The following is a 144,179-nucleotide window of genomic DNA, read 5'->3' as shown; positions in this document are numbered from 1 at the left end:
TGGGAATATAGAACTTTGAATTTTATTCTCGACAAAAGAAACGGATTTCCGTTAATATGTGAAGAAAATAAATGAACATTAATAATAAATGCTCAAAGTGATGCATGCAATATATGCATTCATTGATGGAGGCTAAGATTCTAAGATCAAATCATCAAAACACAAGTGAAAGGTAAAGCATATAGTTGGAGTAATAATTAATAAGGAGCATGCATCATTTCATGGTATCGATAGCCATGCACACTATTCTTACCTAACTAGCTATATATGTATATATATACACCATATATAATTCACTCAAATTCTTTGACCAGTAGTTGGACAAGTGAATCATGAAAACTTTGAAAGCAACAATGCAAGGAACCCTACTTGGGATCCCTTTTTTTTTTTTTTTTTTTTTGCTGTGTGGACAGTGGATTTTATGCAATTCAGCACTGCCAAGTCAACATCTTTGGATTCAGAAATTAATTAAAAGAAAAAAAAAGGTTTGCCATAGAAAAATTGTAGTAAAAATGTGAAATATATAGAAAGTCTTGAAACTATAACATTGCACAATTAATATTATAGTCAACATTTAACATAAGTAAAAAAGAATCTAGGGATTTTTTCTGAAATAAAATAAAAAATTATTATTTTATAAAATTCTATTTTTTAATTTTAATTTTTTAAATACGATTTTTTTTATTCAAAGCAAGTTTGCTACACTCCCGGCGAACTTTATAATTTTTATAGAGTTCGCCTAAATCCTGACGAGTTATAATTTAAATGGTATAGTCTTTCTATTCTCATCTAAAAATCTCAAGTTTAAATCTCACCTCTAACTTTAAATAAAAAAGTCCAAAATTCTTAAAAACAAAAACATTTAAAACTTAATTTAAAGAAGCATTCAAAATACAAACTCAACAAAAACACATCATTAGTAGATTTTATATTGGTCATATTTGATAATTTATTATAATAATACTAATTAAATTTGACTATTATAATATTAGTTTCCTAATATTACTCAATTAATATATATGCAGTCTCAATTGGACAAATTTCATGGGCCTTTCTAACCATACAATTATATATTATTGAAATATAAAAAATTCATATGTATTCTTCAAAGAATTATATATATTGGTAATTTTTATTTGTGTGTGGTTGGATTATGTTATATTATTTTTCAATATTGACCGGAGCACTTTGAATTACGAAGGATGTCCGGAAATTTTATCTATTTAATTAGGGATTTTTTAAAATAAATATATTAATTAGCTAGCAATGCATGTCTATATTTCTGAAAAAGATATGTTTCAATAATAAATAATATATTTATTGTATTTATTCAAAAATCCATTTAATTAGCCACACCTTGCTTACACATATAGATTTTCTTGAACTTTTTTGAAAATTTAGCTCCCTCTTTATACAATGTACGGATCCGTCCCTACACATATTTTTTTTTTTTTTAATTTTGGATCTATATTGTTAAATAGACACTTACTTATTATTATACTGTTTAAAAAACCAAAATTTGCAAAACTAAATTAAAGACCACCATTTTCCATTTACTATAGCTCGTTGCAAATGGAAGGTTTCTATAATCACCAAATTTGATTAGTTCTCATTGTGTGAGCTATTTTCAATGATAAAATTGCAAAACATATGCTTGGCTAGCAAATTGTGCATATATATGATACAAGTATTAGAAAAAATGTTAATACTTTCACCGCTAATTGATCAATTGAATCATTTTTTACTGTAATAAACACGTCAAATAGCGACGGTTCATTTTGGCAATAACAACAGTTTTAAACTGCTACAAAATCACATTTCAGCTACTTTGAACCGGCGTGATTTGTCGCGCAGGATTAATTTTTACGACAATTTTCAGCAATTATTATACCGTCGCTGGTTTGTCGAATTCTTATCGTAGATAGATAATTAAACTACCAATCATCTACGTTGTAAAAAAAGTCATATCAATTGATGAATCATACAGATGATAGATGACCTAGCTATATATATTTGGATAAGTTCAGAGGATATTTCTCAAATATGTAGTTCGCAGTTCATATATATTTATGAACTTGTTACTGGCCAAAAACAGTACCGATTTTGGAATATTATAGTGAATTTTCTAACTTGGACTGTGACTCTCTTGAATCATGAAACGAATGTCCCATCTCCTAACTGAATAATCCTAATTCACATATTTCCAATAATAACAATAATAGATATGAGGATCTTAACAGTCACCAATCACCATATCAATAATGTGTTGGTAAAAAACCTCTTTTGGCCACTTCTTGTGTACCTGCTCATCAAGATTTTTTTTAATGTGCACTTTTTTTGTTTATATATTAAGTCTATTATTATTAGTTTTTTATTATTAAAATAGTGTTAAGATTAATCCAAATTAGTAATGCATAATATATAATAATCTTGCAATAATTTTTAGGGTTTAACGTTTACTCGATCATTTTCAGTGTATATTTTATAATATTTTAATATGTATTTTATATACAAATAATTAATTTAATAACTATTTTTTTGTATACATGTAAGATGATTATATATGTAATATGATCATGAAGATAAATTATTCTCTTATATAAATTCCATGCATGCCTTATGCGGAAATTAAAAGAAAAAGATGTATATACATTATTAAAAAAATTATTTTTAGCGACGGTCCATTTTATTTTTAGTGGTAATTAGACATTAGTTGTTTTATCGTTTGATACTAAAATATTTTAGCGACAATTATACAATTGTCGTAAAGATCTTTCTAATAATTACAAAAAATATATAATTATTATTATAACATAGTTATAACGACAAATATATAACTGTCACAAAAATATAAACTAATTTAAAACATATATATCTCGCCAAAGTGAGATAATAAAGAATATATATTTCTTTATATTAGCAAAAGGTTATGAAAACATGTATCATTTAGTACTTTTGAAAAGTTAAGGAATTTATTATATATTACTAGGTTAAATAACTATACGTTAGTTATTCCCACTCAAAATTTATCCCAAAAATAATTTTTTGTTATAGTGATATATATACACGATAACAGAAAGTAAAATAAATGTAAACAACATATCTCTATTTTTCCCCCCCTTCGACATGTCAATTGTTTTCCATAGACAAATGTGCATGTTTACTACCACTCAATGAATTTAAATGAATGAATGGCATGATGTTCATGCACGTTACTAAGACAATAATTCACCATGATCTTAGAACTCCAAAAGTCGTAGTTACATGCGCATATTTGGGACCTCCCTTTTATGTGGAGCCCCTTTCCAACAAAACCCTAGATATAAGCTTTTTGGACTTTAAAGCTATCCGATTTTATTCCTCCCGCTATGTGAATCGAAGATAGATGTGAAAAGGAACTTTGATGTGTATATATATATTGCTTGATATGTCAAATCCAAGTGATCTAAACTATAGTGTGTGTTTGTGTGTGTATATATAGTATGGTAAAATGAACATAATTTTGATGTATGACCAATGTAAAAAACTAAAAAGGTATACGATCACTATATCATTATATATTGATAGAGAGATACTCAGATAAAGACGTCTAAAACGTCTTTTTTTAAAGTTATTTTTTAGTAACTAAAATTTAACATATATAATCGATTAAATTGTGTTATTTTTGTCAAAATTAGGCCAAACAAATTAATTTGATCGAAAAAATAATGAATCAAATCTTGAAGTGGTCTAAATTAATATTATTTTTTATAAAAAAAAACTACAATACTCTTATTATAAAAAATGACTAAAATATTCCTATTATATATATATATATATATATATATATATATAATTTTTGAGAATCTTAAATTCTAGTCTTTTATTTTTCTGCCGTCATAAGATTAGGATTTAGAATTTTTTAATATATATATATATATATATATATATATATATATATATATATTAGAGTATTTTTGTCATTTTTTATAATAAGGATATTGTAATTATTTTCTATAAAAAATAATATTAATTTAGACCGGTTTAAGATTTGATTCATCGTTTTTTGATCAAATTAATTTATCTAGCCCAATTTTGACAAAATAATATAATTTAATTAATTATATGTGTTAAATTTTAATTATTAAAAAATATTAAAAAAAACGTTTTAAATATCTTTATATGAGTGGCTCCCATATCGATATTATTAGAATAATAACAAATATTTCAATCATTTCTTCTTTTTTCTATGATACAATTAATATCGTACACATATAAAAGAAAACTAGTTAAACGTGGATATATATATATATATGCGCTAAAGTTTAAAAATTAAAGTGACAAGTCTTATTTATTTTTTGTTTCGGATCTACAAAGCTAAAAATGAAACTAAACTAAGAAAAATAGAAAGGAGGGGGGGGGGGTTAAAAATGGATATAGAGGTTGAGTCTTTAACAATATTATTATTGTCATATATAGTATAAATTGAAGGATGTCTTAATAACAATTTTTTAGAGATATAATTATTAATGTCTTTTTTTTATTGTCTTAAATATTTGAGAGAGGTAATTTTATAACATGATATTAAATTTTTTATAATCAAAAGATTTAGAATTTCATCTTTATTAAATCTCAAAAAAGATTAGTATAAAACAAATTAAAAAAAAATTATACATACAAAAAATTAAAGCAAATCCAAAAAAATATTAATTAAAAGTATATATTAAAAATATAATTATTCGTGTATTCTTTTTTATCCGCTTAAATTTTTAAAAAATTTAATTTGATGACAAATTCATTGGCTATATATATGTCGTACAAGCCTTTTATTTTCTACCGACCCTTTTTCATTTATTGGGAGCAAGGTCCGGTCCCCATTTTTGAATTTCTCAAACCCACGTCATATATATAATTATATATACGTGTAAAAATTTTCACCAAGCTAAGAACAAGGAAAATGTTTCTTTATATCATTCTTTATATCAATACGTAGTTTAAACTCCTTCCATCTCGTAATTTTTATCTTTTTTAAAGTTAATAACCACGCACATAAAGAAATCATCAAAATTGTATTAAATAAAACACTAAAAATTTATTTTCATCAGACTACCATTGCTAAAGCTTTAATTAATTTTTGGACATAACTACGTCTAAAAATTAACTAAAGGTAATATTGGTAATGAATATTTAATGTAAATAGCCTCTCATCAATTGATCCATTTGATGAGTTGGATATTTAATGTAAATAACCCAAGTTTTGTTAATTATCTTCAAGGCGTTTGAGTTTAGAATTAATAGTTTGTTGTACTATTTTAATTAGAAGTTAGTTAATAAGTGTCTTCGTCTTAATACTATTTTTTTAAAAGTTAAAACTAATAAAAAAATATAAATCATTATATTTTTAACACATATTTTGAATTTGTTTGATTTTTTTATTTGTCTTATATATTTTTATTTTTTTGAACTCATCAAATATCAAACTCTAGATTTTTCAGATATAAAACTTTAATATCATATTATGATATCACTTCTCCTAAAAATTTAAGATGATATAAAAGTAAGCAACATATAAGTGAATATATTTTTAACAATATTAAAAATAATAATTTTATATTTTTTTAATACGAAAATATAATGAAAATATAAAAATTTTAAAAGAAGCAAAAAAGAAAAAAAATGATTGAATATATATATATATATATTATTGGACAAAAATTAAACCCTAAAAGGCAGGTATTATTGAACTAAGAGATTTTTTTTATGACCTATACCTTAGAACTGAAATTGTGACAGATTTTCCGTCAAAAAGAACAAACACAAAAATATGAAGATGAAGATTAATATATATTAGTTCAACAATTTCTGTCACTACATCTGAAGGGCATGTCCATTTTTGTGCATGAACACATAAATATGAAGATGAAGATACACGTGAGGATGATAATGGTATGTATATACGAAACCCTCATAAAAATCACAATACTTGTGTATGTAGGTGTGGACGAAATGCAATAAAGTCAAGAAAATGAAAGGCTATCCGAAAATAGGGAATGGCAGTAGTAGTGTTAGTAGTAGCACTGGGACATTATCTTATGGGCCTGTTCCTTTCTATAATATAGTAGTATATGTATAAGCTACCCTCTTTCAATTCCTTTCATTTTCATGCCCCTTCATAGTGTATATCCCAAAAGTCCTCTTCTTTTATTTGTATTGTGTGATGCATTCACATCAACCTCCCTTCTATGACACATGCTGGTGGGGTTCTATTGTTCCCCCCACATCCTTGAAACATTATATTTAGACAATGATAGCAACTTTTGGATTCATTACATGGGATAAAAGAAAGCTTTCAAGTATATCGATATACTAGTATTTTAGTAATTTTTAATTTTTAATTTTAATTATATATATTATATATTTTTTATAATTAAATTCAACGGTTAAAAATTATTGAAATATCAATATATCGATACACTTAAAAATATTTCAAAAAACTATATACACTTTTCTAACACATTAACATTATTGGAAGAATTTTAAATATATACCACGTATACTGGTATTCTAATAATTTTAACCGTTAATCTTAATTATAAAAAATATTAAAATATATATTAATTAAATTTAAAAAATTAAAATTATTAAAATATCAGTATTTTTTTGTACATTTAAAATTTTTTAATATTATTATTTATTAGCATGTACCATCATCTCTCTCTCATGAAGTTATGGATATTCAGATCTTATTTTTTAAAATATAATTAATTTAAATTTAACTATATATTTCTATCTAAAAATAATATATTTTTTTTGGATATACTCAAACACATCATGACTAGGTAGAAATAAAAAAAAATAACACTAATTTTAGACTAAAAGACTAAAAAGGGTTTTTTTTATTTTATTTTCCTATTTGCAATACTTTGAAAAGAAATAATTCAATTAAAAATTTAAAAAAATCTAGCATATATATAAAAGAGGGGTTTGAGAAGATGTGAATGGGAGGTGTGAAGTGACTTTGATGGGATTGTCCTTAAACTACAAGTTGAAAGCTTTTTCCATTAATTGTATGATGACCTTTTGCAATTTAGGTGGTCCATTATTAATTCGTTGAATATTTTAAGTAATCCAAAAAGAATAAAAGCTTTGCTCATACTTTATCAACATGAGCCTAACTTGATATCTAACAAGTTAGCTTAGCTACGTTTAATTATTATTATTTATGTGCATTTAGGAATAAAAGAGGACTATGTTACATCACCATGTGGCTTAGCTATTATATTAGGTGTCTCTTTGTGTTCTTTTCCGGCAATATCTGGTCCTTTTCTGTAATTTCAATAAGCAATATAGCATATATTCTAAGATATGTCTATGTGACTTTTTACTAAATAAATAAATATATATAATATTTTTTCATATTAAAACACATTAATATTCATGATGTTTATTACTATGCAGCTAACTTAAAATTTTATCATCTCCAATTTTTGTCCTTTTGGATAAGAAAGAATGGTTACCAAATAAGGTAAATATTATGGTATTTTTAATATTATGCTTAACTTATTAAAAAATATAAATAAATAATATTTAACTAATTTTAAATATTTTATTTTTACTTTAAATATTTTTTTTATTTTTAAAAATAAGTTTGATAATTTAGACATCACAATAAAAATACATAGAATTTACAATAATATTCACTTTACTCTAGACACACACTAACACTATATATATAAGATATTATTTATACACAGTACTAATATAAACTTTCAATATTATTAGGGATATTAACCCCCTAATACTTACAGCATGTCGCTAGTTTCAGTACTTAAAATCTATATCAACAGTAACGATTGTGATTTTTTTGTTTTGGTAATGGATGGGGCCTTGGCCCAAAAGAGAAGAAAATAAAAAATCTACGGGGACACCAATTTTTTTTTATTTCTAGATCTTGGAGCAGAACGTAGGCCCAATCTTGCATTTGGTTTTGGACGGCTCCTAATTCCTATAGTATAAACTTTTTATCTCATATTTGGAAGCCGAATATGTTTTTTAATGAGAGGGAGAAAAATTCGTGTTGTATCCAACTTTCATGTATAAAAAAAATAGAGTTCACCCTAAAAGAAAATTAAAAAGAAAGATTCGAATTCCATCTTGTGTATGCAATAATTTATTAGCCAATAATAAACTCTTAAATGAAATTTTGATCCCCAATAGATTAGTTTTTAAACTGTCAAATTAAGATATACCGTAAAAAATAAAAAAAATAAGAAAAAAAGTTTTCACCAATTTTCTATTGTGGTGAAGAGTCATTAAGAATATGAGCCCAAAAATATGAGGACATTAGGACCAAACAATGAAAAGGAAAAACAGGGAACTAATAAAATAACAATCCATTTCCCCACATGAAAGCCTAACAATTTTGGGCCATTTTTTGTCCCTTCCCTTCACGTTGCTAGAGTTTCACCAAGTATAACAAAAACAAAACCAAATTCAAAAAAGAGAATTTCATGAATAAGCTCTTTTTCTTAAAGAAAAATAACATATTGACCCGAGTGTGGAGTTAGTTGCTATGGTAGGCATCTTTGTTGTTTTATAAAAAGTTTTATGGTTTGTTAATAAAAAAAAAAAAGTGTTTTGTATCATACCTTTTTTTTTAAGTTATTGCTGCGAATCCTACCTTGGGAGAATCAAGTTAGATTATATATCATATTATTTGATTTTTTAAAAATTAAAATTTGATACTAGTTTTAAAGTGATTACTATATGATGATATTTTTATATGAAAATAATAATTTAAATATTAAAATATATTATATTAAGTAAATTAGTTAAATATATCAAATTATCTAATATCTACTCATTTTTAATTATCATTTTCATATTAAAGTAATCTTCATGTGAATTTCAATAGTGATGAGTTGATAAAAGGATAAATGAAAATAAATAAAACAAATTCAAGAACTGTTCTAAGAAAAAAATGGACAGAAAATGGTGTAGAATGAATCATCCCAATTATTTTTGGACAATTATGAATATCTCACCATGTTATGCACGAGTTTGACTTTGTTAATGACAAATTCAGTTGAGAATCGATTTCGTTCCAGAGCACGCATTGCTTGCAAAGACAAAAGGGACCAATCAATTATTTAAAATAATATTACTACCATTTTATTTCTGATAATAGGAGAGATATGGATGGTTATATATTTAATTAGTCTTCTTAACTAAAAATCTTTTTTAAATTTATTTAAATTTTTGTATAAATTTTTTTTATTTATTTTATGCTATTTTTTTTAATTGAGTTAAGAAGGATCGAATTCTAAATCTTCTAAGTTATAAAAATTCTGAAAATATGTCATGAAACTATTTCTCTTAAAAATTTAAACTAACAGGAGGAGGAATATAAATAATTATATCTTTAATAATTAAATTAGAATATAATTATATTGTAAATTTTATGATTTGTGTACAATGCATAATCTAATCGAATTTAGTAGAGATTGGATTAATTTATTCTATAAGAATGTTATACTTAGTAAACGAATATAAATGAAATCTTGTATCTTTGTAAATAATTTTTTTTTTTGTTATTGGGCACACAGCTAAAACAAAAAATATTGATTAATAAAAAGATGTTGCGTTCAAGTAACACAGCAGAAAAATTAGTAGTAATGTCTCAATGAGAATGAATTTTATTATGATTTTGGGAAGAGCAATGAAGCAGTAAAAAAGGAAAATAGAGAGATACAAGTCAAATAGAACTATAAAGAAAATAGTAGCAAAAATTAACAAAGCATTGGAAGAGTGAATCAGCTATACTCTATGTTTATGATAATCTGCTAAAGAAGAAGAATAAGGACATTATAAGATGAATAGAATAATCAGAGGAGAGTAGAGAAATGAACTAGAGAAGGTACAAAAAGGGGTCAGAAAAAAAGAAGGAGAGATAAAGAGACAATACCACAACGAAACTTACTAACATGGTCCTACAACCTTCTACTAATAGTACGTTCTCTCAAGCTCCTTCTCAGCCTCAAAATTCTTGGATTGGTTGTCACGTGTCTCAGTTTTTCAACCAATTCTTCTTCATTAGGCACTAGCTCTTCCATTTGGTCATTCAGCTCAGCATCATTTCCTTTCATATTACTAACTTTATTTATATTCCTTACATTACCCCTCTTTTTAACCTCAATCTTGTCCTCAAGGTTGAAATTTGGTTAAGCCTTGATAAAGTCCTTTGCCACTTTTCAAGTATGCTCAGCCCCCTGACCTTGTCCGCATTGAACCTTAGGCTATTGTTTTTTTTTTTATCATTTTTGATCATTGTTCTCCTTGATAGAACAGCATGAGGAGAAATAATCAGGCCTCCCTCCATGGACTGAAGAGGCAAAGGTAGATAGTGTTGCTGATGCTCTCCCGAAATTTCTTGAGGGCTGAAATGTGAAAAACATTGTGGATCCGAGCTTTTTGAGGGAGCTCAAGCTTGTAGGCCACAAAACTCAATTTCTTGATGATTTTAAAGGGATCATAGAAGCGCATACCCAACTTCTGCTCTTACGCAGCGCAACGTAATGTTACCTGTATGGTTGCAACTTCACCAGCACCATATCCCTTTCTACCAACTCAATATGGCATTGATACTTGTCGGCATATGACATCATAAATTGCTGAGATTCCAGCAGGTTACTCTTGAGTTACTTCCCTTGCCACCAATAATTCTTGCAAAGATTGGTCATCAATAGAAGAAAGTTCATATCGCACTAAAGAGGGAGAGTCAAGACCATACAAGGCTTTATAAGGGGACATTTTTATACTCTTATGGACAGAAGAATTGTACCAAAATTGGGCCTACGAAAGCATCTCCAACCATTTATTCGAATTTTCAACGCAGAAGCATCGAAGGTACATCTCTAAGGTTTTATTTAATACCTTGCTCTGACCGTCGGTTTGGGAATGGTATGCAGAACTCGTCGCTAGCTTAATCCTTAAGCACTAAACAGCTGCTGCCAGAAACGACTGATAAAAACACGATTCTAGTCTGATACAATGGATTTGGAAAATCCATGAAGTATAACAATGTTTTTCATGAAGGCATCGGCCACGGACTTGCTATCAAAATCATGTCTCAGTGCTATGAAGTGAGCAAATTTTGTGAGCAGATCAACAACAACCATAATCACTGAATAGCCATGAGATGATGGTAAGGACGTTATAAAATCCATACATATATCCTCCCATATTCGATGAGGGATCGGTAGCAGTTGCAACAAGCCTGTAGGCTTCAACGTATCGGCCTTTGCTTGCTAACAGATGGTGCAACTCAAGACATAATCCTGAATATCCTAGTGCATGTTCTACCAATAAAAGTTAGAACATATTCTCTCAACGGTTTTTGCTATGCCTGAGTGGCCACCACTTGGGCTATCATGGTACTCCTTGTGAATGAGTTGAATCAAACGACTATTGGAGGGAATAACTACCTTGTTTTTCCACAACAAAATTCTATTTCTCACGGAGTAGTGCCCATCACCTTGAACTTGATTAGTGCTGTGCTACCAGAGTTTCTTGAGGCAGTTATCAGCATCTATCTCAACCATTAAAGATTGCAACCACTCCAATTTGAGGCTGGACCATGTCACGAAAAAATAGCAAGAAAGAGCATCAGCTGTTGCGTTCTCATGGCCAGGCTTATATTGGAGTTTGAAGTCATACCCAAGGAGCTTATGCAACATTTTCTGCTGCTCAGGTGTATGCAAAGTCTGATCTACTAGGGATTTCAGGCTTTCTTGATCAGTACGGATGACAAACTTCTTTTTCAGTAAGTAATAATGGAATTTTTCTACGACTTTAGTAGTGGCATAGAACTCCTGGGTGTAAGCGGACTGTTTCTGCATAGAGGGGGATAATTTCTTCAAAAAATAAGCTATTGGATGCTTTCCTTGCATCATAACTGCACCAATGCCAATTCCTGACATATCGATCTCAACTTCGAACGGCAATTTGAATTTAGAGAGAGCAAGAATTGGTTGAGAAGCAATGAAAGTCTTAAGATGTTGGAATGCCTGAGTAGCTTTCTCATCCCGATTGAATGCATCTTTCTTAAGTAAATTGGTGAGGGGTGCCGCTATAGAAGCATAATGACTGATAAACAGGCAATAGTACCCCGTAAGCCCTAAAAATCCCCCGAGCTATTTCACATTCATGGGTTGTGGCCAATCTAAAATTGGCTGCACTTTAGCTTTTTCCATGTGAACTCCACTTCTTGAGACTGTGTGGCCCAGATAATCAATGTCAGCAAACACAAATGAGCACTTGGAGAGCTTGGCATACAAAGTCTCTTGTTGCAACAATTTCAACACTATCTCCAAATGGTGTAAGTGCATACTCCACGAAGAGCTATAAACCAAAATGTTATCCAAAAAACAAGAATAAATTTACTTAAATGTGGCCGAAAAACATCATTCATCAAAGTTTAGAATGTTGGTGGTGCATTGGGGTACCCAAATGGCATGACAAGCCATTCATAACGGCCCTGAAGAGTTCGAAAAGCTGTCTTATATCTATCCTTAGGCCTGACCAAGATTTGGTGATAGCCGGAGCGTAAATCCAGCTTAAAGAAGACACAAGCTCTGAATAATATGTCTAACAATTCATCACAAATGGCTATTAAAAAAACTATCTTTGACAGTAATGTTGTTTAATGCCTGATAATCAGTACAACACTGCCACGTAACATCTTTCTTTTTGACAAGTAAAATCAGAGAGAAAAAAAGGGCTCTTGCTCAGGTAAATTATTACCTCATCCAACATTTGTTGTACCATAAACTTTATTTGAGCCTTTTGACTGTGTGGATACCGATAAGGTTGCACTTTGACAGGTGCTGCATCCTTGACTAGAGGAATGTGATGGTCATCTAATCACTACGGCGGAAGGCCAATAAGGTGTGCAAAGACACTTGCATAAGTATGAAGCAATAAAACCAGATCAGGTTGCATATTGTCAGGGAGTTACAAGGTTAGGGTAGCTTCCTCCTCTGGCTGCTGAAGTTTAATGCAAAAGCCTCGACGATTGAATCAGTGTTAACTAGCTGCCAAATGTGATGGAACTAAGCAAGTGTCGGGGTGGTTGCTCTTTCACCAAACATAGTTATCAAAATCTCTTCATGAAGAAATCGAATATAAGTGGCCTCATAATCCACAATGTGAGTTCTCAATCGCTTCAACTAAGTCCTTCCGATAACAAGGTCCCCCCAGCCACATGTAAGACGTAGGCATTTGGAATTTGAACCTTGTACCCTTGCAAGGTGACCTCAAGCGATGGAACTCTGTCCTCTACTTGCATGACATCAAAAGTTCCCACAATCACAAGAAAACCCGGTGCTGCCTCAATCGGAAGTTTCAAAAACTTATCAATTTGGGGTTGAATAAAACAGTTTGAGCTTCCCCCATCTATCAAAACTTGCACCTCCAATTTTCCAAGATATGCCTTGATGAGAATGGTGGTCGGTCCCGACGTGTAATGCATGGCATTGTAGGAGAGGTGATGTTCAATTACCTCTTGATTTAGCTGCTGTAGAAGACCGTCCTCTGTTGAGACCATTGCATTATTCTCATCTAGGTCTTGCTCATCATTCCCTGCCAATCAGAGAAGTATGAAATGCTTGTTCGGACATTTATGACAGCAGAAAACTTCTCATCACACCAATAGCACAAACCTTTTTCCCTCCGGTTCTCAATTTCAGCAGGGGAGAGTTTTCGGACCTGGTTTCAGGAAGAAGGAAAGGTCAATTTTTGGTTGGGAGTAGGTAAAAGTGGCGGCAAGGTATTTCGTGGAGGTGTTCTGATTTGTGATTGTGGAGCTGGAGTCTGAAACTGAGATCGATAAGATGTAGGATCAGAAGTATGGCGAGGAGCGGAAGAAAACTTATCTTCATATAATCTAGCCAAACTCACCACCTTCATTAGCAAAGGGGGGCATTGTGCCTTGACCTCGCGCTTAATATCAGGTCGGAGGACACTAATGAAACAATCTCTCAAAGCATTGAGTGGATGAATGTGAGTGCGGTTAGCAAGAGCGATAAATTCAACATAATAATTACTCACTGAGCCTTGCTGTTGCAGCTTGAAGATCAATTCCCGTGGAGATTTGAAAAGTGAAGGTCCGAACTCAATCCCACTGGCATGTTTAAGTTGATTCCATGAGCGAAATGGTGCTGAACACTGAGACATTTGGAACCAAGGTATGGCCATGCCCGTCATATGTATTGCAACAAGACTGATTTGGTCTTCTTTCAGAATGCTAAAGAAATCAAAGTATTGGTCTGCAGAGAAGATCCAACCCAGCCCATCGGAGATATCAAATTTAGGTAAATCAAAACTCACCTTTTGTTGCTGCCACATCGATAGAAGTTGTCGGCTCCTGAGTGCGATCCTGTTGATGACTCATGCATGAAAGAATGGTCACGTTTATGATCGGAAAGGAGCTGTGTGATGGAAGTCTGGATCGCTTCTAGCTTCAAATCAGTCGCCTCCATGACGCGGTCACGCTTAGCGTTATTGTCCTCCGATACCGATTGAACTATCTGGAATAAACGCTTGATATTCTCCTCCATGGTCTTTATGCAAGTGTTATCTACCACAACCATGGTTAATGAAAGCACCAAATAGAAGGGTGTTGCGTTCAAGTAACACAGAGAAGGAAAATAATGGTAATACCTCAATGGGAATGGATTTTATTACGACTTTGGGATGAGCAATGGAATAGTAAAAAGGGAAATAGAGAGATACAAGTCAAATAGAACTATGAAGGAAATAGCAACAAAAATTAACAAAGTATTTGAGGAGTGAATCAGCCAAGCTCCACGTTCATGATAACCTGACAAAGAAGAAGAATAAAGGCATTATAAGATGAATAGAATAATCAACAAAAGAGAGCAAAGGAATGAATCAGAGAAGGTATAGAAAGGGGTCAGATAAGAAGGAGAAAGAGGGGGGAAAAGAGGCAATACCACCACATAACTAACTAACACGGTCCTGCAACCTTCTGCTAGTAGTACGTTCCCTCACGCTCTTTCTCGGCCTTTAAATTCTTGGATTGGTTGCCACGTGTCCCAACTCTTCAACTAATTCTTGTTCATTAGGCACTAGCTCTTCCATTTGGTCATTCAGCTCAGCATCATTTCTTTCCATATTACTAACTCTATTTATATTCCTTACAATTAGATATGACAAATGTCTAATATCCTATTATGTTCATGCTAAATCATTGCAGGGTACAATAAATTAGTATTTTTGCAGTCATAAAAAAAATTAGTATTTTTGCTGCTTTCACCCTATCAAAACATGAAAGAGTGTAAAAATTAACTTATTCAAATCTTACATCATACTAAATTGTTATAGAATATAAAGATTTAATGCTTTGTTGTATTCATTCTACTAAATTGTAGTAGAGTAATACGATTTATGTGTAAATGATAAATCTTTTACCATGATTTACATAAAAGAAAAGAGAAAAGATATGTAACAAAAATAATGTAGAACAATCACATAAGATTGGTGGGCATTCATTTTATTTATGTGATTTACTCAACGAGTACTATATTTGTTCGAAATTAAAAAATACGACATTATTTTTTAATTAAAATTTTACTTTAACAGAAGAGTGACGAAAAAACATATTCATGAATAATATCGTCAAATAAATAATAGCGTATACATAAACCATTTGTATACACAAAGTTTAATAATATTATGTACGCATAAGAATTATTATAGAAATAATTATCAATATTTAATGTGTAAAAACTCAAAATCGGATAAAACTACAAGTCAAAATTTAAAAAAATCATTATATTCAAATAACTATTTTTCTATGAGTATCTATTTATGTACAAAGAAGAATAAAGATATTGTTCAAAAAAAATATTCCAACTCTATAAACTCTACACCTTAAAATTTTGGACACGACCTATATCTCTTTCAAAAAGAAAATTTTCTCTCATTATACAATTTAACCACTATATCTCTCACTTAATTTCTCTTTTTCTCCTTTGTCAGCACACAAATTGAAGCAAATTCCATCAAAGATTAACTTCACTTCAATATTTGACTTTAACATGGTACGCAAAGTAACTCACATTGAAATTTTCTTTCTCCTTTTTTAACTTTTTAACATATATACATTAACTCGGTTATTGTGCACAAGCACATTCACCTTTTATGAATCAAATTTGCCAAGTCACTACTATTTCGGGGTGTTACCTAAAATCGAGATGAATTTTGGATTTGGATGTGAGGTCCAACCATTTGAAGAGGATTATTCTAAGTTGCACTCAGATGGTGGTTTCTTTAACGTCGTCACCTGGACGGTGGTAGAGGTATTTGCAAGAAACTCTGATGTGTAAATTAGTAAGAGTTTAGCAGGCCTAGATGAAAATTGAATTCGACAAATACTTGAGTTTGATGAAATATTTATAAAAGTAGATGATGACTTAGTTATCACTTTACTTGTAAATAGTGGGTGGTTTCTTCTTTTGTTGCATGAAAAGTTATTCCACGTTAAAGTAGTTACTGATCTATAGATAATAACTAAAATAGTGGAGGAAAGCAGTGATTTACTCTCCAAATAGTACCCGTGCTCTGTATAGATCGAAAAAATTAACCTGTGTGGCTCTTAAACTAATCTCCTTAGATTTGGAGAAGTTTTACTGACTCTTTTTGGACACCAATTATATCTATGTAATGGTTGAATATCTCATAATTATATAATGGTATGATTTTTTAGAATATTTAAACATCATATTGTATGCTGATTTTTTTTTTCAATAATTATTTCATGTTAGCATTTTTAATTGCATTGCCTTTAAATTTTTCTATTGTCCCTATTTTAATAAAAAATATTTTAATAATTTTTAAAGTAAATGGATAAAAATACACATATAAAATTTTAGGGTAGATAAATTACACTTCAATCAATCAAAATACTTAATGTACTCCCAAAATATTGGTAACGATGAATAAAAGCGATACGCCATTAGTGGAGCTCTATTTTCATTAAGTTTAGTGCCTACATGGCTGTATAGCGTAATAAGGTGGACTTTTTAGTAAGGCTTGGATGAAAATAACCTAATTTAACAAATTAAAAAAAATCTCAAGTAAAATTAGGTGCTCTAGTTTCTAAAAGAACTCTATCTCTTACTTTAATTACAGTGGCTTGAAAAATTGAGGGATGAAAGGTAAAGTTCAGTCTAGGTCTGAGGATAAATCGAGACTACCACAATATCATGCTTGGAAAATAACTTTAGTGATAGCAGTGAGTCTTCCGTTAAAGGTGTGAAGAAGAAAAACAAGAAGAAACACCTTTCAATGGTGGCAAATGCTACTATGGCATGGATGTTGTGCTGCTAAAGTCACCAACGATAGAGAATCCAAATAGATGATTTTTATGGTGCCCACATTATAAGATATGTGTACACTAACTATTGTGCCTCCACTGTTAATAAAAATCTTGGTTGATGTTGATTCATTCTTCTTTTCTCCAAACTTGTGTGGAGCGCAAATTAGAGATGAGATGTGATTATTTTACTTGGGTTGATAAACTTGAAGATGAATGCACAAAGAAGGCCATTTTTTATAGTAATTTATTGCACCAATCACAACCATAGAAATATAATGCAAATATCACTGAAGAGAGGAACATGGATGACTCCAATATAAAAGTGATATTGAAGTTGATTGTTAGGATGAATTCAAAAATTAGCAACCAAGCAACATTGATAATTAGTTTGCACATTGGTTTGGGGATGTTGGGTTTGATGAGCTTGTATAACTCATTAAAGTAATGTATAATTAGGGCACTCAATTTTATTTGAGATTTTTTTAAAATTTGTTAAATTAGGTTATTTCCACTTAAGCCTCATTAAAGAGTCCACATTATCATGCTACACAGGCACATAGACACTAAACTTAACGAAAATGAAGTCCCACTGACAACATGCCATTTTTACCAATCTTTTTGGAGGTACATTGAGCATTTTGATTGACTGAAATATACATTTATGCACTCTAAAATCTTTTGTATATACTTTTGTCCATTTTCTCTAATTTTTAGAGCTAAATATTGTTTAGTTATTGTTTTATACAAGGAAACAACTTTTCATAAGGATTAACACACAAAGAGATCATGACTATCTAGACCCAGCTCACTTAGAGGAAGAATAATCTTAATCAGCTTATGATTGTTTGCTTGTTTGCGGTTTCTTTTTATTCTGGCCAAGAATAATACACCAGTAATCCTACTAAATGAGAATATCACGTTATTGGTTCGTTATTAACAGTCAACAGATATATTATTAAAGCAAATAAAATTATTATCTCATAAAACTATCAAATCATGACATTAAAATACATTAAAAATAGTAAATGTCTAACAGTTATATCGGAGAGGTGTAATATAAGGGAAAAAGAAGTTCATGAGATAGAACACGATTCATTACAATCACTCTAAAAAAAACTATTGACTTTGGCATCAGAGTATTATTACAGGTTATTCTCTGATCTAGTGTTAATATTGTCCAAATTAAGATCTCAAAATTTTATAAACTTGTAACCTCAGTAAAAGTATGAACCTTTTATTTGGGGGGATAAACAACATTATGAGAGTTCTTAAAATTTTGGATTGGAATATTTAAGGTTACACCTTCCTCTACCCCCAAGTGTGCTTCTAGAGATTTGAACTTATGTCATCATTTTTACAGAAGATCAAATTATTTGTCAATTATTTAATATTTTGTTGGTTACTCATAGTTATTAACATAATATCGATTAAGGTTTAGTTAAACACATGTATATCATATATACAAACTTTTAAATGTTCAAACAACATTATTGGAGGTGGGTATATCAGTCAATTTGGCCAATTTAACCTGCTCTACAATGGATTAATCAAATACTAATGAACTGAATTGCAAGATAAATATGCTATTCTAATGAGGTCAACATTCATATTGCTTTAACATGTAGGTTCTCAAGTGAGTTCAATTCACACTTTGACTTATTATTACTTATTATGGGAAATGACTAAATAAAGGGAATAATAATAGCTGAATTCTCACATGATTAATTGCCTAAAAACAAACAACAAAAAATTAATATCTAGAGAGGTTGTTAGACTACGGATTAATAAGCTGTAGCACATTAAAGTAATTTTTCAAAAATATATACACTTAAAGTAGACTAATAAATTAGCTTGTTAAATTGCAAACTCAACCAATTTAGCTCGCAAATTAACCAATGTGGATTTAAAATCCACTAAAGATGTAGATAAAAAATTGACAAATTTAAATAGTGCAACGACTTACCTTTAAACAAATTAATTAACCCACAATCGTAGTATATGCAATCGATGATTATGGCAAACAATATATATTTTATCTGTGAATATTCAATCTAGTTCAACATGTTTCAATTTGTTCGGGTAGGGTTGGTTACCCAACTCGCTGCAGGTAGGATAGAGAGCAGTCTAAGTTTGCTTGTGGGTAGGATAGGGTGCAAGTTTAGAGTGTACCCAACCCTATCTTATCCGTACCCCCTAATATATAATATATATTTTAGAAAGTATACATATAATAAAAGAGGTGAGAGTTAAACCAAAAATCTTTTTCATATAATAGCTTAGAATAAGTAACTATCCATTAAAATAGTTAGTCAAATTATTAGTAATTTAGAGCATTTGTATATTTATAAAGTTAACATAAAATAAAAATAAAAAAGTTTATATTTGCAATAAAAATTTTAATTTTTCTACGAGTATGGTAGAGTTTAGAACTTTAGAGTGCGGGTAGGGTTAGAGTTGAGAGATTCTCAACCGGCGGGTAGGATACAGTAGAGTCCAAACCCTATCTTACCCATTGTCAGCTCTACCTATATGTGCAAGTATTTTTGTAACCAAGTCTAATCAAGTTAGCGTAAATTTAGTGAAAAAAAACATACACATATATCACCACTTATCTTTTCCGCACTTTTTGCAGCATAGAAATTTCACTTAGAGAGCATATAAACTTATTGATATAGCACAAAAATTTGTCAGCACAAAAATTTTTGCACATAACACAAACTTATCGATATAATATAGACTTTTTTGCACATAAATATTTGCACATCAAAATATTTGCACATAACATAAAAAAATTTTTACTGCAAGGGTATTTTATTAGTTGGGCGAGTCAATGTTCTAGGTATGTGGTCCTCTATATGTTGTGCATATTTCGTTAGTTGCATAACAATGTTTTGGATATGTAATTTTTCAAAAAATTTTGTATTGTATACTAAAATTTCTATGTTGTGCACCAAAATTTATGTGTTCTAATTTTTTTAATATTTATAGTAGAAGAAGAAGAGGATGACGATGAGGACGATGATGATAATAATAAAAAAGAACGAAGAAAAAAGAAAACAAGAAGAAATTAAACAAGAAGGAGGAGGAGGAGAAGTAGGAGGAGACAGCAGTGGCGACAGTGACCGATAACGACATTAAAGAAAGAAGCACGTAAAACAAGATGACAACGATGATGATGAATGAGGAGGAAGAAGAGGAAGAGGAAGAAGAACCAGCAACAAGAAAAAAATGAGAAAAAGCAGCACCCACATGTACGTACGTATGAAGGAGAAGTAATGCGCAATGATTTGGTCGAAATCTTGGTTTAAAAAAATTGGATGTTTTTATTGGTATCCAGCTAAAGTTATTATCTTACTTATACTCTATAGAGGTAAATACCAAATTGGTATCCGAAATATTCTGGCGCTGACAAAATGATATCTGACTTTTGTTATTGACAAAATAGCTCCTGAAAGATTTTAAAATTTGACAAATCACCTAGCCATAAAAGGATGATGTCAGATTGAACGGAATGTGGCGAGGTACTGTCACGGCGAAAGGGGACGCAACGGCGTGTTGAAGAAAAAGAAGAGACGAACATAATGCGGCAAGGTGCAGTAGCATGCCATGATGGTCTTCTTCTTAGGTTGCCATGGTAGAAAGGGACGCAGCGGTGTGTTGAAGAAGAAGAAGAAGAAGAAGAAGAAAAAGAAGAAGAAGGTCGCCAAAAACGTCGCCAGAAACATTGCCAGAGCTCTCTGCTATCATCGGAGCTCTCTTCCAAAGACTACATCAGTATTTTTCGTTTACTGTGACGTCATCCTTTCGCGGTTGAGTGATTTTGTCAAATTTTAAAATCTTTCAGGGGCTATTTTGTCAATAACAAAAGTTAGGTACAATTTTCTCAACGACAGAATCTTTTGGGTACCGATTAGTATTTACCTCTACTCTATAAATTAAATAAACCCTTACAGATATATTCATGGTATAGTAAAATATTCTAATACTGTATAAATAACATAAATTATTTTCTATATTCGTGTGATTTTTGTGATGTGCAGATGAGTGGGCCGCATAGGAGTTAAATTTGTATATGGTGTCAAAAGCTTCTCGCAACAAACGAGTTTCTAACGCTGCCATCATGCTAAGTGCAAGAAGTTGGGGAGAAGACACGTGTCCTGTATCAAGCTGGGAGCTTTGCTCCGCTTACAAAGCTGCTTCCCGTACCTATGAGAAGCGTGATGCGTGTAGCTAGGGGTTGCAAACGGGATGGAACCTGTAACACCCTCACTACCAGAAGTCACGCTTTCGGCTGTGCTACTCTGATAGCAAGAAGTATTACGACTAACTTCCTATACTTAATATTAAAATAGAAGCGTGTGACTCAACACCATATCGCCGATTGCTTTGATATCCGGAAATAAATACTTTATCTTAAAAAAAAAACAAGCAGACATGGATTCATATACAAGACTTCTTACATACTATTTTATAATATAATATATATAACATACAACTCCTATCCCTCTTACAAAATTGTAATAATAAAGACGAGGGAAGAAAAATAATCTAATTAATACATTAATACATCAACATATAAACCAAACGCAATATAACTCTTTTTAATGCTTCTTCATCTGGTTCCTGAAAAGGTAAAGCTGTAGGGGGTAAGAACCTAACCACACGGTCTCACCACGGAGTTTCAAAGTTGTCATAAGAAGATATTCAATAAGAAAACTGTTTTCAAGCTCAGTGATTATCAACGCCTTATAAATCTTTTAAAAACTAATAGGAAATCGTTCAAAAACTTTTTAAAGAAACAATGTTTAATCTTTCAGAAATCCGAAACCTTTCCTTTCTTATAAGAAAATCTCAATCAGAAATCAACTACGCAATCAAACAACACAATCATTAATTCAGCATCAAATTTCATTCTCAAATATAGCATGCCAGGACAAACACAGGCAAGACAAACAAAGAAAGCACAAGTTTAGGTAGCAGTTACAGCAAATAGTTCAAGTAGCAGTTAAGAACACTTTAGCAATTAGGCAAACCAAAACAAGTTTAAACCCAAGCAAAGCATACAAATGCATATGATGCATGCCTGTCCTATGGCTGATCTGGCTGATCAGGCTCATCTGTTGGTTATCCAGCCAACCCGACAAGTCTGAATTGAACTTAGACTGTCCACCGACATGCATCCCTAAGAGTCTATGCATAGCTTTTTCTCAAATAATCAATATTGCTCAATGGGGGTTACATTCCCGGGAATTTATATAGTGCCCAGTCACACTTACGTCGTAGGGTCAACATAGTTTCGAGTTTTCAACCTGGTACACATGGTGGCAAGCCATGGTACTTTATCCAGGAAACCTCGTATCTCAGATAATTCAAACACACAAGCCATATGAATAATTCAAAGATCATATCTCAACATTCTCAACATTCTTAACATCATAATCATTCATCAATCCAAATCTCATTTCCAAATTCATTCAAAAACCATATTTCAAAGAAAATCCTCATCATCCTTCTTTCCATTCCGTCCATTAACAATCCCAATTCAAAACATAATTCTTTATTTGATAAGTAAATTAATCTTAAAACATATAATGTTTAAAAACAAATCTTTTTAATCAGTTACTTCAAATAAAACTTCCAGTTTTATAAAATTTCAGCAGCATCTCCTCTAAAACTCGGACACTGTCACCCTTTTCGGGTCCAATCCAAATATTCCTCAAACCTTTTCTCAACCATTTCCAAATCTCAAATATTTTTCAGAGTTGAACCAGTTCCAATATCTAATTATTTTCAAATCAAACCAATTCCAACAATAGAACTCTTTCTAAAATCAAATCAGCTCAAATATTAAATTATTTATAAAATTAGACCAACTCAAAATCAAACCGCTTTAACTCCAAACCAAGAAAAATCACCTTTCATGATAATCAAGTAAATAACTTTTCAAATCCATTTATTATCAATGATGAGTTTGGAAAACTCTAAAGATAATACTTGTGATGACTAAAACATTATTAAAATAAATAATTGCAAAATTATTAATCTGACTTTCATTTAACATTTTTTGATTAATAATTTTGTTGCAGATTTTGTGTTGGGCCGAGAAAGGAGTTTCTGACTTAAGCCCAACAATTAGCCTTGATGCATGCATTATATCATGAGGCTGAAATTTTATATTAATGGGCCAGAATAAATAATAATGTTGCAAGCCCAATGCTCTATTGTTTGCTTTCCATGCTTGATCCGTTACACAATTTTATCAGGAAAGCAAATGCTTATTAAATGGGCCAGCCTTGATCATTCTGTCACAAGCCCAAAATCATACTAAAGAGAATAGCTTCCATGCCTGGTCCGAAATAAAAGAAAAATGAAAGCATAATGCTTCCAACGGAACCAAGCTTTAACAAAGTGATGGATTTCAAAATCTATTACATTGTTAATTAATGCATGGGGAACATGAGAGAGAAAATACAGCTGAATTGATTGATGGGTGTTATGTCAAACACGCCACTCTATGCTAAGGGAAGTAAAAGCAAGCTATGCCTAATTAATTGTTTAACTTCTTTGCATTACTTTTCTTCTCTTCAGATTTCTTTTCATTCTCTCTCATCTCTTTCTTCTTCTCTATTCGGTCCTTGTCCAGGAAACAATGGAGGCCGTGCTCTTCAACGAAGAAAAGGAAAGAGAAGCATGCATCAAGACCATCAAGCTAATGATGGCAAGAAAACATACCAAAAGAAAAATGAGCTGTGGCTAGGATGCTTACCAAATGTGGTTAGATTTGGTGAAGCTATCTTGAGCCTTTCATGCTCAAAATGGAAGAAGAAGATTCGGCCAGCTAAGGGAGATTCTTGGAGCATGGCTTGTCTTCGAATCTGACCAACCACCACAAGGAGTAGCTAGAGTGGCGAAGTGATGGTTGGAGGCAGAGTTTGAAGCAGATGAAGTCATCATCATCATGAGGCATCAAGGGCCAGAAATCCATCTTGGAGAGCAAGCCAAGGATGGAGAGCCCGGATTGATGAAGGTTGATGATCAAGAAAGGACTAGAGGTAATTGCATGTTGGTTAATGCATGGTTATCTCTTCTCTCTCTGTGTGGCCGAACCGGTTTGTTGAAGGAGGAAGAAAGTTGGTTCGGTTTTTTGCTTCAAGTGTGGAGGCTTTCCTGTTTCTTTAAAAAGGGGGAACAACCACTGTTTGAAGCAAGGAGAGAAAAAGGAGAAAATTTGAGAGTGCAAGGCACAGAGTTCTCAGAGCTACCTGAGCTAACAGATTTCTCTTCTCCTTCAATGTATTCTGTTTAGTATTTTTCTGTTTAATTTTGTCATGTCTTGAGTCTCATGGAAAAAGGCAAATAGTGAGGTTTGTAATGAAAAAGCCATAGAGCGGAAAAAGGCAGAGAGTGCAAAATTAAGAGAAAAAGCCATAGATGTCTTAGAGGTCCTTTGTTCATCTATGTTGTGTATCATGATTCTGTTGGAATCCCCTTGTAAGTTGGGTTAGCACTTTACAAGTTGTAATCTGGTTGATTATAGTGAAATTCCATCATGTTTGTGATGGAGACTGGATGTAGGCTGCACTGCACTTAGCAGCCGAACCAGGATATATCTGGGTGCAAGTTCTTTCTCTTTCTACTCCATTTCTGTTTTCTGCCACACACGAGCAAAAGATAGAATTATCTCGTGCCAAGTGACGAGACGAAACAAAAAGGTCTCGTGGCAAAGGACGAGACAAAACTGAGTTGCTCGTATCCAGTGACGAGCAAGAAACAGAAAAGTCTCTTCAGAAGGACAGCAAGTGTTAGCCTCAAAAAGGGGGCTAAGATTCAACCCCCCCTTCTCTTAGCCACTGAAACCATCAATTGGTATCAGAGCTTGGTCTCAAAGAGATCAAGCTTTGCAGCTTGGAGTAAAAATCCTCATGGGAGAAAACAGTGGCACAAATGTGTTATCATACAATCTGGCTGAAGGTCAATCAAGCAACAGACCTCCCCTCTTCAATGGGAAAAATTATACCTATTGGAAGGAGAGGATGAAGATATTTGTACAAGCTGTGGATTACAGACTTTGGAAGATCATCCTGGAGGGTCCTAAATTTCCAACTACCACAAATGCTCAAGGAGTGGTCTCTCTTAAACCAGAAGCAAGCTGGACCGAGGAAGATAGGAAGAAGGTGGAGTTAAATGCCAAGGCAACCAATCTGCTCAACTGTGCGATCAGCTTTGAGGAGTACCGACGAGTATCACGGTGCACAACGGCAAAGGAAATCTGGGACAAGTTGCAAATCACTCATGAAGGAACTACCATTGTAAAGAAGTCTCGGACAGACATGTTAAACAGGGAATATGAAATGTTTGCAATGAAGGAAGGAGAGTCCATTGATGAACTGTTCGAACGGTTCAACATCATCACTGTTGGCTTAGATGCTCTTGGAATCACACATTCAGAATCTGTGCTAGTGAGAAGAGTGTTGAGATGTCTCACAAAAGAGTGGGAAACAAAAGCCTTAATAATTTCTGAGAGTAGTAATTTAGATTCTATGACACTTGATGATTTGAGAGGAAACTTACTTGCTTTTGAAAATTCCTATTTGAAAAGAGATTCAAAAAAGAAAGGAATTGCTTTTACTTCTGTGACTAACCCTCTGGATAATGAATCCAGTGATAACTCTTCTGAAAATGAGTTTGTGTTATTTGCAAAAAAATTCAGGAAAATGGCAAAGCTCAAAAGCAAAGGCAGCAGCTCCAGGAAGACAAAGAAAGATCTTAGCAAGGTAACCTGTTTCAATTGCAAGGAAATGGGTCATTACAAATCTGATTGTCCCAAGTTGAAAAAGGAAGAGAAGCCGAAAAGGGTGAAGAAGAAGGGACTGATGGCCACATGGGAAGATTTGGAAAATGACTCAAATGATGATGATGAAGAGTCTGAGACCAAATCACAGCACTGTCTTATGGCAAATGAGATAGATCAGGTATCATTTCAAAACTCTAACACTGAAGATCTTCATCTCATGATAGATCACCTTTCTGAAAAAATTAGATGTTTTTTAGCTGAGAATCAAGATCTTGAACAGCAAAATTTCATTCTTAAAGCTGAAAATGATTTCCTCAAAGAAAAACTAAGAGAGGCCGAAACCGCTTGTGATCTTGTGGAAGAAAACAAGCAGTTAAAAGCCCAAGTTAGAAGCTGTGAAAGTGATCATTCTGTTCTTGCATATGTGAATTGTTTTAAACAAAATGAAGAGTTGCTCAAAGAGGTTAATAGACTTAAAGATGACTTAGCCAAGTTCACCCAAAGTTCTGAAAATTTGAACCAAATCTTGGCTAGTCAAAAACCTCTTTATGATAAAGCTGGGTTGGGATTTTATAAATCTGAAAAATCACATCTTGAAAATATTGCCTCATCTTCAAATGATGTAACATATCAAGACCCAACTCACTTTAATAAAACTACAACTCCAAGATTTTGTAGAATGTGCAACCGAAGTGGTCATTTTCCAGTTCAATGCTTCTTTGGTGAAAGAATGATTGGCAACAAAGTTTACAAAGTTGTTTTTGATTACAATGATTTGGGACACAAGAGGTGGTTTAACGTGAAAGGATCCAAGAAAATTTGGATACCTAAGGTCACTTGAGTTTATTTTGCAGGTCTGCCTAGCATCTAAGAAAAAGGAAAATATGTGGTACATGGATAGCGGATGCTCTAGGCATATGACCGGAAAGACAACCTTCTTCATAAAGCTTGATGAATATGATGGAGGACTTGTTACATTTGGTGACGATGCCAAAGGGAAAATAGTGGCTGTTGGGAAAGTTGGTAAAAACTTTTCTTCTTGTATAAATGATGTGCTTCTTGTAAATGGTTTGAAACATAACTTACTTAGTGTTAGTCAACTGTGTGATTTAGGTTTTGATGTTATCTTTAAGAAGTTTGTTTGTTTGGTTGTTTGTGAGAAAACTGGGGATGTTTTATTTGAAGCTAAAAGATGCAATAATGTGTATGGATTAACTCTTGAGGATTTAAAGGAACAAAATGTAACATGTTTCACCTCTCTTGAATCTGAAAAATGGCTTTGGCATAGAAAGTTGGGACATGCTAGCATGTACCAAATTTCTAAACTAGTCAAAAAGAATTTGGTTAGAGGAATTCCGAACATCAAGTTTGATAAGGATCTTACTTGTGATGCTTGCCAATTGGGCAAACAAGTAAAATCCTCTTTTAAATCAAAAGATGGAATCTCAACCAAAAGGCCATTGGAAATGTTACATATTGATCTTTTTGGTCCTACTAGAACTCAAAGTTTGGGAGGTAAACATTATGGTCTTGTTGTGGTTGATGATTACTCTAGATTTGGTTGGGTACTTTTCCTTGCTCATAAGAATGATGCATTTTATGCCTTTTCCACCCTTTGTAAGAAATTTCAAATTGAAAAGGATTTGAAAATTGCCCATTTGAGAAGTGATCATGGAAGAGAATTTGAAAATCAAGATTTTGAAAAATTCTGTGATGACTTAGGGATTTCTCATAATTTCTCATGCCCTAGAACACCCCAACAAAATGGGGTGGTTGAAAGAAGGAATCGAAGCCTTCAAGAAATGACTAGGGCCATGCTATGTGAGAATGAAATTCCTAAATTTTTGTGGGCTGAAGCTGTGAACACAGCATGTTATATTCTGAATAGAACAATCATTAGAAAAGGGCTAAAGAAAACACCTTATGAGCTATGGAAAGGAACCCCTCCAAATCTTAAGTACTTTCATGTTTTTGGATGTAAATGCTTTGTGCTCAATAATAAAGAAAATCTTGGAAAGTTTGATCCAAAATCCTATGAAGGAATGTTTGTTGGATATTCCACCACAAGCAAGGCTTATAGAGTTTATCTCAAAGAACATAGGACAATAGAGGGATCCATACATGTTACCTTTTGTGATTCTAACTTAATTCCCAGTACTGTGATAGATAATGATTCAGATGGAGAAGGAGCTGGAACAAGCAAAGAAATTCCCAAATCTGTCCAGAATGAAGAATCTGCCAGTCCAGTTTTGTCTCGTCAGATTGGAGGAGAAACTTCCGATTTATCTCCTGAGCAGGGACGAGAAACTGAAACAGTGAGACCACCAGAAGATCATCAGAGCTCAACACCTGTCCGAAAGCCTAGAGAATGGAAGTCCATGAGGGGTTATCCTCATGACTTCATCATTGGTGATCCCTCTCAAGGAGTTACAACAAGATCATCCACCAAAAGGCCAACCGAACCAAGCAATCTTGCTCTCTTGTCACAAATAGAGCCCAACAATGTCAAACAAGCTCTTGAGGATCCATCATGGGTCAAAGCAATGCAAGAGGAGCTTGCTCAATTTGATAAGAATAAGGTTTGGACATTGGTACCTCATCCGGATGGTAAGAAGGTAACGGGTACTAAGTGGGTTTTTAAAAAATAAACTTGGTGAGGATGGACAAGTTGTTCGTAACAAGGCTAGATTAGTGGCCCAAGGTTACGATCAAGAAGAGGGTATTGATTTTGATGAATCTTTTGCCCCGGTAGCTAGAATGGAAGCAATTAGGTTGCTTCTTGCCTATGCCGCCCATAAGGGTTTCAAAATGTTTCAAATGGATGTTAAGTGTGCTTTCCTTAATGGTTTTATTGATAGGGAAGTGTATGTGGCTCAACCCCCCGGTTTTGAACATCAAGAATTTCCAAATCATGTTTTTAAATTAACTAAGGCTCTTTATGGTCTTAGATAAGCTCCAAGAGCTTGGTATGAGAGGCTTAGTGCCTTTTTGTTGGAAAATCATTTTCAAAGGGGAACCACCGACACTACCTTATTCATTAAGACATCTAATGATGATATCCTTCTTGTTCAAGTTTATGTTGATGACATTGTATTTGGTTCGGCCAATGTTTCCTTGTGTGAAGAGTTTGGAAAACTCATGACTAGTGAGTTTGAGATGAATGGGAGAGCTTACATTCTTTCTTGGCCTCCAAATTAAGCAAACTCCTAGTGGCATTTTTATTCATCAAGGAAAGTATGCAAAAGAACTTATCAAAAAGTTTGGCCTAGAAAATTCCAAATCAATGGGCACTCCTATGCATCCCAATACTAAACTTGAAAAGGATGATGATGGCCAAGATGTGGATGAAACAAGGTATATAGGAATGATAGGTTCACTCATGTACCTTACCTCCTCTAGACCTGATATAGTCCAAAGTGTGGGTGTATGTTCAAGGTTTCAATCACATCCAAAAGAATCCCACCTTACGGCTGTTAAACGCATCATTAGATACATTAAAGGAACTTGTAATTATGGATTATGGTATCCTAAATCTGATGACTTTTGTGCAGTAGGGTTTTGTGATGCAGATTATGCGGGAGACCGGGTGGATAGGAGGAGCACCTCCGGCATGTGTTGCTTCCTTGGAAGCTCACTCAACATGTGGTCAAGCAAGAAACAAGCCACAGTGGCTTTATCCACTGCTGAAGCCGAATATGTTTTCGCATCTGCTTGTTGTTCACAATTAATTTGGTTAAAAACACAATTAGAAGATTACAAATTAAAAATCAATAGTATACCCTTATTTTGTGATAATATGAGTGCTATCAACATTTCAAAAAATCCTGTTCTGCACTCAAGAACTAAGCACATTGAAATAAAATATCATTTCATTAGAGAACATGTGCAAAAGGGTACTATTGATATTCAATTTGTAAAATCTGAAGACCAAATTGCTGATATTTTTACAAAACCTCTCTGTGAAGACAGATTCTGTTCATTGAGAAAAAGTTTGGGAATGTTTGATTTGAGTTTTATTGAAAATATGTGAAGTTGTGACTCTGTTCTGTTTTGCTCGTAGGTTTGGACGAGATAAAAATAAATGGCACAATGGAAGAGCTGTGGTCAAGGGGGAGGCAACGCAGAATTCAAAATTTTATGGGCCCCACCAAAATTCCCTGACCCCACAATAACAGTTTTTGATAGTTTCCCATTTTGTTTGAAAAATATATCCACAAAATCTCTTGATTGTCTTATCATATCTTTTGGAAGAAGCATAAGTCAAATCAAAATCCCTCTCTTTCAACTAATCCCTTGATATAAGGAAACCATCTTTTCAAACTTTTGGAAACCAACCTAGTCATTAATTACCCACCTTGTGCATTAACTATCTCATATTCTCCTTTCATTCTACATTTATTCCATCCATCCTCTCTCACACAATTCGGTTCAATTCACTCTCTCATCCTCTACCCTTTCAATCTCATTATCATGAACAAAAAGGACACACCCGAAAAGAGCACTGAGAAGTTTAAGGGCATTGCTTTGAATGATACCAAGAAACCAGCAAATTTGGATTCATGGGATTTCAAGAAAAGGTTTCATAAGCCACATTCCCACTATGATCCATCTAGGTTCGACTCATGTGCTTCCCATGAATTCCACAATGAAGTTCTGAAAGAACGCGATCTCTGTGCTACTTATCTAGTCAGCCTAGACTCACTCTCCAACAAAGGGATCAATATCTCCTCTCTGTTTGATGATCTTCAATGGACCCCTCTGCTTCACATCCGGAAGCCAGTTTATCCATGTTTAGTCCGTGAGTTCTACGCCAACATGAGACTTATTGATGGCACAATCCACTCATATGTGAAGAAGAGTCATATCACTCTTGATACTGGAACCATTGGAATGGCTCTAGGTTACAAAGAAGAAGGACCAAGAGCATTCATGTCTAAGAAATGGGATTTACAGGTTGGAATCACCTACCAGATGGCTTTAAATCACACCTGCGAAGGTCTCTCCAAAATGGATGATACGGCACCAACTCTCAAAGAACTTGGTCCAGATAAGACAATTCTTCTTTATAAGATCATATCTCATGTTCTCATACCACAAAGTGGTTCACGCCATCGGGTAACAGTGTCTGACTTTCTTGTCCTTTTTGCTCTCGTTACTTCATCTCAAATATCATTTGCATACCTTATGATAAGGCACATGTGGAAATCTGTCAAGAGTTCAAAAAGGCCTAATCTTCCATATGGGATGTTTCTCACCTGCATCTTTGAATATTTTGGAGTTGATCTAACAAATGAAGATGTCGAGAATAAGGTTTCATTCATAAAAGAGGAAGGAGATGGTAACCAGAATGCTGATTCTGAATCAAGAGTACTATCTATCTGATGTCTTATGTGAATTCTGGTGTTATTTGGTTCATGATTGAACTTCTAAATTGATTGTATCAATACTGTGATATACTTTTGCTATGTTATCTTGAACCTTTTGTTATGATTTGTTCAGGTGCCCCTTTGATGACAAAAGGGGGAGGAAATTTAGGTTCCAAAAGAAAAATTGAAAATGGAACGAAACAGGGGCTGGAAGGAAACAGGGGTTGAAATTTTCATTTTTTGAAAATTCATGATTACCCTTGTTCAAAGAAAGCATGTTGATTGCATATGATCATTGTTGTTTGAAATACATTTGTTTATACATGTTGATTGTATATGGTCATTGCTGTTCGAACTTGCTTGAACTATATTTGTTTATCATGATTAGTCAATTTTAGCATTTGGTTGATAATGATGATGCATGGCTGATTGATTCTTCATAGATAAACTGGTTGGTTTAAAAATTTATTTTTGGCAGTTTCTTTAATTGGGTAACATATCAAAACTGCTTTGTTTTTGTATTCAAATATCTTTCATTATGTTGTTTTTGCTCTGATAGGAAAAATATTTGAAAAATATTTGGATATCTTTTTGTATGAAAAGTTTGAGCAGTAAATCAGTTATGATATCAAATGAGTTTTGATTATCAATTAAAACTGCTCATAAATCAAGCAATTTAGCATTATAAAATCTGCTAAATAACATTGTTACTTGAAGCTTGATTTAAATGTTACAGGTTTATGCTTCCCTTGGTAAAATAGCATATATTGAGGGGGAGCCATGTGACATTTTGAAAGGGGGAGAAATTCAAATCAAAGGGAGTATTACTTACTCAAATTTTAATTTCTTTCCATTTCAATTTTAATAATGTTTGTCATCAAGGGGGAGATTGATGAGTTTGGAAAACTCTAAAGATAATACTTGTGATGACTAAAACATTATTAAAATAAATAATTGCAAAATTATTAATCTGACTTTCATTTAACATTTTTTGATTAATAATTTTGTTGCAGATTTTGTGTTGGGCCGAGAAAGGAGTTTCTGACTTAAGCCCAACAATTAGCCTTGATGCATGCATTATATCATGAGGCTGAAATTTTATATTAATGGGCCAGAATAAATAATAATGTTGCAAGCCCAATGCTCTATTGTTTGCTTTCCATGCTTGATCCGTTACACAATTTTATCAGGAAAGCAAATGCTTATTAAATGGGCCAGCCTTGATCATTCTGTCACAAGCCCAAAATCATACTAAAGAGAATAGCTTCCATGCCTGGTCCGAAATAAAAGAAAAATGAAAGCATAATGCTTCCAACGGAACCAAGCTTTAACAAAGTGATGGATTTCAAAATCTATTACATTGTTAATTAATGCATGGGGAACATGAGAGAGAAAATACAGCTGAATTGATTGATGGGTGTTATGTCAAACACGCCACTCTATGCTAAGGGAAGTAAAAGCAAGCTATGCCTAATTAATTGTTTAACTTCTTTGCATTACTTTTCTTCTCTTCAGATTTCTTTTCATTCTCTCTCATCTCTTTCTTCTTCTCTATTCGGTCCTTGTCCAGGAAACAATGGAGGCCGTGCTCTTCAACGAAGAAAAGGAAGAGAAGCATGCATCAAGACCATCAAGCTAATGATGGCAAGAAAACATACCAAAAGAAAAATGAGCTGTGGCTAGGATGCTTACCAAATGTGGTTAGATTTGGTGAAGCTATCTTGAGCCTTTCATGCTCAAAATGGAAGAAGAAGATTCGGCCAGCTAAGGGAGATTCTTGGAGCATGGCTTGTCTTCGAATCTGACCAACCACCACAAGGAGTAGCTAGAGTGGCGAAGTGATGGTTGGAGGCAGAGTTTGAAGCAGATGAAGTCATCATCATCATGAGGCATCAAGGGCCAGAAATCCATCTTGGAGAGCAAGCCAAGGATGGAGAGCCCGGATTGATGAAGGTTGATGATCAAGAAAGGACTAGAGGTAATTGCATGTTGGTTAATGCATGGTTATCTCTTCTCTCTTTGTGTGGCCGAACCGGTTTGTTGAAGGAGGAAGAAAGTTGGTTCGGTTTTTTGCTTCAAGTGTGGAGGCTTTCCTGTTTCTTTAAAAAGGGGGAACAACCACTGTTTGAAGCAAGGAGAGAAAAAGGAGAAAATTTGAGAGTGCAAGGCACAGAGTTCTCAGAGCTACCTGAGCTAACAGATTTCTCTTCTCCTTCAATGTATTCTGTTTAGTATTTTTCTGTTTAATTTTGTCATGTCTTGAGTCTCATGGAAAAAGGCAAACAGTGAGGTTTGTAATGAAAAAGCCATAGAGCGGAAAAAGGCAGAGAGTGCAAAATTAAGAGAAAAAGCCATAGATGTCTTAGAGGTCCTTTGTTCATCTATGTTGTGTATCATGATTCTGTTGGAATCCCCTTGTAAGTTGGGTTAGCACTTTACAAGTTGTAATCTGGTTGATTATAGTGAAATTCCATCATGTTTGTGATGGAGACTGGATGTAGGCTACACTGCACTTAGCAGCCGAACCAGGATATATCTGGGTGCAAGTTCTTTCTCTTTCTACTCCATTTCTGTTTTCTGCCACACACGAGCAAAAGATAGAATTATCTCGTGCCAAGTGACGAGACGAAACAAAAAGGTCTCGTGGCAAAGGACGAGACAAAACTGAGTTGCTCGTATCCAGTGACGAGCAAGAAACAGAAAAGTCTCTTCAGAAGGACAGCAAGTGTTAGCCTCAAAAAGGGGGCTAAGATTCAACCCCCCCTTCTCTTAGCCACTGAAACCATCAATCAACAACCGTACATCACTCAAGCAATCATACAACCACATCCACAAGACAAACATAATCACAGAAATATATTTTTGCATCAATATCTATTTATAACAACTCTGTAATATAAAAAAGATTTTAAGAAAAACCCTACCTCGACACGCTGAAACCACAACCCAACCGCCACACAGAATTTCTTTCGTCTCGATCTAAAATCCATGACAGCTTTAGATCATAGCCCCGCACACTTTCGCAACAGCATAAACAGCTCTAATTCACAATATGCAACATCGGTTACTAAATCCCAAGAACATTAATATCACAAAGGCTTTAATATACGTAACAGAACACTAATGCAGGGGTTTTCGAAACACACTTACTTATTGAAATGACAAAACGAAGCAGCGGCGGTCTCTAAACCGGTTCGGTGGCAGCCACCACAAAGAGCAGCGGCTACTGAATTCTAACAATGACAACTGAAATTAACATGCAATGACATTAAAACTTCTGGAATCTCAACATAAGCGAAGGTCAAACCCAAAACCCTTACCGGCAGTGCGTTCTTTGGCGACAGAGGCGGCGGTGGTTCTCGGAACGGCGGTGCACAGCGGGTCAGCGTCCTTTTCCTCCTCTGACAGTGACACCTACGGTGGCCACCTCCCTGTCCTCTCCCATTCCCGTTCGAGCTCACTCTCCCGACAAACCCAACGGCGGTAGCGGCGGCTCAACATCTCGGCGACAAAATCTCCATCATCAAAGACGATTCAGCAGCGAAGGCTTCGCGGTGAGGGCGCGATTGGGCGCGATGGCAGCGTGCGGTTCCCTCCTTCGTCTCTCTCTCTCTCTCTCTCTCTCTCTCTCTCTCTCTCTCTCTCTCTCTCGCCTCAGATATGATTCGCGACGGCAACTTCGAGGTAGGTCAGCGGCGACGCATGGCGCAGTGGCGACGACTTCTTCCTTGGCTCCCTTGTGCGGCGGTTTGGGCTGGATGGATGGTAAACAGCGACGATGAAGCACGAGAACGGCGGCGAGGACCCTCTAGCGGTGCCTCTCTTCGGGAGTGGCAGCGACAACGGCGTGGGGCTTCGGCGGTGAGGCGTGGCGGCTACAGCTCCTCCCTCCAGCTTGACGACGGCGTGACAGCGGCCCACACCCTACCGGCGACGTATCTCCCTTCTCGGATCTCTCCTCCATGTATGTGAATGCGTTTATTTTATGTGTGTATGATTGGGAAGGCAGAAAGAGTGAGGAGGGGAGGGTTGGGGCTGCGCAGGTGAAGAGGAGAGAGAGGCGGTGAGGATAGAATTAGGGTTAAGGGCAATTTAGTCATTTTACTAAAATAGGGGTAGTAGAGTAATTGAAAACCAATTTTAATTCAATAAAATTATCTTTAAAAAAATATTATTTAATCCTAAATTTACAAATTAATTTCAATGAAATATTCTAATTAAAGGATTAGATATAATAAAATTAATTTTCTTTGTTTATAAGAATTAAAGTGTTAAATCCCAAAATCTAAATTATTTAAACCAAATCATATAAAGTTCTTATTATTTTACATTTGCTAAATTTTATAATTTAAATATAGAAAATAATTCAATAATTATAAAATCAGATAGAACCTTAAATTATTTTAAACTCAATTAATCAAAATTTGTTTTAACTGTCTTTAATAGAATAATTTCAGGGATTAAAATACTTAATGATAAATAAATCTAAATTAGCTCTTAATAAGATCTTCTAAAATTTTTAGGTCTTACAGAACCCGCCAGGCTGGCCTGCGTAATTCGCCAAAAAAGGCGGGTCGAACTGAAAATTTGAAACCACCATAATTAAAAAGTCCGCCAAACTTGCACCGTCTAATTCGCAAATTTTGGCGGGGTGGAACGAGCTTTCCCAGTGGGCCCGTCTACTTTTTTTAAAAATTGAAGACGTTCTAAGTTATAATTTGGATTATATTTTATGTTCGATTGATTAGAGACTTGAAGATGTTTAATTATATGTATTGGACAATGTTTGTTTTATTTTTGACAATATTAATTTTATTATTTTGTTTCAAAAAACCTGATTGATGATTATGTTTATTATATATTTAAAATTATAAAAATTTTAATGTTTGTGAATTTAAAAATAATTTTTTTATATCTTTAAAAAATAATAAATTTATTAAAATAGTTATAAAATTATATATGATTTAATATTTAATATTTAATATTTTTTCTTCTTGGAGTTTGCATGTTATGAGAGTATACTAAACTATGAATGGTGAATTTCGGAGTAACATAGTGCTGTGAGAGACTGAGAGGTTTGATTGTAGAATATTTTATATTAATTTATATTATTTATACAGTATTAGAATATGGTGTATACTCCTATGATGACATCTTTACATGAAAATAGTATTATGAACTATTGAATGAATTGATAAAGTTGATTAAATATATTTGATTAATCATCTAAAAATTCACAATGTCATCTTTATATAAAGATGTCTTCACGTGAGTATTCCCCTTAGAATATTCTACATTACCTCTATAAAATAATGTTCAAAGTCTTAAAGAAGCAGCGTTAGTTACAGAGGGAAAGCAATAATTTTCAAATGGTGGCTATTCACTGCTGGTCCATATTTTCCTGGATCGATCTTACACAACAACTTACTACTACTTATTAAGAGTTTTTTTTTTTTTTTTTAAGACAAAAAATTAGGAGAGTTGGTAATAATTTGACTTCATGTTCAAGATTTGAAGACCAATAAACCACGTTCAAAAAGCTAAGATGATTTAATGAACAGAAAGGTCAATACACACATTAAAAATCATACTATTTTCTTAGAACGACTTTGAATAAAGCTTCATTAAATTTCTCATATTACATTTCATCGTTTGTATATGAAAAGTAGAGTTTGCAATAAAATTATATATTTTGGAGACGCATGATCACAACCGGTACTTATACCAACTTATTATAACGCATCATAACTTGACCTACAACAAATCATAACATGTTTTTTCCTCTAATTTGTGGTTTTATGTTTCTTTATTTCTCGCCTACATTCAACAGATTTGTTCATACTACTCTTTATGTGATAATAATAAATAAATACCTTTCGAAAAAGACAATAATAAATAAATAAATCAGTTGGTAAAAAGAAAAAAAACAACAACATTTCTCTGCTGCATGTTTGGAACAAATTAAAGAGACGTATATACCTACCGTTTTATTTTAATAGGATAAATGAAAACTTAATTTTAATTATTATTTCTTAAGAAATTAGATAATATTACACATTATACATAATAATTATTTTTGGTGTCATGCTATATATATAATCAACTAATTAGTGTACAGAAATGCGTATTTAATATTTAAAAATATTATAATTATATTACTATAGAAAAGTTTTATTATTCAACATTGAAATATTTGGTTATTGTACTACGATAAATTTAATTATTTTGAAAACTAATAATTTATTAAAAGAATATATGAAATAATATATATATTAATCGACAAAAATATATGGGGACTGATTTTTAATATACAGAAAAACTTTTTTTTTAGAGTTATGTTTAAGATTATTATTACTACACTTTTCATTTTACAAAATATGTAATTATCAAATAATATATATTGTTATAATACTAATTGATCCTAATTGATCCAAAGCGTTGGAAGAGACTCGAAAAGTGAGCACAAAGTATTGATCGGAAACAAACGGACGGCGACCTTTAGACGGAGCGTGGCGGCGCGTGCAGTGATTTCCGGCGACGAGGCTGAACTCGTTGAACTTGCAACGACAAGATGAAGGCGGTGGTCAAGACGGTGACGAACCAAAGCGTCAGAAAAAGAACGAAAAAAGAGATTAAAAAAAACTGTCAGAAGAAAAAAAACAAAGAACTATAAACAAATTTTCACTGAAAAAAAAACCTAATTATATTCTAACATATATAATTTCAAATTTTGAATAAATAAATAAATAATATGTATAAAAATTACCATATTTAATTAAAAAAATAATTTACCCTTTTTAATATCATTTAATCACTTCTACGGCATTGCATTTGCATGAATCTAAATTCTCTAAGCAACTCCCAAATGCTGTATGTCACTGTCACAAGCCAAACAAGTGTCAACGTCACTGTTTTTCTCTCCATACATAATATGTGAATATGTGATATGTCATATGTGTGATATTATCTGATATATGTGATTAATTATTATGGTTGAAAGCTTTTTGCTATGCATATCAAAGACTCAACTAACACACACATTCGGAGTTAGACATTTATAATTTATAAAATAGGATGAGAAATGGTCCAATTCAATTTAAATAAAATGCAAAGTTCTCTAAGAAATAATTTGACCCAGAAATTAAAATAGGGAATCTAGATATTATTAAAAACAAAACAAACAAAAAATAAAAATCATGATTTCCAAATACTTATACGAACACAAACTCATTACCTATTTATGTGGTCTCAATAGTCTTATCTATTGTATTCAAAGTTTGATAAATTTAGTTTAATTAAGGCTGTGTTATTGTTCCTGAAATTGGGACAAGAATTAGAAAATTAAGACGGTTGATAATTATTAATTAAAAATTAAAATTAAAATTATAATTTTAAAATATATAGAATTTTAGTTTTTTTAATATTTTTATAAAGTGAGACATAAATAATTAAAATCTTTTGGAATGAAAATTTAAACATTAACAATATTTTTTTAAAAAAATACTCTAATTTAATTTTTTAAAATTTAAATTTATTTATTAATTTTATATTTATCTTAAATTAAATATAATACTGATCATATATAATTCAGTCTTATATATTTTATACTAAATATAATATAAAAATTTAATTTAATATCTATTTTTTAATTTTTATTTTTTAATTTTTATTTTTTAGTCTCAATTTCTCTTTCACGCAATCTAAGATTTTAGACAATGAATAATAAATTCTCATGGTATTAAAAAAAATAATAATAAACTACCATTTTTATCCATAAAAACGGAAAACGTTCACATATCTTTTCATAAAAGACAAAAATTATCATTTGTATTTATAAAAAATGACTTTTATAAAAAAAAATTACCTAAACCTTAAAAAATTAAATAAAATTTCTAAACTTTCCTTCTCTCCACCACTACTACCATAATCTCTTCCCTCTTTCTCTCTCTCTCTCTCAATGTTCTCAACTACTCCAATCCCAAATTCTGCCACCACTTTTTTCCTTAACTACTACGCACCATCATTGGTACCATTACCATCACCACCACCGCTATCACTACCTTTCCTCCTCCTTCCACCCCTTCCACTCCGATCTCATCCGCAGGCTCCACTTCTTCCTCACCTTCCACCTCTTCTGAAACTCCAACCTCGCCGCCTCCTCCCGTACCAACTTTGAAAGGAGCTGGGAGAGTTTGAAGAAAATCATTAATCATCAAAGATCAAGTCACTGAAAACTTCAAGCAATTGGTGTAAGAAGAAAACCCATCAACCTTCTTATCCACCTCATCACCATTCACATTCACATTACCACTCACTGAGTTATGTGATAAAATACCCAAAAGCCTTCAATAAAACTTTGATTGACAACCCTCTCTTCTTTTTCATATTGCAGATATGAAATTCACCACCTTTCTTCACCTGGGCAATCAAACAAACACGTTTCATGCTCTTATTCTTGTGCCTTGACAGGAAACAGTGCTCAAGATCCTTTGCAGCTTTTCAAATATCCACTTTTAAAAGGGACAGTGATTCCTTCACAACCTGAATGGAATTGAAGAAGGACTAAACTGGATCATTCTCAGACACCATTTTTCGATAAATCATTGAAAAAATCACAACCTTTAAGTGTGTCTACAAATCTGAATCCGGTTCTCTAGAACTCGATCCGAATCATCGAATGGTGAAAGTAAAGATGCATAATGCAGAAGCCTCTTCACACGCTTTATGGATTTTGTTAGGGTGTTGATTTCTGAGGCCAAATAGTTAAGCTTGATGGTGATGGAAGAAAGCAAAGATGATTATGCTGGTGATGGTAGTGCTGGTGTTGTTGAATCACGACCGACACCAATAGCAGAGTGTATGGCAAAGAGATTATGGTGACGGTTGAGAAGGAGGGCGAGACAGTGGTACTAAATGGCAATGTAGTCGATGTTGGGATTGGATCGTTGATAATAGATAGAAAGAGGGGGAGAGGGGAAGGGAGGGAAACAATGGTTATAGCGGTGGAAAGAAGCGTAGTTTAAAAACTTTACTTAATTTTTTAGGATTTGGATAATTTTACTTGCAAAAATAATTTTTTATGGATACAAATGGTAATTTTTGTTTTTTATAGATAAATATATCAAAATTTTTAATTTTTATAGATAGAAATAGTAATTTATTAAAAAAAAATCAACTTTTATGTTTCCCTTTCTATTATTTTTTTAGTTACCTATATGACGACGATCTTATATAAAATATTTCTTCCTTTTAAAAAAAATTCCAAACAGATAAATTGTTTTAAAATTTTTATCAATAAAATCCATGCATGATTTGTTGCCATTTTTCAAAAGTTAGAAGAGGCTTTATTTATTGAACTCCATAAAGGGATATTCCTTACACACGGATAGCATCCCTCGTAATGAGGGAAAGAATCCCTTCTTCGTAAATAAGTACATCTTGGAGGGTATTTCCGTAACTTAGAGCCCACCAAACACAAGCTTTCACTTTATATCAAAACCAGAAGATCTAAACCGTTAAACCTACATCGATGACCATCCAACGGTCCATATTTCGATTTTGACCAAGGTACAAATTTTGAAGCTGGAATGATTGGGGTTTGATCGAGGTTTGACCGTAGAAAATTCAAAAAATTAATAAAAAATAAAAATTCTTTTTTCATTAACAAAACACAAAAGGCTCACCTGCGAAGCTCTCTGTCTGTACCTAAAAGGAGAGAGAGAGAGAGAATCTAGAGAGAGAAAATCTAGTAAGAAAGGAAGAGAGAGAGAGAGAGAGAGAAACGAAGGGAGGGAGATTCATAAGATTGTGTTGTGTTGGTGTTGTTTTGTGATTTGGTTTGTTACATTTTCTGTTGTTTCATTTTCCTAGCTTCTCTCAATTTTTTTAATTAAATATTTCAGTTATTTTGTTTGGTTTTGGGAAATTTGGGATTATTGGAACTTAGGGTAAGAAAGGGGGAGAGAGAAAGTTTGAGATTTCTCTCCCTCTTCCTTCTCTTTGTTTGGTTGTATAATTATAATTTTCTCTTTTTCTTTGGGGAAAAGGTTTCTATTTTTTTTTTCTCAGGGGTTTGATTTGAGGGATTTATTAGGGTTTGGATTTGTTTTGGGGTTGTGTGGGATTGGAATAAAAATCTGCAACCATGAATATGATGAGAAGGTTGAAGAGCATTGCTTCTGGCAGGACATCCATTTCTTCAGATCCTGTAAGATACACATTTCTATTTTAAATCCCACAAATTTTTATGTTGTTGAGAATCTAGATTTAGATTGGGTTAATGTGATGAGCATGTCCATTGTTTGAGGCTTCAAGGGGATTACTTTTTTTTTTTTTTGGTAACAAATGTCTAATTAATGCATGTTGTGTCAGGCGTAACATTTTTTGTGTGTGGTGTTTTCCCCTCTATTTATTTTTTAATTACATTATCTGCGATATTTTTTGTTCCATTTTATTTGTGAAATTTAGTTATTGTGTCAATCATTTTCAGCTCCCCTTTGATAATTTATGCTCATATGCATTTCTTACAATTTTCCCATCTTCTCTGGTTATTGAGGATTGTGAATTTGTGATAATTGTTTCTGAGACATAGGTGGTTTATTCTCAAGCTTTATTTATTTATTTATTTTGTGGTCTTGATCTGATATGAACACAACTTTGTTGTCTATGTAACCACCTATTCAATGAAGTCCTCTCATTTTCTGAATTGTGCTAACAGAAGCTTTGTGTATGTTTGGCATGGTTAAGTTGTTGGAAGTGTAATTTTGCAGAGATTTTGTGATATTGAAGTCTTTTATTCTGATTTCTAAGCACAAATAATGTGTTTTGCCTTTTAAGGCAATAGATTGGTAGCTTTGTTAACATCAAAAGATACTTTTGCTTTAAACCTATTAGTTACATTGCATTGTTTATGGAATGTCGTGCTCTCAAATTAATTATGACGAGGATGACGTATTGTGAACTTTGATAAGTGATTGGTTATTGAAACTTATCTTTCCCATGAGACACCTCGGTAAAGTTCCATGTTGAGGTTTCTATAAGGTTCAAATTCGTTCATTTCAGGGAGGTGATTCTAGCACGAAAAGAGCTAAGTTTGATCAGGAAACCACAGGGAAAGTCAATGATGAATCGATTACCATAGACAAAGGCGGCCAAGATCAGGAAGATTTTGTAGATGCACAAATGGGGGATGCTGTTGGCACATCAGATGTATCTTCGGTAGCCAAAAATGAAAAGTCAGGTTTTGATCAACTTCCGAAAGAATTGCATGATATGAAAATCGCTGATGAGAAAAGGAAAAAGAACAATGAGAAGGTATTGTTATCGTTTCCTCTTCTTCTTTAGTTAAATTTGATCCATGTTTTGGTCGTAGCTGTGATACTTTACAAATGTTAGATTTTCATATTCATTGCAAATAGCTTGCTTTCTTTTTAACATTTCATGAACCGAGTTCCATCTATTAGTGACTTCAGTGATATATTTGCTATGTGCAGGATGTAGAAGCAACTGTAGTGAGTGGTAATGGAACAGAAACAGGTCAAATAATTACAACTGCTATTGGTGGCCGAGATGGACAACCAAAGCAGGTGATTACTTTATTCTTGTTGCAGCTTAATGAGATCATTTATTTTAAATTGGCTAATTTAATTTGCATGTCTATATGCAAATATATAATAATGCAACTGATACAGCTTATTAATGGCTTATGCAAAATATAGTACCTTTATTAACTCATTTCTTTTGGCTCAGACAATATCGTACATGGCTGAACGCGTGGTTGGAACTGGTTCTTTTGGAGTTGTTTTTCAGGTATTCATCTCTTTGTTGCTGTTTTTTACAAAATTATGGTTGCCCTCTACTTTACCATTCTAGCATTGTTAATTACTCAATAGCTTATGAACAATACTTCCTTTATGTTGTAGGCTAAGTGCCTCGAGACTGGTGAACCGGTTGCCATAAAGAAGGTTTTGCAAGACAAGAGATATAAGAATAGGGAACTTCAGGTTATGCGCATGCTTGAGCATCCTAATGTTGTGCGACTAAAGCACTGTTTCTTTTCAACTACGGATAAGGATGAGTTGTACCTCAACCTGGTTTTGGAGTATGTTCCCGAAACTGTTTACAAGGTTTCAAAGCAGTTTATTAGGATGCACCAATATATGCCTATCATTAATGTGCAACTTTATACATATCAGGTAAGTGTTAAAATTATGAGTTGATTGATATATATGTATTATTATCTTGTATTGATTATTCAGGCATGCGCCTCTCTTGTAGATATGCCGTGCATTGAATTATTTACATGAAGTCATTGGCGTCTGTCATCGTGACATCAAGCCCCAGAATTTATTGGTAAGATTTTGTCTTTTAATTTCTGTTTATTTGGTCCTTTTTAAGTTTCCATAATGTCAACAACTTTGGTTTCACGAAAAACACTTGAGGGTTGAGACTGCTTAGAACTTGTTTCTATAGTATAAATGCATTTTGGACTGACATATCAATTATTATGTATATTATAGGTCAATCCTCAGACCCATGAGTTGAAGATATGCGATTTTGGTAGTGCAAAGATGTTGGTATGTTCCTTTTGCTTGTGAATTTTTTATTACCTTATGACAACACGGACGTTATCTTATGAAATATTGCATGTTTTAGGTGCCTGGTGAACCCAACATATCATACATATGCTCGAGGTATTATAGGGCTCCAGAACTTATATTTGGGGCAACTGAATACACAACTGCTATTGATATGTGGTCTGTCGGTTGTGTTTTGGCTGAGCTCCTTCTAGGACAGGTGAGCATATGTGCAAGACTTTTTTTCTCCTCATTTTTAAGAATAACATCGACCTATATAACCAGAAAGAACATTCAATTAGCTTAGTTTAAGTTCTATGAACTTGTAATATGGAAACTTATCCACATTTCATTGTCGCAGCCATTGTTTCCAGGAGAGAGTGGGGTTGATCAGTTAGTAGAGATCATTAAGGTACAACCTGTTGTCATCTTTTGTTACCTTCCATCTCCTTTTGCTTTATAAGCTTTACCGTAAAAGTTTGATTCTCTTTTTCTTTTCCCAATCTGTTCTCTTGTTATGTATTACAGATCTTGGGAACACCTACCAGGGAAGAAATAAGGTGCATGAATCCCAACTACAATGAATTCAAGTTTCCTCAGATTAAAGCGCACCCGTGGCACAAGGTTAGTGGTTCTTTCCTCTGCCTGTCTCCTTGTTACTTCCTCTGTTTCAAAATAAACGTTGGACATATTGGTACATACAAAAAAATGTATCATGAAGTAAATTGCATCCCTGATGCACTAATTTGTTTAGGTATTGATTTGTCCAAAGTGGCATTTTTATTAAACCAGAGGGAGTATATATAAACGATAAATGATATATGCTTCAAGTTGTATCTTACCCAATTAGTAACAACAGGTTTTCAACAAGAAACTGCCACCTGAAGCAGTGGATCTTGTGTCAAGGCTACTTCAATATTCACCAAATCTACGTTGCACTGCGGTAAGAAAGTTATTTTGGTTTGGAAATTTTACCTTTTTTTTCTAGATTGCATATTCAGTAACCTTAGTTTTATAACTATCTCTATTTCAAAATAAATGTCACTCTTACTAAATTAATACATTGAACAATGTTAATGCATGAGTTTTCAATGAACATGCATACTACCAAAGAGGGAAACCTTTCTTGCATGTGATATTTATTTGTGTTGCAAATTGTTCTTATATTCTGCCATCAGCTAAGTTGCATAAGAGTTAGGGAAATAATTGTTTGTTGTTTCCAGTTGGCTGCATGTGCACACCCATTCTTCGATGATCTACGGGACCCGAATACATGCCTGCCAAATGGGCGACCGCTGCCGCCGTTGTTCAATTTCACTGAAGCAGGTAAGATTTTATGGTCAGGTCAACATATGTGAATTATTTTTATTTTATTTATTTGTTCATCGCGGATGCTTAGTTAGGAAGTAAACAATGCAGAACTGGCAAATGCACCTGATGAGTTGCGTCAACGTCTCATTCCCGAGCATGCGAGGAGTTCGAGCTGATTATAGCCTGTGACGAAACAGAAAAAATCCGTAGGGCATTGTAAATGGAGGCTTTTTGGATGAGAATAGAGGAAATTACCTTCACCAGCAATGTTTGCACACCACAACCCTCCAATTCAGTTGATGAGCCTGCACAAAATGTGACCATGCAAACTTGATAGGAAAACCCCTAACATTGTAGCAATCTCTTCTATCAAGGAACATGAAACATGAATGCAGGTGAATATACCAAAAGGATGAGAAAAGTGGCAGTTCATAATGGTGTTGCAATCATTTTTAGTAGTTTGTGTTTTTGGTGTAAGCCACATCCTGTGGAAGTTGTTGTGTTCTCTCTTACTATCTTGTAATCATGATGTTACCATATAGTTCACCTAAAAATGATTGTTTTATTTCTTAATTGGAACCAAGTTGGAAGAACCCTAAGTTGAGTAGGTACCTTTTTTTATGCTTAATATTATATCTACCAATATTCTTTTTCTAAATGGAAAATGGTCAATAATTCTTTTTGAAGTGATGTTTTATTGCAAGTTAGGATAGAATTTATGAAAAACTTTAGCATTGTATATTAAAGTCATTCAATTATTAACTTAGAATGTAAGAGATGGAAATGGAAGAATAATTATAGCTAATAAAAATACATATCCGATGCCTTGAGTGTAAGATGGGTAAAGGTTAGTGCTTGATTTAGACTATAATAAATGTTCTTACCGTGTGATGAGGAAAATCTTTAGTCTCACTTGATGAATTCGTTATATTCATATTTTAACATTAATATATGCAATTAATCTCTCTTCAATTGCAGCAGTACTTATACTGTTATACATAATGCACATTGAGTTAAATTTTGTTATAATTAAAGAATGATTAGCTCCAACACCCCCAAAAGAGAAACGAGAAGAAAAAGCAGACATGAATATTAAGAAATTAAAATAAGAAAAAGAGGAGCTCAGTCGAACTTCTAATCATCGAATAGATGAGACGTGAAGGACCCTCCATCACAAGTTCTTGTCGTCATGGCTCCAAATGCACCAGCCGGGAATCGAACCCGGGTCTGTACCGTGGCAGGGTACTATTCTACCACTAGACCACTGGTGCTTGATGTGCATTATCCTATTATTCTTTTATTGTGTTCAATGTAAGAATCAAATAAAGACATTTTCTTTTAAAAATATTATTGAGTAAAATAATTAGAATGGTTCTTAACATTTCATTCTTGTAGTCATATTAGTGAGACTGGAAACTGTTATAACCCAGAAAAAAGCTCACAAATGAACAAAAATAATGGAGTGTAGGCAGAAAATTAGCGTATAACGAACATGATTGATGTTCAAAAATTTAAAAGACTAATTTGATTGAACGGTAATTTAAGAGGACCAATTTGATTAATAAATAAAATTTCAGAAGTAATCACAATTTACTCAAAGATTATTGGAGGATCACACATAAGCCGTTAGTAACTAATGAATTAATGATAGATGGTGAGAAGAAAGATAACGAACCATGAATAACATTAATATTATGTTACAAAATTTATATTTTATAGCATTTAGTTGGTAATGAAGAGATATTTTTGTAGTTGAGCCATGAATCGCTGTCTGGACAAGACAAGATTCGAATATTAGAATTGATCCTAAATTATACTAAGGATCCGTTTGAAAAGTTTTAAAAGTAATTTTTTTGAGTTTTTGACTTATGAAAAGTAGTAGTATTAATGTCTGGCGCAATTTTCAAAATTATATTGCGATTTTTTAAGAATTTATTTAGAAACTTATAGAGAAGTTAAAAAAAAATGACTTCTCTTATAATAATACTATTTTTTTTAACACATTTATATAAAATAAGTATTTTTAGTTAGATAGCGTTTGTTTTGAAATACTGAGATAGAGATTGAGAGACTGAGACTCAATATTATGTTTGTTGGTTCAGGATTGATACTAAACTTTCTGTCTCTATCTCTAAAATTTCAGTGTTTCAGTACCTCTAAAAAGTAGGGATACATGGGACTAAAATTTTTAGAGATGGAGACTAAAATTTTAATAACATTTTATACCTAAAATACCTTCATTTCAATTAATTAATTCCAATTTTACCTTTTGTGTAAATTAAATTAGAGTTTCATTCTTGTTTCAATTTCTGTCTCCCACTTTGCACCAAACAGAATACTGAGATTTATTTCAATCTCTGTCTCTTAATCTCTGTCTCTCAGTCTCAGTCTTTTCATATCTGTCTCTCCACCAAACGCTACCTTAAAGTTAAAAAATCAAACACAAAATTAATTATTTATAAGCTACTTTTAATATAAACATTTATTGTTTAAATTTTTTTTAAAAAAATTTAATTAAGTTGTTTACCCAATCTGAACCTAAATCAATTCTCTTTACTACTATTTGAAGGTTGATTTTTTTTTTTTTTTTTGAGTTGGAGTTAATTTAATTAATGCATTTTTTCTTATTGTTAAATGTAATAATTTAAACTAGCAATCTAATAAATTTTAAAATTATGACTGTTGCTATAAATAATGAATTAGTCTCATTTGTCCAACTACAGTCTTTGAAAACAAAACCAACAATCCACAGCTAACGCCAACTTCCAACAACTCTCCTAATGGTTTAAGGTAGGAGCAGCATAAATTGAATTGTCCACATCTACCATATGCTTACATGTGTTGCCAACCTTAACTAACGTATAAATGTGCAAGTACCAAGAAAAGTCCCACTTTAAAAAAGTTGTCGCACAAGAAATTAAAAGTATGAAAATTAAAAAAATTAGGAGCTCAGATGCACTTGCCTTTCAATCCCATGGATCAGAATTGTGATGGACCCACCATTCACAAGTAAATTTTCATCACCGCCCCAAGGATACTTGCACCAGCCGGGAATCGAACCGGGGTCTGTACCGTGGCAGGGTACTATTCTACCACTAGACCACTGGTGCTTTTTTGATTGGTTTTGTGACACATAGATATATATTATCTGTAAAAATTTATATTCAAAAGTTCAATCAATTTAAAAATAATTGAGTTATATTATTTTAATAAACATATAACAAATATTAAAAGAGCACCAACAATACAAATATATACTCGTATGAATCCAAAGTTAACTTTCTTCCTTTCACAATCAAATAAAGCCCTTCCTATTGAAGGGGTTGGGTTACGAATTAGGATTTTATAGGTTAAGTTTTTTCAAACGATCTGAAAAAAAACATAATGCTTGTGATAATCAAAATGATAATATAAAGACAAAAATTAACCTAACCAATTCTGATAACCATTAATGTAGATTAACAAATACATATAAAGTTATAAATTAATAATAAAAAATATATATGTATATATATATATATGGGAGTACCACTAATCCTTTTATTTTTCTTTATTATTATTTATTTATATATGCATGATACACTCTGTAATAAAATATATATAGGAACTACAAATTCATCAAGAGTATAGTCCTTTATTTTCTTAATTCCCTAGAGAAATTAGTTTTTCCATTTTTTTTTGTGCTCTAAGAACAAGCAAAATATATTGCTCCATTTCATATATTATTTGTCACGACAATAAACATGTTGTCCAAAATAATAAGAAAACTCTATTTATTAATGTGACAAATAATATATGAAGCAGAATAACAAATTTATTTTATTATTCTAGGAGCACCTAATAAAGAAGAACAATTCTTGTCTCATCAGTCAAACAGTCATCAATCATTATCATGCGACAAGAAAGAATTGTTGAGGATGATGATTTTCTATTGTTATTTGCTCTAGAAACATCATCTTGGATTTTATCTTATGAGTTGATGATTTCACATGGGAATTGAGTTCCTAAGTTAATGGAAACTTTCCATTTTCCAGTTTCTCTTGCTCCCATTATGAACCACACTTTGTTCTCGGGGTGTAAATTTTCGAACCGGACCGAAAATTACCGCAGAATCGAACCGAATTCTACAACAACCGATTAGAAAACCGAAAAAACCGGTTTTTTTTGTTTTTTTCGAACTAAACCGATCGGTTTGGTTCGGTTTTCGGTTGCCTTTGCTAAAACCGAACCGAACCGGACCGAACCGAAGAAGGAGGGTTCAGTGGAGTGTGATTTTACCAAGTTGCCCCTTAACCTAGGTATAAAAAGGAAAATCAGAAAAAAAACCTAGCTTTCTTCTTCCCCTTTCTTCTTCAGCCGCGAACCCTGCCTACCCTATACTCACATACCCAGTCGGCCAGTCACCCACACCTCTCTCCCCCATTCTTCGAAGGTTCCATGGTTCCACCTCCGAACTCCATATTTGAGAGAAGGAGAGGCTGAGGGAGACAGAGAACTCGCCAATCGTCGCTCGAAGCCTCGAGGTCGTTCATCATCGCCGTCGAAGGGTCGCCGTCGCAGGGTCGCCGAGCAACATAGCCAAAGCCGAGCACTCGAGCAAGACTCCAGTGGCCGAGCCGCCGAACAACCAGTCCCTCTCCTGCAAAAACCCAAAACGAAACAGAACTATGTCTTCGTCAGAGGTTAGATTTTGTGTTTGGTTATTTGTATTGTTAATTTGTTATGTGAGTTTCTGATTGTATGTTTAGTGATTTGGAAGACTTATTTAAAAATATATAGAGTTAATGAACAGAAAAAATAAAATTCTGGAGTTGTTAGATCTGAGAAAATGTTGCTGTGTTGAATATATACAAATGTTTAGTGATTTAATTTTTAGTTAATGTTGCTGTGTTGTTTTTGTTAACTACTAGTGAGTCTCTTTGATTGCTCTTTCTTGTTCTTGTGATACTGAAGTACTGATCATTGGCTTATTTGTATTGTTATGTGAGTTTCTGATTGTATGTTTAGTGATTTGGAAGACTTATCTAAAAATATACATAGTTAATGAACATAAAAAATGAAGTTATGGAGTTGTTAGATCTGAGAAAATGTTGCTGTGTTGAATGTGTCTTCTTTTTGGGGGTGAATCAGCAACCTCTTATTCTTGGTGATAACCATAAGTTGCAGGTGATTCCTTCATTTATCATTTGTTTGATTAAGCTGCTAACCATGTGGTGAACTGCCTTTTCATGTTGCCTTTTACATGATAAAATAAATATTGAGTTTTAATATATTAGTTAAATGTTACTTAAAGATGCTGAAAAGAGACCATGATATCTAATGCAAATATTGGTAAACTATTTATGACTTTGCCAGTACTATTAAGTGATATGACAGTGATGTATGATGAATAACTAAAATAGTTCGATTGTGTTAACAGCAGTGCTTAAAACTTGTTTTAGGTTTGTACTTGTAGGCATATGATGTGCATAAGCCTTTCTATTATCTAATAATACTTTTTTACCCATTTCTTGGTATTACATAGTTATGCTTATTAAATTCTAAAACTCAAGCAACTTATTATATGAGAAGTGTGGTTAACGTAAACAGAGAAAAAGATTAAAAAAAGAAGGTAGTTTCTTGTTGGAATGGTTATCAGATATCAGTTATCACACATAAAATGTTGGCAGTTTAGATATCACTTAAAAGAGAATGAATTTATTTTAAAAATCTTATGACATTTATTTATTACTTTTTATGTGTGATGGATATCTTTGCATCTCTGTTCTGTCTTACCAAAGGTCTACTTTTTGTTCACTTTTCTGCTTCATCTAGCAGTACTAGTTGCTGATGTTGTATGCATATTTTCTTTAACTCTGCACTTTTGTCAAGTGGATTCATTGGTGGAAGGTATTGGTTTATTTTAAATAGAGGTTGTTTATTTTATTGGTGGAAGGTATTGATATCAACCAAATTTATTTTCTTTGTTAATATATAACTAATTGAGGAGCTTATTGAAGAGTTTGAGAAACTTGAATTAGGTATGCAAAAAAGAAATTTGTAGTTCCCTTTATGGTTTATGTTTATAATTTATAATCTATATTATGTTTATAATCTATATTGATTTTCTTGTTTTATTTTTATAGAAATTGCACCAACCGGAGAAGATGAGGATGAGTCTGGTGTGGATTCTGATTAAACATGGTGGCTGTTTGGCTTTTATTTGTTTTAAAGTGAATGTTTCGGTTTAAACTGTGTTTATTGTTGTTGTTTTGCTAGACATTTTTAATTGTCTTTGTTTTATGTTTAATTAAGTTGAATTTGTATTGGATTTGGATGTGATAAACTCTTGTTATTCTAGTTTATTGAAGGTTTTAAATTTAATTTTATGGCATTTTAAATTCAGATAACCAGGTGTAAAAAAACCGAAAAAACCGACCGAACCAAACCGCTGTTGGTTCGGTTCGGTTCGGTTCGGTTGCTCAAGCAGCAACCAACCGAACGGTTGGCTTCTTTGAACAACCGATCAGGTCGGTTCGGTTGGTTTTTGGTCCAAAACCGAACCGAACTGAGCCGATTACACCCCTACTTTGTTCTTACCAAAGCTCTGTTCATCGAACATGAACTCCTCCAACTTGGACCCACTTTCAAAGCCTAGATACACATAAAAATACACACTCCTGAATTGAAACATTCTGTATTAACAAAAAAAATGATATGATAAATAGTTACTTATATGATAAGTGAGACTCTAATATTAATAAGTGATTAGTGAGTCATGTCTTATTTTTTATTAATGGAATAGATTTTTTTATCACGACTAGCTATTTTGACATGTTTTAAAATTATTTGAAAACATTTTTATCGACAATAGAATTTAATAATATTTTTTGTCAGCATTAAGATAATTTGAATGCATTTTTGATAGTTTATCCCTTATCTTAATGTTAGAAATTATCAAATTCTAATATGGATAGTATTTATAATATTTTCTTTCATTCTATTTTTTATTTAAGTCATCTTTTATTTATTGACCTAGATTTTGCATAAAATTTTTTGTTGTCACCTGAATTTTTATTAATCAATGTTAAATAAGGTAAAATTTGACCTTTTTTTGTCACCTTAATATTACGGTTTCTTAAAATTTAATGCATTCCTTTTGGGGTTTATAATTTCAGCCCTGCTACACATTCAAGTCTTTTTGCCAACCAAATTTAATCAAGTTAGTTCAAACCTAATAAAAACTAGTCTCATTATTGAGAGCGTGTAGACCAAGGTTCTAAAAATCGGTTTGAATCGGATGGTCGAACCGTGAACTGCTGCTAAATACGGTTCAGACAGAAGACAAAACTGACAGATTTAAAAACTGAGGTTGGACCATTGACCCGGCTGGGAACCGGTCAGTCGAACCGAACCTGACCTGGCCATTTTTTGAATCTTAACAAAATCGCTACGTTTCGTCGTGCAGGGATGGGTAACCTTAAGTTCCTAACCCCTCTTCCCTCTAGTCTCTAGCCTCCACAAGGCGAAGCTGCAGTCCAGAGTCCAGATTCTAGCCCCAATTCGTCTCAACTTCATTAAAGTCACCGGCGCAAGTCCGTTCAGCCACCGACGTTGTCCCAACTTCAAGCTTTGAAGGCAACGATGCAATACCCCTCCAGCCACCACCGTTTGAGCTTCGAAAATCGAAGTCACCGTCACCGGTCTCACCTCCTGCCTCTGTCGTGCAGCCACTTCCCGCTGGTGCAAGCTTTGTTCCACACCACTGCGTTGGCCACTGTCTTCCCAGCCACTTCCACACCACCGCCAACTCTGCCCTGTTCCAGCCTTCCAGGATTAAGCTTCTAGCCATAGGTTTTTTTTTTTGTAATAATAATTGTTGAATAATTGGTTTTTGTTACTCTGTTGCTGCTTTTTTTAATTTCTGAATGTGAAATTGTGAAGGAAAATCAAATAATTGATTTTGTGTTGTTGAAATTATTGTTAAGAATGGATTTGATACTCTGTTGCTGCTTTTTTAAATTTCTGAATATGAAATTGTGAATGGAAATTAAATCAAATAATTGATTTTGTGTTGTTGAAATTATTGTTAAAAATGAATTTGTTATTCTGTAGCTGTCATTGGAGCCATTCACACAACCACTTTGGCCAAGCTCTTTGCTAAAAGCCAAGAAGCTCTTTTTTCAGCAGGCAACATTTTTGAACAGGTCAATAATACACCAAAGTATTAATCTTGGGAGCTTCTTTTAACTTTTTTTCATCTGGAGTGGTGTTGTGATTGTTGTTGAGCCTCTTTTTTTGCAGACTGTTGTTCAAATTAGAGTGGTGTTGGGCTGTTGGTATTTGTTGGGGAGAATAAAGAACTGCAAGATTACTCATCTGCACTGAGGATTGCTCAGCAGCCGCTCCAAAAAGAGCATGATTGTATCCCTCATAGAGAGATTCTATGACCCTTCATCAAGTAAACTTAAAAGTTACAATTTCTCACTTAATTTGAGTGATGGCTAAGTAAAGTTGCATTCTTTTTTAGTATGTAGTTTACTTGTAAAAAAATCCGGAACTGAAGTTATGCATATTAATCAAAGGCCATATGATATGGTAATAGTATGTTATGTGACGCTAATTAATTGAAGAAATTGTATGTAGGACAAGTTTTGCTAGATGAGAATGGTTGAGGCATCAAATAGGACTAATGAGCCAAGAATTAGCTTTGTTTACGATAACAATTAGAAAAAACATGCTCTTAGAAAGATCTGATGCTGACCAAGTTGGGATTGAAGAAGTTATAAGAGTAGCCAATGCTCATTCTTTTATTATCAAACTTTCAGAGGGTTATGAAACACAAGTTAGCCAATATATAGTTTCAATTTCTATTCCGATTTATTGGAATCAGAATCGTTTAATTTTTTGTATCATTGAAAATCTAGATGATGACTTATAATTCTATGTTTAATTTTTGTTTTATAGTATACTTTGATAAGATCATATGCCTTTGGTCGATGACATTTCATATAGCGTTTTAAATTTGGAAGATAGTTTAAGATTTATATTAAACTATAATTATATTGTAAAATATTTATTTATAATTTATTTATTATTTTATATTTTTATTCTAAAACAGTTTTTCCGGTTGAATCACTGTTGGACTGGTTGGACCAATAAATCAGTGAACCAGTGACTAAAGCGATTTGATAACCGGTTCAATTCTCAAAACCTTGGTGTAGACACACTCTAACTCCCAGTAACGACATCGCACGTTTCTTCTTCTTCTTCTTCACGTTCCTTCTTCTTTTTTGTGCTCCTCCTCCTTCTTCTTCTCCGCGTCTTTATTACTCTGCATGCAGTTGCTGCGCTTTTTTCTTTTCCTCTTTCTCTTCTTGATAATTTTGCAGTCTTATGTATTTATTCTTCTTCTTTATTTGAATTTTTCTTCTTATGATGATGATGATACTACATAAAGATATCAAATTCAAGTCAATGACAAGAATCACACTGAATCTAAATCAAAATAAGACCGAAATTTTAAAATGATGACAAAAAAAAACTGAACTCAATTAAACAAGCACAAAAACAGATGAACTATAACATCCTTACTATCATAATGTCACGTTTCTGGCTGCGTCACTCTGATAGCGAGAAGTATTACGACGACTTCATATACATAATAATAAAATAGGAGCTTTTGACTCAAAACCATATCACTGTTTCTGTTTAAAAAAAAACGAAAATACTTTTTCATGAAAACAAACAAGCATATACATATATACAAAACTTCTTACTCAAGTAATCAGGTGCACAGGAAACATCTTAAACTCTTTGTCCGTCCTAAAAAAGAAAATCTATAGAAAATGAAAATATCGTTATTGTTGGTTCTCAATAAAAATTTTTTAAGAATTGTCATAAGATGATATTTTAAATAAAACTATTTTCAATTGCAGTAATCGTGAGTTCATTATTGTTCATACCCTGGCCCAACGATAAGGCCCAGGTCCCAACAAAAGGCCCAACCCAAAAAGGTTGAGTTTCGCCTTGTACCGACCTCCTCCCTATGAAGTCGGTTCCTATCACGACTAACCCTAAAGAAGTCGGGAACGAAGATTAGTTGGCAGATAATCACTCATTCAAATGAGTAACTGCCCCCTAAAATCTCTCTACCCACTTCCAGGAGCCCTATCTCAACCTCCCTAAGATAAAGGAACGGTTATCCACCTTAAAAGGCGGAACTACTTCAGCGGTGGTTATTGGTTCACCACTATAAATACCCTGACACCCCTCAGGTATCTCTAAGTCTCAATACTCTCTAGACCTGCTTACGCTCTTGCTGACTTAGGCATTGGAGTGTCTTTGCAGGTACCACCCCCCATTCTTTCACGCACACAAGTCGGGTGGAGGCCCCCAAAGTGCAGACCCACTCGAAGGCCTCCTCTTTCAAACGATTGGGCCAACCAACGCCATCCAATCCATTAATCTCCGGTTACCCATCGTAACATTGGCGCCATTGCCGGGGACCCGAGAGATCAGCCAGTGATGGCGGACAGATCCCCCGAAGAGGGTCATGTGGAATCGGATTCCGAACAAGAGAATCTGAATACCAGAAACAACGATGCAAACCTGACCCTCCACCAGGGAACTAACGATTAGCACAAAGAGGGTACCTCCGGAGTAAAAAATTCGAAGGTGAACTCCTTAGAAGGGCGCGAATCGGAAAGAGATGGACCATCCCATGCAACTGAACTCATGGGATTAGTCCATGTCCACCAAAGTCGCCTAGAGCAGTTAGAACAGGAACGTGAGCGACAAAGGGAAACAGAAAAGAGCCTAAAAGAGGAGATGGAACGACGAAAAGAGTTAGAAAGAAAACTCTTGAAGTTGGAATCCTCCCTCAAAGGCCGGAACTCCCATGACGAACGAGAAGAGCCGCCCATAGGAGGGGAGGATCCTTTCAGCGAGGACATCATGAGGGCAAAGGTTCCGAGGAACTTTAAAAGCCTCGATATGGACCTCTATGACGGAACCACGGATCCAAAGCATCACTTAAGCAATTTCAAAAGTCGGATGTACCTGGCTGATGCTTCCGACGCTACGTAATGCAAAGCTTTCCCGACTACCCTATCGAAAGCAGCGATGAAGTGGTTCGACAGCCTCCCCCCGAGGTCGGTCACCAGTTTTGAAGACCTCTCAAGGAAGTTTTTGATGAGGTTCTCTATCCAGAAAGACAAAGTGAAACATGCGCCAAGCCTCCTGTGAATAAAACAGGAGGTCGGAGAATCTTTACGAGCCTATATGGAAAGGTTCAACAAAGCATGTTTAGAGATCCAAGACCTGCCCACCGAGGCAGTCATAATGGGGTTAGTCAATGGACTTAGAAAAGGTCCCTTCTCATAGTCCATATCCAAAAGACACCCCATCTCTTTAAATGATGTACAGGAAAGAGCTGAAAGGTACATCAACATGGAGGAAAATGCTAAGCTGAGAGATCCGAGTTGGCGACCCGGACACCTTCCCTCAACAAAAGAGAGGGAGAGGGAGCCCAGGAAAAAGGAAGAGCTCGGTCTCGATAGACCAAGGAAATATCACTCTTATACTCCTCTAAAGGTTTCTATAGTGGATGTATACAGAGAAATTTGCAATACTGAAAGGCTGCCACCTCCCAGACCCATTAAAAATAAAAAAGGAAGGAGCCGCAGCAACTACTGTGAGTACCATAAAATATATGGTCACTCCACAAATGACTGTTACGACCTTAAAAATGTGATAAAAAAACTGGCTAGAGAAGGTCGGCTTGACAGATATCTCATAGAAAGGTCGGACAGTCATGGGAAGAGAAAGCGAGACGATATGGATAGAAGAGATCCACCACCGCAGACTCCGGAGAGACATATCCATATGATCTCAGGGGGATTCGCGGGAGGGGGACTCACCAAGTCTTCTCGCAAAAGACACCTCAAGCGAGTCTACCAGGTCAGAGGAGAATCATCCGACCTCCCCACCATTTCATTCACAAGAGAAGATGGGCAAGGAATAATTCTTGGGCACGATGACCCAGTAGTAATCACTATAATCCTAGCCAATGCCCATCTCCGCAGAACCAGATCAAGGGAGCTCAGCGGACATCCTTTTCAAGCCCGCTTTTGATAAACTAGGGTTGGAAGAGAAAGAATTAAGAGCCTACCCCGACACCTTGTACGGACTAGGCGACACACCAATAAAACCACTAGGATTTCTACCCTTACACACTACCTTTGGAAAAGGGAAAAAATCCAAAACTCTGAGTGTAGATTTCATAGTCATCGATGTAGGGTCAGCATATAATGCTTTAATCGGCAGAGCTACCCTTAATCGACTCGGAGCGGTGGTATCCACTCCCCACCTTTGTATGAAATTCCCGACCTCAGCGAGGATAGCAACGGTAAGGGGAGATCAGAAATTGGCAAGGAAATGCTACAATGAAAGCCTAAACCTGAGAGGAAAAGGCAGAGAAGTTCACACAATAGAGCTCGGTGGCGCAAGGGCTAGAGAAGAGCTGTGACCACAACCGGAAGGAAAAACCGAGGAGATACAGGTCGGTAAAGAGGAAGGAAAAAATACTCACATAGGAGCCAACCTAGGGGAAACCCTAAATCAAGGATTGACTAAGCTCCTAAGAGATAACTCCGACCTCTTTGCCTGGAAAGCCTCCGATATGCCTGGGATAGACCCCGAGCTCATGTCCCACAAGCTGTCGGTCTACCCGGGGTCCCGACCTGTACAACAAAGAAGACTCAAGCTCGGCCCAGAACGAGCCCTAGTAGTAGAAGAACAAGTACAGGCGCTCCTAGAAGCCGGCTTCATCAGAAAAGTCAAGTACCCAACATGGCTAGCCAATGTAGTGCTAGTCAAAAAACAAAATGGCAAATGGAGAATGTGCGTCGACTATACCGACTTAAATAAGGCATGTCCCAAGGACCCTTATCCACTACTAAGTATTGATACCCTAGTAGACTCCAGCTCGGGGTATCAATACTTGTCGTTCATGGACGCCTACTCGGGGTATAACCAAATCCCAATGTATGAGCCAGACCAGGAGAAAACATCATTCATCACGCCCAGAGCTAATTTCTGCTACGTGCTCATGCCATTTGGATTGAAAAATGCAGGGGCCACATATCAGAGGTTGATGAATAAGGTGTTCGCCTCTCACCTTGGGAGCCTAATGGAAGTATACGTCGATGACATGCTGGTGAAAACCAAGAAAGAAGTCGACCTCTTGTCGGACCTCTCACAAGTCTTTGACACCATAAAGCTACACAGGATGAGACTAAATCTCGCAAAGTGTGCCTTCGCGGTAGAGGCGGGAAAATTCCTGGGCTTTATGCTAACACAGAGAGGGATTGAAGCCAATCCCGATAAGTGTAAAGCTATCCTAGAAATGAAGAGCCCGACTTGCTTAAGAGAAGTCCAGCAGCTGAACGGCCGACTTGTAGCCCTTTCCAGATTTTTGGTAGGATCAGCACTGAAATCCCTTCCACTGTTTTCTTTATTAAGAAAGTGATGCCAGTTCGAATGGACTCCAGAATGCGAAGGGGCATTCCAGGAGTTCAAAAGGTTCTTGAGCCAACCACCAATCCTAACCCGACCTATAGGCGGGGAGGACCTCGTCCTTTACTTGTCCGTAGCAGATAAAGCCATCGCATCAGCCCTAATAAGGGAGGACGAGGTCGGACAGCATCCAGTCTATTTTATCAGCAAAGTTCTACAGGGCCCCGAGCTAAGGTACCACAAACTAGAGAAGTTTGCCTACTCCTTAGTAATAGCCTCACGAAGGCTACGGCCTTACTTTCAAGCACATACCATAAAAGTCCGCACGAACCAACCCATGAAGCAAATCCTCCAAAAGACGGATGTTGCAGGGAGAATGGTTCAGTGGGCAATAGAGCTCTCCGAGTTCGACTTAAAGTACGAAACTCGGACAGCAATCAAAGCACAATACCTCGCCGACTTCATAGCTGAGTATGCAGGAGACCAAGAGGAAAAGCCAACTACATGGGAACTCTATGTAGATGGATCCTCAAACAAGGCAGGAAGCGGTGCCGGCATAATATTGGTAGATGAAAGGGAAACCCAAATAGAGGTCTCCCTCAAATTTCAATTCCCAGCTTCAAATAATCAGGCAGAATATGAAGCCTTGATCGCTAGATTAAAGCTGGCAGAAGAAGTCGGTGCAACAAAATTGACGATACACAGCGACTCAAAAGTAGTGACCTCCCAGATAAATGGAGAGCATCAGGCAAAAGACCCAAATATGAAGAAATACTTGGAAAAAACTCTGGAGCATCTAGGGCACTTTACGGAAACCGAGGTCAAACATATAACTCGGGATCTGAATAGCAGAGTAGACGCCCTATCCAAGTTAGCAAGTACCAAGCCAGAAGGGAATAACAGAAGCCTGATTCAGAAAACTCTCCAGGAACCCTCCGTGGAAAAGATAGAGGAAAAGCAGGTGATCCTTGAGATAACCGGATTAAACCTCGGATGGATGAACCCCTTGGTCGAATACATGAAATTTGACATCCTCCCCAAGGAGGAAAAAGAAGCTAAGAAAATCCGAAGGGAAGCACAGCACTACACCTTGGTGAAAAATATTCTCTACAGAAGGGGGATGTCAACACCATTGCTAAAGTGCGTACCGACCTCAAGAACCACCGAGGTATTAGAGGAAGTTCATAGTGGGATCTGCGGAAATCATCTCGGAGCAAGGTCACTAGCCAGGAAAGTAATCCGAGCTGGATTCTATTGGCCGACCTTGCAGAAAGATGCCCAGGAATTTGTAAAAAAATGTCAACCATGCCAAATGCATGCAAATTTCCACATAGCTCCCCCCGAGGAACTAATCAGCATAACTTCCCCATAGCCCTTTGCAAAATGGGGGATGGACTTGTTAGGTCCTTTTCCCCAGGCCCCAGGGCAAGTCAAATACCTGATTGTGGGAATAGACTATTTCACAAAATGGATAGAAGCAGAACCATTAGCTTCCATCACAGCCCAAAGAAGTCGAAGGTTCCTCTACAAGAATATCATCACAAGATATGGGATACCATACTCCATCACTACAGATAACGGGACCCAGTTCACCGACTCTACCTTCAGAAGCCTGGTGGCCAGCATGAAGATCAAACACCAGTTCACCTCGGTGGAACATCCACAGGCAAATGGACAAGCCGAGGCAGCCAACAAAGTCATACTGGCAGGACTGAAGAAAAGGCTACAAGATGCAAAAGGAGCCTGGGCTGAGGAGCTCCCACAAGTGCTATGGGCTTACAGGACAACCCCCCAATCTACCACTGGAGAAACGCCCTTCCGACTAGTCTATGGCGTAGAAGCCATGATACCAATAGAAATCAATGAACAAAGCCCAAGGGTGATTCTCCATGACGAGATCGGGAACATACAGGGACACAAAGAGGAGCTCGATTTGCTCCCCGAAGTCCGAGAAGAAGCCCAGATAAGAGAAGCAGCGTTGAAGCAAAGAATGACTACAAGGTACAACAAAAAGTCATTCAAAGAACATTCGCCCCGAATGACTTGGTCTTGATCAGAAACGACATTAGAGTCAACAAATCAGGGGAAGGAAAACTCGCTGCTAATTGGAAGGGACCATACAAAGTCAATGAGGTCTTAGGAAAAGGTTATTATAAAGTGACCGACCTGAACGACACCGAGTTACCGAGGTCGTGGCATGCTTGTAATATGAAAAGGTACTACAGTTAAGAGCGAACTCTACTCCCTGATGTACTCTTTTCCCAACTTCATGATTTTTTCCTAAAATCAAAGGGTTTTTTCTGGAGAAGGGTTTTTAACGAGGCATCATAGTAGGGCCTAAGGGAAATAAGTTGTTAAAAGCCCTTAGTAGCAATAAAAAGTACCTTAAATAAAGATCTTTTTTATTTATCTCTCATAAAAATTCCTTCTCGTTTATTTTCTTTTCTACGAAACGCGCCGACTTAAGCTCGACAAAACGTGAAAATCCCATGAACCGACCTAGATGGTCGTCAGGATAAAACGACGAGGTACAAGTCAGTGTAAAGAGGTTATATAAGTTGATCGTGAGAAACTCGGAAACACTCCGACTCATAAGTCGAAATGAAAACCCGAGTAGAAAAACTCGGAAACACTTCGACCTGTATTCGAAAACCGAGTAGAAGAAAAACGGATCGCAAAAATAACCTAAGACATAAAAGCTCAATAAACCACAAAGTTGAGTATAAAGGAATAGTGGAAAAGAGAGATCGAAAAAACCTAAGGACAAAAGACTGTCAAGATCATAAAGACAGACAAGTCAAAGAAAAGGTTTTTCAAAAGGTCGGAGAAACTTTCTAAAGTACCAAACAAAAACAGAAAAGCATGCACACAAAAGGTAACTTAAACCCTTATCCAAAAAAAGGGGTATTTCCTTGTTAAACATAAAACCCTTATCCAAAAAAGGGTATTTATAAATATTTTGTTTACGGCCTTAAGGCCAGAGAAAAAGTCAAGTCACCACCACCATAAACAACAAAGAGTTTAAAAAAGGGGGACCCACAGGCCGGGCCCCCATATAGCCAACAAAATTTTTAACTATCACCACCGGGAGTAGTAGGATCACCACCAGAATCAGGAAGAGGAGTCGGAGCGCCATCAGGACCAGGGAGAGAGGCACCTACAGGAGTTGGAAGAGAAGTCTCGGGAGTCTTGGAAGAACTCGGAGCATTATCTGGACGGGAAGGAGACTCTATGATTCTCTGACCCCGAGTCTTCAACTCAGACTCAGATACAGGTCGGGGAGGAGACACAATGGCCCCATTAATAACAATTTTGTCAGGGTCCAAAGGAGAGAGATCCAAATCGGGAGCAAGGACGCCGACTTGCTCCTTGAAAATCCTCCAAGCCTCCTCGGCTCCCTCAACAATAGAGTCCTCCAACTCGGCATAAGCAGTCCGAGAATTCAACAAGTCCTTCCTCACCTCCACGAGATCCTTGAACAAGCTTGAATAACTCTCCTGCGCCTTCTTCCTCAAGCCCTCCTCCATATTGCATTGGGCTTGTAACTTACTCCCCTCCTCCCGAAGGTCATCCCTCTCCTTCCTCAATTTAGCGACCTCCTCCTTCAACCCCTTCTCATGTTTCTGATATATGAGAAGCCTTTCCTCCAACTCTTCAACCCTCGAAGTTGAACCCAGAGAGCTAAGAGGAGTCTTCTCAAAAATATCAAGAAACTTGGTACACACCGCCGCCGCCCTGACACTCTCCTGAGCCAGAATAGTGAGGTGGTTCCAGACAGAAACATCATCCATAACTATACGGGTATGTGGATAGATGTGTTTCCGGACAAATGCAGGTGCATCCACCTTAGCCTTACCTTCAAAAGAAGAGGAAGACTCTAAAGTCTTACGCTTCTTCTTCTCTGGCTCAGGAGAAGGTCGGCGGGGAGGGGGTGGCTGAGAAGAAGCCGAAGAGGAAATAACAATAGGCCGAGAAGGGGTCCCCAAAGTTTGAGGAGGAGGAGGAGGAAGAGAGGAGCTAGTTACCCTGGCACCGCCGGCCCTGGCGCGAGATCTTGCCCTGGCCTCCTGGACTCTCTGGTAAGATTCGCTGGAATTCTTCTTCGCCATCTCTGTAAAAGCAATTATTAGCCAAAAAATTCAGACAAGTCGGAAAAACAAGATACAAGTCGGAAACAAAGTATAAAAGATAAAGGCTACCTAATTGTGCTTGGACAAAGGCCGGCGACCCCTGGAGAAATTTTTTGGTATCCAGATATGGGGCCCTCCCCCACACTTCTCAGAGGAACCCCACAATGGCTGCCTCCACCTCATCCAAGTCATCCAAACCATATTTCTCGCAGGGGGAGGCCTCCAACCAATACAGAGGAAAGCGAGGAACAGAATTTTCATCCAGAAAAAAGGGGTGGTGACCCTCTACACCTTGAACTTTGAAAAAATAATTTTTAAAGTCATGGAAGGATTCATCAAAAAGGGTGAAAACTCTCCGACCTTGTATGGATCGGAAAGACACCCATTGTTGCTTGTTATTTAACCCACTGAAGGGCTTGGTCATATGGAAAAGATAGAAGAAAATCCTCAAAGAGGTCGGAAAATCTAAGGCGTGGCTGATAAACTGGTAAATTTTCAGAAAACCCCAAGAATTGGGGTAAAGTTGGGTAGGAGCAACTCGACAGTGACGCAAAACAGCTATTTCAAAATCAGAAAATGGAAGAAAAACACCCAAACGGGTAATCATGCTTTCATACATATAGAAAAAATGAGAAGCCTCCTCAGTATCCCTCCCAAAACAAACCCGGTCTTCCAGACCCGGGACCACCAATTCATACTTCGGCTCATCCTCCTCAGAAGTACAAATATGGTGATGAGTGCGAAGGTTGGTGATGAACTCGGCATCGACCAAGGGTTCCTCCCCCAAGACCGTAACATCAACCCACTGAGCAATAACTTCTACAGAAGACATTTTTTCCCTAGGGTACGATGTAAACCTACAAAGGGAAAAGGAAAAAGAATAAAAAACGAGAGTCCCTAAGGGGCATGAAATCTAAACAACCTACGACGTCACCCTCTCCCTCTCCAAAGAAAATAAAAGGCATGCAGAAGCACTTAATAAAAGGGAAGAAAGAACCAACCTTTGCCTGAAAAGAAGTAGAGGAAGATGAAAGCCTTCAACGAAGAGTACCCCACGAACAGATACGAAAGTATTCCACGAACAGATGAAAGGGAAATTTTTTTTGAAAAATCGAAGAAACGAAACAACGAAGGAAGAGGGAAGCATTTATAAGCACGTTAGGGGCATAATGGTAAAAATGGAAGCGGTCATTAATGAATGCACCGTTACCAAGGTAATTAATACCTACACACACCCCTAACGGACGCGACGTTTGATTAGATGTAACTGTAAAAATCAAAAGTCACGGAAATTCACGTCGGTTGCAAACGAATCACGTCGGTTCCCTCACAAGTCGGTTACGACCCCGAGTAGAATACTCGAACCCAAATCTTAAAGGAAATTGGGCTTGAGTAAGGGCACTGTTCATACCCTAACCCAACGATAAGGCCCAGGTCCCAACAAAAGGCCCAACCCAAAAAGGTTGAGCTTCGCCTTGTACCGACCTCCTCCCTATGAAGTCGGTTCCTATCACGACTAACCCTAAAGAAGTCAGGAACGAAGATTAGCTGGCAGATAATCACTCATTCAAATGAGTAACTGCCCTCTAAAATCTCTCTACCCACTTCCAGGAGCCCTATCCCAACCTCCCTAAGATAAAGGAACGGTTATCCACCTTAAAAGGCAGAACTACTTCAGCGGTGGTTATTGGTTCACCACTATAAATACCTTGACACCCCTCAGGTATCTCTAAGTCTCAATACTCTCTAGATCTGCTTACGCTCTTGCTGACTTAAGCATTGGAGTGTCTTTGCAGGTACCACCCCCCATTCTTTCACGCACACAAGTCGGGCGGAGGCCCCCAAAGTGCAGACTCACTCGAAGGCCTCCTCTTTCAAACGATTGCGCCAACCAACGCCATCCAATCCATTAATCTCCGGTTACCCATCGTAACAATTATATATATATATATATATAAAAGAGTGGTAGATAGTTAAAAATAATATAAATCTAATTATACCTTATTATTATATCAATACAAATGATTTTTTATAATTATCACAAATAATTATTTAAAAAATATAATTAAATAAGTATGAAATAATTTACATTATCCATATACATCAACACTAAGCGCTAAGTTTAAAAGGTATTTTACGTTTTAAACACGAAAACCCCCACACGTATCATGATCTGCTTATATGATTATATATGAAGGTGACAAAGTTACGTACTCTCATGACACGTTTTCCATTGTGTTTTACAAATTAGAATAATATACAAGGGATTAATCGATTTTCACCGTAGCTATTAGCTAATTGACTTTGAGAGGGAAGAAGGGTGAAACTTTCTACCACACGCTTTCTTATTTTGAACACTTCCAAGTTCCAAAAAGCCATCTCAGGATTCTGACATGGCGAAAATTTTCTCATTTTTGAGACGAGAAGAACGTCAGAGGGCTATAAAATTTATTATTTTTATAAATAATTAGTTAATAATATTTAAAATATGAATTAAAATATATTATTAAATTATTAAATTAAAAAATTAAAATAATAATTTAAAATATCAATCAAAATAATAAATTTTACTCTTCTTTAAATCTTTTTCTTTCGGAAATTCAATATTTTTACACTACTATTTATTTATTGTACATCAAAATTAGACACATGTAAACAAATCCAAGCTAAGGATACATATCTATTAAATAAATTCAACTTATGTAAGACTTCTGTATTAATATTTTGAGCATACCAAAAGAGACGGAATATATACTAAGGAGGAGGTTACAAGTTTGAAGTCATTGAACATCCATAACAACTTATTACAAGCCTTCATCGCAATAAATTTCAATTCAAGCTGACTTTGTATGAACTTTGACCAACTAACAAACCTCTTGTAATTACAATATATATTATACACCACTTTTTTAATTTTGTGTATATAACTAAAAATAAATAAAAAATAAAAAATAAAAAATTTATCATTTATGGTAATAAAATTGGTGAAAATTCGGGTGGAGTTGACTTCACGTGAAGTTAATAGCTGAGAGTCGTTAGATGAAAATTTAGTCAAATCAGTCAAATTATCTAACGACTCTCAGTTATAAACTTTACGTGAAGTTGGCTGCACTTGAATTTCCACCAATAAAAATACATAAAAATAACATCTCTTAATTAAATATAAAATATTAAAAAAATAACAAAATAATAAATCATCAAATAATAATATTAGGGTAGTTCCACCATACCGGAACTCCAAGAACAACTTCTTCACCAGATTCCTTCTTAGTCTTTTTCTGATCCTCCACCAACTCCTTCACCGTATTTTCGACCGGTGGTGCCGCCGTCATCCTCCTCACGGAGAAATGAATAACTCCATTTCTCCTTCCATCCCAATCCCTCAACCTATAACTCAGCACATTGTCGCCGTTGCTGTCGCCGCCGAACCCATCAGAACCATCCAACAATATATCCGAAATAGCAATCCTTGCCACCCCAACGGGTCTAGCACTACTTGCTCTTGAATTCTTGCATTGAACCTCAAACGTGATGGACCTTGCATGCATTGGAATCTCAAGCGATAACTTCTCGTTCCATGAAATCAAACTTGAGGTATGATTATTGTTGATGATAATGTCAGTGTTTTTGGCTGGTTTTGTTGTGCAAGATTTGAGTGACTCAGCTCGAACGACGACGTATGATTCCTCCTTCACATGAACGTTTTCACCGGAAATAACCGTAATCTCTAGAGTTTGTGAGCTTACCCCCATAGCTTAGAGTGTATGTATTAATTATGTAACAAAATAATAAAAGACTATGAATAATGTGTGTAATGTTTTTGGTGAACAATAAGCAGAGTTGAAGGATGGTTTATATAAAATGTAAATGTGTTATGGGGAAGGGGGCACGAAAAAGAGAGAGAAAGAACAAAAGAAATTGAGGTGTCGTTTCGGTGATTTTAATGGATTTTAATTCTCTCCGTTTGGTTGGTGTGAAGTTAATGTGTAATATGTGTGGGGACTTTGACTTTTGACTTTGACCTCTTCGCTTCATCGTTTTTAACTTTTTATACACCACACGCACTCTGATAGTGAATCTGCGCGCGGTTTGGTACATTTCATGGGAAAAATAATAATATGCAGTGTGTTCCGAACGGAGCGCGTGTGATCTATTGCGGACGAGTTTCTTATATGCATAACTAAGGGCAGCAGTTTTATTTAAATTTATCAACATTTAATCATTAAATTAAAAAAAAAATGAATAATTTTATATTATTAAATAAAAATTCACATCATCAAAAATATTAATAATAATTAATTAATATTTATAAATTATAAAATTGACTAATCCTCTAATATTTTTCTATAACTAAAAATAAGACTATATATATATATATAGTCACAAAATTAATTTATATATGTATATATAATTATATATTGTTTAATTTAATTTTAATATATATTTTATATTTTAAAATATATTTTATATAAATAACTAATTTTTTATATATATATATGTAGAATAATTGATGTATAAACTATATATACTTTTATGATAAATTGGTTTTTACTTCTTTCATTTATATAATTAAAAAAGAGTTAAAGTACGATTTTTGTCTCTAAAGTATAGGTCAAAAAATTTGTTCGTTCTTAATATTTTTCTTATACGAAATCGTTATTAAGATTTAATACCAAATTTTAAAATTGTCATTTTTTACTTAAATATTAAATTTTGGACTAAATTATTCATAATAAAAAATATTATAAAATAAAAAAAAAAAGAAAAATAAGAAAAAGAGAGTGTTTCTGTTTTTGTAAAGGGAGATGGAAAGAAGAAAATGGAAAAATAAAAGAAGAAGCTGTCCATGATCCACCCCTATCTCTCTATTTCCGTGCCGCCGCCTCCATACGATTTTGGTCCATAAGATAAGGACAATTTTAAAGTTAAGTTAAATCTTAAAGACGATTTAGTATGCAAAAAAATGTTGAAAACGAAAATTTTTTTTGACCTATACCTTAAAAACCAAAATCGTACTTAATCTATTAAAATATTTATAGTATATAATTTTTTAAAATTGACATGGTTTATAGGCAAATAAAATTTAAAAAGTAGATAAATATTCGTAAACAATGAAATTAGACACTCCTTTAGTAGTCCAATGGCTTCAAATACCTTTGTCTTAGTAATTTTCTCAATAAGACTTCCAAATCAAATTATGAGGCTATTCTTAAAAAAAAATTACCATTTAGGTCATTTGTTTTTATTGACAAAAGGTCAAATTAAACTGTTGAACAATTTCAAAATGTCAAATATATATAGAGTTTAATTCGATATACTGATAATGTAAAACATTTTATATAATTGTCTAATTAATTTATTTGTTTGGATGACTATTTACGTGTAATATAAAAAATAGATATTTTTACTGACATAACATTATATAATTGAATATATGTGTAAAATTATTTTATCCGATAGATAGTGTATTAAAATTAAATTTATTTTTTAAATAGAATATTTAAAAACTTTTTTTTCTCTGGCTTTAAATTTCTTTCAACACTCTCTTTCCGGAATAATAGAGTTAGTATTATGATTCCGTTAGGGAGACAATTGACTATTTGTACAATATGTACAATAGGTTATTGAGTTACAAAATAAATATCCCCCATACTATCTAGAATAACCATCCGAGTACTAGGGATAATAAACATTTTCCCAAAAGATTAAACTGATTTTGAGGTTCATCAAAAATTAAACTCTTGACCTTTTGAATCTAGCGCTCTAATACCATGTCATGATACCACTCATCTCAAAAGCTTCAACTGATGGAAAAAGATAACAATAATAATTATATCTCTAATACTCCATAAACCTCCATTGTACACATTGTACGAATATTCCATTAGCTTCTCATATTTTCCCTTAGCATTATTCAGTGTAACTGATAGGGTGATAAATTAGTTTCAGTTATTCTGTTTTAACAGAATCTGTTGTATACTTGTATATGTTGCTTTTTTGGTTAGCTGCTATATCTGGTATAAATAATAGGTAGTGTGTATGCTATGGATTCATTCAATCAATTCTCGTATTGTTCAGTCACCGAGATACATAACTCACACTCTTTCTTCCTCGTCACCTTCCCTTCAAACTCTATCATAAAAATATTTCATTTCTATGATTTTAAATTGTTTTTTTGAAAACGTTCATCTCTTGGGTGTTGATCTTTTACTTCTATATCTACTTTGTGTGTGCTCTCTTTAATCAACTATATATGTTAAGTATATATCAATATTATTAGTTATCAAAATCAGGCCAATCACTAATATAAAATACACATTAAAAATATATTAGATAATACATAATTTTAAATAAATATATAATAATTAATTTTAGTATATATAATACTTTTTATCTTTATTATATATAAAACAATTTATCTTTAATTTAAAAAAATAAAAGTACACACATGAGCCATATTTTTAAATTTTTCTCTTTAATCCTATAGTAGGGACATAACTATAACAAGAATGAGTGTATGTATAATTTTGTTAATAAAATATTTTAGAGAATTGAATAATTTTACAATTAGGAGGGTAGCTAACTAGAGTTAATTAATTAAAAAAAATATGAGGTCTGTTATTAAAAAAAAAATACAACTCTCCACTATCTTAATTTTTTAAATTTTAAAATTAAAAATACAAAAATTAATTTAAATTGGCTTATGTTATAATTGGTTCGTATACTTTTTCGCTTACCAAAATCTTGATAGGCCTCTAAATAGGGATGCTACGTTTATTCTGCATAAAAATTGCGACTCTTCAAACTGCCGCAATTTTATTTTTTGAAGCCAATTAAAAAAATAGAGGCAGTTTCAACTTTCAAATCACAAATCGTTTACCTAATTAACGATGATTATAGCACAGCAGTGGTTGTTGAAAATTGCTAAGAATCTTTACCAACGCCTTAATAAAAATTGGCAGCGAATCAAATTCGCGGATCCGTGTAGCGGCGGTTCTAAACCGCGCAAATCTCTTGTGAAACGGCCGCCATTGTTTATTACTTTATTTTCCTTGTGAATTTCCGAACCGTAACCGACAACCGACTTTCAACTAAAAGTATTGTTATTCACTTTGACCATATAACTTGCCAAACACGTAATAACTCTGTCTAAATTAAGATGATAATTTTGTTTACTAATATATATTATAATTGATAGCATAAATGAAAGAGTAATTAATTATGTATTGTATCAGTAAATTAGTTATAATGCTAAGTCAGCATTAGGCTGTTATTAGAGTCCGTTAGAATTAATTAGAATAACAACTCTCTAAATAATAATGTCTCTAATTTGTTATGTGCAATTGCATCATTCACACTTTAATACAATTGAGAACAATTTCTCTTTGTCTTTCTGAAATCATCAATTGAAGCACCAGAGTCTCGTACCTTTCAATAATAATTAATAAAAATGTGAACCTTGTACTTTTGAGTTTTGCTTTTGCATTCTTTTCTTTTTTTTTTCTTTAGCAATGAAGAATGTCCTTATTATGTATTTCATGTAAGAATCCCTTATAAAGTAATACCAAAAACTAAGCAGTGAAGCAAGCTAATTACGATTTATAGAAAATTCTATGTGAGCTTAAATAATAAATATATCTCACTACATGCATATATGCATAAAATTAAAAATAATGTTACATGGCCCGTAATAATTTGTATTTAAATTTACAAATATTTTATATACAAAAATATATAATTTATATCTATATTTATTAAAATTTTTATATATATGTGATAAAATTGTGAAAAAATAGGAAAAAAATAGATGAAGAAATTTTATTAATTGTTAATTGATTGAATTGTACTGAAGTGTGTTGTAAACTATGAGGATAAAACTAAATATATATATAGACCATTGTCCTATGAAATATAAAAGCAAATAAAGATAAGATAAGAACAACTAAAGATAAAATAAAAATAAGATAATAAAGACTAAAATTATAATTGAATTTATGTATTATGTTGGGTTGAATTTGTGGGTCACGAGACTTCTTTATTGTTGTGATGGACTAAAGTGAAAGAGTAGTTTAATAATATGAAATAATATAGCTTGAGTCTATATTTTTTAAAATTTGTATATATAAATTTATAAAATTTATTTATTAAAAAAAATTAATATTTGTGCTATATGATAACCAAATAATAATAATAAAATATTAAAAATGGCTGGCTCTTGAATTATTTTTAAAAGAGCAATTAATTAAATGAATCCTTGATCTCGAAAAACAAAAAATGAATAAACTTAAAAAACAACAAAAAAGAGAGCAATAATAATATAGATCTTCAAATAATATTGGGGTAGTTCCACCATAAAGGAACACCAAGAACAACTTCATTGGAGTTCTTATTGTTCTTCTTCATGTGATCCTCGACCAAACCCTTCACCGGCGGCTCCACTGCTTCTTCCACGGCGGCCGTGATCTTCGCAGTCGTTACGGAGAAATGAATAACTCCATTTCTCCGTCCATCCCAATCCCTCAACCTATAACTCAACACATTATTATCGCCGTCGCTGTCGCTGTCGAACCCCGAACCACCCAGCAATATATTCGAAATAGCAATCCTTGCCACCCCAACGGGTCTAGCACTACTTGCTCTTGAATTCTTGCATTGAACCTCAAACGTGATGGACCTTGCATGCATTGGAATCTCAAGCAATAACTTCTCGTTCCATGAAATCAAACTTGAGCTATGATTATTGTTGATAATAATGTCAGTGTTTTTGGCTGCTTTTGTTGTGCAAGATTTGAGTGACTCAGCTCGAACGACGACGTATGATTCCTCCTTCACATGAACGTTTTCACCGGAAATAACCGTAATCTCTATAGTTCGTGAGCTTAGCCCCATGATGCTGATGCTAATTAATTAGATATGTGTGTGTGGTGTTAGTTTAGATTGTTTTCGTTGTTGTGATGAGGGAGATTAATAACGAGGGTGAAGGTTGATGCTCTTATAAGGATGTCAAGGGGTACAAAAATTTGTTGGAAGGGAACACGAAAAAGAGAAAGAAATAGCGAAAGAAGTTGACGAGTTCTTTCGTGATATATATGCGTGGACTTTTTGACTTTTGACCTCACCTTACTTACACTTACACTATTATAAATACAGTGCTTATTATTAAATATTAATTAACGTAATATAATATAACTAATAAAATTTATTATTTTTAATTATCAGTATTTAAATTTTAAATTATAATAATATAAAAGAGAAATATAAATTAAATATTATCTAATATTAATAAAAAATATTAATTTTGACGCGTCATTCGTGATAGGAATATACAGAATGAGGAGTGTGTGCGCGCCTTTGGAGACAGGTTTACCGTGTATCTACTATACTACGCTACTACTGCCTCTTCATTAGATTATTCATGTCAAAATACGTGAATATATGTGTATGTTCTTCTTCTTTTTCTCAGAAATTCAGATAAAAGAATAAAACATTATTATTTTTAATTTTTATATAAACATTTAAAAGTAGGGTCTATATGTGACTGCAAACAAGTTGGAAAAAATTACTTAAATAAAATAATTCTTTTTAATATTATTTATTTATAATTTTTTAAAGGATGTATTTTTTTCATTTTGTTCTAATTCTATATAATTTGTTAAAAGCAACCGCGGATTTAAAATTTATATGTAAACCATGGGATCTTATTACGATTTTACATACAAATTGAAACAGAATATACATAAACTATTATAATATTTTACACATTATAAAATTATTACTAAAAGAAATAATTTTATGATATAGTATTAAGCTTTTTATGATCTAAAGATTTAAAGTTTAGTTAGTATTAAGAAAAAAAATCATGCTAGCTAGACAAATTGTTGGAAAATATAGCATAAGTTTATTGTACTAGTTAGTAGTAGATGATTGCTCCTATACAAATTAGTTAGAAGTTGTTACGGATGATTAGTCTAACTGGCTAGATGATTAAGTAGTTAATTCATTGATATAGTTAAGGGTGTGCCAAAAAATTGGTTTCACTGAATTGAATTGAAACTGAACTGAAACTGTTTTAAATAAACCAGTTTTTTTAAATAAAAAACAGAACTGAAACCATAGTTTTTATGAAAACCAGTTTATTAAAAACCAGTTTTTATGATTCAGTTTAGTTTTAAACCAAATTAAAACTAGTTTTATTTAAACTCTAAAATTAGTTTTTACATACCCTTTCTCTCTCTTTCCCTTCACTCTCTCTCCCCTTCCTCTCTCTCTCTCTCCTCTTTCTCTCCCTCCGCTCTCCCTTCTTTCTCTTTTTCCCCTTTCTTCCTTCTCTCCCTTCTCTCTCTCTCTCTCTCCTCTTTGTCTCCCTCCTCTCTCTCCCTCTCCCCCTTTTTCTCTATCTTTCTCTCTCTTTCTCTCTCTTTTCCCTTTCTCTCTCCCTCTCACTTCTCGTCTCTCTTCCTCTCTCTCTCTCTCTCCTCCTCTTTCTCCCTCTCATCTCTCTCTCCATCCTTTCCCTATCTCTTTCCCTTTCTTTCTCTTCCTCTCCTCTCCCTCCTCTCTCTCCCCCTCCCATCTCTCTTTGTCTTTCTCCCTCTCTCTCTCCTTTCTCTCCTCTCCCTTTCTCTCCCCCTTCCTTCCTCTCTCTCTCCTCCCTTCTCTCTTCCTCTCTCTCTCTCATCTCCCTCCTTCTCTCTCTCTCTTCCCTCTTTCTTCCTCTCCCTCCCCCCTTTTCTTCTTTCTTCCCCTCCTCCCTCCCTCTCTTTTCTTTTTCTCCCCTCTCCCTCGGTCCCCCTCCCTTCCCCCTTCTCTCTCTCTCTCCCTCTTTTTTCTTTCTCTCCCCTTTTGTTTCTCTCTCCCTCCCTTCTCTCTTCCTCTTTCTCTCTTTCTTTTTTTTTTCTTTTCTTTCTTTCTCTCTCCTATTTCTCTCTCTCCCCTTCCCTTATTTCTTTCTCCTCTTCTCTCTCTTTCTTCTCTTTCATTCTTTTCTTTCTCACTTTTCTCTTTCTCTCTCAACCTTTTCTCTCTCTTCTTCTTTTCTCCAAAATAAGAGAGAGAAGAGAAAGAAAGAGAAAGAAAGGGGAGAAAGAGCATAAGAGAGAGAGGGAGAGAAAGTGAGAGATACAAAGAGAAAGAGAGAGGGAGAGAGAGGAGGGAAAGAGGGAAGGAGAGAGAGAAGGAGAGAGAAATAGAGAGGAAGAGGTATAGGGGATAGAGAATGAGAGAAAGGGATAGAGGGAGAAAAGAGAGAGAGAAAGAAAAGGGAGGGGGAGAAAGAGGGGCAGGAGAGAGAGAGAGAGAGAGAGAAGGAAAATAGAGAGAGAGAGAAGGAAAATAGAGAAGAAGAAAAAGACAAAGAGTGGGAAATGGGAGAAAGAGGGGGAGAGAGAGAGAGAGAGAGAAGAGGAAGAGCGAGAGGGGAAAGAGAGAGAAAGAAAAAGAAGAAGAGAGAGAGGGGGAGAGAAGAGAAAAAAGAGAGGAAGATGGGAAGAAAAGAGAAAAAAAGAGAGAAGGGAGAGAGAGAAAGAGATGAAGGAAAAAGAGGGAGAGAATGAGAGAGAGGGGGAGAGGGGGAAGAAAGAGAATGTAAAAACTAATTTTATATATGTTAAGAGATAGAGAGAGAGAGAGAGAGAGAAGATGTGGATAGGAAAGGAAAAGAGGGAGAGAGAGAGAGAGAGAGAAGAAGAGGGATAGGGGAGAGAAAATGAGAGAAAGGGATAGAGAGGGAGAAAGGGGAGAGAGAGAGAGAGGAGGGAGAGAGAGAGATAGAGAGTGAAGAGAGAAGGAGAGGGGAGGGGAGAGAAAGAGAGAAAGACAAAGAGAAGGAAAAGAGAGGAGAGAGAGAGAGAGAGAAGAGGATAGAGGATGGAGAGAAAATGAGAGAAAGGGATAGAGAGGGAGAAAAGGGAGAGGGAGAGAGAGAGGGAGAGAGAGAGATAGAGAGTGAAAGAGAGAAGGAGAGGGGAGGGGGAGAGAAAGAGAGAAAGACAAAGAGAGGGGAGGGGAGAAAGAGGGGAAGGGGGAGAGAGAAAAAAAAGGAAAAAAGAAAGAGGAGGGAGAGAGAAAAAGGAGGGGAAAAGGGAGAGATGAAGAGAGAGGGAGATAGAGAGAGGAAAGGGAAAGAGAGAGAGGGAGAGAGAGAGAGAGGGGGGAGAGAGAGAGAGTGGGAGAGAGAGAGAGTGACAGAGAAAAAATATAAAAACTAATTTTATATATGTTAAAAGTTAAAACTAGTTTTAGGCATAAACCAGTTTAAACTGGTTTTTTTAATTAAAACTGGTTTTATTTTTATGAACTGGTTTAAACTGGTGCACTGTATTGTAAACTGGTTTAAAACCAATTTCTTATTTGACAAAATAGTTTGGTTCAGTTTCTAAACCATTTAAAATGGTTTAGTTCAGTTTCAGTTCAGTTTATAAAAAAACTGAACCATGAACACCCCTAGATATAGTTAGTTTTAAACCATTCTGCAAGTTCTCAATTTCTGAACTTGGAACTCATTTTCTTATTTTCTTTCTCCTCTTCAATTCACGAGCTGGTTCTGAGTTTTCATACGGTGCAGTGAGCGTTTTTTTTCACTTGTTCCCTTTCTTTTTTTTTTTTCCGATTCACTCACACGACAGTGTTGATGAGAGTGCTTTGTTTCGGTTCTGTTGAAGTGTCGACTCTGATCACGAGTTTACAGGAATTGAAGGGAGTTGCTCGTTCTTGTTGAGTCTCAAGGGGATTAGCGTCTTTGTGCTACTTTCAATTTCTCTTGCGCACGATTCCTAGTTCGTGGAACTTGCTTTCGCAATATTTTGTCCAATTTTGACTATTTTGCTGAAAGAATGGTTGATCCACCCGCTCCTTGCTCCGATTTGGAAAATCATGGATTCTCCACCGCTGAATCTTAGAATTTCATGCTGATGATACATCACTTTTTGACTATACAATCTTAATTTTCTCCTTCCGTCAGATCCAACTCCAATCTCAATTAGGATCCTTCTAGTCAATTTTTTTTTCATTCGAGCGAAAATCCTGGTATCTCACTCACTTCCATTCCCTTGAACAATCACAAATTATCATTCTTGGTTCCGTTCTGTGAAGAACAAATTTCTATTTGTGGATGGTTCTCTTCCCAAACCTAATAAGACTGACCCTACTTTTGAGACTTGGGAATATTGTAATTCTTGTATGCTTTTCTAGCTTCATGCTTCTCTTATTTCTAAGATTTTAGGTAGTGTATTGTGGTGCAATGTTGTCGCGGATCTTTGGCGAGATTTAAGTCATCAATTTTATTAAGGGGACATTTTTAGCATCACTGGGTTGGAGGAAGAGATGTTTCTCACCAAACAGGGGAGTTGTCGATTACTTCTTACTTCATCAAGCTCAAGTCCATTTGGGAGGAATTAGAGGAATTTTGACCGATTCTGAACTGTGATTGCCTGCACAAATGTGATTGTGTCTGTAGCATTTTAGAGACTACAGATCATAAACCAATATTATAAGATTCACACAGGCATGAATGAGGAGCATACGGGTGTTCGATCTCAAGTTATGCTTATGTAGCCATTCCCAATCCTTGCTACGGTATTCTCTATGCTTCTACAGCAAGAGAGACATATGGTTATGTTAGTCAATGCTGCACAAACCTCCAATTTCACCCCAATTTCTCCAATATTCTGCTTCATGAGGCAGAGGATGCGGTGGTCACAGAGGCTGCTGTCGTAGTTCTACTAAGCAATGCACTCAATGCAGCAAATCTAGTCACACTATTGACACATGTTATCATAAGCATGGTTATCCCTCTCATGTGCGGAAACCTCAAACGACTGACAATAGGCAAGTTGTTAACGGCATGGTGGCAGATGAAAATGATGCACAAAATGACACCATCTCTGAAGCCTAGAAGAGTGGCACCAATATAAACACCTTATTCTCCAAAGAGCAGAAACAAGCTTTGATGACTCTATTCAACCCTCATGGTGATAAACATGCACATTCTACTAATCTGGTAATCACGGTTCATGCTCTTTCAGCAAGTATACATAAAATTCTTTCACTTTCAAGTCACAATTTAAGATCATCGGATTGGATATTAGATATAAAAGCAACTACTCATGTATCGTTCTCTTTAAAAATTTTCAACCGCTATTATTTCATAGATCCAATCCTGGTTAAGATGCCAGATGGTTCCCAAATTATATCTACTAATAGAAAAACAATTTGGTTTACTGAGTTTTATTATTGTTTAATTTAGTTGTTATTATTGTTTTCTTGCATTGAGTAGTTGTAGATTTTACTAATTCATGTAATTTACTATGCTTTATATTTATGCACATTAGGTGTTTGATGAAATACTTGAATTAGTTTTAGAGTAGAATTTTAGCACTCTTGCCTTGAGATTGAGGACTTAAGTGCCTTGATGTCATTGATGTCAAATGTAATTGGTAATTTAGGGTTGTTAGTTGATTTTAGAATCAATTATATCCACTTGACTTCACCCTCCGATGTTAGAGAAAAATCAGGTGGAATTAACCGTTTGTAATTACTATGTTGTGGTCAATGATTCAAGATAAAAGACTTTGACTCTTAATCCTTGCCACGAGTGTCTTGTAGCATTTATATTATCTTAATTGTTAGCTTTACTTTCTTACAATTTACTTTCTTGTTCATCATTCCAAAACTCAAAATTCTCATAACTAATAATATGCACTCTTTTCTGTAATTCCTTTGAGAGACGTCTCGAGATTTAAATGCTCTCGGTTATTATTGGTTTGACTTAAGTAACAAAAAAAATTAAACTTTGATTGAAGGTTAATTATTGGTTTAGATTTATACTTTGACGAGATTATTTTTGTAAAAATTCTAAACTGATAATTTTTTTACGTCAACAACCAATCTACACTTTACATTACTTCAAATTTTATGTTTTATGAACGCACCAAATATATTAAGATAGATTATCACACGATAAAAGATCAAGTGCAAGATGGATCGCTGAAATTGCTCTTTATTAGGACCGCATAACAGGTTACATATCTCTTGACCAAGAGTTTGGCTCTGGAGTCATTTTTAAAATTTCATTCCAAGTTTGGACTGTTTGATGTTCACATTCTAAGTTTGAGGGAAGCTATTTGATAATATAGCTCAGTATAAGTTTACTGTACTAGTTAGTAGTAGATGATTGCTCCTATACAATTAAGTTAGTTAGAGGTTGTTACGGATGATTAGTATTACTGGCACCGTAACTAGTTTGTTAGATAATTAAGTTAACTCATTGATATAGTTAATTCTACCTTAATAATTAACATAATGTATATAAACCAGTTTATTGTATTATTACAATTGAGTGAAATAATTTTATAAGTTCTCAATTTTTGAATTTGAAACTCATCTTCCTATTCTCTTTCTCCTCTTCAATTCATAAACTGTCTTGAGTTTTCACACGCATAAAAAAAAGAAAAAAAAGTCTATTATAAAATTTACACAATAAAAAAAAGTTATTGTGTAAAGAAACATGTTAGAGATAATTATTTATGTGTCTTCATCCACGTATTTATTTTAAATTTTTGAAAAAAAATATCATGACACAATAGAATTAATACTTAAAATGGTTTCTAATATTTGATTTTCGACACAATTTAGTCCCTTAAATTTTCAATTGATTCAAATTGTATCTTGAAATTTTGACTCGTGCTTCAATTTGGCCTTTTCGATGTTTTCTCGTCACCGGAAGACTGACATGACAATTTTAAATGACACGTGGCACTGTAACGGTTAGATGATGTGACCAAAATTTTCAAGGTATTAATTTAACCCCTCACAATTTGAACATAAAACCTAGCGCAGCCCCAATTCTCTTAAATTGTAGTAGTTTCTCCAAGAGTTAGGGAGCAGTAGCCAAGGCTTTGGCAGTTCTAGCAGAACTCGTTCGCAAGGTGGCTTGGTGAAGAAAACGATTTGTTTAGAAAATTATATTTATTGATGTTGCTCTGTGTATATGCTTGTTGATGAATTATATTCATCGTGGTACTTGTTGTTTCAGATAATGGGAAGAAAAGCTAATCCTGATGCCACTTTTCTTGATATTGAGAAATTGTATTATAAGAAGGAGAAATACGTTGAGGTGGAGAAATCGTATTATAAGAAGGAGAAACACGTTAAGGTGGAGGAAGTTCCATTTGAAGGTTCTAAGGAAATAAAGGAAGCCATTGAGTGAATTGGATGGTTTGGGTTTGGTGCGGCCTATTCTGACTAAAGGGGCAACCTTTCAATCCAGTGATAACAAAGTTCTATTGGAGATAGATTAAGAAACCGAGTTAACATCAGAGTAATGCAAGAAATGTTAATAAAATATTCTAAAAAAGTCAACAAAGGTAAAGTGGACTTATCTTTGCAAGTTGCACTACAGAAAAAGCTGAAAAGGTATATGAAATTACCATTATAATATTTTTGACAATCTTATTTTGTTGTCTTATTAAAGCAACGAGAAGCTGAAGTACCTTGTTTAACTTTTTCTATTTTGGTGTGTGTATGCGTGTAGTTTGAAGGGGAATATGCACTAATTCATCAATTAGAATTATCATAGAATGCCACTTTGAACCCAACATCGTACTTTAAGATTGGTGAGACTACTACGATTTTGGAGAATTGGAGTTGTGCTAAATTTTATGTTCAAATTGTGAGGGGTTAAAATGATGCCTTGAAAAATTTGGTCATGTCGTCTAACCGTTACATTGTCATGTCTCCTTTTAAATTACTAAATCAGCTTTCTAAAGGCACGGGTCAAAATTTTATGGTACAATTTGAGTCAATTGAAAGTTTAAGGACTAAATTACATCGAAAATTAATTTTTAGAAATCATTTCGAGTATTAACTCTGACACAATACGAGTACATATTTCGTATTCACAAAAACATAATTATATCGTTATAAAAATTTTAATTATTTTAATATGATAGATTTAATTATTCTAATATAAAATATTTGATATTAATTATTTTATTAGAAAAACATATTATGTTGACGGTGAGTCGGTGACCCCACCTATCTCTATCATTCCATAGCTGCAAGAGACATTAGAAAATTGTATGGATGATTCATGCACGCAATCAAGAAACAAAAGGGAAAAAAAAAAGGGACATTTGGTCCCAACTACATACTGTGAAATAATGATGTATCCTCTGTAACCTAGTAAGTTTTATAATATATGGTTCACTATTTTTAGACATTTACATTATTAGGACTCTTGTGCTACATGAATAATATAATACCAATCACAGGGTATATGTCACATGATCATTGTTGGCACCAGCAAGTGTTGTCCCTAAATTTACCGTGCATTAAGGTGTGATGTATTATTGATCTTATAAAAGCTGTCAAGGAGAATTGAATCCGAAATTGCACTGATTTCTAAATTAATTTATCGATTAAATAAGGAAAAATGGAATTGATCAATGATGATATATATATCACAGGAAAGAAAAAATATAGAGAGTCAATGGAGTTTTTATACAATATATACAATGAGAGTATAGGGATGTTTGATTCAATAGAATATCAGATGTTTATTATTCCTGGTACCTGGATGGTTATTCTGAATAGTATAGATATATTGTGTTTGAGAAATTAGTAATATTTTATCCTAAATTTTCATTTTTTAACTCATATTAAACTAAATAAATAACACATTATACACATTTTACAAATACTCTATTGGCTTTCTAACAGAATTAAAAAAAAAAACATAATAATAATTCGGCTTTTTAAAGAAATAACTTTTTCTTTGTTGAGAAGGTTACAGACTTAAAGTAGGCAAAATCTTTTTATTTTAACAAAAATATTTGGTAACAAAATATTATTTAGTATTTATTAATTGTTATTTAAATTAATAAATATTAAATAAGACAAATTTAATTTTTTTTATTTTCTTAGTTCTTATAGATATCAAGTAAGAAATAAAACTATAGATTTGAAATTAACCGAATCTTTAGAGATTCAATGGTGACGAATTACGTTTAAAGGTTTTGAGAATAAGCTTTTGACTTGTTTACAATTCTGTGAAGAATTCGCGAAGAGATTAGCGAAAAATTTGGTAATAATTAGGTACAAAATAGATTTGATTTAGCGACAAAATTCTATCTACTAATTCACTAAATTAAAGTTGCAATAACAACTTAGTGACAAAAGCTTTTTTTTTAATTAGCAACTTAAAATTAGCAAAAAAATGTGTCACTTGTACTATATATAGTCGCAACTTTTTTGCTAATGAGATTTTAGTAGCTTGATAACTAAATTTTAATTTAGAATTTAGAGACTAATTAACAAGATACACGTCCTTAGCTGAGTAATTAGTTGTTGCCACAAAGTAGCGGTAACAATATAATTATCACTAGCTAACATAACTTGTGTAGTAATTTTTTGTAGTATTAACTATTAAGTGATGAATTTTGGAGGAACTAGTAGTAAGTTGCTCGCTAAAAGCTTTAATTTTGGTGATGTATTAGTTAGGAAATTTTGTTCGTCGTTAAATGTACATCAAGTGTTTGCGACGAAATAACAAGGAACATTATTCCTCACTAGTAATGCATCTTTCTGCACTACTAGCTTAGGTTCATAAGTTCATTAGTGATGAATTAGTGACATAATTGTTGATGACCATACAAAATGAAGGTAAATGTGTGTCAAGCTTTTGCAACCGAACTACCATAATATTCATGGCTAATCCATTTTTATCCAGTTGAACCCTAGGTAACGAATTTGCAAAAAGATTAATTGCTCGCTAAATTATTTGTGGCATATCAACTAGAAAATTTTTTTCACTATCCTTTTTTTAGCAACGGAACTAAATTTACGAGAAATTAACTTTCTTGTAAATCTTTCGCTAATCAATTAACCATTTCCAAATAAATCTTATTTTTAATGTGTACCACTTCATTGTTAAATACTGAAGAAAAATATTTTTTTGCAAATTTTGCTGCTAATCTGCCAAATTATTGTAGTCCGGTAGAAGAGTATAAATCAAAATGTATTTATTCATTCATTTTTTGTTTTTATTTGTATTAACAAAAAGGTGCCTTAAAGTACAACACTCTACTAAGTGTCATGAATTCATTTTGTGACGGTTTAAAATTATCACAAAATTTTTAAAATAGTTACTGCTAAATCTTTTCTTCTTTTTTTTTTTTTGTAGTGAACTAAATGACACGAAGCTTATACCCAAGTATATTTGGCTATAACGAAAAATAATAAAATTATATGTAAATCTAACTTAATTCTAAAAACTAATTTAGGATATAAAAGATATCTGATATTTATAAACGCTCTAAAAATTATATTAGAATTGTAATAAGATCTAAATCCCAAAATCATCTAATCTAATAACAAAATTTAGAATTATTGATTAATTTATTTAAAATCATGATATCAGGAAATTTCAAATGTTAAATCGAATTTTTAATTGCTTAATAAATACACACTATATATATAATGGCACCATAACTCAAGATACAATTTTTTTTTTAATATCTAGGTATATATTAAAATAAAATCAAATTTAAACACTAATATATTTGAGAGTGATGAAGAGAGTAAATGTCAAACGAAAAGTTTAAGAAGTACTCTTTGACAAAGAAGCAGGTTCTAGCTAGGATTATTACCTTGGTTGTTCATTATGCTGTTTTTAAGGGATTATTTCATTATCTGTGCTAAGGGAGAAATTACGATGTGAATTACAGAATATAGGATATATATAGACTTGGAAATTGCATATGCATGCATGGGTCAACGAAAATATTAGTATAAGTGGCAAGTCATCATTTATGATCAACACATTACCCACACCTTACGTATGAGAAAACTTCACTCCTAGTGCTTTAAATATACACGATAGAATCATCAAATCAATGTGGCCAAGTCATTATTTAGTTACAAAATAAATTAAACCCAATGCGCTGAAGAACACTATCTACCTACCATTGCACGGAAACTTTTAGGTTATTTTAATTATAAAGCAAAAGTCAATTTTAGAATTGTTTGTACGCAGTGGTGGAGCTTAGTTCAGACAAGGGGGGGCCACGGCCCCCCCAAACTTTTTATAAAAAAATTAGTAATACTTTTTCAAAAGATAAAAAATAATTCAATTGGTTTAAATACTTTACTATGACTTAAAGTACCCAATAAATTTAATAAGCAACACTCTTTCTACCTTTAAGTTTAAATATAAAAAATTAGATATTTTTATTTATTTAATTTAATATTATTTTATATTTTACTATTTATTTAATTTAATTTCTTATATGATAAAAAATAATTGAATATTTAATAAGTATTAATATTATTGTATTTGTATAAATTGATAAAAAAATTCGATAAATATTATAAATTTTAATATTTGTTCTTCTAACTTCTTCTTTACATATTCTACAGGATATATATTCAAATTTTATTATAAAATAATAATAAAAAATTAAAGAATTGATGTATTTTTTAAGAGGAAGACTAATATTTAAGAAGGAGAACATATAATTTTTACAATATCAACACATGTAGATAGTTTTTCTACTTTAATGAATCGCAAAAAAAGTGAGATACAACTTTTAAAAGTTCAAAAAGTTACATCTGATAAGTTTGACCTTAATTTTTTGGAACGAGACCCTGAAAAACGGCTTTAAATTTGGCAATATCACCAAAACCAGAGAAATAAGATTAGACGAGCTTACAAGGTTGTCAAACTCGCGAGTTTAGGTAAACTCGTAGAGTTGACCTAGACTCGACTCATAGACTCGACTCGTAGACTCGTATGAGTTTACCTGTTATAATTTTTTTGTAAAAAATATATATATCGTGTATAAGATATATATTTACTCAAATATAGGCATTAAAACTCAATAATTTCAACATAAAAAACATAATAAATTAACATAATACTACAATTATAACAAGTACTCTAGAACACACATTCAAATCCTTCAGTTATTACATAGTTATCCACTAACAATTGCAAAGTTATCCACTATCAAAGTTGGTAAATTCAGATTTGAGATTTCAGAGTTTCAAACATTCAGATTCAGTAACAAGTAACAATTAGCTAACACAAACAAGTAACAACTACAAATTACAAGAAGTAGCAATTAAGAATAGACTAAACTAACACTAACAAGTAACAACTACAAAACATGTAGCAATTCAGTAACTATTTTTTTTAAACATACCTGAATCTGAATGGCTGAATGGAGTAGGCTCAGTTGAGGAACCAGGCATTGCTGTGTTGTGCATGCAGACAAAAATGAATGGCAACAGAATACACGACTAACTGGCAGAGGACACGACGAACTGGCAGAGTACGCAACGACCGAAAGAGGATGTGATGAACGACGGTAGCGTGGCGATGGCAGATGCTCCACGAGTTCACGAGCTTTGATGCATAATAGAGTCAATAGAGAGAAAAATGAGAGAGTGAGAATGAAAGAACAGCGGAAAGAGAGTGACGAGCTATTTGGAAAACGGCAAATGGCAAACGGCGGTGAGGGATAGACGAAACATGAAGAGGTCTTGGAGAAGCGAGTGACTGAGTGAGTGCGACGAGAAAAGTGAGGGATTTAGCTATTTAGGGTTACGTTCATACGTTGCTCCCTTTTTTCCTCTTTTTTGGGCCCAAAACGGCTCCGTTTTTGCGAAAAATGCCAAACAAAGCAAACTCGGTGACTCGCCCGTAAACTCGCGAGTTTGACCGAGTTTATGCGAGTTTACCCAAGTCTACCCGAGTCTACTCAGAAACGAGTTTGTGTCCGAGTTAACTCAATTCCACTACCTAAACTCGTAAACTCGTACGAGTTTACGAGCTAACTCGAGAGTTTGACAACAATGCAAGCTTATCTTAAATGGAGTCCATATCAAAAGCATTTTGACAATTATCTTCTATGTGGCCCCCCAAATTTTATTTCAAGTTCCGCCACTGTTTGTACGTACTTGATTCTTGTAATTAGAAAGATATATGAAACTCTACCAGATGAGGATAGATATATAGATGGGTAATCCATATTATTATTTAGATAAAAAATTTAGATGCAGTCAATTTCATAACTTCAGACAAAGTTAATAGTAAAAAATTATTAAATAATTTAAATAATTTGACTAAATTTTTATCTAACAGCTATTAATTATCAATTTCACATGAAGTTGACTGTATCTGAATTTCTACCTATTATTTATAGTTCAACTTCATGTTATTAATTCTATATCTATCATAATAGAGTAACGCTACATATATACCAAAATCAGCCACCAAAATCTCAGCCATCAATATAAAATACATATTAAAATATAAATACACATTAAAAATAAATTAAATTACACATATATTTATGCACTCTAATTTTAGTATATAAATAGCATTTTTTATTATGATATATCAATCACACACCTTCTTCTTATTCTTCTTATATACAAATCCAAAAGTGAAGGAAAATTTAAAAAAACCAATACAATGTCTTAACCAAACCGGACCACATATAACATTATTTTTTGGATTATTTTGATTATTCACTTTAGACTCCATAACTTGGTCATGCTCAAATAATCCACTAGAACTCATCTTCATTTCTTCCTTTGCTTGTTTGATTTCGTAACTCCCCGGCCAATCCTCCGGCGGCGGCACCACCACCCTAACCGAGAAATGGATAACCCCATTTCTCCTCCCATCCCAATCCCTCAACTCATAACTCAACATTTGAACGCCATCATCATTATTTTCAGTTGCATTCGAAATATTTCGAGAAAAAAGAACATCCAAAACGCCAATTCTGGCCACCCCAACGGGCCGCGCCGCCTTGAATTTCTTGCATTGCACTTCAAATGTGATTGACCTAGCATGCATGGGAATATCCAACATGAATTTCTCGTTCCATGCAAATATGCCACCATTTTCGCTTACCATTTTGGTTGTGCAACAATTCAGAGACTCCGCACGAACGGTTACAAAGATGTTCTCAGCAATTGGAGTTCGATCAACACATATGTTTTCACCGGAGATAACAGTGATCTCTAGTGTGCATGCATGTTGCTTTGCCTCCATTTTATTTTTTGAGAATACAAAATAAAAATAAAAGAATTGCTAGGGAGATATGAAAGAGTATGAAGAGGGTAAGGGGATTTAATAAGTATGTAGTAAGATTTAATTGAATGAGAAATTAAGGTAGAAATGCATATGTTATTTCTTATGACTTTTCATCGTTTTGAGAAAAGAATAGAATTAATTATAGGTATTAGAAAAAGAGAGGAAAATGCTCTTGTTGCAAATTTGCTTATATATATATGAAAGGACTAATTAAAAAGATTATAAAGTTAAATGTAGATAGAGACTTTAACGTGTTTATATGACGTGTGTGGAAACTGTGTTTTACGTGTTGAGTAAGTTTACTATAATTTATGATGATTTCAACGTGTATATATGTATTTGAGTATACGATGTTGACTTATTCAACATACATGCCATGTGGAATATAAGACGTAATTGCAAATGCACAAGTAGGGAATTTATTTTATTTTATGGTGTACTACGAAAATTTTATAATTATTATCGTATAAAAATATTTTATTTTAAATATTAAATTGAATAATAAATTTTAAAATTTAATTTTTTTTTTACCAAAAATAAGAGACTCGAACCCGCAACTTCTTAATTGAGTATGGAGAGACTATATCATTTGAACTATTACTCATTGGCTTTAAAAATTTAATTTTTATATGTTATAAAAATATTATTTTTATTTAAAATATGACAAAATAAAAAAACGTATTTTTTAAACCAAAATTATTATAAAAAAATATTTAAAAAAATATTTTTAATATTTTTATTGAAATAGTTGTCTTATTTTAAATTATATATTGGTTTCTTCCTGGGTTGCTTTTTGGTTGCATGCATTCCTCATATATATATATATATATATATATATGGCGGTGGCAATGGTGTAATTTCCCGCAAAATAATATGGTTTTACTGTTTTTGTGTTTTAGGAATGTATAGTGCGTGTTTCGCAGAAATTAGTAATTTTACTTTTCGTAAATCATTACTCTTGATTTTACTTTTATTTTTTTTATTTTTTAAGTTTTTAAAAAATAGAAATCGTTATTTACAATTTATTTTTTTATTTTCTAAAAATAAAATAATTACTATTTACGATTTTATTTTTAAATTTTTTATTTTTAAAAAATAAAAGTTACTATTAATGAATTTACTTTATCTCATATTTTGATAAGATCCAAAAAGTCCCGTAATATTTTTGTATTTCACCAAAACAATCCCAATGTATATATATATATATATATATATAAAAAGGCCGCCCCATCACGTGGCGCTATTTTATATATAATATAAATTTTGCTTTATGAAAGATTATTCACTAATTTTTTGTAATCTATGTCGTTCTAAGTAAGTTTTATCAAATTTGAATTTGTATATTGGAAAGTCTAAAAAGCGATTAATTTCGTGTGCATGTATCTATCCATTCACAATTCAAATTAAAAGGTATCCTCCGTCATATTTTTCAGGTGTGTAATTTTAAGGAACCTATTTTTTTTATTAATTTCAGCTAATTTTTATAAAATTATTTTATTTATATTAAATTTTAGCCTTTAAATTATATATTCTTAATTCTAAATTTTAAATTATAAATTATTAAAAATATTTTTTTAAAATTAAAAAAAATTAACTACTCTTAACAAACTAAAAGTTAATTCTCTGTATTTTTTTTAAATGTTTGTCTATGAATATATATATATATATATATATATATATATATATATATATATATATATATATATATATAAAATAACAAATATTGATTTGTTATAAAAGATTTAATTATTTTAGAATAATATTAGAGATTTTTTTGCTAACTCTTTAAAATTATTTTGTTTATCCTAAATTCTAAATTCTAAATCTTAAAAAAAATTAACTAATATTGACTAATTAAAAATTAATATTTTATTTTTTTATTATTTTAATAGCTAATTGTCTTATTAAAAAAACAATATTAAGAAATTAACTTTTTTCAGCCAACATCAACTAATTTTTTTAAAATTATTTTGTTAATCTTAAATTAATCATAAATTATTAATTTTAAATTCTAAATCATAAACTTAAATTCTAAAATTAATTGATGTTGGCTAACTAAGAATTAGTTATATATATATATATATATATATATTGAAAACTGGTAAAATAATGTGTGTGTTAATGTTGCAAGTGTGAGGAGTGTTGAAGTTAGTCCCACATCAAAGAAAGTATGGAAGAGTGAGGAGTTTATAAGATGAGAGACCTATTAACTTGACACCTTAAGGTTTTGAGTTGGATGTGGTGTCTTCTCATCTTATATTCTCTCACTTGATTCCTCTCCGAAATCTCCCCGGTTGTCGAGAGCACTCCACGGTTTGGCCCAACAAAGTGGTATCAAAGCTGATGGTTTAATCAGTCTGGTGGTTTTAAGGGGTATTCAAGGTGAAGCACCGAAAGTTTTCTTGGCAAAGATGGTCCGAGCGGCGGCGGTGTGATGGTGGAGGAGCTAGAGGGGAGTTGTCGGCGGCGGTGTGATGGACGAATACTCATATGTGGTGGAGGAGCTAGAGGGCTTGAGGGGGAGATTGTTAATGTTGCAAGTGTGAGGAGTGTTGAAATTAGTCCCATATCAAAGAAAGCATGGAAGAGTGAGGAATTTATAAGATGAGAGACCCATTAACTTGACACCTTAAGGTTTTGAGTTGGATATGGTGTCTTCTCATCTTATGTTCTCCTCTCACTTGATTCCTTCCCGAAATCTCTCCGGTTGTTGAGAGCTCTCCACGGTTTGGCCCAACAGTGTGCTGTGGCTGCATTGGCTGATTTTTAATATTTATTGGAAACTTGTTTTTTTTTTTATTTTCCCTTATATCATTAGTAATGAATCATTGTTACAATATTATATTAGTAGAAATAAGAGTGATACCACTGGCCATACACATAAGTAAAATTTAATTTTAAACTAACGTTTTACATGCTCACTAGTACTGCTAAATTCATGAATGTACTTAATTGATGGCTTTTGGCACCTTAAATTGTGCAACTGATCGAGTTCATCCATAAGGCATGGTCATCATCATCATATGCACCTCATTTTGGACCACAATAATATTCATCTTCATTTCCTCAACAACCACACTACTGGCTGCTATATATACATATGCACCATGCTTGCTGGTTAAGCTAGCTGGTTTTCCTATTTTCTTAGCTTGACCCTAAGTTTTCTTTGACTTGAGAGTAGAAAATTCATTACCTATCACTATAAGATAGAATGTGAATTTTTTTCAATTTTTTTAAACAAAGAAAAAAAAATCTAAAATAAATTAGTGCAATCAGTACTCAATAAAATAAACATCTTATTAGAAGGTTTTATTGATTATTGAAAAAATATATTAGAATAAAATGTCTATTTTTACCAACTTCTCAACGGTCATATTTGTTATTCGACACACATATAACAGAAAAACAATTCTACATACTAATAAAAGTAAATTATAAAAAATAAACTCCACGGTCTTTAATTTTAATTTTATGTATAGCAAAATTCTATAGAGAAAAGAACAACCACAAAAAATCTTCTAATTAATTTTATTAATTAGAAAAGCTTTTACTGAGTAAATAATTATTTCAAACTATTATGCAGATTTTTTTAGTAAATATGGATGGATTTGACATCTAATAATTTGGGAGTGAAATTTATTCCTTTCATAAATATGAGTTTCGAGTTGTGCATCAAAAGATCCCAATGTTGGACGAATAAAGAAAAGAAGAAAAGATTCGAAATGTGAAAGAAATTTAAATGACTTAAGATTAAAATTTCAAAAAGAATAAATGACTTGAAATTAAATTAAAGTAATAAAATACCTTCGATAAAAGTCAAAGAACTTTGAATTTGAATTCAAAAGACAATGCAAAAATATTAAAGAAGAAAAAACAAAGACCTTGCAGGAAAGTAAATTTGCAAAAAGAAAAAGATTACAAGAAATTTAAAGAAATTTAAAAGATATAGAAGAACCTTACAAAAAGAAAACTCCTGACAGACTTAGAAAAATGTTGAGGATGTGAGTGTACGAGAGTGTTTTCTGATATCGAACTCCAAGCTATGTCTATTTAAAGCTATCTTCAACCAATCAGATTTTTTTCACGTATTCCTTATACAAGGAAGTCAAACATAACTGTTCCTGCTATAACAAATATGATAACCGTCTTCAACTGTCTCGATCTCTGGCCTCTCTATTGCTTCGATCATGGATCTGTATTTTCGATTTGTACTTTCAATCAATCTAGCTTGCTTATCGATGCAATCACCTTTGTGCGGCTTCTCAACATAATCCAAACAAATGTTTTCAATTTGTTCACCATCAAATTATTATTTTTAGCCAACACTAACCATGAAAGATTCGGACGTTGATAAATCTATCCATAAAAAAATAAAACTAATATTGTACCCATAAGAAATAGATTTAAGTTGACAAAACAAACAAAAACCTAATTAACTATTCAAAATTTCTAAATTATCCATTCTTTACCAAATCTGATTCAATAATCTCTCTTCCTCCTTCTCTTCCACCACTTCATCCCATGCGCACTTTAGCCAACCCTCTCCCTTTCCCATGTCCATCTTATGCCGCCTCACCTTAACCCTATGCCCTCGCCTCCACCACAATCGTCATTTGTTGCGTCGCCACTACATGTGCCGTTTGTTTGCCAGGACACCCCCCTCTGGACCCCAACCCTGCTCTCTCAACTGGTGAAATTCACCGCTGAATCCCTCTTCCACATTGCTGTCGACACCTCTGTCACGCCCAATCTCGTGGAGTCACACACACGCGCCGGCCAGTACCTTAAGCTACGTGTTTCCAACACGCTCAATTCTATGATCTTTGCCATCCCATCATCGCCGAAGCTAGCATTTGCATGTGGCGCGTTCGAGTTCTCAGTGAAGAATGTGAAGGGGTCCACTGCGGAGGTACTGTGCGTGTTGAAGAGAGGGGATGTGGTGGAACTAAGTTCAGTCATGGGAAATGGGTTTGACATCATTCGGCTCGACTCGCTAGAAAAATTTGACATTGTCACCGTCTTTGCCACGAGTTTTGAAATTAGATCAGCATTTTACTTCAATTTTGCCATTTTAATTTTTCACTGTTGAAAATATTTTCTTCTTCTCTCAAATTATGTTGGTCTTCATTTATTTTAATTTTTTATTTTATGTTGGTGATGAAATTTCATTTTATTGTTGTTTATTTCGACTAAAAATAACTTGAGGAGGAAGAAAGAAGATGATAATTTGAACATCAGGAAGTGAATGAGTTTATGGGGGACAATGAAGCTGGATTTGTAAAGTTGAAGGTGAGGGTGGTAGTAGAAGAGGAAGAGGAAGAGAAAAAAGAAGAAATATTGTGAAATTGGATTTGATAAAAAAGGAATAATTTAAAAATTTTGAATAATTTTTTTAAATTTTGATTAATTTTATTAATTTAAATATCTTTTTTATAAATACAACGTTAATTTTTTTTATGAACAGATTTATTAGTACTTGAATTTTTAATAATTAAAAATAATTATTTATTCTTATTTCAATTGCATAAAGAAAAATAAATTTAAAGAATATTAATAGACAATATATATATATATATATATATATATATATATATATATATAAGTCTATCAGTTGCATTAATACTAAAGGGTTTCAGTATATTCCTTAGACATGCCATTCATATATAATTAATGTAGGACAAGTCAAATATGTGTATACTAATAAAATTGAAGAGTAATCATTTTGATAAATCTCAATTAATATGAATATAATTTATTCAAAAAATAATAAATACATAAGAATATTTTTTTTTTTACCACATGACTGATCTCCACAATATTCCTGAAAATGTTAATAAAATAATTAAATAATAAAAAAATGTTTAGAGAAAGAAAAAGAGACAACAAAATTATATAAATAGATCCAAACAAAAGAAAAGAGGTAATAATTATTAATCGTGCCTTTCCTTTCCTGCAAGAAGATATCTCTTCAACTATAATAAAATAAGTCAGCTAAAAACATAATTATTTTTTTAACTAATATTTATTAATATTTTTTTAAATTATACTTTTATCATTTTATTTTTTATTTCTTTCTTTTTTTTTCAACACAAAATTAATTGCTCGTAGATGGTCAGATATTTTGTTGAAGGTTCGGTGAAGGTAGTTTAGAGTGTGTGAGTTAGATGAATGAAAGATAAAGGAAAGCATAGAAGAGTACTTGATGCATTGAATAGTAGAACTCATTTTTTACATAAGGCTTCAGGTCCTTATATATAATAGATAGTAGCTTGTGATTAGTTACTCATAACCAAAAGTCTGTAACCAACTTCTCCTAATTAGTCCAGCTAGCACCAAGCTAATCATATGGTTATTTGCTACATGTAACTGCATATTCTAAATACAAAAATTTAACAGCAGTTAGTTAGGAGTTCTAACATGCATATTACATAACACCCTTCCTCAAGTTAGGAGTGTAGATATCTTGCATTCCTAACTTGCTAAGTAACAAAGAGAAGGTCTTTGGAGGTAAAGTTTTTGTCAATAAATCTGCCAATTATTCATGTGTCAAAATTGGCAAAAGATGAATGATCTTTTTAAGAATCTTATCCCTAACAACATGACAATCAATTTCTATATGTTTGATTCTCTCATAAAAAATCGGATTAGATGCAATATGAATTGCGGCCTGACTGTCACAGTAGAGGCTGATAGGATTAGTGAGGGGCAGACCCAAGTCAAACAAAATCTTCCTGATTCGACAGCTTCCTTTGTAGCGGATGCCATTGCTCTATATTTCGCTTCGGTAGATGAGGCAGTCACAGTCGTCTGTTTTTTACTCTTCCATGATACAATGACTCCTCAAATGCAAAAACAATATGCTGATGTAGACCGTCTCGAATCTGGGCAGGATGTCCAATCCGAATAAGTGAATCCTGTAACACTAAGGTCATACTTCACTGGAAAAAATAATCCTTTGGCAAGTGCCCCTTTGATGTACTTTAAAATTTTATGAGCCGCTTTGAAGTGTAAGGTAGTTGGTGCTTCAAGATATTGACTTAACCTTCCAATGGCATAGCTAATCTCTGGTCTAGTGATAAACCCCATTTGTAGGGTTTATCTTGTATTGATTTTATGGGATTTTATAACCTTTTACCCACATTTATCCATTGAAATAACATGGTTTTATAACTTCTCCTTTAATTGTGCTTAAGAGTGAAAACATGCTTTTTAGGTCTTAAAATAGCTAAATCTAATTCTCCTTGATTCCATTAGATGCCTTGATATGTTTGTTAAGTGATTTAAGGTTTAGGAGGCAAAGATTGGATCAAGGGAATGAAGAAAGAAGCATGAAAAGTTGGAGAACTCATGAAGAAATGAAGGAACCGGAAAGCTGTCAAGCCGACCTCTTCGCACTTAAACGACCATAACTTGAGCTACAGAGGTCCAAATGATGCGGTTTCAGTTGGGTTAGAAAGCTAACATTCGGGGATTCGAAACGATATAAGATTTGCCATAGTTGCCACACGTATGGTGGCGCGCACGCGCAGAGTACGCGCACGCGCTGTTGCTGCCACCTGGTCCACTTAAAGCAAAACGTGGCCAGCGATTTTAGAAGCCTTGTGGGCCCAATCCAACTCACTTCTGATGCTATTTAAGCCAAGGATTGAAGAGGAATCAACTAACTTTTAACCATTAGTTTAGTTTAGTAGTGAGAGTTAGTTTCTAGAGAGAGAAGCTCTCTCTTCTCTCTAGAATTAGGATTAGGATTAGGATTGGTTCTTAGATCTAGATTTTAATCTTTGCTTTCTTCTACTTCTACATCTCAATTCCTTGTAGTTACATTCATTCTTCTTCCACTCTTTTGTTGTAATTTCCTTTATGTTGTTCTTATATTTTATTGTAGATCTAGTATTGTTCCTTCTACATTCTTCCAATTCAATAAGAGGTAATTCATACTAAATGTGTCTTCTTTGCTTTTCTATTGTTGATCTCTTATTTTTGTAGTTGTAGATTCCTTTAATTCTTGTATTTAATAATGATTACTTCTATTGCACTTTATGTGTTTGTTGAAATGTCTCTTTTAGTTTTAGTGTAGATTTTGTTCCCCTTGGCCTAGGTAGAGTAATTAGTGACACTTGAGTTATCTAATTCCTTTGTTGATTGGTAATTGGAGAGATTGCTAATTGGTTTGGAGTGCACTAAAGCTAGTCTTTCCTTGGGAGTTGGCTAGGACTTGTGGCTCAAGTCAATTCATCCACTTGACTTTCCTCCATGGTTAGAGGTTAACCAAGTGGGAGCAATGAACGATTCTCATCACAATTGAGGATGATAACTAGGATAGGACTTCTAGTTCTCACATCTTGCCAAGAGCTTTGTTAGTTGTTAGTTTATTTCTTTTGCCATTTATATTTCTTGTCTAAAATTTCAAAAACCCCAAAATAACTCACAACCAATAACAAGACACTTTATTGTAATTCCTAGGGAGAACGACTCGAGGTCCAATACTTCGGTTTATAAATTTAGGGGTTTGTTTTAGTGACAAACAACTTTTTGTATGAAAGGATTAGTGATTGGTTTAGAAACTATACTTGCAACGAGAATTCATTTGTGAATTCTAATCCGTCAAAAATCCAATCATCATCTAGTATTGGCTAAATACAATAATCTCCCGACTAACTTTCTGTATTCATTGTTGGCAAGTAAAGGCTCCCTCCCATCTTTTGACAATTTGATGCTGTAGTCCATAAAAGTCGAAGCAGGTTTGTAGTTTTCGAGACCATGATCTTTGAGCAAGTCAAGGGCATACTTGCATTGATATAAGGCAACTCCAGTGTTGTTCCTAACCACCCCCATTCCTAGGAAAAATTTAAGGTCTCCAATATCTTTTGTTTTAAACTTAGCATCTAATAAGGACTTGCTAAAATTGATCTCAAAGATATCATTTCCAGCAATAACCACATCCGCAACATATACTAAGAGAGCAGTAAATCTACTTTGCTGAGATTTAGTGAAAAGGTTATGATCAGACTTCGATTGGAGATAGCCCAATTTTAAAAGAACAGACTTCAGCTTAGTATTCCACTGATGGCTTGCTTGCTTGAGACTGTAGAGGGATTTCTGCAATTTACAAACCATTCCTGAAAGTGCATTAAGCCCTGGAGGAACCTACATATAGACATCTTCTTCAAGGTCCCCGTGTAAGAATGCGGTGTTGACATCTACTTGCTTCAAAAACCAGCCTTTCATCGCAGCTATGGCCAGAACAATTCTCAGTGTGCTGAGGTTTACTACAGGACTAAACGTGTTGAGATAATCGATGCCTGGAACTTGTGTAAAGCCTTTAGCCACTAGACGTGCCTTGTACCGTTCGATGGTCCCGTCAGAGTTATGTTTAAGTTTGAACACCCACTTGCACCCAATTGCCTTTTTTCCAACTGGTAAGGGAGTGAGCTGCTAAGTTTGAAGATGATGAAGAGCATTGAGTTCGTCCTTAATAGCACTTTCCCAGTGAGCATGAGCCATTGTCTCTTCATAACACTTTGGTTCCTTATTAGTGGAGATGGCCAGGGAGAAATACTTGTGAAAATTAGAAAGTGCACTGTAAGATATAATCTGTGAGATGGGATATCTTGAGATTGCTTCCGTTGTAGTGTTCATGCACTGAAAATCCTTTAAGTGGGCTGGTCTTTTCTTTTCTCTAGTGGACTGTCTTAGTGGTAATGCATGAGGTGGCATGTGGGTGTGAATTGGTGCAATGGCTAATGACTCAACTGATGGATCAGCTAAGGGTTTAGGGATATGTGCATTAGGGACTTCAATGTGTGTGTCATGAAAAATGTGTGTAGCATGTGGACTAGTAATTGCGTCATCGTAAATGAATGGGTTAGATGCATGAATGTTACTATTTTGTGAAGCAGAGGGAACCTCGGTCTTATTGATAAAAGGAAAGTAAGTTTCATAAAACTGAACGTTTCAAGATACAAATATTTCCCTTAAATACGGATCTAGTAAAACAAATCCTTTGGCCCCTTCCCTAAATCCTAAGAAGGTGCACTTTCGTGCTCTTGGATCAAGTTTCAATCTGCCAGAGCAAATAGTGCTTGCAAATGCTAAGCACCCAAAAATTTTTAGGTCCGATAAGTCAGGAAGTGATGAATAAAGAACTTGATAGGGCGATGAATTTTGTAAAAGAGTGGAGGGAATCCGATTAATGATGTGAACAGCATGAGAGATAGCAAAATTCCAGAAGCACTTTGGAATGTTGGAGTGAAATAAAATGGCCCTTGTAACAGCTAGTATGTGTTGGTGTTTCCTCTCAATAATTCTATTTTGTTGAGGAGTTTCCACACATAATTTTTGGTGCACAATACAAGTATTTTCGTAAAAAGATTTCATTAGAATTCTGGGCCATTGTCACTTCTTATAATTTTTATTTGTTTGTTGAACTGAGTTTTTGCAAAGTTAACAAATGATTGTAAAAGACTACTTGCTTTTGATTTTGTTTTCATGAAATGCACCCAAGTGTATCTGGATTTATCATCAACAACAATTAAAAAATATTTGTGTCCATTTATTGAAGGAATTGAAAGAGGTCCCCATATATCTACATGGATCATGTCCAAACAACAATTTTTGCTTAGCTAAATGACATGCATCACATGGACGGGGATGGGAAGGCTAAAGACAGACTCGCCTCGCGTACGCTCTCATTTGATATGCTGCTGACTTACTTGCTTTTTGACTGGCTTTAAAGCCTATAAATCTCAATAGAGGAATCAAGCAAGCACGGCTTGTATTCTCAAACTACGTATGGCTGACTTGGGAACGACTAAGCAACTATGGGCAGGTTTTTAGCTCATTCCTTTGAGAGTCTATCTATTTTATTATGAGTGAAAAAGCTAAACTATTTTTTCATGGCAATTAGCCTTTTACATGGTAAATGTCCTAGTCTATAATGCCATATATCCTTATCTATTATTGCTTGTATGTGCATGATGCATGATTGATTTTGCTGTAGTTTTATTACTTGAGAATCCAGTACATAGAGACCACCAACAGTTTCAACTCTCCCAATCATCCTCATGGAGCTGCGGTCCTGGATCTCACACAGTGCATCTGAAAAAGTTAGTTTGCAATGCAGTTCAGCAGTAATCTTGGACACGAAAATGAGCTTGTAATTGAAAGAAGGTATGTATAATGCATTTGTCAAATATAATTTTTCAGAAAATACAATTGTTCCAATTATGTTGCTTGTGGTGTATGAGCCATTTGGCAATCTCACAAGAATTGGATCAATTGTGTAATATGTTTGAAAATTTTCAAGGGAATATGATACGTGGTTTGTAGCACCTGTATCTATTACCCATGAAGTGCACTTATTTTCAGAAATTTTTAGGTCTTTAACACTTGTTTTAAAGTGAAGATGTACCAAATTACCTTGAAGAAGTAGTGGCTATGATTGTGCCACAATTTGGTTTGTGCTATGAATTGGTTTTACCTCATGGTTACCTAAAAGGGCTAGTAATGCTTGTCGTTGTTCTGCAGTGAATCCAGACTCGACAATTCCACTCCCATCCAGTTTGGTGCTGAGATTTTCATTTATCCTCTCAAGCTCAACTACTGCCAGAGAATTCACAGCAGCCTCTCCACCAAATTTGTTCCTCAAATGCGGTGGAAAGCCGTGTTTCTTGTAGCATACATCCACGATGTGACCAGTCTTGCCACAATGTGTACATTGCACTCTACTTCTTCCTCCTTGGCCTCTTCTAGTAGCTTGGGACCTTCCTCCTCTACCCCTTCCTCTCCCTCTGCCATATTGAGCCTCTGAAGTGTTTGAGGGAGTGGCAAAGTATGGCATGATGTGTGAGGTTGGTCCAAGGCTGTGAGCTTGTCGCTCTTGTTGTGTAAGTAAAGAGAATACCACATTGATGCTAGGGAGTGGTTCCATCAACATCACTTGAGATCTCATTCTAGAGTATTGATCATTCAACCCTTTGAAGAATTTTGTTACTTGATTTTCAGCTCTATGGCTCCTTATTACTCCCAGGCCACATACACAGTTGCTTCCACAACTACATGCTAGAATTCCTCTAAAATTCTCTAACTCTTCCCATATCGATATGAGATTTGTAAAATATGTTGTGACATTTAGATCTCCTTGTCGTAATGCGTGCAACTCCTCTTGTAATTCGGCAACCGTAAACCTATCTCCTTGGTAATATCTATGCCTCAGATCACTCCACATATCACTAGCTATATTATTATATATCACTGATTGAGAGATGCTTGGTTCAAGTGAAAGGTTAATCCAGGCCACAATGTAAGTGTTGCATCTATCCCAAAGTCCAAACAAATTGTCATTCTCCTCAGGTTTAGCTATCGTACCATCTATAAAACCTAGTTTATTCTTTGATTTAAGAGCTAGCAACATTGATCTACTCCATATGTTATAGTTCTTTCCATTTAAGATGACAGTTGAGATAGGAATACAGGATTCTCAAAAGGATGAAGGTAGAAAGGATTCGAAGGATGAAGATCTAGTGCTGATTTTGTGGATTCCGACTTAGGTGAGCTTGTAATAATGCGATCTGGTTCATGAATTGTGCTATACTTTGCAAATCGATGTTCGGAATCGTCGAATCTTGATTATTGCTTGAATCTTGATTGTTTCTTCTTGGTTCCGCCATTATCGCTCCAAATCAATGTGTGATTTGGACTTCTGAATTCTCAATATTGTTTATCGAAATTCAGAGATCAAGCTTCCACACTCTCAACTCTGATCTTAGCTCATACACTACCTTCTCAAGGTCTACGCTCACCGCACCATGTTGAAGGTGCAATGAAGGTAGCTCAGAGTGTGTGAGTTAGATGAATGAGAGACAGAGGAAAGCATAGAAGAGTGCTTGATGCATTGAATGGTAAAACTCATTTTTTACATGAGGTTTCAGGTCCTTATATACAATAGATAGTAGCTTGTGACTAGGTTAGTCCAGCTAGCACTAAGCTAATCACATGGTTAGTTGTTACATGTAACTGCATATTCTAAATACAAAAACTTAACAGCAATTAGTTAGGAGTCCTAGCATGTATATTACACAACATATTTTTCTATAGATAGCTTGAATTATAACCGTAGTGTACTTTTAGGAATTTTTTTTTGTAGAAATATTTAGCTTTCCACTAAAGAAAATGACGTTTGGAGTATTTTCTAATAGAGATGGTAAAAATATCTGCATTTTTAGATATTTGTAAAAATTATTCATGGTAGAAAAATTAACAAAAATTCATAAAATTTTTATAAGGATGAAGATATGTTCCAGCGAAAAAATGAGAATGGAAGCAAACATTACGGGGACCTTTTTATGTAAATATATATTTAATGATATGTATAATATTTAAATTTGTAATAACTAATTATTTAAATTTTTGTCATTACAAAAAGAGAGTATTATCCATGTTTGATTTACCACTAAAAATGATTGTATTATTTTGTTGGAAGTTATTTTATTTTATTTTATTTTATTTTGCATGTTAAAATTTTGTGTATATTAATTATGTTGAATTTGTATTTGAATTGTGTTTTAATTTGATACATTTAGTTGAATTATATTGAATTTTATTATAATTGTGTTAATTTTTTTTAATTTTTTTAGAAGCTTAATATCCATGGATATCTATGGATATCTACCTTTTCTGTGGGCAAAATAAATTGGACCCGTGACGAAAATGAGACGAGAATAAAGGACATTTTATTAAACGGAGACGGGGATGGGAGAATGATCCCCGCCCCATAGAATCCCATTACCATCCCTATTCTCTACCCATACTTTGCGAGTAGCGATTGATTAGACGATTCGAAAGTTCGACCTTTCTTTTTCTTTACTTGACTTAGGTTGGTCCATTTGATCCAGAAAATTTTACGTTTTCATTTTCAATAATATTAGCTAATAAACGTTCAATTTATTGACATGAACTCTTTGGAAATTGAAAACAATTCCATTATATAAGATGAAATAGCTTGTGCGACTAATTTCATTAGAACTTCTCTACTTGTTTTAGATAGACTCGTCTTATTCCAATTCTTGAGCTTTTTTCGGGCGTGGTCTTAGACAAAATTAAAGATATACTTTTTGAATCTTTCGACGAAAATAGGTAGATCTAAGGATTTTGAATGAGTCTCGACTATCTTAAGTCCTAATCAATCTTAGATAAGTATTTATTTGAGAGGTGTCATATTACGACTGAGCGAGAGCTTTGACTTATCTAGATTAATTTTTTGTCCAGATGCTAGTTAGTAAAAACGTAAGATTTTCTTAGCCTCTGTTATATCCCAATCTGTAGCGCATACGAATATAATAGTATCATCCACAAAAAAAGATGGGACATTGTCAAGACATAATGTGAGACTCGAATGTCGTGAATAACATTTGTTTGTTGTGCTTGAACCTGTTAACAATAAGTAGTATGACCACAATCCAATTAATCATGTGTCAAATAATTTGTTATTATTATTATATTAAAATATTAATATAATAAGATTCTTGATTAAATTTAGAAATTTATCATTGTGATAGTGATCATAATATTGAGAGATAAATCTTTTATAATTTAATCTAAATTGTTCTTGATCACAGGATTATTAAAAGGACATTAATAATCCGGAAATATCATTATATATATAATGGTCTTCATTGGATGAAGATTAATATATCTCATTTATATATATATATATATATATATATATATATATATATATATATATATATATATATATATATATAGTGCATATAGAGATATGACCATTTAACTGACTCGCTTTGAGAATTCCTAATGGTTATAATTACTGCATATTTGGTAATAGGATATTTTCAAGATGAACATGGTAATAAAGTTTTCTTTGACATGTAACTATCATAGTAATTAACAATATATTTATTATATTTTAATTTCGAACACCTAATACCTTAGGGTGCTAGTTGAATGGATATTGGGTATGATTTAAATACTTGTAGAATTAATGATTAGTCAATAAGGAATCCGTCAACTCTCGGTAAAGAGTTTGAGCTCTATGATTATAATGATTGCGATGAATAAAACCTTGGTTAAGGAAATTGAATGAATGAAGAAACGAGTTTCTTAAATAATTCACATTTCATTATAATAATGGTAACAAGTTAGGGTTTGACAATTAAACCATACTCTAAGGGTTAACCAAAAGTTAGAAACTTCTGAGGTTCTTAGTAAAAATATATTACCTCATACTATCAGGTCATTGAGGAGTGTTGCTAGATGCCAACCTTGATTAGTAAATTTAGTATGACTAATTTACTACCCACTTAGTATTGAATCTATGGAGTCACACAATAACGAGTGTTCTAATCTTTACTGTAGAATTATTTAATTATTATTTTGATTTGATCAAATAATTATATTAATTCAAATGGAATATTATTATATTCTTTGCTAGCACCAATAATATAATAATAATAATATAATAATTGAGAATATTAAATGAGATTTGAGAAGAATTAGTTATTATATTTCTAAACTTGAATTCTAAATTTAGATGAGATCCTAACGAATTAAATCTCTAAGTAGTCTTTGAACTTGCACTCGAGTCTCAAAATGATCCCTGAAATTAATAATTACTCAAATTCATCACTGAAATTATCCTCCGAGACTCATAGTAGTCCCTAAAATAATTTCCGTTCATCCTTGCCATTGGAAATGACTAAAACAACGTCGTTTTGTATTTATTGAAAAAAAAAACACGCTTCCCTTCCTCAACCCTTCTTCAGTTTCTGTTTTTCTTTTCCTTCCATGCTCCCTTTCCTCTTTCCCAACCCTTCTCCAGTTCCCTTTCCCTTTTCCTTCCCCAATCTGAGCCATTCCCCTTCTCCTTCCCTTTTTCCTTCCCTTTACCAGTCCACTCCTAAGTCCTTCCATGTAAACGGCAATGGCTGCAACAACTCAAAAGTGGAGAGGCTTCCGGCGGATTTTGTGCCGCGACCGTTGTAACCTGCTCGACGACGCACTCTTTCAAAGCTATGCCCTCTTCGGTGCCCACGTGGTGCACATGCACTCCCCCAAAATACTTGCCTCTGTCATTGTCTTTTTCTTCTAACAACACTACTCCCTACCTCCCCCTCCCACTCTAACTCCAATCAACGGCTTTGTTGGTGCCAGCAAGAAATCCTCCTCTTCCTCTTCCAATGACTCTGAATCATGCGTCCTCCTGCATTCTGAATCAGATTTTCAAGATATAGACGATAGTCAAACAAAATTATTCATCACTGCAAGCTGTCATAATGAGTCTCTCAACCACCATACTCATGATAACATCATTTTCATGCATTACGTACTCCATCTCCGCCACCTCTACCTTCCCCTCCCAGCACCTCGCACTACGAATTCTTTAACTTCTTCGAACCCTACGACGACACTTACTGTGCCACTGCTGACGTAGCAACAAAAAAAAGAGGAGGACATTGACACATAAAAGATGAAGGAGAAAGGTCTCAGATTGGGAAAGGAAAAGGGGAAGAAAAAAGAAAAGGAAAACTGGGGATGGGTTGGGAAAGGAGAAATGGAAGGGGAGTGTGAAAGGGAAAGAGGAAGGAGAAGGGTTGGGGAAGGAGAAAGGGAGCATGGAAGAAAAAGGGAAAGGAGAACTAGAAAAGGGTTGGGGAAGAGGAGGTGTTTTTCTTTTTTCTTTTTAATAATAAATACAAAACGACGTCGTTTCAGTATTTTCTAATGGCGAGGATGGACAAAAATTATTTTAGGGATTACTATGAGTCCCGGAGAACAATTTCAGAGACGAATTTGAGTAATTATTAATTTCAGGGATCATTTTGAGGTTCAAGTGCAAGTTTAGGGACTACTTTGAGATTTAACTCGATCCTAACTGATTTTGTTTTAAATTGAGTTATGATATGATTCATAAATTTGAAAGATTCAAGTTTAAAATAGTAAGATATGATTCAAATTTAAATTGAGATTTAAATTTAAAATCAGTAATAAATCTCATGCTATATATATGTATGCCAAGAGCAGAAAAAAGAGAGGAGAATAACACACAAGTATTTTATTCCTTTATCTCTACACACATAAAGGTATGTGAGCCTAATTCTTAGAGAAAAATTTTATGGAGTGCAAAGAGTTGCAAGAGGTTTCTCAATTTGGATGAGATGTTCATTGGTCAAGGAGTTGACAGCAAAGGTTGGTCTCGGTGTGGATACGCATAGCGCTTTTGTACCATCGAAGGAGAAAGTGATTTTTACTAGCGTACACACAGGTATTTAGATCTGATCTATATATTGTTTTCGAATAAAATTTAAGCACAAAATAAATTTTTATGATTACTTTTTTTTATTCCACTGCGTGTTATGAACACATGATAATCCTTCAGATTCAATAGATTAAAGAAGACTTTTGCACACAGAATGAATAGATAGGGTGACAGGAAATTTTCTTATCAAATACTCTTTGAAGGCGCGAAAAATTTTGATGGAGTTTTGTTTTTAATGATTGAGAAAGAGATGATAGTGGTGCACTTGCAAATAAGATTGATCCATTTTTTCAAAAATTTTATCATGTTTTGTTTGTGTTAGAAACAAGAGACTAAAACGAAGAAAGGATTTGTGTATTATTGAGTGTATTTTAGTTGTCTAAAATGATACAATATAGAAGGGTATTTATAAGTTCTAAGAGAATCGAAATAATAAAGACGTAATATTCTATAATAAATATTCAAATATGCTAAATAATGCTAATTGATCCTAATTATATTCTAACATCCCCCTTCAAACTCAAGTGACAACTTAAGTTTGAAACTTATTTAAAACAACGAACTAAAGAGAAAAAAATTGCATAAACTGATAAAACGGGTGCAGACGAAACTGTCGGAAGGAAGCGCAGATGGAACTGCCGCTAGTCTAAAGGAAGTGCAGACGAAACTGCCGCTTGTCTGAAGGAAGCGCAGATGGAACTGCCACTTGTCTGAAGGAAGAGCAGACGAAACTGCCGCTATCTGAAAGAAGTGCGGACAGAACTATCAGAAAGAAACGCAGACGGAATTGCCACGATGAAACACAGACGAAACGCAGACGGAACTGCCACGAGAAAACGCAGATGGAAGAGACCACAAACGAAACTGCCACGTGAGAAGGTATATGGAACTGTCACAAGAGAACGTAGACGGAACTATTACGAGAGAACGTAGACGAAACTGTTGAAAGAGAGCTAAAACTATATGATTTCTTCATGGGAATAGGTAAGCAGCAGATGACAATGGTATTTGATCATTCGACTCGAAAAAATACAAGATAGAGAAAATAGGCTAGTCGGTGAGGTGAAAAAGCATCAAATGAGTGACAAAGGGAAAGAAGAATGGCATTGAAAAAAATACAAAAACTATGGTGATTTATCCGCAAGGAAAATAACATATCCTCTTCAAGGAGGATGCTATGACTCTGATACCATGTTAGAAACAGAAGACTAAACTAGAGAAAGGATTTGTTTATTATTGAGTGTATTCTAGTTGTCTAGAATGACACAATATAAAAAGGTATTTATAGGTGCTAAGAGAATAGAAATAATAAAAATGTAATATTCTATAATAAATATTTAGATATGTTAAATAATACTAATTGATCATAATTATATTTTAACAGTTTGATTGGAAGAAAGAAAATAAAAAAAAATATAAAAAAAGAAAAAAATTAAGTAAATTTTTATTTTATTTTTTATATATATTTGAATGAAAAAAAATACATAATTAATATTGCAAAATAATAATTTTATCTTTATATATTTTAAAATATATTAAAAAGTAGAGAACAATATTAGAATATGATAATGAATATAATTTCTTTTTATTTTTCATCCAAAGTTAATTAGAAAAAAAATATTTAATAGAAAATGACAATTTTTTTCTCAATTTATTTCCATTCTATTTTTTTTTCATTTTTTTCTCAATCAAACAAAACCAAATTTGAGTACTCGAATAAGAAATTCCATTCGATTCCATCATAAGTCATATCTCATTTAATTTTCATATATTCTTTTGCACTCATTTTTTTCTCGTAGAATAAAAATATTGTTATACGAAATTAAGAGTTAATATTCAAAATCGTCCCTAAAAAATATTCCGATTTTTATTTTGGTCTTCGAAAGATAAAATTAATCAAAATCGTCCTCGAAAGATACACGACTTGATCACGTTAGTCCTTCCGTTAGTTGGATAATGACGTGTCATGTTAAGTGCCACGTGTCACAAGATGATTGGTTAACGTGTCAGTGACATGGTGACACGTAGCACATGTAAAAAAATTATTTATAATTAAAATAGTCTTTGAAAGTTCAGATGTAAGTAATTTTCATCCCAAAAATTTTAAAAATTAATCAAATTAGTCCTTATATAATTTTTTTTATTTTTTCTTGATAATATTAAATTTGAAATATTTTTTGATACTTCTAATTTTAATAGAAATGTAATTGACAAATAAAAAATTGATAATTGTATCTTTTCTTCTTAAAAATATTTTCAATAAAATTATCTCTCTCCCTTAATTCTTCTCAAAATCTCTCTTATTCTTTTCTATTCTAAAACATTTTTCTTATATTATCACATTTTGCTGGAATATAAATATACTCAAAATTAAAATGTATGTATTTGTTAACCTAAACAAAGTTATATGCTCAAAATCAAAATTTATGTATGTAACCTAAATAAAGTTATATCACTATTTTTTTCTATTACACCTTTTTTTTTTCATTACGGTATTACTTACATATAGGATATAATGGTAGTGATATTAAAAGTCAAAATTCAAGAAGATCCACAAATTTTGCTTTAATTTCAAATTTTACAAAATATTAAAAATTTGTTGTTTAATTATTATTATTATTATTATATATTCTAAACGAATTGCTTCTTAAGCGTACTACATGCAAAGATCATAATAAGTTTTTGTGTGTTTTATATGTTTGAGATAGATTATATAATTTTTTTTAATACATAAATTTTGATTTTGAACATATAACTTTATTTAGGTTAACAAATACATACATTTCAATTTTGAGTATATATATATATATATATATATATATATATATATATATATATATATATATATATATATATATATTCCAGCAAAATGTAATAATGTAAGAAAAATGTTTTAGAATAGAAAAGAATAAGAGAGATTTTGAGAAGAATTAAATGAGAGAGATAATTTTATTGAAAAAATTTTTAAGAAGAAAAGATACAATTACTAATTTTTTGTTTATCAATTACATTTCTATTAAAATTAGTAGTATAAAAAAATATTTTAAATTTAATATTATCAAGAAAAAATAAAAAAATTATATAAGGACTAATTTGATTAATTTATAAAATTTTAGGAATAAAAATGACTTACATCTGAACTTTCAAGGACTATTTTAATTATAAATATTTTTTTTACATGCCACGTGTCACTGATCTGACACGTCAACCAATCATCTTGTGACACGTGGCATTAACCCACCACGCCATCATGTGCCATGTGGTACTTAACATGACACGCCATCATCCAACTGACGGAAGAACTAACGTGACCAAGTTGTGTATCTTTCGGGGATGATTTTGATTAATTTTATCTTTCGAAGACCAAAATGGAGATTAAAGTATCTTTCAGTGACGATTTTGACTATTAACTCACGAAATTAATGATAGATGTGCGATGTCAATGTCCAAATCCATTCAAAAAAAAGTAAACTATTAAAATAATACTTAAAAATTTACTGATGCTAATGAAAAATAATTTTTTTGAAAAATAAAAAATATTACAAAAGAATTAGATATTAAATATATACTCTAAAAATAATTTTAGTGATCATATTTTAATGCAATATTTTTCAAACATTATTAAAAAAATAAAAATTTTTTATTCTTAAAATTTAATAATTTTATGTCAAGTGATTTTTTAATTGTGAATGACCAAGTTTTAAAAAATAAAAAATCTAACAATCAATTGAATCAAATTTCGTTTCAAATATTTTGTACACTTTATAAATAGTTATTTAAATATCACCAAATATAAAATATTTTTATCATTTATAAAAATATAATATTTATTAATTATTTTTATCATATTTTTAAATTATTCAGTAAATGTTTTATTAATAATATTTTTTACATTTTCTTTATCAATCTTTAAATCTTTTGAATACTAAATTAACAGTTAACTAAAAAAAATTCTCATGTGAGGCTAATTTTTTTAGTTATGAAAATTCCGTATTATGTCCAATTATGAAGAAATAATATATTTTTATGGACATAGAGATATATTTTTTTAAAATTAAAATTTACAAATCAGAAACTCAAATTTATAAAAGCTACAAAATTTAAGGTTTAATTTGTGATTAAAAAAAAAACCTCAAATGTATAGATGAAAAATTTTTTTTCATGTAAAGTAAATTGGGCTCCAATTTGTAGCTTAAAAATTTTTTTGATGCTAAAACGCAAATCTAATCCTTAAATTTACAAATTTAAAAAAATTCTAAATTTAACTCTCAAATTTATAATACCTATACACAAAAATATACAAAATTTTTACATTATTAAAAACACCATCTCAACTATAACACAAAAAAAATAAAAGGTGCCCATGTGAAGGTGCAGGGGGAAGTCCTCTTGGAACTTGGACGCCACTCCTATTTTAGGCAAACATAACTTTTTTTTTTGGAAAAATAAATAGACAATATCATCAGTAAGGTGATAAAGTGATACTATCCTTCCTTACAAGTTCGAGGAAGCAACGAGGCAAATACATATTAACAAAAAGAACATAGTGCAATTTATATAATATTAAAAAACAATTGAATACATATAAGAGATATATTTGATTTAAAAGATAAGCATCAATGACTTTAACATGATGTGGAACACTACTGACTACCCTTGCTTCTTGTTATCATCAAATTAATATGTTACGTACCTTGTGGAAAATTAAACTTCAAATAATTAATTGGTGGCAAAATATAGTAGTCATGGTGAAAAATGAAAATTAACCATATACGTTTCAAGTACGAAGAAATTTAAAGGGAATAATTTACACGGTTGTACACGCTGCAACATGAAATTCAGATGAAATGAATTGCAATCCACTGCGTAAATTTCGTGGCTTTTTCATAAAGGGCTCTTTAAAAAAAAATTCGGGCGATAAAGAAAAAAGGTTGTGAGAAACAAATATAAGAATAATGTGTATGATCTAAGCAATTACCTTGGTAAATATTCAAGGAAAATACACAGTAATAGCAACTTCGCAAGGAATTGCAATGTGATAGTTTCATAAACCAATCAGAATATTAGCATTACCTTTTTATTTATGGGGAGTTGGTTGTAAATTTTGATTTTGGGAATCGTCTTTTTTATTTGATAAATAATTAAATAGTATTACAGTTATTAACAATTTTAAATAATAAGAGTAACAACTTTATTATTAGATTTTTTTTCGGACTTACTTTATTACTACATATTTAAATGTGTAAACTCCCCACATTTCTCCAATAAGACTCTAATGAGACTGATTTTACGATGAGTTTGGATTGTCTTTAAAAAGTTTTTTTGTTTCCTTTATCTTTTTTAAGAATATTTTTTATTAAAAATTAATTTTATTTTAAAATAGAAAATATAAAAGTACTTCTTTAATTTATTTTAGTATACAATTTATTAATTTTTTCTTAAAATTTTATTTTTTTATAAAAAGTAACACACTACTTGCTTAAAATAATTTTTTAAGCTTTAATAACAATATTTTTTAAAACCCTTTTTTTTGTGCAAAGATAAAAAGACTCAAACCTGCAACATTTAAGTGAGTATAAGAAGATTATGCTATTTGAGTTATAGTTCATTGGTAAATTTTTTTAAAACTTATTATATCCAAACATTTTTATAATGATATAAAAATGCTATTTTTAAATTTTTTTATTAAAAAATATTCCAAACTAACGCTCCTCCATTATTAAACACATAAATTACATATTTACTATTTTACATCAAAATACAAATATTTATTTTTCTACATCTCATTTCCCAATTTTGTTGAGAAAAATAAAAAAATATTCCAATTTAACAGGTCGTACTAATGAAATTGGAACAGCAAAACACAGCATAACTTTCAATTTATTGACATTTCATTCTTTTAAATTAATAATATAAATGTGATAAAAAAAATACCTCAATTAACTTAAAAATAAAAAATATCAATATGCTGAATTGTATTTTGTTGTTCTAATTTTACTAATACTACCTGTAAAATTGTAATAATTCTTTTTTCTCTATTTTGCCGTTAGTAATTTTAAATTGTATGGCTATGAAATTGAAAAATAATATATAAAATAGTAAATATTTTTAGTTTGATGTATATTGTATAGTGATAAATATATAACCGATAAACACAACCTACATTTTAAATTGGCTTTTTACTTTTATTTTCACGTAAATGTTAAGGAGGTACTCTATTATACAAATTAAAATTGTATGAAAAAAATATAAATTTTTTTATAATTATTTTTTATTATATTATTATTATTCAAAATATAGGTCATAATTTTTTTAAATATTATTTTATCTCATAAAAAAATATATAAACTTACATTTTTATCGTATAATTCACCAAATGTTAATTGGCTATTTTTACATCAACAGTGGGTAGATTAAGTAATTAACTGATTTGGAAATAGGAAGGAAGAAGGGTTTGTCACAAGTCACAAGTGTGCTTAGTGGACTCAGTCATTTGAACAATATCATGAATCATAATTCATAAATGTGTTAGTTTGGCACTTTGGCTTATAATGGAAATAAAGCAAAGCTTACGCTGTATTTGTTTGGTATTTTCATTTTCATTTTTATTTTTATTTTCAGTAATTTTTATATTTTAGATTTTATTTAAAAAATAGTAAAATAATAAAATTTTATTTTAAATTTCTATCTCTTATTTTTTTTATAAAATTTTGAAAATAAAAAATACTAGAAATAAAAAAAAATTGCAAACCAAAGCAATCTTTAGAGTTGCAGAAAGAAAGAAAAAAAAAGCATTAGGTCCCGGGCTGAGGTTCACCATAAATTTGGACGGATCATAAACATCGTTGTCTACGACATTAGTCTAATCAAATTTTATAATACACGTAATTATAATAATATAAATACATTAATTATTTAACTTATTTTCAGTATATTTTTTAAACATATCTTTATACAAATAACCTATTTTTCATACATAATTATATTTGTTTATTAATTGTTACTTATACATTCCTTCAAATAGTCAAACAATTTAATTCTTATATGAACTTTTGTAGTTTGAAATACTTTTGAAAACAAATTTAAAATTTTCCTCTATATTCATTGACATGGTCTTGAACTCTAAGCAATATTAAATTAAAATAATATAGGTTTTGTACTTTTTTGAGTTTTTTGGTCACTTTTTGACTAGATAGATAAGAGTAAAGACAAGGATCACAGTCATCGATTTTATCACCGCCACACTGAATGCGCCGCATTTACACTTACCAGTTGCTACTTCACCATTTTCCAGCTGCCACACCGCCGCCGCAGTCCCTTTTATTTTTAGGTAGAAAGTTAGGTGCAGGTGTAGCGGACTTTACGTAAATTTGACTTGAGAGTCGTTAGATAATTTGACTAATTTAATTAAATTTTTATCTAACAATTTTCAGTTATCAATTTTACATATAAAGTCAATTTCACCTAAATTTTCATTTTATTTTTATGATTCAGCGGTTCAGCCTTCACTACTATAATGAAATTACTGATAATGTGAATTATTATTATAAATTTTTGGATTAAATTAAGTTATTATAATTTTAAAATTTAATTTAAATTTAATTTTAAATTTTAAGAGTTAAATTAAATATTATTATTTTAAAAAACTACCTATTTAAATATATGATTATTAGTTAAACTCCTTAGATATGTATCAACTTAATCAATCTCATATTTCTTATTTTAAATGTTAGTGTTCTTTATTTTAAATTTAATATTATGAATAAAAGTAATATAAAAATTATTTTAATATGTTTATATTATAGTAATTATAATAATTATATTATTTTAAAAAATAGTATTCAAATTAAAATAATACTTTTTATTATTTAGCAAGGTTGTTTATCAAATTGTACTAAAATTTTTTTTTATCAAAATATAAAAAAGAATATGACTTCAATGATAATAATATTTCATAACTACCGAAAATATTATAAATATAAATATAAACATACTAAAATTTATCACATAAAATATAATATATTCTCTTTAACAATCATGCATCTCAATGAAGAAAATCATGTAAATAATATTCCCACCATAAATTACATTAACATCAATATAATTTTAGTTAAAATTAATTTTTGAAACACAAATTGATACAGATATATATTTGCAAAAGTTAACCCAAACACTAACAAAAATCTGTAAAATCCAATCAAAGAAGAGTTTCGTGAAACGGGTAGAACTGAAACACGTATGTATAAGGAAATTGTTTTACTTCCACCAGAATATTATATCTAATCTAATGCCTAAATTCCTAAAATTAGGTCACCATACATATCATTCCAACAAATTATATCACATTCGGACGCAACAAACCATCTAGTAATGAAAATTCTTATTAATCGAATCCAAATTAAAAGCGAAAAATAGAGGAAGTAAATTGCTTTCACGCTAGAAATACCATTACATAATTACAGTACATTAACATTACATTATTATATATAAATTCGATAAGATAATTGAAACATTAACTAGTAGGATCCTATATTCCTATTCTCAACGGCATATCCACATCAAAATAATATATATTAATCTGTTTTGTTTATTTCAATTGATTGAGTCATTTAAATTCGATTTGACAAAAATTTTATCCCGTTCAAAAATATAAATATCTCATTTTATATTTAATAAAATAAAAGATTATATGCTTATGATTTGATTCAAAAATCAATCTATAATTTTTAAATTAAAAAAAATTATCTTCTATTATATATGTTTACTAAAATTATTTATCAATCATAATTTTATAACTAAAAAAAAATTTATTTCATTTTAACTTATTTTTAAAAATATGTTAAACCACAATACAAAATTTAAATTCGTGACGAATTAATTTTTGATTGCAGAAATGTGACTAATTTTTTTATATAAAAAAATATTAATATTTTTGTTAGAAATGAGATTATTTAATATAATTACAGGTAGGTAAATTTTGTAAATAAGATCAACACTAGAAAAGTATGTTACAACGTCGATACTAGGGGTGTTCAAATTCAAACCGATCCAAATTAAACCGCTCATCCAATCCAATTCAAACCGAAAACCGATTGAAACCGCACTAATTCGGATTTGATTGAATCTTGTTTTTTGCAAACCACTGGATCGGATCGGATTTCGGATCTACTTTTTACAACCGATCCAATCCAATCCAAATCGCACAATGTGTTATAATATTATTATTTTATTATTATACTTACAATTATACTTATAACATATTCAATTTGTTATACATTTTTATATTTTTCATGTATTATTATTATTTAATAGATGTTTTATGTTCAAAATGTGATTTATTTATTTATTTATTTTAACTAACCTATAATTTTATTTCTATTGTTATGTTATCGTTAGTTTTTTTAAGATATTGTTAAGACTTGTTATATCATTGTTGGCTATTTGAAATTTGATGTTGAGACTTGTTATATATATTTAACTTTTTTAATTTACAAAACCGCAAATCCAATCCAATCCAAACCGCTCGATATTGGATCGGATCGAATTGGATTTTTTTTTTAATATCATCCAATCTAAACCGCACCGCAAATAAATATAATGTTCGGATCGGATGAGTTTTTGACTCAAAATCGATCCAAACCACACCGCGAACACCCCTAGCCGATACACAGGAAAGTGTTGAAACACATAGGAGACTGTCTTCAAATATCAATATACAAACAAAACACCATCTCCACTTCTATATTAAAAATAATTTCTGCAGGAATGTGGTCCGAAATAAAAATAAAAAATCTTTTAAAAAGTTAAATCTCACAAATTACTACAAAAAAAACCCAACATTTTGCCAAACCAGTGATGCAGAAACTCAACTATCCCACTCTCACAAAAGAAATAGAACTTTTTCAACGAAGATAGTTTTGATTCACAAGACTCGAACGATGTAAGTTAAGAAATTAAAATTCTATGAAAACAATAACACCACACATTATGTTAACATATTCAAACTTAAATACAAATTGGAAACTAGCTCATATATAGTGAGTTCCTACTTCCAATGCAACCTTCACTCTAAGAATTAGTTATTCAAATTTTGCAAAACACTTTTTAACGCTGGGAAGTTGCATTTTCTAGATCTCATAAACTTAGGTGATCTTCCAATCTAATCTAGAGTAGTTAACCACAGATTCAAACATAAAATAAAATAAAAGCTACTAGCAATGATTAATGAACATACTGAATAATTTTGCCAGCTGTAATCAGATGTTGTTTCTCCACCAAACAGGAATGCCAGTAACAACCGCATTATCAGAAGCAGATGAAGAAGAACAACACTCACTCTTTACACCAACCACCTCTTGGAACCCATGAAAACCGTCACAGCCACCACCAACCACCTTCCCAAGCGGCGGAGCAGCGGTCAAATCCCTAACGGAGAAATTAATAACGCCATTCTTCAAGCCATCCCAATCCCTTAACCGGTAACACAAGAACTGAAGGCAGTGATCAGGTACAACGGTTCCCAGGAAATCAGATAGTGCCACCCTGGCAACCCCAACGTCCCTAACGGATCCCGTGGGGGACGTCTTGCACTTCACCTCAAACGCGATGCTACGCGCGTGTGCCGCAACTTCCACAACAAACTTCTCGTTCCACGAGACAAAGCCGTTGGAGTTGCTGCCGTTTCCCTTACACGACGTCGTGTGGGCGGTTAGGGATTCGGCGCGTACCACCACGAACACGTTCTTGGTGGCGGGTTTTCCGTTCACGCGGAGGTTCTCGGCGGAAAGCACCGTCAGCTCGAGGGTTCTTGGTTTCGTTTCGATAGAATCCATAGTATTTTGAGAGCTCTTCTTTTTCTTTTTTCGGAATGAAGGAAGGGACTTGTAAATTGTGAACTCTTTGGCACGTGGGTTTGAAGTAATAGTTGATAGCGAAATCTTTTCAAAGCGTAATTCGATTCGAAATTCAAATTAAATCGGTTTATGTTTTAATTAATTTTAGAATATATATCTATTTTTGTCCTAAAAAAATTTTAAATCAGACATTTTAATTTTTAACTAAAATTAATTACTTAATTGGTCCTTAACAATTAATTCCGTCAATCACAGATTTTTGGCTTCATCAATTCTAACAGAAGATAAAATGATTTCAGAAAATTCTAACATGTGACAAAATGATTGCTGACAACTCTAAATCATTGACCCCTTTATTCGAAAACGACACTGTTCTTCCCTAATTTTTATCATATCTCGCATAACCCTAACATTCATACCCTCTTTCTTCACCTTCACCGTCTTCTTTTAAATCTTTTCCTTCCTCCTCTTTAGTCTTGGTATAATTGTTATACGTGTCGCATCTACCTCAACATGTCATGGACTACACACTTCCTAAATCGTACTTAATCCTTAAATTATCTAAGAGTAAATACCATTTTTGGCTTATGACATTTTACTCGAAAGATGATAGACACTTTGATCTTCTTAAAATATCATCCAAACTCCATCCATAAAAAGAAAATATATACAGGTAGTTAAAAAAATAAGTAAGGTAATAAATAAAAGTCTTTAAATAAATCAAATCCTCGTTATTATACTTTTTAGTACAATAAAATTATATATTTATAGGTCCAAAAATGGCCTATCAAACTATTTCATAAGCTTGAATTTGACATATTAAACAATTTAAACTTCTAAAATTAGTTGGATCTAGAATTATTTTTTGTGGGACAAACAAAAACTTCTCCCAAATTAATTTTAAACCATTCTCTTTTATATTAATATATCTAAAGAATAAAAATATATTTTTTAAATTTTTAACGCATTAAATCATTTATTAAAATTTTCTAATTAAATCATCTAAAAAAAGTTGCAGCTGCACTCCTAAATTCACAAGAGATTGTGTGTGTATATGTTTGTGGGATAAGAGAAGTGGTAAGAAAGTTGTCTTTATTAAAATTAGAAACCAATTAACAAAATTTCATCAAAGCACCAGTGGTCTAGTGGTAGAATAGTACCCTGCCACGGTACAGACCCGGGTTCGATTCCCGGCTGGTGCAAAATTTGTTGGGAGCTGTGATGTAATCCAAGCTTTGTGTTGGATAGGGTCCTTCACGTTCTGATCCTAATGGATGAATTCAAGTGCCGTCTGAGCTCTTCTTTTATTTTTTTTTACTATTTTAGAAAAGACCATGTAAGACTTTTATTACATGATGAAATGTATTTGTATATATATATATATAAGTAATTATCCACATTCGAGAAACAAATCTACCAACAAGCAACAGGTACCTGCGTGCGTTATTTCATGTACCAAATAATTTCGTTGTGATTACCATGAATCGTGAATTAAATAAATATTTTTCCTCTTTGGAAACTCAAAGGTGCGAATTTTGATAAATTAACATTTTTCACATTGGAATTCAAATGCACTACATACATGTACTAGTATTTGGCATGACATTGATGAGTCAAAGACCTAACGCATAACATATTTGAACAACGAGACATAGCTAGATAATTAAAGTTTTGAAAATTATTCTCATCTCATGGGATATATTTTAAAACAAATTTAATTTATATACTTTTTTTCCTACAAGAACAATCTCAAACTAGGGATGACAATAGTTTTTTATGGGACAGATACTCCTCTCTCATCCCTGCTATTCCTATTCTATTTTTGTCACAGGTTCTTATTTATTCTTTTTTTTTTTATTGCGATGGAGACAGAAATTAAATTTTTAAAAATTAATACAGTTATAATAACATCTAAAATAATACAATTCAATTAAATATAATTTAATTAAACACAAATTTAATATAAACAACATACACACCAAAAATTCTAATATACAAATTAAAATAAAATGAAATAAAAAAATTTCCAACAAACTAATATAACAATTTTTGGTTTAGGATTTAAGATTTATTACATAACATTATATATATTAGGTTATTTAAATAAATTTTTCTTTGTAGAAATTTCACGAGTTCCTGTAAGACAGATATTTCAATCTCCACTTCCATGTTCATTTATTTATGGGACAGATTTCGGTCTTCGTAAGAATTTTGCGAGTCTCAAATAATTTTTCTGTTGCAGATAATTTTTATGGGTAATTTTTATGGGTGTCTGTAAGTGTGAATTCTTTTGCAATTCCTACTCAACTAATTTTTAAACAAAGTTTTAGTTCTAAAAGATAAGAAAACAAAATAACGAATGCTAATTATGTTTTCATAATCTCATTATTACAATACTTTTTGTCAAATAGAATAAATGTTAGATTGGGCGTTGCTCAGTAAACCAAAAGTTATAACTGTTGCATACAATTCCGTATCTCTAATTAGGCTTATGACATTCTCTTGGTTCAAATTCACTCTTGGGGCACATTTGGGCTATAAAATTTCAACCCAAATCATATTTTGTTAAATTAAGCTAGAATCTAACCAACTAAAGTTGGTCGAACACTCGTCCACTTAAATAACTGTTGGGAGTTTAAATTCTGTTTTGTGCATGCAGTAATTCATTGGTCAGCAACAAATTCTTAGACGGAACTTAGATTCGCGATGAATTAATTGTTAATCTGTCGGACTGGAAAATACCATAAACAACTAAAAAAAATCTTCTTAAATCTAGTATAAATCACTTCCAAATTTATATATATGCATTATAAATATAAGATAGAATATCTGCTCGAATTTATGCTATTTTTCTATAATTTTTATACCTTCTAGACAATCATCGACGTAATCGTCGAAATCCCTTATAAATACCACTTCCTATATATTTAACTCATAAATTGTGACTGATTAAAAGTTTTCATTATTCCCTCAAAAATGAACAAAAATAATTACTGTTGAACAATAATGTCTATCGATAATCTGAATACATACAACTCCTTTGAGAAAATTAATCTAGTCGGCATCATTATAAAAACATCATATAGTTTTCAAGTGACTTCGACTCTAAGTACACTTTTAGAAATGCAAGATGTATGTTGGCCATTGCCAAAAGGAACCAATAATAATAATAATAATATATAGTCATCCTAAAGTGGTAACTAAAAACTACCTAAGAGTGCCTAATTAACATTACGTCCTCTGCTTAATTAGTTATTGTGGCATGAGCTTGGTCCTTCCTACGAAGAAGAAGCCAAAGTAGCATTGCATGGTAATTGCCAAGATATGATCTCAATAATGTATTCTTATGTCACATACAGTGCAAGATAAGTTCCACCTCACACATGATAAAGAATGTATGTCTTAAAATTATTTGATAACAAACTAAAATTTACAAAAAAATAGTCAAAATTTATCTATTTAACATTCATTCATTGTTGTAACTTTATTAACTCTAACTTTATTATTATTATTATGTGCATGCCGTTTAACATTTTTTATGAATGAAACTTTTTTGTTATAAAGAAAAAAGTGTAATGTGAATTAGTCTGAATGTAGTGATATATTTGAAAATTAAAGGATTAATAAAATAATATATACAAAATGTTATTAATTTAAAAACCTTTTAAAGATGTTAATAATTCATATAATAAGAAATTATATGGGTATGACTTGGTAGGTCATCACTCTCGATCTCTTAATTAAGAGATGAGAAATTTAAATTTCATCTTAAACGTAAGTTTTTCGTTGTGTGTAGTCAGTTACTTGTTTTCAAGTGGATGACTTATGATAAAAATAAAATAAAAAAATACTATCTTTTAAAATAATCATATTATAACACTAAAGGTGCCCACCAGGGATTTAGCAAAAGCTTTATTTAGGAATTTGCACTATTTTAAACCAGCACAAAAGGAATATCAACGTTTAAGTAACTTCCGTTCTTCAAGAGTTAGAGATCAGATTAGAATTTGCGACAGTTTTCAGCGATTATTTTGATATAATCGTCGCTATATCAAAATATCATATTATTTAAAAATCGTTATAATATATCAATTTTAAAATTTATCGTTATTTTACAACAACTTTAAATCGTCTCTACTTAAATCATAAAATTTTCAGTTTTTTTTAATCGTGGTTTGTAAACTTGCTATTGGAAAACATATTTTTTTTAATTTAAGATTTAGATTTAGAATTTATAATCGCCATTAAATTTCATTTACAATTATTACAAAAATTTTGTATTTTATAGCATAACTCTCTAATCGCCATTATTTTTTTTAAACATTCTAGGTAATTTTTCGTTACTTTTTAGTGTATGTTATTTAATTTTAAAAACATTATTTTTTTCTTTAGTGTGGTGTATAAATTAACTATATGTTATATTAAAAGTAAATACAGTATGTTATTACTAAAATTCATGATCAATTATTATTATATTACATTATTGTAGGGAGCAAACCCCTCCTTTGAAGTAAAATTATGTATATATATATACAAATCATCATAGCTGGATGAAATAATAATTAGAATGGACTTTTATATTTATTAATTTGTGTACGTCTGCATCATGCTGAGTCTAGCTAGATATATATAACTACACATTGTCTTTATCATTATGGCGTGTTAACCACTGCTTGAAATTTATTTGGATATATACCATTAAATTATTTAAAAAAAATTAATAATTTTTTATTTTTAAGTATATTTAACAAAATTTTAGTAATATAAATAAAAATATTTAAAAAAATAAAAATTATTTTTTAAAATTATAATTTATATTTTTTGAAAAAAAATTATTCAAATTTTTTTAATATAATAAATAAATAAAAAGTATTTTTATGTTATTATATTCAAATATTATTATATAAAAAATATTTTTACATAAGATATATATTCAAATATAAAATTATTTTTATTTGCATATAAAGTTTTTTTTAAATAACTTGAACTCTTTTTTTTCAAAAAAAACTTACTACAAACAAACTCTTAATTATATAACATAAATTAATTCAAAAGAGACATATTAATAAAAATAGAAGAACATACAATATTAACGCTATGTTATAGTTTTAGTTAATAATAATTTCTATATTATTTTTTATTAAAAAGATTATAACCATACAACATATGAAACTAATAACAAAAGAGAAAATGGATTATATGAACTCTCTAATTAATAGTGTTATTACAATGTCCTTATTCAATTTTAAATTATAATTTTTGGTATATCATTTTATATTCTTGTTGTTTATTATATATCATTTTCTCAACGAAACTCAGAAGGAGAATGCTCACCAAACACTCGTGTCTTTTTTATATGGAGGAATGCAAAAGAAAGCAACCTTTTTCAATCAATATTATTAATTAATAACCTTTTTAAAATTATTTTATTTATTTTAAATTTTAAATTCTTAATTTTATACCCTACATTATAAATTCTAAAGTTGATTATTATTGTCTAACTAATTTTTTTTTTAAATGATCCCTATAATATTTTCTAATCAATTAGGCATAAAAGTAAAAGTAATCAATCTTGTCACGCATAGTACTTTTTTTTTATACTAGACATTATTTAGACATCAAAATTTTTTAACAATTACTACGTATATTTTTTTATTTTATTAATTAAAAATAATTTAAAAATATATAATTAATTAATAATAATTATATTTATATAAAAATATTATAAATATTTAGTCTATAAACATTATTATCAAGAAATAAATATTTATGTCACATTTTATAAAAAGATACATATTATGGCGAAGAGAAAAACTGATAAAAGAGAACGGAAATTACATTCTCTTTTATCAAGTGGAATGCATCATTTTGTTTTTGTTAATTTTTTATGAAATGAAGTTAAATGCTTTTCTTGTTTTTTCACCCAAGACCTCTTCCGATCATAGTAGATTGGTCTTATAAGAATTGAAACCATATATATTTCTTTTGATGAATAAAGAAAGGCAAATACAATTGAAAATCGTTAGATAAATCAAACTTATCAAATTATCTAACGATTTTTAAATATTAATTTTACATAAAGTGAGCTTTTACCTCAAATAAATGGTTTTATAATTTAAACCCAATTAACCGGAATTTCAATTACAACTGCATTAAAGCTATTTTCTGTAGGAATCCTCAATTTTAAAAATATAAAATTAGAATTTTTTATTTTTAAAAAATTATTTTTATTATCAGTAATTAAACTAATTTTATAATAATTTGAATTTAATCAAATCTATATTATTATTATTATTATTATTATAACTATTTGATTTGCCTATTTTCGATTATCTAGTCTATGCTTTCATTTATATATATATATATATGATTATTATTATCCACTAAAGACTATGCATATAATGTACTTCAAACATTAATTCATTGTATATAAATATGTCCAGTAAAATTTATCATTAACCTTATGTATATATAATAAAGAAAGCCTAAAGCGGCTTGCTTTCTTAAGTCATATATATATATATATATATATATATATATATATATATATATACACACATGAATACGGCTCAGTTTTTCAATATTGGGCATGAGGAGGAGTTGTGCAGAGAAATGGGATACGGGGGTGTTAGACAAGGGTGTGGGGCAGCTTTTTCTGATCCATGGCAGGGGGGGAGTCGGACCCAGCGATTGGACTGCGCGGGAGAAAAACTTGAAATTAGATGCGATTCGTAGGGTCCGATTCCAATGTTAGTTTTATTTTTTTTTTTGTAGGAAAGTGGAATCGCAGGGTACGTTTGGGGGGGTTTTAAGTTTTTTTTTTTTTTTTTATGCATGGAATCGTTGGGTCCGTTTGGTGGGGGAGGTGTTATTTTTTTTTTTTTACACGGAGTCGCTGGGTCCGTTTTGTAGGGGGAAAAAAATTTTTTTTTTCTATGGAGTCGCTGGGTCCGATTTGATGATAGAGAAAAAAAATATTTTTTGTAGGATTCGGGGGGTCCGATTTGTATATATATATATATATATGTGGGTGTGTTTTGGAAACTCGGATCCACTCCTCATATGTGATTCGTCTTTGTTGTTCGGCGTCTTCTTTCCTTCTTCCTCCTCCTGTTTCTCTTCTACTTGTCATTGCGTCTCTGTGATTTCATTTGAACTTCAAGAATAAATGAGAGTTTATTAGATATTTATGTATGAGAGTATGAAAAATGGTTGATAGAGTTACAGTTAGAGTATATTATTTTGGTCAGATTCTATTACAAACACCTGAAGGAGTGAGATTTAGTTGTGAGAAGCCGTTAGATATTGTTATTCCGTTCACGATCTCATTTGAGGAGCTAAAAGGTGTGATTTGTGAGAAGATAGGTTTTCAGATATCCAAAAAAATATCATGTATGGTATATAGATATCCCATACCGGTATTTGGCGGTTTCGTGCAGTATCAAACCAAGTATGTAACCGACGAAGCGAGTATGCAGGAGATGTTTTCAATGTATTTTGAAAGTCGCGGTCAGATATCGGTGATAGAGTTGTACGTCGAATTCGAACAATCTGAAGCTGACCGAAATATTGAAGAGGAAGAATATGATAGTGACAGTGAGGAAGAGTTTGAAAGCAATTACGAAGCTGTTGCTCCAGAAGGAGAGGAAGATCAAGGTGACGGGGTGGTGGCTCCAAATGTGGGAGACGTTGCACATGCACTTGCAAACGAAGATCCCTTTCAGGAGCCGTCCTTCATGCGGGCTCTGGACTTGGAAGCCATGCATGCGCCGGAGTTTCCGGAATATATGAGTGCCGGTACGTATTTACATATAAATGTAGAAAGTAGTAGAGTTTGGGAAATAATCTATGTTGATAGATGTAAATAAGAATATAAGTGACGTGAAAATTAATTTCTGTGCATTCGTCCAAAGTTTTTTATGTGTTTATGTTTGTAGGATTTGAAAAGTGGTATGACAACATGATAGATAGGAATAATATTTATATTCATGGGGATATATGGAGCATTGACGTAGTCTTTAAGTTATTAAATGTATTTGCCTTAAATTATTTTGATTTGGCTGTCGTTGTGGTAGAAATTCCTATGGTCGCAGATGGTGAATTTGCAATCGGAATGGAATTCAGTTCTAGGGAAGCTGTAATGATGGCGGTGAAAGATTATACCATCCGAAGAGGCGTAGACTACCGTGTGTATGAGTCGGAGCCGTTGACCTTCTATGCGAAGTGTACACAGTATGGATCAGGGTGTGATTGGCTTATCAGGGTTAGCATGATCAGCAGAAAGTATTGTTGGGTTATAAGGAGGTACAACGGTTCTCACACTTGTACTAGAGCCACTATTTCTCAGGATCATTCGAAGCTGGATTCGAACACAATTGCGGAAGCAATAAAGCCGTTGGTTGAGGCTGACCCGTCGATAAAGGTGAAATCAGTTATTGCGGAAGTGCAGTCGAAGTTCAATTACACCGTCAGCTATCGGAAGGCATGGCTGGCGAAACAAAAAGCATTGGAAAAAATATTTGGCGGTTGGGAAGCATCATATGAAGCTTTGCCTATATGGTTTCAGGCCATGTGTAACAAGGAGCCATCAGCAATCGTCCATTACGAGACTATATCTGCATATCAAGGTGATGAGGAAGTAACTGATATCCGGGTATTGCATAGAGTCTTCTGGAGTTGTTACCCCTGCATTAGAGCGTTCAGACACTGCAAACCAGTTGTCCAGGTTGATGGGACTCACTTGTACGGAAAGTATAAGGGTTGTTTGTTGGTCGCCGTTTCACAGGATGGTAACAATAATATCGTCCCTATTGCGTTTGCAATTGTGGAGGGGGAGACTTCTGATGCATGGCACTTTTTCCTTAGTAACCTGCGACAACATGTTGTGACTAGGGATGGTGTGGGACTGATTTCTGACAGGCACGAATCCATCAATGCAGCTATTGCCCGGAGCAACGGAGCTTGGTCGCCCCCGAGAGCATTCCACATGTTTTGCATCAGGCATATAGAGTCAAACTTCTTGAGAAAGTTCAAGGCACCGTACCTGCAAAAACTTGTGGTCAATATAGGTAAATGTTAATAATTTGAATTTCCTTATTAACCGAGTTACCTTCCAGCAACTTTTTCTCATGAATTCTTCTCTTGTGTGGCTTTGATTGTTGTCCAGGTTATTCGAGGACGGTGCGCGAGTACGAACAGCGCTACCAGCGTTTACGTGAACGGGGCGAGGCATATACCAACTGGCTTAACCGAATCCCACGCGAACAGTACGCGTTGGCGTATGACGGTGGCTACCGCTGGGGTCACATGACGACAAACCTAGTGGAATGCATCAACTCAGTGTTGAAGGGGGCACGCAATCTTCCTATAACTGCACTTGTGAAAGCCACATTCTACAGGCTTAACGAGTTGTTCACTAGAAAAAGAGCCGAGGCGGAGTCGCGGATAACAGCTGGACATGTTTTTTCTGAGGTTGTCACGTCTAAATTGAATGCCAATCAACTTGCAAGTTCTAACATCCAGGTTAATTGCTTCGATAGGATGAATGAGGTCTTCGAGGTTCGTGAGATGCCAGCTGGAACTGAGTATGCCGTCGATCTCCGTCAACAACGATGTGACTGTGGTGAGTTTCAGGTGGATCGGATTCCCTGCCGACATGTTTTTGCATGTTGTGCGAATCAGCGACTGGACTGGCGAGTGTATGTCCACGAAGTTTACAAGATGGACCAAGTGCGGAGGGTTTACCGAGCTAGGTTTCGGCCACTAGGCAATCCCACTATGTGGCCTGTGTACAGCGGCCCTCGATTTGTCCCAAATCCGAACATGAGACGGGTGAACAAAGGTCGCCCGAGGATGACACGTTTCTTGAACGAAATGGACACACGAATGTTACGTGCTCCTAGGCGTTGTCGGCAATGTGGAGCCGAGGGACACAGCCGAAGCAGATGCCGTCGGTCGGCTGGTGTAGGTCCCAGTAACCCAGGATAAGTAGATTTATGCCTATCATGTTTCATTGTAGTACTTTATGTCATTTGGTTGTTTATTTTTATGCGTTTGTTTATGTTTATCGGGATATTGTTAATTCATGAAACTTCATTATGAGACCTGAGACTTCTTTATGACCGTAGATATGAAATTAACTTATTTTCTAATCCATTAATTAATTAGTATCTGCTACACTATTTAAATATATGTTAAAAAATATTAATATTAAGTTATATCAAATAATTTATCAATAACAAAAATAAAACAAAAATATTAATTTATAGATTTTTAAGAAAGTTTAATTTTTATTTTAATATTGGTATGATTAAACCGTAATTAAATTAAGATAGATTAAATATAAAACAAAAATAAATTAAATTAATATTAGTAAAGGATAAGCAAAATCACTGTTAGCGGAAACCGGTCCGGTATAACCGGCAGAAACCGGTCGAGATTCGGTAGTTACCGGTTCGACCGAACCGGAATAATTTTCTAATTCATCAAAATGGATCATCTGAGGTTCGAACCCCCACCCCTCCACGATAAATGGGACGTGCTTCCACCAGGCTAGCTTATCTGTTACTAACATTTATGCAAATTAAATTATATATTAATATTAAATAGTAAATAAATTACTGATATTTTAATTATCGTTTGACCCATGTTTAAAGTAATTATATTTTTACTTAACAGTAATTATAAACTCATTTATTCTTTTCTTCATAATTATATAATATCTATTAAAATTATTTTTCAATAAATAGTTGTAGTATATACTAGTATAATAGATATAAACTAACTACTAAATTATTAAAATTTAAAAACTTTAGTTATTTTTAACATAAGAATATTAAGTAATCAAAATACAAGTTCTCAACATAGATACTAAACATTAACTTCAAAATACTAGTACTCGACATAGATACACAATATTAAGTTCAACATACAAGTACTCAACATAGATACACAACATTAACTTCAAAATACAAGAATTCAACATAGATACACATCATTAAGTTCAAAATACAAGTACTCAACATAGATACTAAACATTAACTTCAAAATACAAGTATTCAACATAGATACACAACTTATGATACAAACACAACTTATGATACAAACACAACTACTTTCTTGTTGCCCACTTTATGTTCTCTAGGATGTTCTTGCATTTCTTCTTGGCCTTCTTGAACATGGACGGGGTGTATCGATTAGCGCTCCGACGTGGCGGGTCCACCCTGAGATTGTAATGTTTACCTGTCTCACCTGTACATAATTTCACGAAACAGTCTATCCAAAATGATGCAAAGACGGGATAAAAAGGCAAAAAAAGAAAAAACCAACAAGTCCAAAACATAATCATAAAGTCGGACCTGCATCATCGGCATGATCAGGAGCATTGTTGCGGGATTCTTCATCCTCATCCATCTCGTCATCGTCGCTCTCCTCTTCATCCTCATCCATCTCTTCATCATCCGGTTCTTCCACGAGATACTGATCCGTTTCATGCTCACCTGTCCCGGCATTTTCTTCAATCTGTCCCATTGATACACGCCGTAGGTTCCGGCTAGTAAATATCCCCCGACCGCCTTCACTTCTACTGGAATCTCCAGTTTCCAAACCTCCAGAAGCAACTGAGGCAGTGTGGCAAGGAATCCTCGCGTCCAAAGAATACCTCCCGGGCATAAATTCAGGTTGATGGCCAAATTGTGACTGCCCTGCATCCGCAGCCATGAAGCCAAGCAACTGGCTAAAAGAAGCACCCTCTCCAGTATCCCATTGTGGAGTACTCCAATATTGTTGATCTATTGGGTATGACGGGGTATATTGTGTCTGAACAGCATATGGTACCGAGGCCTGAAATTGTTCTTGGGAAGCTGGAGGTGGAGGTGGTTGTGGATGTGAATGTGCCCCCGGTTCTTCATTGCCTACATGAATAACTGGGCTACCCTCATCTTCCATTACTGGGCTACCCTCATCATTTATAGCTGGGTTACCCTCATCATCCATTACTTGTTCACCTTCATCGTTCTCTTGAACCACAACATTTGACAATCTCAAATGGTTGCCATACCGTGCACGATACCAGTCCATGTAAACATCCAACGGATGACGTGAAGGATCCACATACTCACGCAGAATGAAATTATACCTGTTTGTCCAGCGCATAATCCAACATGAATGGATAGGGGCTGTGGCCCAGTCAAGATTCTTAGGACCAGCAAGTGTTTCTCCATGTGCCCTTCCCAGATTTGTTTTCTCAGAGGGAACACCCTGAACCAAACCAAATTGTCTTCTGATTCTATCGGTTGCATGCCACTCAATAGTTTCGAATGAAATCAGCGGAACCGTAGCGCTCCAAACTACTGCGTGCAGGAAGATGTCTTCTGGGATTATGCCCGGATCAATGCGATCCACCCCGTAAGCAACCCACACGAACTGCACACAGCATAAGACATACGTGATTACAAGCCAGATAACAGTCAACCTCAGTTGGAGACAAATATTTTCTATTAAAAACACACCTGCCCTTCCTGAACCTCATCTAAGACATTCCTAAAGTGGGCGAGACTAAGATATCTATACCGATTGTCACCACGCTCCCAGTTGCGCCACCTGAAATTATTTATGTTACTAGCACATCTTAAATAGAATTATGAACATAACAAGTAAGTTGACACTGTTACCTGTTTGCAAGCGGAAAACTGCGTGGTTCCCTAGTAGGGGGCGCAAGATAGGGTAGGCGGATCCAAAACCAAGCTAGCAGCAGTGTTAACGGACCATCGATTTCTTTACAATCAAAACGAGAGGCCCGGCATAAGGACCGGTATAGGTGCGCCAAACATGCCGATCCCCAACTAAAATTACTGATACTATGAAAATCCCAGAGCAAAGGCAGAAACTTTCAGTGCACAGATGCGCCTGACTTGTCTCCAAGTAAGATAGTACCCAATAACAACATAATGTGGCACTTGACGTACCTCTGCATACTGTTTTCGTCAGTCAGTTGTATACGTTCTTTTAGATTCCTAAGCCATGTCATTTTTATGCCGCTCCCTCTGCAGTCGGCCTTTCTCGGTGCAACCCCAAACTGATGGAAACACTCACCCTCCAATGCTTCAAAGCTGCTCAACGTCATCCCCGTCACCGGAAGACCGTTCGTCGGGAGGCCCAAAATAACGGCTACATCCTCCAGGGTCACTGTGCACTCACCAATCGGAAGGTGGAAGGTGTGTGTTTCCGGCCGCCACCTCTCAACTAAAGCATTAATCAATGCTTTCTGTCCTTGAACTACTCCAATCTGAGAGGCATGATAAAATCCAGTAACCCGTAAATGATCCTCTACACTTGGATGGTACCGATCAGGAGGCAGTGGGTGGTCACATGTCATCATCCGTGAACTCTGAAAAAACATAACATGTTCCTAGTCAAATCATGAATGATTACTAATTTACAACTTAAATTAATATGACTACTTCATCGATTAATCATAATTTCTAGCCCAATTACAAAAGAATAACTAACAAATTATCAAACTACAGCATGTAAACTTAACTTCAAAAGGTTATCATAATTCCTAGAATTATAATTTCCTAAAATTAATCATAATAACTTACTAATTAATTATAACTTCTCAGCTATTTAAAAACAACATATGAACAACATTGTCTAACTAACAACATACAAATTTTAAGGTTACTTTAGTATTCTTAGTTTATTTATAATTGAATTCTTATAATTTACCTTTCTTCCCAAATGAACTATGTTTTAAGTAAACTGGCCTTGCAGTTAATATGAACAAATATCGTTATTAATGATGCAGTTCCGGATTATAAATTCTTAAATTAATAACAAAGGTAAATTAATAACAAAAGTAAATTAAGTAATTCTAAATTCCAAATTCTAAATCTATTACAAAATCAGAATCATAATTTCCAACCTTGATCACAAAAGTTAATTAGTAAACTACAATATCTACTCGTAATACAAAAAGATTTCTAACATATTCTCCAACAAATAATTATAATAAATCCTAAATATATAATTTCCAACAAAAATGCGTCGAAATAATTCCTAAACATGAATCATAAAAAAACTAACTTACTAAATTATAATTTCTAAATCTATTCGAAAAATAATATCTTTCCTCTAACTAACTAACAACATCTATACATAACATAATAATAACAAACAATTTACAATCATAATTTATAACTTTAATCATCAAAATTTATTCAGTAATCAATATAACCGTCTAACAATCATTTTTTTAACATATTTTCCAATTAACTAACAATATCTAAACATAATAAAAAAAATTAAAAAAATTGCTAACATTATAATTTTAAAATTAATCATCACATTTTATTAATTAATTAAAATTTCTAATACTACTCTCAAAAAATTCTCACAAAATCTTTAACAATCAACATTTACATATCAAACTACCTAACTGCAACATTTAACCATAAAATACAAAAAAAAATTCTACAAAATTTAATTAAAATACAGAAATTTGCAAAAAAATATAAAATTTAACTTACATAATCAGGATTAGACAAATAATTTACAATGTGAAGTTCAGGACGATCAACATCTCTAGCTTTCTGCCTTTTAGCCATTTCTACCGTTTCCACTGCATGCAGATTTTTTGAAGAAGAAGGGAGGAGGAGGATGAACTCACAGATGAAGAAATGGAGATCACTTTTGAAAGTGATGTTTCGGACTGAGGGAGTGGGGGAAAGGGGGGTTTGCTGGCTGCTGGGGCACCGTTCTGGGGAGGAGGTCCTGTCCGACACGTGGAAGGTGGGGGCAATCGGACCGTCCGATTGCTGCATACGGTGGGTCCGCTAGTTGTTGAGGAATCGGTGGGTCCGATTGGTGTGGGGGGGAGAAAGCGCTGGGTCCGATTGGTGTGTGGGGGGAAACGCTGGGTCCGATTGATGTGGGGGAAGAAACGCTGGGTCCGATTCCTTTATACTCCCCTTTCTGACACCACACCCTGGTAACTCACCCACTCATCCCATATACCCGGCTAACACCATCGAGTCCCCAATATCAAAATTAAAAAGCGCATGAATACCGTAAAAAAAAAAGAAAGAGAATAGCGTAACGAAGAGAAAAAAAAAAGAAATAACGTAAATCTCTTTGAATTTTCAGTTTCGATTTCTTGCAATCCGTAACTCTAATAAAAAATTTAATCCAGTAAGAGTATTCGTAACCTCATCCTCTACACGTTGGCACCATTTTTGATTAGTGAAAGTTGACAATGACGTAGCTCCTCTTTCCTTTGAGGTTTGGCCAACGAGAATTTTAGGAGGCATAGACGATTCTGGACATTTTCTTCTTCGATAGATCAGTCAGAAAGTTTCTCCGGAGCTTTGAATATTTTGATTCCGTACGAATGTATAGTTTCGGTTTCTCGTAGTTAACATTTAATGTCACGTGAAAACTCAGGCTAGAAGACCTTAAGATAGGAATGGACTGAATGTATAATTGATGGATTGTGTATATGGAATAGAATGTGTGGTTCAGCTGTTGTTAATAATTTGCTGTTGAAGTTGGTTGATTTTGGAAAAAGATTTAATATTAGTATTTGTTTGATTTTGAAATAATTTGTTACTGAAAATGATTTGAAGAATTGAGAGGTGTTTGGTTTGATAGTTGGGACTTTTGAAGGGTGGCTGAAATTTGAGTCTTAGAAGAGATATTGCCAAAATTTCTATAAAAATTGGAGTTTGGATTTGAGGCGTTATTTTAAAAAAAAAAGGAAAGAGATTATTATGTGGCTTGTGTATTTGAGACTATTTGTTGACCCTCTGTCACAAGATGTGTCCGGGCACTTTAACTCCCTGGATTCCCCCATGGGCATGCATATATATATATATATATATATATATATATATATATATAAATATCGAATATTATATTTGAGCTTGGAGTTCGTCTCCATGGAATACTATATTATTGAGCTTGGAGTTCGACTCCAGGGAACACTATATTATTGAGCTTGGAGTTTAACTCCATGGAATACTATATTACTAAGCTTGGAGTGTGATTCTATGGAATATTATATTTGAGCTTGGAGTTTAACTCCATGGTATATTATTGAGCTTGGGGATGCGCGCACAGAGGGACTGTCCAATGGTTAACTACCAGGACTTGTCGGGTTGGCTGTATAACTGACAGATGAGACTCATCAGCCATAGGACAGGCATACATCATATGCATTTGTTTGTTTGCTTGAGTGTGCATTGTTTTGGGTTTGCTTAACTGTTTACTTCTGCTTATCCGCTACTTGTTCTTCTTACTGTAAATGCTTCTCTACCTGTGCTTTTCTTTCTTGAACTATATGTGTTTGTTTTCTGAGAAATCCTTCTTGGCGAAAGTGTGAGGAGAGAGGATTATTCCACCAATGATTCGGAGGATTAGAGGAGACAGAACGTGAATTATTAGGTTAAAGTTAGATTTAGAATTAGAATACCTTAGACAACTTACCTAATTTCTGCTTTAGTTGAATTCTTAAGCTGAAATCTGAATGTCGAAGTTCTAGGAATGCCTCTGGCTTTTCCGAGACCTTTTATATTAACTATGCGGGCACCTTTACCATACTGAGAACCTCCGGTTCTCATCCTATACTATGTTGTTATTTTTCAGATGTAGGTCAAGAGACACCTCGTTGAGCGCTGGATATCCTCCTTATAAGCGAAGAACTACCTTTTGGACTGTCATATTTTGTTTTAGGCTATGTATATATGTTTATAGAATCTCCGCATGTACATTTTGTGTTTTATCCCTCCTAGAGGTTGACTTGGAGATACAGGTGTTTATTTTGTAGTTTGAGTTTTATTTTGGGTTGTATATATATATATATATATATATATATATATATATATATATATATATATATATAATTATATACTCTGGCCGGCCTTAGCTTTGCAGGTTGAGTCTGGAGCTTGCTATCTAAGTTTTGGAACTCTGATATGTATATATATGTTTTCAGCTTCCTTTTGATTTTTTTTCCTGTCCGTTTTTACAAATGTCCATGCGAGTGTGACACGATTTTCTATTTACCGTTCTTGTTTAGCTTATTCTTCAAGGCTCTTAGATATAATTTCTTTCAACTATATTTATATGTCTTTTCTTTTAGAGGTCGTAATACCTCGCCACCTCTGCTTTACGACTTAAGCGTAAAACTCTGTGTGGTAGGGTGTTACATTTCCGGCCGGCGGCGGCAACCCGTTCGCCAATGAAACCACCGGCATTTTAACCCTAATCGAAAAATTGATAACCCCATTTCTCTTAACCTTTCTATTCCATAACCTATAGCTCAAAAATTGCACTTGATTTTGAGGGACATAGCCTCCTACTATATCCGAAATTGGTATCCTTGAAATTCCAACACTATTGATTCCCATCATTGCTTTGTAATTCACCTCCAAAGTTATGAAACTTGCATGCAATGGCATGTCCATTATAACCTTCTCATTCCATGTCGGATAGCTTCCGCCGTCAACGTCCATTCTAGTTGTCCTCACGGCACTGCTTGCGTCGGTTTTAAGCGTCACAAATGCATTTTTGTTTAAAGATTTTTCGTTCACTCTAAGATCCTCTACTGATAAAATAGTAATCTCTAAACTCCTTGACATATTTCTTATATAAATGTTACACAATATAATGTATTATGTGGGCCGGGGCATGTAATATAACTAAAAGTTTAGGGACTTAATTGGATATATATATATATATATATATATATATATATATATATATATATATATATATATATATATATAAGAATATTAATTTGGCTAAAGAATAATAAAAATAATGAGAGAAAGGAAAAGGGGAAGAGAATGTTTTATATGCAATTTTAAGTTGTAGTTTTGTGAGGAAATATGAGAGAAAGAAGAGAGAAAGAAAGATGTTGTTTCTGGGAAAGGAAACAAACGAAGAACATTTTTTGATGTGCCGTTAGAAATAGAATACGCCACGCGTGTGGTTTTTTCAAACGTTGTGGACCAAGGAACTTGTTTGACATTTTCAAGTGCGATAGGCAACAACGCCGCTAAAAAATAAAAAAAAATGTTCAACATATATGGCCAAATTAATGGCGCAATATATGAAAAAACATTTAGTCACTAAATTAACTTATATATATATATATATATATATATATATATATATATATAACTGATTTAGTGATTTTTTTATGGAATAAATGTCTTTTCGAGTCTTAATCATTTGTTCAATGGACTTTGTACTTTTTAATAAATATAAAAATCTAAATCGGTTTCTATCTACTTAATATATATACGTTTTAGTTTCTGCAATTAGTTTTGAACAGATTACTTATTGATATGTCAGTAATTTATCTTTACAATAATAAAAAAGATGGCTAAACAAATAATTGATATGTAATATATCAAAATAGATAGAGACCAATTTAAGTTTTTATATTTATTAAAAGGTGTAAAGTTCATCAAACAAATTATTAATAATTGAAAAAGACATTTACTCTTTTTTATATATATGTAATAAGACTGGAGTGAATTAGCCAACAATACAAACTATAATAATTTGATGACCTTCCCGATAACTCTCCACACACAAAAAGTTAAAATAAAAATTAGTATATAAATACAATTGTGTTATGAGTATAGAAAAAAAATGTTATAAATTTGATTATTTTAATAAAATAAATTTAATTATATATATTGATGATAGATTGATAGATTATTTAACTTAAATGATATGTATAAATATATAATTGTTTATTTAGTAATTGATTTTTAGTATTTACGAAAATTTTTTTATATAAATAATATTAATTAGTGAAATGATGTTTGAACTCTTTTTTGAGTTAAGGAGAAAAATTTTAAATTGAAGTAAATTTAATATTAATTCGTTAATTTTTTCATATTCCATACAAATACAATGACTTAATACTCTATTTTATATTTCTAACAATTTTTAATGAATTAACCAACTAGTTAAGCCATCCAATATTAGTTGAGTCGTAATAATACTCTGTTGAAATAAATTATTTTATTAATTCAGATCATCCATATTAAATCACAAAAAACATATCATAATGTGAAAGCGTATATTTATTCATATAAATTAGAAATTGATGGAAGGATTATCTTAGTCTTGTGACTCTTTCGATTTTCTTCAACTAAACCCTTTTGTATTTCTAATAGGGTTGAATTGTGACTCTTCTGATGGGAAAAGAATGACAAAGGTGACTTTGGTATATAGGGGACCGAAACCTGAAGGCACTATTTATATTTGAGCATGGCACCCATTAAACCCTAAAACCCAAATAAATAGTATCTAAAGTCTAAAAGATAATATATCTAAAATCCAAAAGATAATTATCTAAAGAACAGAAGATAATATCTGATTTTATTCTCATTTAATTCTAAATAAAAAATAATTATGACTTATTCAATTTAGTATTTCTAACAATAAATGAGATCATTATTATATAAGTCATTTAATCTGAAATAGCATAATTTGTGATTATAATTAATATATGTATTGCCCACAAACAAATTAGGAAATTAAAATAATTTTCTAACAATCCCCCACTTGGTCTATACATATATTTTTTTCTTGACATAATCACATCTTATAAACTTTATGTGCGCATCTGAATGCTATTTTCCTTATTACTTTAACAATCTGCTCCGTCTCATACATTAGATATGCAATTACCGCAGCTTTTATCACATTAATACCGTGACTGAACCACGACAATCACCATCCTAATATACTTAACGACATAGATCAAATTTGGATGAGTAATATGAAAATTACATGCCAAGTGATCTTATGCATGTCTATTTCCAGCTAGTCCAACTTTAAAACTTTATTGAGATCAAACACAAAACAAATATTACAAAATGAATATTTCACATAACATGAAATAAACCACATCAACTTAATTCTGCAGAAAAATAATTCAATATCTGTCATAGAACATATAGTACAAAATAAACTCCCACTAAATCAAGGCATCACAAATATTGACACCCATCTGAGCAGTGTGCTCATGAAAGATTTTAGGGATCAATCTTAGTTAATGGATCTGCTAATATATACTCTGTTCCTATATGTTCTATGAAAATCTATTTTTCTTGAATTTTCTCCTTGACAACTAAGAACTTGATGTCTATATGCTTCGATTTTGCCCAGCTCTTATTGTTGTTGGAGTATAATACTACTAACTTGTTGTCACAGAATATCTTTAATGGTTTTTCAATGTCATCTACTATACGAAGCTTAGTGACAAAATTTTGCAACCATATGCCAAGTTTGGATGCCTCAAAGCAAGCAACATATTCTGCCTTAATTATTGAGGAAGCTACAAGAGTCTATTTGTTAGACTTCCATGCAATAGCTCTTCCAGCCAAAATAAAGATACAACCTGAAGTAGAGCGTCTACTATCTTGACATCTCACAAAATCGGAATCAGAATACCCAATGATCTCCAAATTTTCTGATCTCCGATAAGTAAGCATGTAATTTTTTGTTCTCTTCAGATAACGCATTACGCTTTTAACATCTATCCAATGATCCATGTTTGGATTTCTCAAGTATCTACCCAACACTCCCACTATAAATGATATATTGGGACGTGTGTAGACTTGAACACACATTAAGCTCCTTAGTGCTGATGCATAAGGTTTATCTTGCATTGATGTTCTCTCAAGATCATTTTTAGGGCATTGCTTGAGACTGAACTTGTCTCCTTTAGCTACAGGTGTGTCAATTGGTCTACAACTTTTTATGCCATGTCTACTTAAAATCTTTTCGATATATTTCTTTTGTGATAATCCAAGAATACCTTGAGAGCGATCTCTTAGTATCTTGATTCCTAATACAAAAAAGGCATCACAAAAATCTTTCATTTCGAATTTGTTCGATAGAAATTTCTTAATTTCATGCAACAAGCCTATATCGTTACTGGCAAGTAGAATGTCATCAACATATAAGACAAAAAAGATGTATTTACTCCCACTAAACTTGTGGTATACACACTCATCTATTATATTTACCTCAAAACCATATGAGGTAATGACTTGATGAAACTTGTGATACCATTGATAGGAAGGTTGTCTTAGACCATAGATGAATTTCTTTAACTTACAAACCATAGATTTTGAATCACCTGATACAAAATTTTCTGGTTGTACTATATACATTGTTTTATCAATGTCACCATTGAGAAACACTGTCTTTACATCGATCTGATGTAGCTCCAAGTCAAAATGAGTTACTAGTGTCATTATGATTCTAAAAGAGTCTTCCGATGATACCGGAGAGAAAGTATCTTTGTAGTCTATGCCTTCCTTTTGAGTAAAGCCATTAGTGACTATATGAGCTTTATATCTCTCAACATTATCCCTAGATTCCCTTTTGGTTTTAAATATCCATTTACAACCAATTGGTTTCACACCTTCAGGTAATTCTATGAGATCCCAAACGTCATTCTCTTTTATAGACTTCATCTCTTCTTTCATGGCATCGATCCACTTTTCAGAGTTAGAACTTTGTACGGCTTGAAGAAAGTTGATTGGGTCATTTTCTGTCAAACCAATGCCATCCTCATGTTCTTGGAGATAGACTACATATTCATCCGAAATTGCACTTCTCCTTTCTCTTATGGATCTCCTTAATGGCACTTCTTGAGGTTGTTGAGCTTGCTGTATGGGTTGGGATTGAGGAGGATTCTTATCATTTTTCTGTACTGTAGCAGTATCTTGAGCAACAACAATATTCTCATTGTTCTCTTATACTGTAACTGGATCTACAGTAGGATTCTCATTATACTCTTGTATTATAACTGTATCTTGAACAATAATAGGCACAAGGACCTGATCATTGTCAGTTACAGAATCCTCATCAAAAGCAACATTCCTAATATTTTCTTCCCCCCTAAACTCAACATTCTCAAGAAATCTCGCATTTCCTATTTCAAAAATAGACCTTGATGCAGGATTGTAAAACCTGTACACCCGTGAACGCTCAACGTAACCAACAAAGTAGCAACTAATTGTCTTTGAGTCCAATTTTCTTTCATGCGACCTATAAAGTCGCGCCTCAGTTGGACATCCCCAAATATATAAATACTTTATACTGGGTCTTTTCCCAGTCCCAATTTCATAAGGGGTTTTGTTAACTTCTTTGCTTGGCACCCTATTAAGGATTTATATTACGGTCTTTCAGGCTTCTCTCCAGAGTGATTCAGGCAAGAAAGAATGACTAATCATACTTCTCACCATGTCCTTAAGAGTTCGATTCCTTCGCTCTGCAACACCATTCATACTAGGTTTGTCTGGCATGGTGTATTGCGAAACAATACTACACTCCTCTAGGAAAAGAGCAAAAGGTCCGAGACATTGCTCACTTGAACCGTCATATCTTCCGTAGTATTCACGACCACGATCAGATTTGATAGCTTTAATTTTCTTTCTAACTTGAAGTTCAACTTCAGCTTTAAAAGGCTTGAAAACATCTAAGGTTTGGGTCTTTTTATGAATTAAATATAGATACCCGTAACGAGAGTAATCATCTATGAACGTAATAAAGTACCGTTATCCATTCCAAGAGACAGTAGGGAATGGGCTACATATATCGATATGTATCAGTTCTAAAATATCTTTAGCTCTCTCGGCACCCAATTTCCTTTCGTTTGTCCTTTTCCCCTTTATACACTCAAATGCAGACTTCAAAGTTTGCCAAAGTTAGAGGTCCAAGAATTCAATCCGACATGAGCCTCTAAATTCTCTGTTTAGAGATGTGACCTAGGTGTTTGTATCATAATGGTGCCGAATTCTCATTTAGTTTTCGTTTTGTACCTGTTTGCAGTATTTCATTATTATAAGAATTCAAATCAAGCCTATATAGATTATCCACCAAATGACAAGAGCAAATATTATTCGAATTATAAAAGAGACTAACTTTATTATTTCTGAACGAACAAAAATAACCTGATTTGTCCAAACAAGAAATAGAAAACCAAATTTCGTCTAAATGACGGTACATAAAATGTCTCTAATAAATCCCAGTAAAATCCACTTGTGGAATATAATCTAAAGGTTCCTATAGCTTCGACTGCAACTATATTGCTGTCTACCACATAGATGTATTTTTCAGCATCACTTGGCGATCGGCTCCATAAGCAACCCTGCATAGTAACATTTACATGAGTAGTAGCAGCAGAATCTACCCACCTAGTATCAACAGGTGCATAACTTAAACTAGCCTCAGAACAAACGAAAGTAAGAATTATACCCTTCTTTACACTCCAAGTGACATATTTAGTACAATCCTTCTTCATGTGTCCCAGCTTCTTACAGAAGAAACATGTTAAAGCTTGATCCTGTTTCTTAGCCCTTTTCTGATTAGAAGGTGCATCCACAGTAGTATCACACTTTTTTTTATACTGAGAAGATGGAACCATGTGAGCACTTTCAATCTTATCTTGCTGCAACCTCTCTTCTTCTTGCACACAATGAGATATAAGCTCATTTAGGGACCAAGTGTCCTTCAGAGTGTTATAACTCACTTTGAATTTCTCAAAGTGTGCAGGAAGGGAGATAAAAATGAAATGCATGAGTAAATCTTCAAACAACTCTAACTTTAGTGCTTCAATTTAAAAGAAAGATGAGACATTTTCATAATGTACTTCCTTATGTTTCCTTTACTTTTATATCTCATGGAGACAAGTTTGCTTAAAAGGCTACTTGCCTCCGCCTTTTCATTCTTAGTAAAGAATTTTTAACATATTTTAGGAACTGTTTGGCATTTTTATCCTCAGTAATTGAGTCTCAAAACGCCTCAGGAATTGAGGGCTTCATGATCATAATGCTCATTCGATTGAATCTCTCACACTTCTCTATTTTAACCTCATTGAGATTTTCTGGAGTGGAAGTGAGTTTTTTCTCTGGAAGAGCTATATCCAGATCTATACAACCGAGGACAATCTCCATGGTATCCTTCCAAACCATAATTTCTGGATTAAAACATAAACATGCAGTAAATAGTTAAATAATGGGAAAAATCCATATTTAGATATCTAGAACAACATTAATTTTCAATATTTGGATACAAAAATTAACTGTAAGTGTTACTCTCATTGCAGTAATCAAATATTATCAAAATTTCTGTCACACATTAAGCCTTTCTTTGGACCGACTGAATGCGCACATAGAAACTTAAACTTTGCAACCTATTTATTACCGCATATATTTTCTATTAATTGGCCAAATAATAACCTTCCTTTGGGTCGATTGTTTATTGCATAATTAATAGGAAATAAACAAAAGATTGTAATGCTCATTATTTGGCCAAACAATAAACTTTCTTTGGACCGATTACTTTTTACATAAATAATGAACATTATTTTTTTTATTACTCGAATATTATTAATGTGTATAGATAACTTAGCAAAATATAAATCTTCTTTTGGATAGATTAATATTCACATAAGTAACATATACATAATAATCCTTATATCCCAAAAGGATAATCAATTTACTTTATACCAAATTAATGGTACACACAATTAAAACAAAACAATTATAATTCAATAATATTCCATCAATATTGTGGAATAAATCATCAATATTTATTTTCCAAAATAATTTTATGAGCATCATCTCAAAAGGAAAAAAGAATAACTGAAACACGATGTATTCATCATAAACTAGCATGAAGTCCCGTGCATTTGCACGGGATTAAAGTTTTGTCAACATTTTGAAAAATAAAATTATTCAATGTACCCAATATATTTTGGACAAAACTCTCATATGTAATATTAATATTATAATTTTAAAAAAATATTATACTAATTTAATTGTTAATACAAGAGAAGAAAAAAGATAGCCAAATACTTCACATTCATTTATAGTAACTATTCATATCATATAGTAAAAAATTACATAGATTAAGTAACAAGTTCACATATTATACATATTTTAAATTTTAGAACATAAAAAACCTAGGTTCCAAAATGTAATACATATCCAAAAGTAACACAAAAAAAGTTTCAAACTACCTAAACAATTACTTTTCCATTGTTAAGAAAATAAAATGTGCAACACAATTCGACATATAGTCCAAAATATCTGTCACACAGAGTAATATATAGGAGGCCTTTTTTTTATAAGGTCTAAAATTTTTGAATCAACAACTCATGTGGCGGTTTGGTAGGGAGTCCAGTTTCAAGATAATAGTCCAGCTTCAAAATAATCTCGTCCCCTCCCTTTAAGTTGTATACTTTACAACATTCTTTCCATTCAATTCCAAACTTTCATTCTCTATCTCTTCCTCCATTTTTCAATTGGTGAAAAAAGAATATATTCTTGCCTAGAAGATGGACCAGGGAGTATTTTTCTATATAATGCATAACAGATACACAACCAATATTTCATAAGTTTGGGAAAAAAAAGAAATAACTCTTTTAAGATCAAATTGCCAGTCTAGATTGACTCAAATTCAAATTTGTGATGGTCTTCTTATAATAAGCATCTAGAATGTATCTGATTCAGGATATGTAAACTTGTTAGTCACCACATTAAAAGATATCTATATGTACCACGATATTAAAATGCAAAACATAAGAAAAAAAAGTTGCATTTAACGTTACCCATTGTCAGACAATTCTCTTGTTTCATCACTTTTTTTGCTAACCTTCATTGATGAATTACTTGCACAAGACAAATCTATTGGATTATGAGGATCAGCCCCTTTCAGTATGTCATCTTCATCATCATTTTCATCGTCATCTAGTGAGAATTCATCATCAGATGGTTTAGACCCAGGCAGCACCATCACATCAGGTGATGAAGGCTCACCATTCTTATTATACTTTATATGAAACACTTTATATATGTTATTTAAGTGTTTCTTGGTCCATTCGGTCAGTCACATAAGAATTACAATCGGGGTGAATCTGAATTGGTTGGTTCATGTGATTTCATAGTGAAATAAAAAAGATTCCGAAACCTACATATCAAAATTACACAGCTGCCCCTCTATTGACAAAATAGAAAAATTTAATTTCCTCAAAGGGGTTGTCAGTTATAAGTAGTTGATCATGATTTCTTTTTATCTCTAACACCAAGCAATTATCGAGCTCATCAATCACATAGAAGGTTGACCCTAATTCTTCTCCATAAGTTGATACAAAACTTGGGGGAAAAGCTCTATCACCCTATATTCAATTTTATTGCTAAAATTAATTCATATCTAACAAAGCATTTTTAAAATGCATCACATAAGATATAATCATTAGCAAAGAGCAATTTGAACACAATTAAATCTACTATTATTACCTAATGAGCAGGACCAGAGAATAATAATCTGCTAAATGAAAATACCATTGTAATCAACATCACAAAAAATAGGTAATTAACCAAGAAACACACATTAAATGTCATTGAATGTCTAGAAAAAATACCATAGTTTTGAAAGAAATACTGAAAGAGGCTTTGCTATTATCTTGATACATTGTCAAAGTAAAATATCCAACTTAAACATACAATCATGTGTTCTCGTATCAATAAATGTTGAACTTTCAAACTCACTATCACTATATATATGATTAGTAGACAGTGTATTTATTTATTTTTAGTTTACATTCATAATTTATCAAAATTAATCTTTTATATGAATTTCGCAAGTCTATTAGGATTGTTGCACGCTACACATATTTCAGATAAAAAACATTAGCTACTCAGAGTTAGCTAATCAAGGTTATCTAAAATAGAAAAGAAAGTAGCGAGAAGAGGAAATTGGAATCACCACTAACTGAATATAAACTAAGAACAAGCCCCTGGAAGTTAAAGAGTAAACCAACCTCTTCAATGGATTAACATGCATCATATAGTATTGCAAAAAATATTTGGTTACCTATCCATTGAAAAGCCAAAACCTAAACATTCATTCTTTTTTCTGCACAGAATACTATCATTAGAGGTTAAGACTAACCCTTTTTAAACAACAAACCAAGTAACTAAGTATACAAAAAAAAGAGAAACCAATTAATGAACATTATAAACTGTTACCAAAAGATTTATCCCTCACTGACTACTGATTTTTAACAATAGCAAATATGAATAAAAAGTATCACTACTCTTTAATTAGTTACTTCTGAATTTCAAACAAACATGAAGCTATCAACGACATTAAATAACACATGGAATGCAATTTATTACACTATCCTTTCTATAATAATGCTCGATTCCTCCGACTAAAGTCCAAGAAACCTCTTTCCAAAATCACTATACAACACATTTTAGAGATTATGAAAACTTATGAAATGTGGTCTAAATATAAATCAAAAGGCAATAAAATTAAATTAGAACATGAGAAATATCTGACAAAGCATCTAAGGAAAATTATAGATGGCATAACATGAAAATTTAACTAACATTAAAATTTTCACAATTTAATGTGAAGTACATTGAATAGAAAGGTAGATCATACTTCATTGAAATTCAAAATGCAGCAAAGAAAACAAACATAAATATCAGGTTAATAAATAAAATTACAAAGATTGATGGTTTTCAAAAATTTATTTAAAAAAAATATTAACCATAATAACAAAATCCAGACATTGAAGAGATCAAGTTAACGCTGTGTTTTTAGGAGGTGTTCTAATCCTTACTGTATGACAACAAATTCTAGTCTAAATTATTTTTATACATATAAATAGCTGTAACTTAAAAATTGCTTTCAAAGGAGACAGGGAGAAAACTCAATGATCATGTTCTTAAACCATTTCTTTCTTCTATTTTCTCAACTCATTCATGGCCGTTGTTTATTTTTTCTAAAAAAAGAGAGAATATGCAAGATAAAACCAAAATAATTTTCTGATGATAAAACCAAAGTGAATATGATCATGTTCCTTCAGTCATGATTCACTCATTTAATTCTCGTTATTCAGAAAGAGGATATGCATGTTAATTAATTCCAATAATAAACTGAATATTCAAAACGAATAATAAACTGAATATTTTTATGACTAAATTATAGATGGCTCTAATACTACTTGTTGGAATAAATTATTTTATTAATCTAGATCATCCATATTGAATCACAAAAAATATATCATAATAATACAAAAGCGTACCTTTACTCATAGAAATCAGAAATTAATGGAAGGATTCTCTTAGTCTTGTGACTCTTTCGATCTTCCTCAACCAAAACCTTATGTATCCCTAATAGGGCTGAATTATGACTCTTCTGATGGAAAAAGAGCGACAAAGACGGTTTTGGTATATAGGGGACCGAAACCCTGAAGGCACTATTTATATTTGAGAATGGCACCCATTTAACCCTAAAACCCAAATAAAATAGTATTTAAACCATGGTTCTGAAAACTGAACTGGACCGGCCGGTTCAACCGGAAAAATCAAGAACCAGTCATCTAGCCGATCCGGGTAAGGTCAGAAACCGCCTGGCAAAAAACCGGTGAAAAAATCGGTCGAACTAGAGGTTAACCGGTAAACCGGGTGAACCGTCCAATTTTTTTGCAGTTTTTAGTTTGGATATTAAACTTCAAAACGGCGTCGTTTTGAAGGTAAAAAAAAAAGAAAAAAGAGAAGCTAAACGCACGAACCCTAATCCTAATCTCAGTCTCAACTCTCAACTCTCACACTCTCACAAGAGACACCATAGCCACCACGGGAGACCCACCGTCGCATAGCCACCCACGATGGAGCAGCCCCTCTTCGCCGTTGCATAGCCACCACCATCGCCACCGCATCCCACCGTCTCACAGCCCCTCTTCGCCATCCTACAGCCCCTCTTTGTCATCGCCGAGCTCCTCTCCTCCATTGTCGTCGCCGAGCTCGCCTCCTCCATCGTCGCCCTTACTCGCCGCCGGTAATACTCTGCCTTCCACCTCGCCTCCTATTTAATCGTCGCCTCCTCTTTTCACCTCGCTACCTTCTGATTTTTTGTGATTGATTTTATGATTTATTAGCTTGCGATTTGTTCATGATTTGTTATCTGTGCTTGATTTTATAATTTTTTCTGTTCATGATTTGTTAAGTCTGTGTTCATGTTTTGTTATCTGAATTCATGATTTGGTATCTGTTCATGATTTGTTATCTGGATTCATGATGAGGTCATCAGAAAAATTCTGTTTGAGTTGATGTTCATGATTTGGCATCTGAAATGAGTTGCTGCTTCATGATTTTGGTTGCTGAATTATTTATTTATTCATGCTGGATTACATGATTTTGGTTGCTGAGAAACCTAGATTGACTGATCATGAGCCTGATGGAACAGATACTATTTTGACACTAAAAGAATCCTTTTTGAAGGCTTCTAAGATTATGGATAAGGAACTGAAACTGCATCCTGATATTGATTGCTTTTGCAACGGGACTACAGCTGTTACCTTGGTTAAGCAAGTAAGCAATATAAATAATAACAATGTTCAATTGATAATACTTGAATTTGTTTTATATATAATTGTTACCCCTTATGTTTTCTAGGGCAAGGACCTTGTTATTGGAAATGTTGGGGACTCCATAGCTATATCTGGTACCCGAGATCATGATGATAATCTTATTGTTGTTCAATTGACAATTGACCTCAAGCCAAATCTTTCAAGTATGTATCTAGTATCTTCTGTCCCTCTCTTTTTCCTTTTCATATCACTGTTTAATCTGACTATTTCCTTTATTATTCCTGACTGCTGAACAACATACTCTGTAAAATTACTGTTCAATAATGTTATGTAGCATTTACCACTTATGCTCTATAGCATTAAGCCATGTCCACCTTAGTGGATCAAATAAATGATCCAACATTTTCTAAGTTGCAAGTTGTTTGACCTATCTTTTTAGCCCTTCTCTGGATCATTTAGACATAAGTGTCATGTTATTTACTTG

At 33.0% G+C, this 144,179-nt stretch overlaps 8 protein-coding genes and 4 non-coding genes across 14 annotated transcripts; 3 read left to right on the top strand and 9 right to left on the bottom strand.

The window, feature by feature from the left end:
- Positions 1–9,807: 9,807 nt before the first annotated feature.
- On the bottom strand, positions 9,808–15,028 carry LOC130961978 (uncharacterized). 3 transcript variants are annotated; one of them, XM_057888034.1, is made up of 4 exons: positions 14,991–15,028; positions 14,698–14,857; positions 14,365–14,614; positions 9,808–14,281 (listed from the first exon to the last, which is right to left on the bottom strand). In XM_057888034.1, the coding sequence occupies exons 3-4, from the start codon at positions 14,592–14,594 to the stop codon at positions 13,750–13,752; spliced, it is 762 nt and encodes a 253-aa protein (XP_057744017.1). In that variant the 5' UTR covers positions 14,595–14,614; positions 14,698–14,857; positions 14,991–15,028; the 3' UTR covers positions 9,808–13,749. The 3 variants fall into 3 exon arrangements, 2 of the variants coding, with proteins under 2 accessions (XP_057744017.1, XP_057744018.1); XM_057888035.1 differs by lacking the exon at positions 14,991–15,028 and having other exon boundaries at positions 9,808–13,854; positions 13,936–14,281; positions 14,698–14,948; XR_009079674.1 differs by lacking the exon at positions 14,991–15,028 and having other exon boundaries at positions 9,808–13,617; positions 13,698–14,614; positions 14,698–14,948.
- Positions 15,029–40,806: 25,778 nt separating this feature from the next.
- Positions 40,807–46,109, top strand: LOC130960455 (shaggy-related protein kinase theta-like). Its single transcript, XM_057885851.1, has 13 exons — positions 40,807–41,744; positions 42,599–42,850; positions 43,030–43,122; positions 43,286–43,345; positions 43,459–43,731; positions 43,814–43,888; positions 44,056–44,112; positions 44,192–44,332; positions 44,474–44,524; positions 44,641–44,736; positions 44,972–45,055; positions 45,336–45,438; positions 45,532–46,109. The coding sequence occupies exons 1-13, from the start codon at positions 41,682–41,684 to the stop codon at positions 45,597–45,599; spliced, it is 1,416 nt and encodes a 471-aa protein (XP_057741834.1). The 5' UTR covers positions 40,807–41,681; the 3' UTR covers positions 45,600–46,109.
- A 514-nt stretch (positions 46,110–46,623) lies between these two features.
- TRNAG-GCC (transfer RNA glycine (anticodon GCC)) lies at positions 46,624–46,694 on the bottom strand. Its single transcript has one exon. It is a non-coding gene; the product is annotated as a tRNA-Gly (tRNA).
- Positions 46,695–48,368: 1,674 nt separating this feature from the next.
- Positions 48,369–48,452, bottom strand: LOC130964694 (small nucleolar RNA snoR114). Its single transcript, XR_009080779.1, has one exon. It is a non-coding gene; the product is annotated as a small nucleolar RNA snoR114 (small nucleolar RNA).
- A 10-nt stretch (positions 48,453–48,462) lies between these two features.
- On the bottom strand, positions 48,463–48,533 carry TRNAG-GCC (transfer RNA glycine (anticodon GCC)). The gene has a single exon. It is a non-coding gene; the product is annotated as a tRNA-Gly (tRNA).
- A 17,200-nt stretch (positions 48,534–65,733) lies between these two features.
- LOC130960203 (uncharacterized) lies at positions 65,734–66,990 on the bottom strand. Its single transcript, XM_057885531.1, has one exon. It carries the CDS (start codon positions 66,800–66,802, stop codon positions 66,248–66,250), a length of 555 nt encoding a protein of 184 aa, XP_057741514.1. The 5' UTR covers positions 66,803–66,990; the 3' UTR covers positions 65,734–66,247.
- A 4,280-nt stretch (positions 66,991–71,270) lies between these two features.
- On the bottom strand, positions 71,271–72,078 carry LOC130960820 (uncharacterized). Its single transcript, XM_057886298.1, has one exon. The coding sequence runs from the start codon at positions 71,937–71,939 to the stop codon at positions 71,376–71,378; it is 564 nt and encodes a 187-aa protein (XP_057742281.1). The 5' UTR covers positions 71,940–72,078; the 3' UTR covers positions 71,271–71,375.
- Positions 72,079–85,396: 13,318 nt separating this feature from the next.
- Positions 85,397–86,323, bottom strand: LOC130960854 (uncharacterized). The gene has a single exon (XM_057886346.1). It carries the CDS (start codon positions 86,107–86,109, stop codon positions 85,447–85,449), a length of 663 nt encoding a protein of 220 aa, XP_057742329.1. The 5' UTR covers positions 86,110–86,323; the 3' UTR covers positions 85,397–85,446.
- Positions 86,324–90,715: 4,392 nt separating this feature from the next.
- LOC130962514 (fruit protein pKIWI502-like) lies at positions 90,716–91,240 on the top strand. The gene has a single exon (XM_057888719.1). The coding sequence runs from the start codon at positions 90,716–90,718 to the stop codon at positions 91,238–91,240; it is 525 nt and encodes a 174-aa protein (XP_057744702.1).
- A 4,058-nt stretch (positions 91,241–95,298) lies between these two features.
- Positions 95,299–98,563, bottom strand: LOC130962513 (uncharacterized). Its single transcript, XM_057888718.1, has 3 exons — positions 97,642–98,563; positions 97,160–97,248; positions 95,299–95,583 (listed from the first exon to the last, which is right to left on the bottom strand). Exons 1-3 carry the CDS (start codon positions 98,561–98,563, stop codon positions 95,299–95,301), a joined length of 1,296 nt encoding a protein of 431 aa, XP_057744701.1.
- A 14,801-nt stretch (positions 98,564–113,364) lies between these two features.
- On the bottom strand, positions 113,365–114,332 carry LOC130960783 (BON1-associated protein 2-like). The gene has a single exon (XM_057886242.1). The coding sequence runs from the start codon at positions 114,253–114,255 to the stop codon at positions 113,680–113,682; it is 576 nt and encodes a 191-aa protein (XP_057742225.1). The 5' UTR covers positions 114,256–114,332; the 3' UTR covers positions 113,365–113,679.
- A 1,075-nt stretch (positions 114,333–115,407) lies between these two features.
- TRNAG-GCC (transfer RNA glycine (anticodon GCC)) lies at positions 115,408–115,478 on the top strand. The gene has a single exon. It is a non-coding gene; the product is annotated as a tRNA-Gly (tRNA).
- The last annotated feature ends 28,701 nt before the right edge of the window (positions 115,479–144,179 follow it).

The sequence above is a fragment of the Arachis stenosperma genome, chromosome 2, assembly GCF_014773155.1.
Source record: "Arachis stenosperma cultivar V10309 chromosome 2, arast.V10309.gnm1.PFL2, whole genome shotgun sequence".
In the NCBI taxonomy this organism is placed as follows: domain Eukaryota; kingdom Viridiplantae; phylum Streptophyta; class Magnoliopsida; order Fabales; family Fabaceae; genus Arachis; species Arachis stenosperma.
This window is presented reverse-complemented; position numbering and strand designations above follow the sequence as displayed.

Excerpts from the sequence above, each read along its gene's own strand:
- LOC130960854 (XM_057886346.1), bottom strand. The coding sequence starts at position 86,109 with ATGGAGGCAAAGCAACATGCATGCACACTAGAGATCACTGTTATCTCC.
- LOC130962513 (XM_057888718.1), bottom strand. The coding sequence starts at position 98,563 with ATGTTGCTAGCTCTTAAATCAAAGAATAAACTAGGTTTTATAGATGGT. Across the intron at positions 97,249-97,641 it reads AGCATTACTAGCCCTTTTAG|ATGCACTGTGTGAGATCCAG; the intron begins GTAACCATGAGG and ends TAACTTTTTCAG. Across the intron at positions 95,584-97,159 it reads TCTATGTACTGGATTCTCAA|CTCACTCCCTTACCAGTTGG; the intron begins GTAATAAAACTA and ends CAAACTTAGCAG.
- LOC130960783 (XM_057886242.1), bottom strand. The coding sequence starts at position 114,255 with ATGGATTCTATCGAAACGAAACCAAGAACCCTCGAGCTGACGGTGCTT.
- LOC130961978 (XM_057888034.1), bottom strand. The coding sequence starts at position 14,594 with ATGGAGGAGAATATCAAGCGTTTATTCCAGATAGTTCAATCGGTATCG. Across the intron at positions 14,282-14,364 it reads CGATGTGGCAGCAACAAAAG|CATTCTGAAAGAAGACCAAA; the intron begins GTGAGTTTTGAT and ends TGATTTCTTTAG.
- LOC130960455 (XM_057885851.1), top strand. The coding sequence starts at position 41,682 with ATGAATATGATGAGAAGGTTGAAGAGCATTGCTTCTGGCAGGACATCC. Across the intron at positions 43,123-43,285 it reads GAGATGGACAACCAAAGCAG|ACAATATCGTACATGGCTGA; the intron begins GTGATTACTTTA and ends CTTTTGGCTCAG. Across the intron at positions 44,525-44,640 it reads AGTTAGTAGAGATCATTAAG|ATCTTGGGAACACCTACCAG; the intron begins GTACAACCTGTT and ends TATGTATTACAG.
- LOC130960203 (XM_057885531.1), bottom strand. The coding sequence starts at position 66,802 with ATGGGGGTAAGCTCACAAACTCTAGAGATTACGGTTATTTCCGGTGAA.
- LOC130960820 (XM_057886298.1), bottom strand. The coding sequence starts at position 71,939 with ATGGGGCTAAGCTCACGAACTATAGAGATTACGGTTATTTCCGGTGAA.
- LOC130962514 (XM_057888719.1), top strand. The coding sequence starts at position 90,716 with ATGCCGCCTCACCTTAACCCTATGCCCTCGCCTCCACCACAATCGTCA.